General features: G+C 37.7%; 1 protein-coding gene across 3 annotated transcripts; it reads right to left on the bottom strand.

Annotated features, from left to right (window-relative positions):
- Window positions 1–43,102: 43,102 nt before the first annotated feature.
- On the bottom strand, window positions 43,103–140,308 carry LOC118210639 (contactin-4). 3 transcript variants are annotated; one of them, XM_035386975.1, is made up of 25 exons: window positions 140,263–140,308; window positions 130,360–130,575; window positions 129,356–129,388; window positions 77,030–77,166; window positions 71,132–71,258; window positions 70,494–70,669; window positions 64,680–64,775; window positions 61,366–61,569; window positions 60,566–60,668; window positions 59,803–59,987; window positions 58,771–58,913; window positions 58,330–58,459; window positions 57,703–57,853; window positions 55,329–55,456; window positions 53,491–53,663; window positions 52,603–52,720; window positions 52,044–52,202; window positions 51,293–51,442; window positions 50,326–50,396; window positions 49,823–50,057; window positions 49,163–49,278; window positions 48,441–48,621; window positions 47,424–47,536; window positions 45,356–45,524; window positions 43,103–44,850 (listed from the first exon to the last, which is right to left on the bottom strand). In XM_035386975.1, exons 4-25 carry the CDS (start codon window positions 77,082–77,084, stop codon window positions 44,756–44,758), a joined length of 3,078 nt encoding a protein of 1,025 aa, XP_035242866.1. In that variant the 5' UTR covers window positions 77,085–77,166; window positions 129,356–129,388; window positions 130,360–130,575; window positions 140,263–140,308; the 3' UTR covers window positions 43,103–44,755. The 3 variants fall into 3 exon arrangements, with proteins under 3 accessions (XP_035242866.1, XP_035242865.1, XP_035242867.1); XM_035386974.1 differs by lacking the exon at window positions 129,356–129,388; XM_035386976.1 differs by lacking the exons at window positions 60,566–60,668; window positions 61,366–61,569; window positions 64,680–64,775; ... (4 more) ...; window positions 130,360–130,575; window positions 140,263–140,308 and having other exon boundaries at window positions 58,330–58,454; window positions 59,803–59,940.
- Window positions 140,309–144,179: the final 3,871 nt, after the last annotated feature.

The following is a 144,179-nucleotide window of genomic DNA, read 5'->3' as shown; positions in this document are numbered from 1 at the left end:
ATTCAATGTGTAGGGAATGAATGACAGCAAATACAGAAACACAATTTCCCATTGTATTGACACCAAATGGGAGGATGTTATAATTGAAAATACTCAATTTGTTATTTTCTTGTTTTATTATATCATTACAGACCACATACAAACAGTGATGAAGTTTGAACTGTAATCTTAAGCTGTACAATTTTTTAAAACATTTTGTAAGGAAAGGGGATTGCCTCCATACTTACTATCCATTTTATACCAGCTATATTTTTTTCTCTTGTGTTTTGGGTGTGCCTACATTTCTGTACATAATTAAAATCTACTTTTTTTCTACAAAAAATAAAGCTTGATCTGTTTTAGTGCCAATCCATCTTAATTGATTCAAATTATATTCAGCATTAAATGCATAAACACATAAAGCTAAAATGAGACACAATTGTCTTCTAAGCAGTAGTATATATAGTTAGCTCATTAATTACAGTGGCCTTATTGATGTTTTGTCAAATATCTTTCAGCCACTGAGAGGAAGAAGATCTGAAACCCAGGATGTAAGTCCCAACTGATTTGGTGTAAAGGCAGTCATCCGTGTGATTAAATATTTTCTCATCCCTGCCAGAAGGACCAGCAATATAAAGATGCATTTGTGAGTCCATATGGTGAAAGAAAATGACAATAGAACCAAACAGTTTCAATAAAGCGAGGGGTAGAATCTTTAAAACGAATATGCTTGCATATTTCTTAAATGTATTGCAAGGCCACTTGTTAGTTCAGACGTCATGTTTGTGCTTGTGTTTTACATGGAAATGGGATGATTACCTGCGTGTGAGAGAGAGAGAGAGAGAGAGAGAGTGTGTGTGTGTGTGTATGTGTGTGCATGTGTGCGCGTGCACGCACATTAAATACTACAAAAATTGATTTCTGTGGAGTTATGAATCACGATTCTCCTCTTCGACCCGAGATGTAAGCAATAATAATCATCGTTACCAAAGTGGCTTGATGTAGCAAAGATGTATGTACACTGTGCATAGAATATACATCAGGGGTAACAGGGGTATATATAACAGGGGTATGGCTTACATGACAATCTAAGCAGGGAATGAAGTGAACTGCCACCTATAAGACACTGGTCCTGTCTGTTGATCAACCCTGTCTTGAGCTTGCAAAGGTGGTGGTGCACAGATGATCACTGTAATCACTGTATGCACAGAATATATACATCTCAGACCCTATTCTGTCACAGATCTTATGGCTATACCGTGAATGATACTGTAGCTTCTTTTGCCACTACAATTTCCTACTACTATTGAAACTACTATTAACTGCTGATGATAAAAATAAGGAATAGCAGCAATTTTTATACAGATATTCACCCACAGAAAATTCTGTTTTAACATTTTAGCACCATCAAGTTAAAATGAATTCCTGCCTTTGATATCATAAACATAACACTATTCTTGTTTTGAGTGGAAATGAGAATTACATTGTACAGATGTAGTTAGAACAGTCACAATTGTTTACAATTTCGTAGATTATGAAAAGACTAAAATTTGTCAAGGGCAAAGTGCACCCTAGATTGATTTAACTAAGGCTTTTGAGTAGGATTAATCTAGGGCTTTTTCCATATTGCTCATGGTGATACTGAACACATTCTCTGGCTTGGTGGCAGCTTTTGTTGATATGGATAAATTGCATTTATCGTTTTCCAGTTGATTGGGTTTTCTCCCATATCCACCACACCAACCAACCAATCAACAAACTAACCCCAATGCGCTTGGTCCACATCTTCGAGCAGAATTCCCTTGATTCATTAACATACGTGTTAGAATCTCCATACATAAATTCTTCCATTAGATAGACCTGAACTGAAGCATTCCATTTAAAAATTGTGGAAGCTTTAGTATTTTAGTATTGCAAGCAGGTGTAGTCAGCATATTTTTATGAGGAGCCTGACATACAACAAATTTATCTGAGCCTCTGGGTACTGGGGTATTTTATATGGAAGAAAAGAAACTTCAATCTCATATGCCTGCAATCTTGACAGGTATTGGTATTGCATTTCTAAAACCAACATTTAATCAATGATTTTTCCATACCAATAATCTTATTTTGCACAATGCAAATTGAGAATCATGTTTATCTTGTTTGGATGTTACAGTAAACATTCTAGGCAGGCCAAAAATCATTACTTTTATTTAGTTTTTATTTAAAAATAAATAAATAAATTGTAATTGAAAGGTGATGATGTGGCAGAGGCTGGTACATCTTCCATTTCCAGTGGTCTAGCTTTTGTCAATTATTTATCTGAACCCTCCATTAAGGCTGTAATTATGAGATTTAATTCATTTCACAAATCAGCTAGCATGAGCCATCTATCAATAACTACAGACAACCTTGGTGTAGTCCAGGTTTCATTGCAAACAAGAGTTGTTTGTTTTTTAGACTGAGTCCAATGATAATATAAACCAAATATGTCAACTGAATAAATAAATTAAATTAAAATAATAATAATAACAACAGCATCAACAATAATAATAATAATAAGGTAGAGGTAGGCAAAATAAATAAAGTAGGCAAAGGAAATAAAGGCAAAAGAAATCAAATTGATGAAAAAAAAATATTATTTAATGCATATTCTAATTTATATTGTTTCTCTTCAGTCACATTCCTGAAATGAATAAGTATTGGCAGGTCAGAGAAAGATTTCCAGTCCAATAGTCTCTCAAAACCTACACAGTAAGGTCAAAAACAAGACAAAACTGTTGACTTGGGAAAGTATTTGCTGACTCCTGTGGTCGCATTACACTAGGAGGGAGAATGACTTCTCGTGCAGAGACATAACATAACATAAGATAACATAATGATGACAAGCCATTCAGTCCAACAATTCTCGCCATTTTGCTGACTAAATTAGTGCTCTGATTATCTACAGACTAGAAAGTATATAACATCGTATCAAGCCTAGTCTTTAAAATCCCCTGAATTTCTGTCCCTACTATGTGACCTGGGAGGCTATTGACTACTCTCTGCATGAAAAAAATTCTTCCTAATGTCTGTATGGAATTGACCATTTGCTAATTTCCATTAATGTTCCCTCATTCTACTAAAATAGCTCAACCTGAAGAATCTCTTGCAGTTAATTTTGTTGATCCCCTTTATGAATTTAAAAGCCTCAACCAAGTCACCCCTGAGTCTCCATTTACTAAGCTTGAAGAGATTAAGCATATTAAGTCTTTCCTTATAGCTTTTATCTTTCAATCCAAGAATCAATTTGGTTGCTCTTCTTTGAACCTTTTCCAGAGCCTCTATATCTTCTCTTGTGGTACAGTCCCCAGAGCTGCACACAATACACCAAGTATGATCTAACAAATGTATTGTATAAGATAAGTATAACTTCCTTGGATTTATACTCAATACCTTTGGCTATATATGCTAGCATCCTGAATGGTGATGTTTTTGTTTAATTTTTTTACTTCTTCCCCATAAATCCATTCCAAACTGGATTCACAGCATCTCACTGTATCTGTGCCTTCAGTCCCACCGAAGGGGTCACACAGCATGTGACCATCATATTGCAATGTTTTCTTTTTTCCACTGTTGAAGCCAATCACACTATTCATTCAATTTGTTTGAATCAGAGTTATCCAAAATACTGTATCTGTGCTCATTTATTTACACAGACTGATTCCACTTTAGCTGCACTTACACAGTCATGTGTGCTGCAAGACAATAAACAAATGAATGAACAGACTGGCAAACAAACAGCGGGAACGTAAGATATTGTCAGGATGTAACCTTAAAAACCAAACCTCTGTAACCCTACCAGTCATTATACGGATGTTGTATTAAAAGTCTTATGCATAACAGTTTCCCTCCATATTAGAATTATTTATGCAGTATTACCGAGATTTGAAGATAAAAATAGTAATAAATTAGGAAATTTAGTCCAACAATATGCAATGCCTCATTTTGCATACACAGGATAGGAGAATATTGACTCTTCCTTCTTCACAAATATGCTGTGTAAATTTTTTTTTCCCCCTGTGGAGTACTGTGTGTTTTAATTACATGATTCATTAGCCTACTGAGTAATGCAAGGATGCATATATTTCAACAGTTAGGAATAATGTATTACCTAATGACCAAAAGCTTTTTGATGCTCATCCAATGCAAATTACAAATGCTGGGACAACATGCTTAATTTTAATCCAAGGCAATAGAGATTTGATCTAATTTTACCCAAATGGTGTTGATGTCTTTGATATATCCAGAAGTCACAAGTTCAGCCTAAGCAAACCACCATTGTTATGGAATGGAAGCAGAAAGAGGACAATAAATAACAGATAAATAAACAAACAAATCCACAATGCCCCCATTGTTTCATCAGTAGTATTATATCGTTGAATTCAGCAGATTAAAATAATTTAAATAATTAATTAAACCCATAAACCCATGTGCATGTGCGTGTGTGTGTGTGTGTGTGTGTGTTTTCATATTGCCATATCAAGAAGATGTATGCACACTGCAATATATAACTTTACTCATCCTTGGTACCTGCTTTAAACCTTAATTAATATACCAAGAATTACGAATTGTTATCCCTGGAATGTTGCATTGATGTTGCATTAATACTCCAAAAATGTGACAACAGATGAAATATTAGTTAAAAATATCTAGATAGCCCCTTAATGACTCATTGTGAAAATGAAAGTCATGCCTTTTCAGTTCTTTCTAAGTAATCCCGCTCGTATTGATTCACTTTCAGATCACTCCCGTAGCCTCCCTCAGTCAGAGAGAGCAGTAAGTAATGCTCCCTCTGCCTCAGCTTGACAGGACTAAATCATTATGAAATGAAAGATAGAGAGGGAGAGAGACAAAGAGCGAGAGAGAGAGAGAGAGAGAGAGAGAGAGAGAGATGGGGAGAGCGAGAGCAGTAGGGAGAGCTGGGAGATGAGAAGACAGCAGACATTCTGTGAAAGATTTGCATGAATATCAGACAAAACAAAACATGTGCAGCAGCAGAGATTTCACAAGGTTACTTCTAATCTCACAACATTGCACATTCTGTGTTGCAGGTTCCATGCCAGAGGTGTGGTGATGTGCATCTTTGTATTGGCAAAGGGATAAATTAACACCATGTCCATACCAAGTTAAGAGCCAGAGTTCTGCACTGAACCATCCTCCCCAATGATAACATGAACTGTATATGATTAGTTCAGTCATTCAGACAGAGGCAATGCTATTTTCATCATCCTACCACAACCAATGAATAAATAAATGAATAAACACATAAATAGACTGCGAGCTCATAAATTAGTTTAATTGTGGGAATTATATAAATCGTTTCAATAACCAATAAAAACTATAGGTGGATTCACTTTAACACTACAGTATTTTAGTTAAAATAAATATACCACATTCAATTGGCAGGATATACAGCTCACAATTCTATTTTTATTCACTATTCATTGTTTGTTTTAATGGAAATGATTGCATAATGTACTGTATTGCATAGACTCCACATCACAAATAAATAAATAAAAAAAAAACAAATAACAAATAAACAAACACAAAAAAGACAAAAAAATAAATAAATAAATTCATAATCAGCTTAAATTATTCTTGAATAATTTAGCAAAATTTGAATTATTTTGGCTATTCCTTGCAAGGTTATTTTTTTGTGTGTAATATTAAGATTGATTTTAAGCTGTATGTTTGTTTATAGATAAGTCACACAATATCCTCTTCTGAATTTGTTATTACTGCTCTCGGCAGTAAACCGCTTGTTAAAGCTATCCTGATACTTCCAGACCACTTCTGAATCTGTCTTACTTCACTGTAGGTACATCGGCGGCAAAAATGAAAAAGGCATTTATTGCATTGCTGCAGATGTTTGATCTACAATCGTTTCACACTGTTGTCACACATGGCATGTGTGAAAAAGAAGAGGTGGAGATACTGCATGCAAATAAAGTAAACCACATATAAATAAATATGGAATGCATGTTGTGCTTCGTAGCAACAAATAAAACCATCTTAAATTAGCTTAAAGCAACCGAGATTTTGACTCTGCAAGGCATGCTTCCATTGAAGTGCTGCCAGGTGTTCGTGAAAGATAATGCTTGACATAGTTAACTTAAAGACTTCTTATCCATTTATTTACACTAACACGATTACTTTCATCCACATTCCATGGTGTTGTAGCTATTGCTGAATATATTGTCGCTCTTAGAATTTGTCATTAAAAGCCTCACTGTTTTTTTCTTCTTTTTTCTAGGCACTCAGGAATGACAGAGATTAAATGTTATTTAATCTCTTGCCTTTATTGGATCCTGGAACTGCAGTAATAGCGTTCAGTCTCTTTTGTATATAATATCAAGTTTGGTACATCACTTTTTCACAAAGGCAGACATAAAATATTTAAAAAATTCAACTAGAGGTAGCATTTCTAAACCAGAGCAATGCCAAAACATTTTACTTTTTTGTTCTATATGTACTGTACTGTCATCTGATTAAAAGTGTATGTGTGTGTGAGAGAGTGAGAGAGAGAGAGCGAGACAGAGTGAAAAAGTCTTGTTACACTTCTTGAAACTTGCATTGCCACTTAAGAAATTAAAATAGAACATCTATTTTAATGAATAAAAATGAAGACAATCATTTAATGGAAACAGAAAGTTAAACATCAGGTATGTAAAGGTTTCTTACTCTACAGAGGAAGAAATTATACTAAATGTAAAGTGCAATCAGGATGAAACTGAACCTTTGAGATAGAGTGACTCTATTGACCATGTGTAAAAACCAAATGGAAAATGATTGGAGCAGAGGAGACAAGGCCAGTGAAATCATGACTGATCACACAGACAAGAAAGGCGAAAGTGAAGGACCCTCTACACAGAGTCCTCCTGTTTGGGGCACCTTGCCTGCTGTGAGAAACAGCACTCAGTTTGTTGACCATAGATTATCTAGCTGGAGAATCAGGAGTACTGCCTATGCTAAATAAAGACTAGTTTCAGGTGACTGAATGGATAAATTGCTTCCTAGCATTGATAACATCCCTCTGCAGGTTTTTTCACAGAGCTAGCTCCGGCGCTAGCCAGATTTATTTTAATACCTGTTTTAAATTTGGGAAAATTCCAAAGGAGTGGAAGGTTTATGTTGTTGTCCGTGCCATGAAAAGCAAGCCGAGTCCCCACGGGAATGGCGTCAGATCTCTTCTCTCTGTGCTGTGGATAAAATCACTCACTTTGGGATATGCAGGAGTGCAGAAACGGGCCTCAGTCATTACATATGCATATAAGCGCGTGTTAATGTCTGTACATTAATCCACATTCTTTATAGCCATTTATTCTATATATCCATATATAGTTCTGTGAAGGAATACCTTCCTGTCAAGGAACTTTTATTGATTACTTCCTGGTTTTGATACTGTGAATGGGGGTGGGGGGGGGGGGGGGGGGGGGGGTTATGTTGAGATTTTTGTCCACTGTTTGAGTTTCACCTGTGCTTTCCAGTGCTTTGTGATTTTCTTTTTTTTTCTTTTTTTTTTGATGGATAATGCACAATGCACTGTTAGTGTATTTGAAATTTCTGCTCTCATTTTTTGGGTTTTATTTTCCTTTCGGTTCTTGGAAACATCTGTGACGGGAGTGCGTCATTCATGTCACACCTGTTTCCCTATATCACTGTGAAGTTTCCTCATGCGTAGTGTAGTTGGACTAGTGATGCGATTGGTGCATGCACTTACTGAAAGGCCGCTTGTCTGTACAGTGGGGGTGGAGGTGAATGGCTTCCTCTCACTGGAACATTTCTTGATTTGTGCCGTCAGAACCGCCCTGATCCGCTCAGCCATTTCATTGCCTGTGGGAGAAGAGGAGATACAGGAGTAGAAGATTCCACCAAGACATCAGCATCATGTTTTGGACACTTCCCTTATAACAGATTAAAATTACAGAAAAAAACAGAGATCACTCCAAGATATTGCACATTCCCCACAAAATATTGCACACATCCCACACATACACTCCAAGATATTGCACATTCCTCAGAAATAGCGCACCTTACATCATAAAATAAATTCCATCCACACATCCACACACACATTCCGCACAAGTATGTTATACCTTCAACAACACATTGCACAATGCAGCGCAGAACATACAATCTCGCTTCTACTGTTCAGAAACTTGATTGACAGTGGAACCAGAGAGAATTTGTACCAATTCAGCTTGTAGTTTGGTAGCATGTACCTTCTGTTGTATGGCTTAAGGAGATATTATCAGAGGTTCATTTTTTGGTTGGTTTTCAACTTTCAATTATATCAAATTACCTTTTAAATGTACCTTGGGATTGTATGATCCTTAAGCCCAGAGGTACTTTGTCAACATTCTATCAACTTGTTCCTATTTATTTCAGCAGATGGGTAATGGGGTTGCAATACCAGGGCACATTCATGCTGATTATGGGGACACTCTGTGGTGCACAATCCAAGGCTCCAGCCTGGGAAGATGGGGGAAAAATGTGTAGTGCACTGGAAACTATGGAGTACATCCTTGTTTTGCCAAGCAGGGTCTTCAAAACCACAAAGCAGCCATTCCATGGGAGGTTATTGATAAAATGATCATCTTCCATGATTGTCCTATAAAAAATGGTTCATTATGAAATGACAAACTGACAAATCTTTCAGAGTGGCATTACTGGCCTTGTACAGCCTTACTGTCAACCTCATAGTGAATTTACAAACTGATTTTAAATGCCTTTCAGGCTCTACCCATCCCCCTAGGGCTTCTTGACAGAAGTCAACCCTGCCAATAAAATACATATAGTATGCATACCAAATACGAGTACACTCACACAGAGACTTTACATTTTTTTTGTTTTCAAAGGAGGCAATGTTTATGCTCCTAAGTGTGCAGAAATGAACACATGGTTCAAAGTTATTGAATACATTTTTAAAGTTTTTTTTAGCTAACTTAGAGACTATTAAGCAATGCCGACATCACTCATATTTAACAGTTATTTGAATTTGGAAAGAAATGAAAAGATCAGCAATGCCATAGTTGGCTGTCCTCTGTGATGGCTGACACATTGAATAAATTAAAATGCAGTATTACATTTATGTAAAGGGTTTTTTTTTTGGCTTTGATTGTTTATGGTTATGGTTTTATATAGAAAATTAAACTGCTGCTTCCCACAAAACTGTTACAGTGCATTCACATTTTACATATGGACTCTATAACACCTCATGGGATATTCCATGGATCACTTTCCAAAAAACTTGTTTAATGATCACAGTTTTCACGTTAAGCTTAATATGTCACATTTACTGGCTAGCACACAAAACTGCACCTGTTGAATTCAGCTGGACATCCACATGTTGTCCCTTAGCTGACTGCATGAAAGACTGGAAGATTTTGCCACTCAAATATTTGCTAATTACTGTGAACATTTATGAACAGTTGTTACCAGGTAAACAGCTGTCTCATCCATATCCTATCATCCAACTTATGTTGCAACCTGCAAAGCATGAAAGAGTTATTTGATAGTGTTCAGTTTTCTGTTTTTATTTTGCCACATTTGATTGTTAGTGAGTTAACCACCGTCTTACACTGCAAACTCAACCAGCACACTGCAAACTTACTTAGATATCTTCAATATTAATGTTCAACATATTACAAACCGGAAATCCCACCCTTCACTCTTTCAACCAGATACAGCCTCCAGCTGAGCCATTGGGAATATATGGAGTTCGTCAGCCCAGTTTTAAAATTTGACAGTTTAAGAGTTCAAGCAAACTCCCAGTTAAAACAAATAGGGATCTTCTTGATTTTAAATGAAACAAATGAAGAAGAATATGATGGAAGCTCAAAAGAGCAGGATTTATGGTAGAGCAGAAAGGTGGAAACCACTGCTAATCAAGGGAAACATCAATGCTCATCTCACATTTGCAAAATGCACCTGGAGGATCCCCAAGCCTTTTGGGATAATGGCAGTTTTGTGTGTTCTGCGTGTTTGGTTGCGCACCACAGACATGTGTTCAAGGAGAACAGAGTACAGTAACAATACTCAAAGACACAGTTGTGCTCATTTTAATCACTGACATGGTATTTCATTCTCATGGTGTAGTTTAAACTTCCAAATCTAACAGAATTCTACATAAATGTGGCTTCCTCTAGTGTATGGGGTATACTGGAACTGAAAAAAAAAATTCTGAATGATTTATTCATTGATTTCAGGTGCTGTTGCAAAAATAAAATAAAATAAAAAATATACAGCAAATGATCCATGTAACTGTTCGACAATGTTTTTTTGGGGAGATTGCATTTTCTTTATGAACATGCACTGCATGTGTGGCACAAAATGCAATTCTACACAATGGAAATGACATCAAGATTGAGAACGCCTTTCAGTCAGTGCACAAAACACACTTTAATTGCATTTCTTGGCCAGAATGATTGCAAAATGGCCAGAATAATAATTAACTGTAGGAAATGCCTGTGCTTTATCAAGCATATAGCCTCGGCATTCCAGGTCTTAATTGAGGCACAGAGAAGAATGCTGATTAGCAGAGTGGTTGGACAAGATGCACTGGCATGTCCTAAGCAGAGGTACTCGGGGTTAATAATGAAAAAGCATTAATGGATAGAAATGCAGTGATATGCTTCATGGGAGAGAACAGATAAGTAGACTTAATTGGTCTTTAGGAATTATTTGATAGGAATGGAGTGAAGCTTAATGTTTGGGCCAAATCTGAAGTCTAAATGCCACATTTTAGGCATTGTTTTCCAGTGTACTTATCCATTTGTTTATTTGGTTTATTATTTTCTTGTGAAAGCTCTTGTACAAATGCTTTACTTCCCAAACGAGCAACATTTTATGCAAACTGACCTTCATCAAGAACCAACTGCTGGTCTCATTCGTCTCGCAGCTAGGCATGCTTATCTTAATCTTTTTCGCAGCAATTTTATGCTATAAATTTGTCTCTTGATCACACATTCAGTTATTTAATATTTACCTGAAGCAAGGATAACCTCTCATATAGTCAGCTTTCCAAAAAGATAAATAAAGTAAACACAATGCAAATAGCCTGATGAGGGTGTTGTTGCATACATAGTGTGAAATTAATGTCTTATTCGCTAAGGCTACAACTAATTATGCAATTAGCAAAAGGGACAGCCTACTAATCACATTTTGGACAGGTTTTACAGACAGGGCTTGAATTAAGACTGGAGTAGGCCTTAATATGGATTAGTTCAGCTATGATATTTAAGTGCAGTTCATGAACATGGCTTTAATTTATCTTAGCAACTCCTAGTCTATAGAGTCCAGGGCTTTGGTTCACGAAGCAGAATTATTGTGTTAGCTGGATAATTACACTGAATAATACCTGGCACCCTCCTGAATCTTGAACATGGACTAAAGTATGAAGAGCTGTTCTGGGTTTTGTAAAACTTTAATTGTTACTTATATTAAGCCTTAAAACATTTACATTTGTTATGGACTTTAACTACTCTACACTTTGATCCAAACAAAGGTTTTGAACAAGGTCACTTCTGTGTTTGTAGCTCAAGAAGTTTTGGATAGCCCACCACAATCACCTTAATTCATATTAGTAGTCCTCAAATTCATGATCAGTTTATAGAAAAGCATGTCTTACATGTACAAATATTTTAATCTCCAAACAAATAAAGCCCGCAAAAATGAATAACAATGTCACCGCTGGGGACAAACCACAAGGAAATTCAAAGAAACCAAAGCATGTATTGCTTGACCACAGTTGAGGGAGGGGAAGTGTGAAGACCAGACGCGACCAAACAGGGGATCTATAAGTTACCAAAGGGGCACTCCAGTAACCACTGAGTCTCGTGAGAGACGAAATAAGAAGGGGGTGCTATACTCCTAAGGGATGTATCCCAAAAAATGAATAAACCCCTAAACGGGTAACTGAGGAAGAAGGAGTATCTAAAGAAAATAAACGAACAGGGAAAAGAAAAGGATAAACGACTTCGACCCGAAGCAGAGAGAAAGAAAATGTCTTTTCAAAAAACAAACCGAAGAAGTTCTGAGGCCAACTAAAACCAGGGGGGAAACTGGTTAGTAAGAGGCAGAAAGGTTTGTGCCCCAATGGCGACACAATAACCCCTTAAAACCACCAGCCTCAGAATCTGGACATATACCGTCCTAATACCTTTCTCCAAAAAAAACAAACAAACTGAAGTCAGAATTCTTTTAAATTTCTTTGTTCTTAAAATCCTTGCACCTTCCTCAGAAATACGACAGGGAACTGGCTAGAGCAAAACACGTTACACTCAAGCACCGTTCCACTGCCTACTGACGCTTTAAATACCCAGCCACAGGTGTGGCTGGTAATCAGCGGAAGATGTGAGCAACCCACAGGTGAAACAGATCAGAGGTAACCCTGCAGGAATGCATGGAATGTTCAAGCAGGAACAATCCTCCCACAGGAACCAAAAATAACGATTAGCCGAGTGGCTAATCTGCAAGCTCGAACTAATCGTCCCCACACACCAAAAATAACGATTAGCCGAGTGGCTAATCGGAATGCTAACCACTGAGCCGGTGCAGGCACAGAAAAATGATCTACCTGCACAGAAACCGTGACAACAGTAAACTGAATACTTACCTATTTGCACAGCTGATGCAATAGTGTAGTGTATGATGCACTGTATTAATGCAGTATTAATGAGATAGTTAAAATCCACATTAAATGTTCAGTTCAGGACCAGTAGAAAGATACATACTGAAAATGATTTTTTTTTTTTTCCATTTTCAGGGAAAATGCATAATTATTGACAAATTACTAAAGGTCTTCCAAATATTATATCTCAGTGTGCATAAATCAAGGCAATATTTCTACATTTTACACATGTATTATAATCAGAAAACAAGTAAAGACTGGTAGCAGGAGAAGAGAAAGTGTGAACACCACACATTTTACCCACACACTGCCAGGATGTAATCCACAGAAAACAGTAATCCTTTGATACTGTGACGTATGTTCATGATACTATATACTAATAGTAGACCCTAGCAATTCTCTGTTGTGTGACAAGAACAAAAATCAAAAGGTAAGTAAGGTAACATGTGCTTAGCTAGTGTAGGCATTCTATAGCCGCGTTTCCACCGCAGGAACTTTCCCCAGGAACTAGGAACCTTTTGAGGAACTGCGTTTCCACCGCAGGGACCAGGGTCTAAATTCTAAGTTCCGGGGACTTTATTTTACCCCAAAAAAGTCCCTGCTCGGGGGGTAGTACTTTCCAAAAGTACCGGAACTTTTGGGGTGGGGCACAAGCGCTGAATATTTCTGATTGGTCGACTACTCGCAGTATTTTATTTCAACAGCCATTTTTAAAAGTCTGCAGTCGCAAACCGATTTATTTTCATAATAATAACTTGAATTCAAACTTGTATGTTATGCGGTGCAGTAGCCTACTTTTGGTTATAGCCAGCCACCTTTAGTATTAGTTTTATAAAATGTTAAGCATTCGTGCTGGGACAGCATATTACGTACCAAAACATTAAAACGGTTTAATTCGGTTGCTGAATATTTTCTTCCGGATTTTATTTGTTAGCCCGTTATAATTGACTCAAAACGTTTGATACAGTTATGTGAGGTATGCGGTAGTTCTGTGTAATTTACATTGGTGATACAGTAAATGCAAACTGGGAATCACCTTCCGCACTTTTTGTCAGGGTGAAATAACAGGTTAGTTCGTCCCTTTTGCTTTTTTAGACTGCCATAATTTTACTCTGCAATTCTTCAATTCCAAAAAAAGACCAGGAAGACTATGGACTAATTTATGGTGCATGGGTTGCATCTGGAGGGCACACTTCGCTGCTCCGTTAGCAGTAACTTTGAAGGAAAGCAAACGTTGGCTGTACCACTGCAATATTAATTTAAATTTTCACACAAGTCCGAGTTTTCATTCTTTTTATTCTTGTCATTTTGCGATTAGCCTATATGGAATTGACGATGAGAGTCGAAGTAATAAATTCAACAGCAAATTGTTTACGATGTGTGCATGTTGTCTGCTGTTGTTACCAGCTATTTGTGGAATGTGAATGCATTTTTTCGCCTCGGATGTAAAGACATGAAAGTGAATGTTCGCATAAAAATATTATGAATGTGTTTGAGAGCATATATAACACAGTCACATTCCGACTATTGGCCAAATATCATTTTTGTTGCATAACAACGGTCCAAGTCGAACTACCAGCGAGAGTTTTGCTTGACAACAGTAAAATATGCCCAAACGGCCGCGGAAGAATATTTCGATTTCAGGTGATCAAGTCGATAAAAATCAATACATACTAAAGTAACCATTTATAGTCATTGTTGGTAACCCATTGTATAAGTGGAATAAACCCCTCCGGGCTGTCCCGGTTATTAGAAAATAATGTAGGCTACTTCTGTGGTAGTATGGGGTTACAGAAGAAATCATACGACAGATAGATTGACGACGTCGGTTTTTCATACGTCAGTGGACTAATTTGTCTAATCTTCGCAGGTCTTTAGACCGTGGTGGAAACGCAGACAACAATGGGCTGAAGGAAACTTTTAGTTCCTTGAAAAGTAGTTCCTGGGACTAAAAGTTCCAGGTACTTTGGGTGGAAACGCGGCTTATTTTGCTCTTCAGTATCCTTCATTTTCATAGACAAACATTCTAGAGAAACCTGTTAGCTAGTACATTTGAATCCTTGCAACTAGTACAATAACCACCAAAACCATTGTGTTTGAGCAAGAGAGAATGAATGAGAAACTATTTTTTTCCATAGAAAGGATCAGCCATGAGTTTATTTTATTGAACACTATTTGTGTTGAAGCCAGTGATATATTATAATGCAATGCTCTCTTGGGATAATATAGTATTCAAATAAAAATCTGCTAATAAACAAAAATGAAGGTCTCAAAATTCCAATTTTCACTTCCCCATACTAGCAACTCAATCGACACTGATGATATTTGCATTGGCCTTATAGTGAGCTTGAGCTTTCATAATGTCATATTCAATGGGAACCTATTTGCTATGGGGAAAAATGAAATCCTATGGGAGGATATGATCTAATTATTTATTATACTTTCACCTGGCTGTGTGCCTGAGCCTGATGATGTAATTGATTCTCATGGGTACCTACAGAAATTAATACAAGTTAATGTCCTTGCAAATAACTCTAATGGGAAAAGGGCATGAAAGGAATCAACAACGAAGCCATATTCAGTTTAATACACTATTGAGTGATATGATGAGAGAAAACAACAAAGGAAAAAAAATGCTTATCTGCCACAATTACTACATTTCATAATCTGGAGAAAGCGTATTTGAAAGAATGCTTTGGAAATTGTATTGCAGGTTTGTTTGATGATATTGATTATCTGCTCTCATCGCAGAAATCTTGAGAGATTTTTCCTGTTCAATCTCAGTTCATATTTTCAGGTTCAGTGATGAGTGAAGATGATCTGCAACTACTCAAACTCCGACCCTCTCTTTCATGAAGTCTCTTATGTCTATGTTCCTACCGTTTCTCCATTGCTAATGGAGTAGGATCAGAAAACTCCATATCCTCATGTCTGGTATGAAAAAAGACTGCAGGACATTTGATCAAACAATAACTAGCACATTATTGGTATGCTGTGTGCACAACCAGAAATATAGTGTATGAATATGTATCAGAATTAAATTAAGAATCATCTGCCAATGTCATATACTTAAACTTTAAAACACTGGTTAATATTACAGCATATGTTAAAAATTGTGAATGTGTTGTCTACCAAGTGAAACTGCATACGTAGAAGTATTTTAAAAAGTAACAATGCATTTCATATTTGTGACTAGCCTGCCAACAGTAGATAGCTAGTTGGATATTTAATTGCACTCATTTAATTTGAGAAAATGGGCTGAGGTGTAACACTCAAGCCCCAATAAATAAGCACCATTAAAATGTTATTTTTATATAACACGTAATACATGTCAAGTTCTGTTTCTATACTCCAGCTAAGATTGCACATTGAGTATGTTACTGTGCCGCTGCTGTGTGTGTGTGTGTGTGTGTGTGTATCCCCTTTTGAATTCTAAATTAGTTTTTGACTGAGCTGTCTTTAATTAAGCTATCAATTGAATGCTGATCTGAGTTTGACATCATTGGCAGGTATCTGCCACAAATTCCTTTGTGAAATAAATATATGTTGGCAGGTCTTTTTCTAACTAAGAGACAAATAAAAACATTTCATCAACCTATTTCTCTTAATCACTATCCCTTAAATACATTAGTAAGTCAAATGGGTATTCATCTTCATTGCATAAAATTAATATGTTGTTCAATTAACTGTTTTATGTCCCCAAACAATCACTTGTACAACTAATTATGCTTCATAGAGACAGCTGCCTTAGTTTGTTTAATGATAAACAAAACACCAAAATTTAAGCAGCCTGTTATGTCTTTAAGCAGAATCTATGCTGATTTATTGATATTTCAGGTTGGATTAAGGAGTGGCAGGAGTTGGTCTTTTTGAGTTACCTAGTCTATAATGCTGCAAGTGTTGGCTGAACCATACAGGAAAGACAATTTGAGTCCACACTAGACTCTGGTTACATCATTAACCAACTATGCCCGAGAGTCAGCAGCAATGAAACACATTTTTGTTTGAACCTACCCTACTGACCTCCTGAGTGGTGAACTTGTTTTTCTAAAGCCATATATGAAGCAGTATATGTCAAAATATATTGTGATGCCATACGTATAATTTCATATCAACAGGCTTGGAATGCCCCAGCATTCTTAACTGAACTTCTTTGCTCTTCTGGATTTGCCATTAAAATGTAAATAAATAAATAAAAACACAGTGCCTTTTTCACATTTTTAATTTATATATATATCCTGGTATACCTTTCCAGGATAGGTTTTGTTCGTAATGCCTTTGGTTATCTGCCATTGCTTCAACCCTGGGTAGACCCATGTGACAAGCTGCTAGCTGTGGTTTTATTTTTCACTTGAACTTTCTACACAATGTATATGGCTGATAATATATGTATCCGGTGCATTTTCTGCGCAATACAAATGCATTGAAGTCCGTCAGATACCATTACATTATAGAACATAACAACTAACTACCAGTAAAAACTAGCTTTCAAAAAGTAAGGACATAAAATCTGATGAAGCATATCCACTTTGTATTTTGTAGAACTGTTAAAAATGTAGGACTTCAAACCCAAGCAGAGAATTCTCTATTAATGTATTATGAGAAAGCTAGTTACTGTAGCCATCGGAATATCATTCTCACTATTAGCTGACCAGCTATACACATAAAGCCAGTTCCAGTAACTATCAAGTTAGCTGCTATTAGTTAGTGAATACACAGTGAATGGATATTTTTTAGAAAATAAATTTGACTCCACTCATGTGGACAACCAGCAACCACACCGTCAGGGTGTCACAATCATAAAACTGTCAAATTGGCAGCCTGGCTGGTTCTGGTGTAAGACTTTATGACACCAATTTTAAAGAAGCCCCACACATATCCCTGAGGGAACAATGATATTGACCTCTACAGGGTGGTGCAAAGCAGATAAGAGTTTCTTCACGAACTGTGAGAAAAGGGTCCAAACAAAAATGTTGATTATGTTATGTTAATTGGTTAATATAGTTTCAGATACTGTATATTACTTTTATGTTTGACTGGGTAGCTTAGACTAATATATACATTAGCAATTATAATTATAGTTTTATGTCCTTAATCATCAAACATTTTTTTTAAATTTGTAATTACCATTGCTTTCCCCTCCATGCATTATTACATACAGTATTACATACATGCATACTGCAAACACTTTTTTTATCCATAAAATACTAAATGCATCACATAAAATGACAATCCTGATTTTAATCTCGTTGTATGTTATATGCTATACATTTCTGAAAACAGCAGGAATTACAACATGGCCAGGCAAACAGATTCTTTGGACAGAAGCTCACTTGCCCGGGAAAAAAAGGCCTAAACTTCCAGGTCAAGCACCACAGACTTCAGGCTTCAGGTTCTTTTCATATTTTCTTACAAGGGAAAGGCTGGCTTTGATTGATCTAAAAAAGGACTTATTTGATGAAATAGCGTGTCTCTGTACATTAAAAGTCAATTTATTTAAATCCCATCCATTGGCTTTTTTTTTTTTTCTTCAAGTGGAATGAATTTTCTGTAAAAATCTGTAAGTTATTTGAAGTTTCAGTAAGGAACTTTTTTTTTTCTGTAAGTGGGACAAATATGTCTAGAGTAATTTATAAAATCCCATTAAAATTGTTAACAGTGAGGTATACTCAGCCAGACCCAATTGCGCATCCAGTGATCACTGCAGTCATGTGGTATTTTAACATTTCCCTTTCATTTGACTATACACATGTGCAATAGACATTCCATGTGAAGTGCTTGAATGCATATGGAGAGCAAAAATGAAATTGCTCACTGAGTTACTACTTTTAAATAGGCTTCTTATCAAATGAAAGCAAAAAAATATAGTAAATTACACTGCCATTTTGTATGGTTCTTTGGGGGCAAAAGTATTGAAGATACCATATCGATTAAATATTTCAGCACTTTAGTGTTTGAGAACCACTTTGCGCGTCGGCAAAAATCATTAAAATTTGACAAGATAAATCAGGTTACACCATTTCTGCAGTATTTTCAGCACTATCTGTGATATGTTTACGTTCATGCCATTATCAGTCATTGAAAGCTTTGCCTATTTAGCTGAATTTGATAGGACTGGGCAAAGTTACAAAATTTTAATATGGTTCTTGTGAAGTGGATCTGTAATATCATCATCACACACAGTACATGACCTACACAAGATCACTTTTGTTAACCTTGTTAAAATAAATAAAAATAAGATAATCTACAGCATGAGTAGTGATTCAGCCTAGTTATGACTGGAAGTTGGGAAATTCTCTCAGACACTGCAGTGCACAACTCACAAATTATGTATCCTACAGAAGGTGAAAAATGGCCCAAATTCCAACAAGTGGGTAATATATCACTGTGCAATTACAGTGTACCTGCATAATAAAGTAATTATAGCTTACCTGCATAATAAATGGTGTCTATTTTCATATGCATGGCAACAAAGAAATTACATTCGGCCACAAACCTACTCCTTTTCAAACCCCTGACCCCAATTTTGCTCATAATCCTAACCCTAAACATGTGTGCAATTGCATTTATCATCGACTCATTATGGCATATGCATACTTGGTTAATAGACTTTTTACTGGAGCCTTTAAGGTAAAGTTTAATACATATGAAAATCAGATTTTTCTAAATTAACAATTATAAAAGACATGAAAAGAAAATATAAATATTTCCTTGCTGGCTATAGTGATTGATTTCTCTTAATCCATCTGTTTCCTCTACTCAATGTATCAGTGATCCCGTTGCCTCAGGAGGCATTTCTGGGCAGAATTAGTTCTGAAAATATAACTGCATTAGCCTCAATTCAGAATGTCATGAGTTAAAACGATAAACTATGTATCTTGGAGTAGCACAAATCCAATATGTGTGTTCACTCACCATGGAAACTATGCTGAATGAGGAAAAATATACTATGCATTTTGTTTCTCTTGAAAGTAATGAGATCAATTAAGCCTTAGCCTTAGATATGCATTTTTTTAAAGTCTAAAAGAGCTATTCTCGCAGAAATGAGGCTTGTTTGAATTATATTATTCATTCTATTGTAAAATAGTCTTAAAAAAACAAATTACTTCTTGTGTTAGTATAGATCCAGAGAATCTTAAATAACCAAAAATACCAAAAACAATATTGGAGTTCTGAAGGATGTTGATATGAGGGTAGTGCTGTAACTGCCATTGCAATGTGGAGTTTTGACCCGAGGTTTGGCAGTATATCCGCCCATCACATGACAGAATTTTATCAATGCCAATCTGCCTCATGCAATACCTGAATAAGGATGCTTTTGTCTAAAATATCTGTTACTGTTACTTCACCTAATGATTTTCAAGGCTTTCTGCAATACATGTTTATTTTGACACATTTCCTTCTTGACCAACAAAATCAGGCATGGTAAAGTAGCATTAGATACAGGCTATAAAAGAAAGAATAATAGCATGTATGGCCAGCCAGACATAATTCTTTTTTTTTTTTAAATCAGAAAAATTATTGCATTCAGTTCTTCCCCTGAGTAGAGCATTCAAATGCAAATAATACATACTTAAAGTGAAGTGGCTGCTCTGCCACTTTGTTTCTCTATTCAAGTGTGGAGACAAAAGAATAAAATATCACAAAAGTTCAAAGCTTTGTTTTAGTTGGTCATGCCTTTTCAGAAGTTGGAGCAAATGTTAAGCAAATGGTTTCTTGAACCTGAATGGTTTAAAATCTGCTTGTCAATGGAACAAGAACCTGTGACAATACGCAAGGGTACAGGTTCATTGGGTACGCTCTGCCTTCTGGCAGATCAAACAAAGGCTCATAAAATGACATACTTCCATAAACCGACAGACTGTTTGATCTGTCCAGGTCAACCATGGACACCCACTGGGTTGGAAACAAACCCACAGCGGCAATTACACGTCATCCCGCTTTGCAAATATTGGGTCATGAACACCCCCACCCCCTTGAAAGCGAAGGTACTCTTACCAACTTCATTCTCACTAGGAGAAGAAGCAACCTGACTGAATATGCACAAACCAACATACCCAATCATGTGCCAGAATTGGTATTCACAAGGACACTTAACCAAGTACACTACCATCTATTTAAGATGCACACATTCTTGATATTGTCTTATTCTTGTGTCTGATCCTCACATATACAAAACTCTTGTTACGTTTTAGGAGAGCTTCAAATGCAGCGCTGACCATGTACTATACATGGAAGTGTTTATGGACCTTGAGTACAAATCAAAAGAGCCTTTTGCTTGTGAGCATGAAGTAACTATTTGAAATAGCAGTCCTGATTATACTATATTTTGTCACTATGCTAGTGCCAAATATGACTCAGTGTCAAGTTTTTTTTGGCGTAGAAAAGGTGCATTTGCCAGCTAAATGTAGAGACCTGTATCTAAATTACAATGCAATTGAATAATTATATTCTATATTTGTAACATAGGTATGCTGAGACCAGAAGGATTGAATGATTAAATAAAAAAACAGCACTTTCCTAAGATTATTTTCCCATTGCAAATATCAATGGAAAATTATGTATGACTTAGTGAATCAATAGTTGGAAATAAGCAACAGCCTGTCTTTATGAGAAATGTTTACTTCACTCGTATCTAAGCTACACTAACAAAAACTGTAGCGATAGCCATAAATGCACAACGATTATTCTTTCAGTGTAACTCGTAACGCGCGACACGTTCTACCTGTCCCAGCTACATGAGTGTGATGATTGCTTAATACATATCTACAGCTTGTTTTAACGTTTTTGGGAATTTTGCATATTTAGAGTGTGCTGTCTTACTTGCATTCTGTTTGTCTTGTCTGGAAGTATCACATGCCCACCCAAATCCCTATACCACCACTTTCTGTTTTATAATATGCTAGGGTGACCATACACTGGATAACAAAGGACATGAGGTGGGAGGGGCATTATGAACATAATACAAGGCTGTTTTTATATATGGTCTATGGAATGAACAAAGCCCATCCAGACATTTTAGCAGCCTATAAATTCCACCTTTTCAGTCCAATTTCCAGGAAAAAGAGGATGTCTGGTCAGCCTACAACATGTTCCTGCCAAACAGACCCTCATTCAAGTATTCCCCCTCCGGTAGTCAATATAAAGTTGCTAATGAAGGAGCATATTTAGATGAAAACAACCAAATTAACCATGATGATGTTTTCCAACAGTAGCTTACGGTTCATTATTTTGTTTCAGTAAATAATGCAGGCTCAGCCACTCTCAATTCAGGATTAATGCTTTGTGAAGCAAAGCCATGATCTTTGCAACTACATCAGCATGGCAGTGACACTGGTGACATTCTGCTCTCACTGTATTAGCAGAGCATTAAATTCCTCCGTATTCAGGGCTTAAATCTGCTTTTGCTCTTATAGAATGGGATTTGCTTTGACATAGGCTTGGCAGATGATGTGGTCTGAGCTTTAGTAATTCTAATTACCTTTTGCTAAATATATGAATGAAAATGTTCCGCAACTGCAAACGTGTTACAACAGAGCGTTTAAAGAGACTCCCGGGTTATATATGGTTCATATCAGGGAATTGTTTCCTTGCAGTTCCTGTGGAAGTTATGCAAAATTAGAGTTACTGCACTACAGTATTAGTATACCTTAAACTAAAAAAGTTATAACTGGTTAACAAGCTTTTACTTTAGATACTAGACTTCCCCATATTAATTTCTAACCAATATGACTACGTATTTAGAGTTCAGTGACAAGGAGATGTGATGTACAGTTTGTACATCATAAAAAAGAAGGTAATAGGCAGGGAGTGACTTTGTTGTATAATAGTGTGTTAGTAACATAGCTAAACTCTATTTAGCTAAATGACTATCCAGCAATCGGCATACACAGTATGTCACAGATCCTGGAAAGCTACATTTTTTCATGTGCTTCCATTTTTAATCAACTCTTAATTGATCAATTACAGAACTATATCACACATTTAACTCCCATTATTTGGTTTATTTGACTTGAAATAGTTGCTGATTTTTAAAGTGAAAACTAAAACCTGCAGACCCTGCAGCTCTCCGGTACCTCTGTTTGTGCAGAAAGCAAAACTGCAGCTGCAATCAAATTTGTAGGTAAGCAAGTAAGATTAACTGTTTTGTCATCTCATGAGGCGTTTCCTGGACTGGGGGAAGAGAGAATGGCAATGTCCCTTGTTCACACTGCGGCCACTTGTGGCATTGAACCACAGGAAAATCCTAGCACAATTAGCCAGTAAGCTCTATCCACTGCTTGTCAGCCATACTGTGGCTCAAGGAGAATGCCTCTGCTTTTTTAATTCCTGGCCAATCTTCTGTCCATCACACAGCTTTATCCCTGCTTTAGAGCTCAGCTCAGGTCCACAGACTGTCACTTTCTGACATTTCTCAGCATCTACACCCTGTAAAAATTGGAAAATGTAAAATGTCAAAATAACCTCCCCCAGTGACATATAACCTCCCCCATCGCTGACACACAGAACATGTGCAACAACAACACATGCATTCCATCCCCTCCATGTTTTGTGCAAGCCAATATAACATGCTACAATTAAAGAAAAAAATGTGGGTACCTAAATTAATGAAGTATCTGTAAAAAGGGAACCTGGAATTCTTTGTTTAATTGGGGCAAGTATTTTTTTACTTTCTTATTTTCTAAACACTCGACTTGACATTGACAGGATTGTTACAAGAAGGTAACTATTAGAAAATTGCCTTTTGAAGCAAATGCACAGATTCAACTTCAGACAGGAGAATGTAAGAGTTGGCAACAGTCAAAGTATGAGCCAAAGAGCACAACAAATAACGGCCATCCAGAACACAAACTAAAACATGGAAAAACTGCAAGGAATACATAGAAACAGCATATGGAAAATAAGCTACAGTTACAGTGCATTGTTTTCGGTTTTTCAGATTTTTACCAAAAAATACAGATTTTTTAAAAATGAGCTGATTTACCAGGATTTTATATTTCCACTCCTCAAAAAAGATGTCCCTGCTTGTGTGAGATTACACAGACTAAACAGTGTCCTCTTGCTGTGAAATTGACCCTTTGTCAAGCCCCGTCCCCCTTAGTTACTGTTGCTACTTCCCTCAAGCTCTCTCTTCGGAAAGCAAGTTTCAATAGAAAACCCATTGAGAGGACTCATCAGTTATATTCACTTGTATTTGTACAGACTTTATCAAACTGAACACAGACTACCTCCTTGTTAATAAAGTGACTGCTGTGTACATAACAGTGCACAGCATTTAATTAATTACACGGTAATCTTAAAAAAAAAGAAAAGAAAAGCCTAAAATAAAAATGGTTAAATGGTGCACACAGGCAGATTATAAAATTTTCTATGTCGCATAGATTAGATGAAATTGTTAGCTAGTTACCCAACAATGCGCAGACAGTTCTTCCCCATTATTACAGTGCTCACATCTGACAGGTGTGATGAGGCTTCTCTCATTTATGCTGAGGGCGATAACGCTATGCTACAAAGTTGCAAACAGATCCTGCACTCTCTCTCCTTTGCAAAGTGTCATTTTAAACTGGCAACAACTGTCCTAAATTTTTTCTCACTTCACCTTCATCTATTTGCTCTAAGGCTTGGTTTAATCTACCTTTACCAAAAAAGCATTATCTCAAGCACATTCTCCCAAGGTTTATAAAATGGAACTATTTTATTTTATATTTAAAAATGAGGGCAATTGAAAAGTGCTGTGTTATAATCACTGTACACATATCAAAATAAATATAATTTATTCAACATAGTCTCAAGAACATTTTCTCAGTGTTTCATAACATCATCTATGGAGCTCACGCATGCCTACAATAACACAATGCATGAATTAACACACACATGCTTAAAGTGGTTTTACTTTCAAATTTAACATGAGGTCACATTGCATTTGGAATGTACAATAGTATGCTGCATGTGTATCTGAGCTCCAACAAGGGCCAATTGTACGTCCCCCTGCGGGGCTGCCAACCAGTCACCACACTGCATGACTGTGCTCACAAAAATTGATACAAATTCTTCTTCTTCTTCTTCTTCTTCTTCTTCTTAGAATGCAAAAAAAAAAAACGGTGCATGGCGAGTTGGGAGCAGTCGCACTGACAAAATGGTATTTTCGCCATATATTTTGATGTGCCTGAGCGGTTCGGCAATTTTGTCATGCGCCAAATTGGGAGGGGAGCCGCTGCTGGGGGTGTGTCAGTTAATATTGCATGGTACATTGCAATTTTGGAAGCTCACTGGAATGTCTGGTACATTCCAGTCTGCCATTTGCACCATTCGCAACCCGCTTGCCCAGACCATGTCTATGGCCTATGACGTGACAGCCCAACTCCGCTCCTCCTGCAAAATAACATCTTGTTAGAAACATCTGATTATTATATATGTGTCTTCCAATGCAGTGGTACGCTATGGAAACTGGCAACACACCCAGATCCATGTGCACAGCTCTTTGAAGGGAATGAAAAGAGGTCATTTGATTTTCTATTAACAAATACATCTGCACCACACCCACTGATAATATATTCAGTGTAACTCCGCCCCGTTGGCAGGTGCGCCACATGTTTTAAACTGTGCGCTGCTCATCTGTGTTTCGGAAAATACGAACAATCACAAGCCACACCCAGTGCGCCATGTGCCGTACCATTTAACTGCACCCATGCAACATTGATTCTGGAAAATAGAGCCCTATATCTCTGACCAGCTTTGTAAAACAGCATTCTGATCCCAGACACTAAGGTGCTTGGGAAAACCATATACTTTAGGTGTTCAAGTTTAGACTTACCACCTGACTCCTTCCAATTCATTGGCAGTTCATTTTATGACAACCAATCATCTGCACCTATCAATGGGTATATTACCATGTAAATTGAGGCACATTCCCCTTGTGCCCAGACAGCATGCTGAGAAAAGTGACATAGGGCAGTGACAACTTCCCGACAGGGAAACTACCTTCATGCTACATTGCGATGGAGTGTAAGAGAGCAATTGCGTTTGCCTTACATAACTGTGCTGTCAGGGTGGTCTCTCCAGTTCTGTTATATTATAAAATAATGCCAAACAGCCCTAATCGTTTAAATGATCTCTTATTTTAAGAAATATTTTATGTAAAAACGCAAACTTTCATATTTTGTACAAAACTGCTTATTAATTACCACCTTAAGTTGCACTTGCCCGAGTGGGTTCATTTGCATTCATTCCAGTTTTTTATGGCACAATTTTCAATCAGCCTGGTCACACGATATACTGTTTAAAAGTGCAAAAATCACTGCTCTCATCTCTATAAACTGTTTTACAATGCCAATGTTTTAGCGACAATGGTTCCTTATTTTGTAACATGTGTGGTGGCAAAACAAGTGTGGGTGTCCTCACCTATGTGTTTCGGAAATTCACAGATGACACAAGTTTTTATCACGGCAAGGATCCAGCGAACAAAAAAATGAGCTAACTTGGAGAAGCATCGATGGAATGTTGATCGTTCACTTAGCAATTCCCCTGAGGAATTAACATTGTTGTTCGTTTCACCGTTTTACAAACGTGCCGAAAGTTTTGTGTACATATGGATGTTAGGATCTCTGGTTCGGATAGGCTCTCTGAAACAAAATGAGTCCACCTACAAGCTTCTCTGCTGAGTACTAGCCTAGCAGTCCCTCACTATAACTGATGGGACCCCCCGTGTGCCAGAAATGACTTGATCTGACTTGACAGTACAGTTCTGCCCAGTACACAGCCAGCCTGAAAAATTATAGAGACAACTGAAAAGCATTTTAGCCAATAAAATTGTGTTTCTAATGGTGTTTAGTTTGTTAAGATTGCTTAAAAGGACACAAATTGTTTCTACTGCATAAACAAACAATACCTTTTTGAGTATGCTAGCAGAAAATGTTACGCACTGGAAAGAAAAGTTCTTAAGGCTTTATGCCCAAAAAAGATGCTATTTTACCACAAAATTTATTTTGCAGTGCCTAAGTCTAAACAGAAGACTCAAAATTTGGAGGCCTTGAAATCACTCATCTGAGTGAATATTTCTGAGGAGGACAGTGAAAACAGCTTTGACTCTGCAGCACAGGGCATGTGCAATGAAGGCCTTGATCCCATTTTATATCAGAGAGCATCAAAAATACATTCTCAAAATATATTTATTATTCAGTACGCTTATAAATAAGGAGTAGGCCTGATTTTGAATAATAAATGTGGTATGTCAAATTGTGGGATGAGACATGCTGATGGGGGTGGGGTATTTTACAAAAACTTCAATCAATGGACCTCAGTCAATGGATTAGTAACCTATTTAGCTAATGTAGTTATTTTCTACAATCTTCCAGACCTGCTGCCAGAGGTGGCAAGAGAAGAGGCGGAGAGGAGGGCAGAGGGAGGGGGCGGGTGACAGGCAGGGGAAAGCTAGTTTATTTCTTCAACTAGCGTGTAGTATACAATATATAGTATTTTACACCTCTATACATAAACAATATCATTTCTCAAAATGGCCTTTTCAGAAACCCGCCTAGACATAGCTTTGAAAAAACAATACAAGCTGCTAATTTTTGGGGATATTGTCATAAAATTTGAACCAGGATTTTTCCAGTGTTGTGGCTGTGGCTCTGTTGTGTTTATAAACCAAATCACTGTGCATTCTCGAGTAAACAATTTGATATAGAAATCTTTCTCCTTTCAAATACACAACACATTTTTGTTGATTTCAAAGTTTGTAGGCAAAAGAGACCTATTGACATGAGCTGCCATTCAAAAAGCAACGATTTGTGTGAGGGGAAAAAAGAACAGAAAAGTGAGCCAGTATGCCTGGAAAAATAATACTTGTAACTATGGCCAAGTGTAATTTGTGAGTAACCTACCCCAAAGACAGTAATGGCACAATACATGTGCAACAATACACGACTGACAGCTTGATAACCATTCAACTATGCCCATAAAACCGAAAAAATACTTTTCAAAACAAAGTTTTGTGTGAAACTTGATAGTTATGAAGACCACTGTTGTGCTGTCTGATGCGGGTAGAGGTGTCTACACAGAAAAAAAATGCTTCTTCTTCTTATTATTATTATTATTAGGAGAGTAATGTGATGGTGTGAAATCTACTGTTTTTTTATTTATTTAATTTTTACATTTTTAAAGTGAAATGTGCTGATTCCAAAAGTCCCTGAAGTGACGACCAAAGGTGCTGGCTTTTACTCTGTTATTATGTGCTCCAAGGCATATAGACTCCATTTCTGAGTCTTATGACAGGTTCTTATGACATTTCCATAGAAAAAAGGATTAGTTACAATCCACAAGTCAAGCGCTGGTGCTACCAATTGCTTTACATATGGATTTAAGTTCAGGTTTCCGTCTTGCAGTGCAGCAAGCTTAAAATCAAAGGGGATTGGAGTTTTCAACAATCAGAGTGACTGTTTAAATGTGTCAATCCCAAAGGAAAATAATTGTAAACACTGATATGAGAAATGCGCTGGGTATAAAATCCCAGCTAACATTATTATCCGTCACCCACTCACTTACTAAATATCAACTACAAATCCTGTCAACTTCCTGGACAATTTCATACTGAGTCACCGTGCAATGAGAAGGTGGCTTTCACATCAAACTCCATCACATAAAAAAAAATAAAAAAAAAAGTTTTCACAAATGTGCCTAATATACTGGATTAATTTGTATGGATATGTGTCTGAGATACTAAACATGAAAACATGTTATATTATGGAGTGAGCTATTCCTTAAATAGCATTCAACAAAATCTGAACATACAACCATTTATTTCACATTGATATCAGTATACACAATGAAGAAATGTTGTCAAATACATCATTTACAACTCCCACGCCAACTTCAAAAAATGTTCAATTTTTAACTAAAGTGAAAGGACACAAGCACACGGATATGCACACACACGCACACACACACTCACGCATACATTGTTTAATTGAATTGTGGCTTTAAATTTTGACTGTGTCCACTTATAATTGCTTCTTCTTTGCACGCACTCACAGGATCACCATGCCATTGTCTTTCTTTTTTCATATAAAGTCATAGACATAGTTATTACTTTTCTGTTTCAAAATCAATATTTCTACAGAACTGATACTGAATGGCTGTGCTGGCATTTGTGTTAAAAAATAACGGTAACAATTTGTCATAGAATTTCTCCTGGCCAACATAAGAGTTGACCTTGTCTTAAACCTTTTGACTGAATATATGACTGTAACCATTTTGTTCCCATTAATCTGTTATATTGCATTTTTGGCGGCTTTTTCATTTTTGCTCAATCTTTCTTATGTGATAGATGAACCTTGACAATATTTAATTAAGGTAGGCAGACAATTCATTACTTGTACTCATGTTTTGTTGTAATATTTTCTCTTTTTTGGAATTTCCACTTCTGTGCTTCTGAAGTCATTGCCTTGGCAAATGCATCTACACTCAAAGCACTGAATCAGTACATTTGTCTGTGAAACAGACACAAAGTATCACACTATACACAGTGTTATAGAAGATACCACAGTCATATATGATGATGATGATGATGATAATGATGATGATGTAGTTGCCTAACATAGCATTGATTGCACCTATGAATGGAATCTGTTTTAGGACATTTGTGAAATCTCAGTTTTGTATCATCAGAAGCTTTCTGAAAAGTTATTATTTCCCAGCCTTCAAAACATCAATCATGCCTTGCCATCCATCCAGCTTCATCCCTACACAAAAAACACTTTATAACACATTTATCAGACAGAATGGCACCAGTCGTAATGCAGTAGTTCTTTATTATTTCAGTTTTATGAAACATTTGATAACATCACTGTACAAGCTGCCTTGGAGCACTTGAAAAGCATTTTCTTTGCTTTAAATCACAAAACTTGTGGATGACTCAGTTCCAGCCATTATAAACTCTGACACTATGAAAAAATAAAAAGCAAAAACATATCAATAAACCGCAGACAACAAACTATCCTTTAACAGAAGGTGGAATACTGTATACTTTTAAAACATTGCACTGCAGAGAAATGTACATACAACTTCTACAGTAAACTAATGAACAATATTGGCACCACTCATTACATTACAGTAAGTAAGTAAGTTTCAACTAACTGTAGCCAAATGTTTTGAAGAACCTGGTTTAAGGCTCTACTGTATTTTTTGAAATCAATGGTCTATGGGCACAGTCAATGGTGAAGCACATGGGTGCATGTATGTGGCAACTGAATTTTGGTATTTTTGTGACCAGAGGCAAAAAAATGGGCTGGGTTATGTTAAATATATTATCAGTGGGTGTGTTGCAGCTGGATTCAATCATACCCATTCAGATGATCTTTTTTAATTCCCTTTAAGAGCTGTGTGCTTAGTGCCCTGGCATACTGCCAGTTTATGTGGTCTTCCACTGCAAAAGACAAGGAGGATATACTCAACAGAAGAAGCTTCGCCCACAAGGAAACGGACATTTTTTGTGCAGGAGGTGCATAGGAGGGCTGTCATTTTCCAAAAATTGAATCTGAACAAATCTTATAAGAGAAATTCATATGAAAGTGTTCAAATGTTCTACTTTCAAAATTTTCATAAAATGTTGGGAAAATGTAAAATTATTATTAGCCAGTTTTAATTTCCCATTATGCCTGTCACTAAATAGCATAAATGCACTATGCTATGACGAATAAATAATGACAGCAATATCTTGAAATTTTATTAAACAAAATAAAACCAAGATAGATCAATAACAATGTCAATGATGCCATTCACAGCAATAAAATAACTCAGCAGATGACTGGTTCATCAGTTCAGAGAACTGTTGCTCATGGAGCCCAGCAGGTAACAGTGAATTACATTTTATTTTCTTTTTTAAGTTCATGCACACAAGATATAAATCAATATGTACATAGATATATGATATACATAGGTTCACAGGAGCAAAAAATGTGACCATGTAAATAATAGTCACATTTTACACCTGTAAACCTACTGTATGTATGGAATTAAATTGTGAGCACAATTTATCTTTCGTGAGCACAATTTACTTTAATTAAGAAGCATGATTTATATCTTGTGTGCATGATTTACAATAATGTGCATACACAATTTATATTTTGCACACACACACACACAAACAAACACACACACACACACACACACAAATGTATAAATCAATAAAAAATTCATTCAATGTCACCTGCCAGGCTCCATAGTTACTCAATAAATAAATAAATAAATAAATAAATACATTTTAAAAATCACATTAATTCACAACAACAGCATGGTTTACTTAAACTAAACTGTACTGACCAATTTCCTTTGTAAGGGAAAAAAAGGGTCAGCCTTTGGAGGGTTAGTAGAGAACTTGTCGCTTGCATGATCCAGGCGATTTCTTCTTGGTTATTATTATGTCTCCAATGGCATAATGTTTTGAAATTGCATTTCTGAGGTGCCGCAGAGTTATAATTTTTCTTGGCTTCTCCATGTGGACTGTATAGCCTACAGGCTACACGGACAGCATGACCCACACATGAACTTTATTTTTAGGCTATTTAAGGGTATACACTCCAAACAAAACAATAACATGGCTTTTCGTTGATTGGTCTCTTTTATATATTGAGCACAACCATGAGCGTAACATGGATGACCATTCACAGTAAAATGTCCAGTGTTAATTAAACTCGTAACAGAGCACATATGGTCCTACTCTGGACCAGAGCAGTAAGAGTTGATTTAACACTGGAAGAGTGTGAAGAGTGCAACTGGGATCCTTATTTCGCCACGGCAACAGAATTGCAAGTTTGAACCAAGTATCAAACAGGCTCAGGCGTGTCAAAATGCATGACAAAACTTCCACTTCACCAGTGTGACGGCTTGCCACACACCTTGTGCCGGTGGGAGAATGGAGCCCTTAATGTTTAGCACAGGTACAGATACTTTTGTTATGGATTATGGACAAAATGAAAATACAGTGTACTACCACAGGGCTGTATCTCCTGGGTACTGGTATTGTGGGATGAGTTACATGCTGGAATTGCTGGGCGAGTAAACAGGGAAAAGCTTACATGTAGACATCAATTCTACCAGGAGGGACTTCCATCCCTCTTGTGTTGATACCTACATGTTTTCTCTCTCTGTATTTAAAATTTTTTTTGTTTTTTTTTGTTTTACGTGGACACAATTTACGCATTTATTGTCCTGTGCCTTTATTTATCATATTTTTTTTCTGAACCAGTGAAAGTAGGCCCCTGATATTTAATTAAATGTACAAACGGTCTCCCTTGGGAGAAATTACTGTGGAATGAAGCATGACTTGAATTGAGGAAATCCATTGAGACTAAAAAAAAGGACAGCTAGATTAGGAACAGGAAAAAAGTAACTTTAATTTAGTTTACTCTTCACTTGTCTACTCACTGTTCTATCCAATCTAAACATAATGAACTTTTTTCCTCTGCAGTCACAGGCCTTCTGGACCTCTGGAATGTTGTACACTTGGAACCCTCATTATTAATCAATTTTCCACAATTGCTTAAATGAAAATGTTCCTAAAGTTTCATACTTCATTCTGGATTTAGTTCCATATGAACCAGAATTGCTGAATCGATACGATACATACAATTTATTATTTTTCCTTTCTGCAGAAAGATACCGTATAATTTTGAGATGGCAGAGAAAGAGAGTAGAGTTAGTCTGGTCTGTCATTTGGTTAGGAAGGAAAAGCATTGGTCACAGCTGTGGACACAGAAGCAAAGCTCTGTGTAAATACTGTGATCTGAATTCATATGAAAAGATGGAAACCAGAAAAGGGAGACCAGACTGTACGTAAAGTCACCTTGCGCAATGGAGTAATCAGGAGAAAATCATCAAATATTATTTGCACCAAGACTTCATTTTCATCCTATCAATATGCACTGACAGATCAGAAAGTATGACCTATTTACTGTGAAAGAGATTACTTTACCTAAAGCAGCTGAATAGACAGGCACTGTATTATTCTGTATTGGAAGAAATGCCATGCAACCCAACTCCTATATGCCTTTTCTCATCTCCTGTCTGCAGTATAATATGCATTTCCAAACATGACCTCATTTTGTCTGTGATGCTATAAAATGATTTAATATTCTAAGAATAGAGCATGATAAGAGCTGCTTCACATGGTACACATACAAGCTGTGTCTGAAAGAAATGTGAATTAAAAATGTATATTTCCTACTGCCAACATAACTGTTTGATATCATTTAATTCTACTGCAAAGCAGTAATTAAGGCATGCTTGCAGATATAACATGCTGGCAGCTAATTGCAGCTTTCTAAATTATTATTTAGTCAATTAATTTATGAGGACTTTATGAGGTCACCAATTCCTAGGTATCAATGGTAAAAAAAGAAGGAAGCCTACATTCTTATAAGAACTATTACAGGTGCTTGGCCAAATTACCCGAAGAAAATGCAATTGAATCTCATCATTATGCTATATTTTATGTTTGCTATATTTAAACCTGCTTTTATTTTTATTATTAGTAAGATGTGTAAAATTTAAATGTTAAGTCATACCAGATTTCTTTACATTCTAAACCTAGACTAGACATGCCTAGCTCATGACAGGTCAAACAAGAGCAAGGGTAATTTTCTTTTGAACCAAAAAAAAAGTAACTGAAGAAATTCACCATTTTCACCTCCATCACAGCCAAATGGACTATCACATAATCCATTTGTAGCCTGTTTTAACATTATTCATTTTAATTATTGCATATTAGACTATTGGTACATAGCACAGTAAAGGACTTTGTTTGTGACCACTGACCACTAACTGGTATAGAATTTTAGGAAAACCTAACCTGGGATTTTAAAAAGTACTTACAATGTGTTACAGATGATGACCATTCTTTGTTGTAAGCAAGACAGTGCACCTAGGTAGTTATACTTATATCATTTTTCTATTTGCATATGCAATTTTAGGATGTCAAATAAAAAACAGGGGGGGGGGGGTTGTGTAAATAACATCCTTTATATATGCTGACTAATTAATGGTCTGCACTAATTGTGCAGTGCAGACAAACAGACAACAAGCAAACAAAAAAAAAAACCTAAGATTCAAGGCAATTTCAAGTTGACCGTTTTGAGGTCTCTTTTTTATTTGACCTCTTTCAATGCAATATTATCAACGACTATTCTCTGTGTCCCTTCCAAAACATAAAATGACTGACTATTGGTTATCCATATAAACATTTTCACTGTGTAAACAAAATAAATAAATAAATAAAAAATCTTAAGTGCTTTAATTGTATATTTAGACTTAAAATCTTACTGTATGTCTGTTACTTTTTTTCTAAATAAGACAGCAAGTTGAGTCAGTTAATATGAGGTGACTCATTTTAAGATTTTCCAAAGGTAAAATCACAGTAGTGGGAGGTGGGATGCAATTGCAGGGGTAACCACAAAAATCGCCAAGCGATTGAAAGGGACAGGGAAAACACCAAATAATAAAGAGCTCTAAATTATCGCTCCCTCTACTCACTGAATCTTCTGTCAGTGGACTCAGAAAACTAAAAAAACTAAACACCGCCGTAGCGTAGCTACCTAGACAGTAAAAACCCAATAGGAAAACAGAGTGGAGTTCCTACTAAAGAAAATGACACTCGCAGCCTGGCGGGTCGGAAAAGGTAAACTCAAGAGACGAGGGCAAAATGTCCTCCAAAGCGCTAAGAGTGAATCAGCTCAGAGAAGAAACTAAATGGTGGTCAAATCTCGCAGATAGGATCGATGCGGTAACTTCTGCAGATTCTTATACCCCTACACACCTAGAGCATGACAAACAATGAGTCTGCGCTGAACCCCGGAAACCAGGGGCTAGATATAGGACTCCCACACCTGACCCTCATCAGGGACGATTAATTCAAGGAGCCAATGCGTGTGAGGTGCCTCCCCCTCACAATAGGACTCACACCCCTGCCCCTCATCAGGGACAATTAACCCACAGAAACCAATGAGTGAGAGGTGCCACTACCTCACAGGGCAAGACAATTTCACTTGACAAACAAAACATAGCTTAAAACAGTGGTGTCAAACTCGTTGCCATGGAGGGCCGTGTGTATGCAGGTTTTCATTCCAACCAATTAATGCTGCCTTAATTGAGTCCAATTACTCATTCAGCCATATGCGTTTAACTGCATTGAAGCACAGAATATAAGAAAATTTTTATTTAGACAATGCGGGTCACCATAGACGTCGGGTCACCATTGTGCACAAACCTGCATCCCTAATTCAGCAAATAATTTAACTAATTATATAATCAAGATCTGAGGCTGGAATGAAAACCTGCATACACACGGCCCTCCATGGCAACGAGTAACACCACTGGCTTAAAACAAGCAAACGCTTAAGACAGTTAATTTCACTTTTAATTTGTTTATTTTTTTATTTTTTGAAGTGTGTTATATGGTGATTGGATGTAAACCCACTTGGAAAAAGAAACATTCAGTAAATTAATTTAAGTCCTTGAAGCACCACAAATTGCCCAAATTGGGAACTTCTTGTCTACAGTATACTGTAAGAAACTAATGAAATGTGAAGTTAAGGCTTTGAGTATTTGGGCACTCGTTGCCACAAGAGATATAGATAATCAACACATATTTCAGACAAAAATTCCACTCAGGTCTCAAACTTTTCTATGCCAGCCACATCACCTACTCTGCCTACAGCTACCAATCCCCTACTGCTCTGATAGTGGTGCAGTTCAAGTTATGGTCTGCTGTCTGTTTGTGATGATTTCACATGATATAGACATTGCACTTCCTTTTTTCACATGCCTCTTAGTCTTTTGGCATGTTTTTTTTTTTCTTATCTCCTGTGGATAATCATATTGCACCTAAAAGACTTAATTTTATGTATGACTGAATTCTATGCTGGATTTCTGTCCCCAAGGTACATCAACGTTACACAAAATCATGTGATACTAAGCATAATTATTATTTTTTTGATAATTGTGACTAATTGATTTGGTAACTGATTACACAATTGCTGCAATGTAATTCTTTGTTCTTCTTAATTCTGCAAATTAACCCCTAAGTTTGGCATTAAACTGGAATGAGGAATGACATTAATAATAAAGTAAACAAATCAATGATTAAAATGAAGTAATACAGGTGCATACATATACTTCACTATAGTGTTTAGTCTGTAGTATGTGACTGATGTAAAGCAATACTGATGCTCAATTCGATTGAGCCACCAGCTAGATGACGGTTTCTTTTACTGACTTACAATCACATTTACTACACTCAAGATTGTGTTCCTGCCACTGTTCTGAGAAAAGGAAACAGCTTTGTAACACAGAGATTCAGCTGTTCATGTCAATTTGGAGGCTATATGGCTTAAGGTACCACTTTTCAGAGTACAAACATTTTAACCTGGATTTCAAAACTCCTGGGGTGCCAACTGCCTCTTTAAAACATTTTCTTTGTCATTTCCAATCCTCTGATTTTTCCACTAGCCCACTTCTCTGGTGTTATTTTTCCCCTTCATTAAAGTGGAGTGCTGCTTCTATCTCTATATCTGTGGCCCAGTATTGGTATCAGAAATACAGATGACTTGTCATTCTGCTAACAGAGGTAAAAACTTTATTTCTATCCATTTTATTGTGACTGTCGATGTGATATTGTCAACCATTGTACAACAAAAGTGTACAGAAAGCTGTGAAATGTCTGCATACCAATGGGCCACCTTATTCTTGCAGCCTTTTTATCTTCTTGTCTTTTCATACAGGCCTCAGATGATTATGATGACATGTGACATATCAAACAATGGTTGATATGTTGTCACTTTCTCTCTAGAAAAATGATAAAGTAAACAACTTGTTCTTGGAGACTGTAGAGCATTGTGTGGGCGTTCCTTATTTCTACTTGCTAATAACAACAAATAGATTTCTTGAAGGGTTTTTTTATTATGGATCACTTTTCTTAGATATATAAAAATCTATTGAACCTGAATGTCTTTTAAAATTATTACCCAAGTTTGTCTTATCTGCATGCCGCTGCATGTAGACAGGGAAAAAAAACTTTCATTTGAAAAGGTGAACGAGAAGTGAAAGTGGCCTTAAATATCCATAATGTGTCAACAGGTGGTCAAGGAGTAGGCTATTAGCAAATGGAAGTGTAGACAATCAAAGAATTCATGTGGATAACATGACTGAGAAAAGCTTGAGAACCTGTTTGATAAACTAATATAACAATGCATCATACAATACAATGAGGATGAATACCATAGTGTGAGTTCATATTTTCAACTAGGTCACTATTTCTGTTGTACTTAATGTTCCGCAACAGTAGTGGCATATGGCATGAACATTACAAGAACATAGTGTATATTAATCTCTGGAATATCACTATCCGGTCAATGTGAAGTGTACACATATGAGCCTTTCTCTCTCCCCCCCCACCCCCCTTAAAGGCTCCAGGTCTATTGCACAGGTCTGTGCTTCAAATTCCAGGGAATAAACCCATAGACACTGATCGTAGACCACATCCCTTTCCCTCCAGGCCTAATCTATTCTACTTAAAATCTTTATCTTGGGTAGAACAAATTTGATGTACCAATTTGATAAAGCACACTCTCTTATTCTCTCACTGGCTGACTGACTGACTGACTATGTGGATGATGTAACACTAAAATGCCTTCTGGTTGATTTCCCCTGTGTTCAGGATGCCACACATTTGTTATGAGTATTTCTGCTGTGTTGTGTTTGTGACATGTAATGGAGTAATTCCACAATTCTTGTGCTAACAGCGGGTCACAGTGAAGTTCGACTTTACAGCCTCTCATATAATCGTCACTGAACCCCTGCTCATATTGTGTCTAAAAAAGGGAACGAATAACAAATTCCTTGCACGGATATCTCAGCCTATACTATCACTCATCAACATTTGAATGAGCTTCCTTTTAACCTATGCAGTGCAATGCAGACATAACTTTATCACCATGCACACTGGTATACTTTCCACCGATGATATTATTAGAACAGATTGTGATGTCACTCACCAGTGAATTGTGCTTGGCCAGTTTTTGTTATAGTGTCCCTATGCCCAGGTATGATATGTTTGCCATCCAGGTGTATCTGTGGTATTTCGATACAGGAAGATGTCAAAACTAGAGGTGCCTCAATCAGATATACTGCCTTTGCACAGGAGTAATGACTTATGACAGTGCTGTTGAGTTGAACCTGTATGGATGTGCATGTGTCACCACTGCTGATACAATATTGTCAACTGGTGCCAAATGCTTCAGCGAACCATGACCACTGACATTATTGTCCTCAGACCTCATGACCTTTTTCCCTTATACCTTGTGAGATGATATGAATCCCACATTCATCTCATGTGAATTACATTATTTTGTATGTACTATGTAAGGTTTGGCTTAAATCTGTGTGACTCATATCACACATCATTTGAAAATGATGTGCTACATTTCACGGTTTTCTTTGGGTATGTTGTTCACGGTGATATTTCAGAATAAATACAAAAAAACTACTCACTTCTGTTGTGCAATATTTTCACAAAAAGATGTCCTGTCAAAGATGGTCATACCATTTTTCCCGGACTCCACAGAACCATAGAATATATGTACTTTGATTTTTTTTTTTTTTTTTGAATTGACATTTTTTTGAATTGAGAGGTTTTTTTTGGCTCTTGTGAAATGACATACCACTACTAATCATGCAGTCTGGGTGCAAAGTATCTGGAGTGATATTTCTCACATCTGAAATATGAAACTGCAAGATGGAATATGAAACTGTGTTCACTCATGAGAAACTACTTAAAGACAATTCAAGTGAGCCAAGCATCTTGTGTATCTGCTGAGACTTTCAGACTGCTCTTTGATTTGGCCTACTTTCATAAAGTACCTAGTGGAGCTGGAGGATCCAATCATAATTCTGACAGGTACAGTGGAGTCCTGTGGAATTCTCCAGCAGCACAATCAAAGCAGAATGGTTTCAGAAAAAGCTGCTGTCACTTCCGTGATTAGACACTTAAGATGAATTATAAGGTCACACAACCTTTATATTTTATGGATAAGTTAGATACTCAATGTAGCACACCCCCCGATATTTATTTTCTCTCTAGATTCTGCTATGCCAAAATGTCGACTTACAATTAAATGCCAACAACCCTATTTTCTCATTGAAAAGATACATTTCAACTGCTGGCAGTTCTTCCTTCTTTTACCCTTTTATGTATCAGAGGGAGATGTTTTGCCATACACCGCTAGCTATCTGCAGAAAACTAGGCCGAGTCTGCTCTGGCTATCACTCTCACTCACACCTGACCCATTACACGGCCCAAGGATAGAATATTTAATACTTTATACTTGAATTAACAGATTGCTATCTAACAGCTTTTTTAAGAGTCATCAGGAAGGAGCCTGGTGAATGAATTAACCCTGACGATTGCAAGGAGACTGACTGCACCAGGGGATCCTGACAAACAGGATTACTGATATATATATAACTATAAATATTAGCTATGTTCAATGAAATCATTAGCTATTGTTAGCCGCACGTTATGACAGTGCCGCTCACTTCCACTGACAGCAGATGAGGCTTCTCTCATTTATGCTGAAGGCGAAAACCCTATGCGCTAATATTTTCCTTATTGTTCATTATATCATTAATATAACCATAGACTGCATACTGGAGTCCCTGCTGTTGACATTTGGGTAAGATAAGAAATCCCTGGCTGCAAAAGTATAGCTGGTGTTAACTCGGAGAGAGGGAATGTTAACATAACTTTTCCCCATTTCATATAAATTTCCAGGTCAAGCTATGTGTATTGTTAACTCAGTCATAATTTTTTTTTTCTTTAAGCCATGCTTACATACACGTGAGCATATCTTCATCCATACTGAATATGTTTTGCAAATACCAAAATATACATCTAAAAAAACATTTAAGGCTGTGTTTAAGGCTGTGTCCACACTGGATGCACTTTAACAGCTGGGGTGCCTTTTTTCTAATTATTTTTAATGAGTTTGAAGCGTTTACTACGCTGCTTTTGCGCACCATGTGCCTGTTTATCCACTGAGGGCACCTTGCAGCTTTTTGGTGTACATTGAGATAAAAATGATCCTGTTTTGAAGTGTTCCAAGAAAAAAGTGCTTTTTTCTCTGCTGTCCAATCGAATGGAAATAGAGGCAGGCCTTAATTCTTCCATGTTCTTCTTCTGTAAGCAAGGATGAAAGATAAGTTGTTTGTTACAGTTTCTGGCTACTTGAAGTTGTATGATTTAAAAAATCCTAACTAACACAACAGAAATAAGCGGTCCAAGGAACTGCAACAAATTAGTGTTATGTGGATGTCGATGACAAGTTATTTTTGAGGGAAATTAGTTGGCTAATGCCATTAAATACATTACACAAGTGATTGACAGGAGCAGAGAGTGGTTGCTTAGCAACAGCAAAAAAAGACGCCTCCTGCGCCATTTTCAGAGTAGGCTTCATAGAATCAAAGCAGATAACGAATCTTGCATTTTCAAGCCAATAAAACGCATCCAGCGTGAACACAGCCAAAACAGGTAGCGCATCTCACGTTTTCAACCAATAAAACACATCGGTGTAAACCCAGCCTAAAGATTTACGAGGTGAAGATACACATTGCAAAAAAGTTGTTGCACCCATATTACTTAGGTAATTTTGTGATACCAAAATCATTTTTCTTTGCCCAACATTTGAAAACCATTACAATACAAAGTGGTCTCAAAGAGATATCATTTCCTGGAGATTTAAGATATCAGCTAATCAAATATCAAATAACATTTATTGCAAGACTCCTTGTGCTCCCAGCCCAACAAACAAATAAACAAACAAACAAAAAAAAACAAGAAACAAATCCCTTGTTTTCCATGTTCTTTTCAAACAAGAGAATATCAAGCTAGTTAGCTTCGTATCAACAAAATTATTGGTTAATATTTCCAGAAACTATGGTATTATTTAACCAACTGCAAACTTTAGTTTAGCTCAGTTAATGGAGCAAGCCAGTAATTTGAAAAAGTTAATTAACTTGCATGAAAATGAAATGATGAGCATTAATATTGCCTTTAGTGCACACCAATACACGTTTTCAATATAGGCTAATCCATAAACAGCAATTATATATCACACAAACTGACGCCAAGTGATATTAAATTTTGACTGTCTCCAAATTGCATTTTGATATTTCTACTGAAAAAAAAAAAGATTAAATAAACAAATAAACACTCACCCAATTTTGCTGAGGCGAGGCAACACTGTCACTCCTGGTAATACATTCCAACAGATGCCCTTCAAACGTTTAATTCAGAGAAGGAGGTGACTTATAAGCCAACATTGTACCGCATTGTATGTGTAACTTATTGAATGCTAGAGGATGAGCCAAAAGCGGTTGTTTAATGATCCCCACTTCATGAAGATAAACAAGTAGTTAAGGTGCTTATCTAAGACAATTACAATGGTGTGTATCATTTTATGTGTCATTAGTAGTCAATTGATTGCTGGGTATGAGGCTCCAACATTGATCTTCATCACTATGTCAAACAGTGACAGGAGGGATAATTCAATACAGCCCAAATGAGTGCAGTATCTCCTACGTGGAACGCTTCCCATTGCGAACAGCATGTTTTTTTGTATTTGGACCGCACTGCAGCACCGGAATACACACAGCCCGTGCACACATTAAATAAAGCTTCTCCCTACCTCTGCTTGCTCCATTTTTAAACTGGACTGGTATTTACAGTTAAATCCCTTGGTATACCTGAGACTTAGAGTGGTTCTCCAGAGATTAATGCTGATGTTCAGACACTTACCTGTCAACAAACCTGACAAGATTATTCCCCTGTGAGGCAGGGTCATACTCATTCCTCACCACTGAGGCCTTGACTCAGTCTTCATTTCATGCCTCAACCTTAGCCCAGTTTCATATTTTACAGCTTCACTTTTAGAAAAAATATTGAAGTTATGACTGGCTCCAGTTCAGATATCACCTGAAAATAAAGGTATATTTATTTATACCTTCATCTTGCACAAACAAGGTGAGAAAAACACATTTTAAAATGTTAAGCTGAAACTGTAGAAAACACATAAATACATCCTGTCTACGACATCACCTAAGCTTTCTAAAAGCCAACATTTTTCACAATACGAAAATCTGACAGAATTTAGAAAAAATATATAACGTCTTTGAATTGAAATATAATGATCCATTGTTGTAGTTATAGTTCAAAAGAAAAGATGTATTTGGTCATACGATGACATTCATTGTATACCCAGAGCAGAGGTGTAATGTAATTTATAATCCTACTAAATATTACATAAAATAGCATCTCCTGCAAAGAGAAAGGAATTAGTATCTTTGTTATAAATAAATAAATGGGCTCTACTAAGTTGGTCAGATGTATCCATCTTGCCATCTCAAAATTCAACTGCCTATTCTATCTATTTCTTAAGACAAGCTTTAAAAATGATCATATTTCCCTTGTACCTGCAAAATTTTAAATCACATAACACTGTGCGAAGTGGGAAAATGAGAAAGCAATGAATATTCTCTAAATAGCAACTCACATAGCACCAATTGATTGTATTTTTCTTTTTTCTGAGAAAAGGAATCTTTTAAAGCACATTACTCTATGCAGTACATTCAGTGTAAGAGCTGGTATGTGTGCTCTAATTGACATGCACTCCTATTTGAACGCATGGTATCCAAGCAACGATATAGATCAGAGTCTTGAGTTCAAAAATGTTCTGTGCAAATAGATTTTCTGTGCAAATAGGGACAGAATCTCACTACAGCATAACTATCACAAATGCAAAATGGTCTGCATTCCCTTGCAAAATGGAAGATCTTATATGTTGTATTGTATTGGCAAATAGGCCCTTCCCTATAATTCTTACATTGGAATGACTTTCCTATAGCCTGCCACAGACACAGGCACACCATTAAAGTCAGTCCCAACCACATTGATGGAAGCCTCTCTTGCTCAATTTGTTTTTGACAAGTTGACACTTCCCTTTCGACAAGGGCCACCCCCGAGGCGAGCTTTAACCATGTGTCTATCAACAGCTATGTATACCTTCAAAAGTACATACACCCAAAGATTCAAATACACTTTAATTGCTTATTTTAATCAAAAGCAATTGTATATACTCAATTTTGAAAAACTATTTTTCACAAATTTCCATATGTAACTCCAGAGTGCAACAGCATTTGTAAAATTTGTTTTAGTACAGTTAGCAAACATCAATGACAATATTCAATTTAAATAGCAAGTTAATAAAACAAAGTACACTGATTACAAAATATCACACAATGCAATAAAAAAGACACAGAATACTTTCAATATGAAATTTTATTTTCAATATCTCACAGAGATCTCTTCAAATGTTAATACAACAGTATTAAATCATTAAAGCAAAATAAAACACATATTTATTATTATTTATATATTTTTGTAGTTTATTTGTTTCTTCTTTCTTTAGAATCAGCATCAAAATAAGTCATTTGTTTCTTAAGTATACAAAACATTATTAAATATTAGGATGGAAACATAAAATCATATTTCAAAAATGTATCACCAAAATAAAGGTGTCTTCTTACTATGTTTCTGATCTCTAGATAATCACTGCATGAATGATGTCCTTGGCATATCACTACAGGTACTACACAGGCTGGTCACAGTAACACAGCAAATGGTTGACCCCTGTAAAGTTTTACCAAGGTAACATTGATTTGATATCATTACATCTGAACATTTTGAAGCTTTCATGTCCATGTTTCCTTTCACGTCCATGAACAGTATAATCCCAGACATCCAGGGCTGGTTTCCCAGACATGAATTAAGCCTAATCCTAGACTAAAAAAAAATTCTGTATAGAGATCTACATTGATTTGTTATTTTTTTTAGTCGAGGACTAGGCTTAATCACTGTCTAGGAAACCAGCCCCTAGCATGTTATTGTTATTATTATTATTATTATTATTATTATTATTATTGTTGTTGTTGTTGTTGTTGTTGTTGTTGTTGTTGTTGTTATTATACAAACATATACTCTGTTCAGGAAAATGTTCATTAATTGGGCTTGATCTTGCTCTGGACAAATCTTTACAAAAAGAATGAGGCACAAACATATGGGGTATATCCAAGAATAAAATGTAAAAGTGAGTTAAACACAAACATTCACGCCAATTAATGACTTTCTCAATTTGACTCAGAGTTGGCCAATGTTTTCCTCTTAATGTATTGTTAAAACAATATTTAATCTAACAATTAACATGCTGCAGATTGGAAGCAATTAAATGAATGTACTTCAGGTAAAATAATTTTTTTCTGTCTTTTTTGAACTATGGAATGATAATGAACTTCCCCCTGGGGATCAATAATACAAATCCTGTTTCAGAAATGTCAATTAGACTAAACTAGATCATTTTCAGGCAATTACACTGGCTTACTCATCTGGATTACTATTTGTCTGATGTTCACATTTTCAAGTCAATCAGCAGACATCATTGTTGATAGGCGATGTGAAATTAGCAAAAAAATCTACATACAAAATAAAAATAAAATAAAAAATATAACAGGAATTAATTTATTGGTCAAAGTATACGCTGAATTTTATGCTCAGTAGAACTTTATGTAACATTTATACACAACATAACAGCAGTTTTCCTCATATGCATAGCTACAACTATATAAATTATTGGTTAATTTTGTTCTTTCTTTATCTATATTCTTTGATCCAGAATACCACAATTCAGCCTACCTTATACTTCATCATCTATAAAATGTTATTGATATGGATTGCTTTGATGTTATGTGTAGCCTTTAAATTCTAAATAAATATAGCCTGTCCTTTTGTATAACTGATCATTATAAAAAGTCAATGGATTGGGAGAGACATAGAGATCAAAATGGCAACTTAACAAAAGGCGATCCAGTTGTGCAGTATATTTGTTCATGTTCTTCAGAAAACTATGTTGCAGATACGCTGTTAATTAAAGGTACTTCATTGTTTACGAGAGGAATGTGTTTCTTTCTTGAGCATATTCACCTCACTATCCAATCTTTAAAGGCATTGCAATTTTAATGTATATTTTACAAAATCCATCTTACTGTTATAACAAACATAACTGCACAAGCAGCAGGTATTTTGCTGACATCAGAGTTGAAAAACCCTTTTGAATTAAGACCTAAAAAACAAAACAACAAGAGGAAACCATTAGCACTGAAACATAACGTGAAGATGGAACCAGTATTTACATACAGCTCACTCCACACATCATGGCAGGCTTCTATCTGGGCCATAAAAACAAGTTATTGCATTTCAAATATGTTAGTAATACACAATACAGGACAGATATATACAATTCTGATGCAAGGGAGTCACTCAGTCAAATACGTGTAACATTTACAAAGCCTCTTTTGGCTAACTGGACCAGTTAAGCACGAAACTGAATTCACGTGTACTGTGTGAATGATGATTTAATGAGGTTTTAATGAATGATTTGTTTTTTTGTCAGACGTAAGCTGTAGAGTACTGGCACTGATGGGATTTTCTGAATCTAACTTTAGAATTTGTATGGGACTTTTGTGGCTGGTGATAAATCGCCATCCTTTTGTTTTACCCAGGAATGTGAGCTTGGATTCATTACAGAAGAAGGTGTTTGGGCAGAGAAGGTGAGAAGGGGCTCTTACTTGACATTTTAGGAATTCTGATGGGGCCACTGCTGCTGCCATCCCCACCATCACTCAGGACCTTGATTTCGATGAGGTAGTCCTCACCTGGGGGTAGTTCCAGCTCCACTGAGGTCCTGTTGGTCTCCAGCACACTGGTCCTCCTGTGCCAGTTCTCACGATACACCACCTGGGGAAGGAGAAGAGGAGTGAGAGGGGCAGGGTCATGGCCGCCTGGCATTACTGGCTGGTCATTTGCCATCATTAATCACGGTTGGCCGTGGAACTACTGGCAGTTTCAATTAAAAATGCAGGAATGAAGAATCACAGAATTAACAGAATTATGCATGTTCTTTTCTCTGTTAGTCTAACCTTTACAGAAAGGAGAAAAAGAAGAAAAGTGCTAAATTAGGAAATGTCCGACATGGTGTATAAACACTGATCTTTGCCCCATCCACCTGGAGAGAAACAGTCTTGATTAGATTTTCCTATATCCTAGAAGCTGTGTGTGCGTGTGTGTGTGTGTGTGTGTGTGCACCTGCATGCATGTATCCGTGTGGGTGTGTGTGTGTGTGTGTTTGTTCATGGGTGTGTTTGTGTTATATTTGTGTGCATGGCTGTTATATGTCCTTCAAAAGAGGCAAGAGATTTGGTGTGCTAACAGGTTTAATGAAAAGGCTTTAAAAGCAAAATTACAGGCTAAACCACTTTGACACTGATATAATTTGCATGTGATGTAAAACACATCCCAGGTCCTATTTTTATATTTTTATCTCACTTTTTTTGCTACACCCAAGTTCTGTTGACAACGTAATGTCATGATGTTGCCAAAGCAGGCAACAGTGCAGTTTTATACAGAGAGTGTCTTCAACTCACTAAAGCACAAACTATAAGTACCAGATTTTCATTGCCATGAATCCCCACTTGACACAAATCTGATTCGTAAGTGACATAGACATGACATCTACCTCCACCTACGTCGTGGCTACCTCCCACAGACGGAGCGCTACACAGCACCTTATGTCGCAGTGCTGTCTGGGATATTTTAGCTATAGAAGCCTCTTAAAAGCTACCCACCGCTGTGGCTAGTAGGCTTGCTACATTTCAATGCCGTATTTGGCAGGTGGCGGGTGCTAATTTCCTACCCTGCATAATGCTTTTGCAAAATTAATGTGAACAAAATAATTCATTTTTTGAATGCGTAACTCAAAATTAGATGCATTTAGGATATAATAGATAATGCCATCTGCAAAATAACGTGTTCCGCCTTTTATTGTGGGAATGAAAAGTCGTCAGATAGTGATCCAGTTTTTCTGTCGGGGCTCAAAAAAGATCATATGAATTTCAAATTATTATCAGAGGTGCTTGCATATCCTCTGTGGTGCTCTAAAGCAGCGGGTTTGAATCGCGCAGAACTTCACTGAGGGAACAGCCTCTAAAGCACCCAGCTGCTTCTTCACCTCCATGTGCATACATCTGAAAGGGCTGGCTCAAATTACCCAAAAAAGCTCAGCAGCAAATTAATTCTTAGCAAGAAAGCAAGATCTATTTTTTCCTCAGCCCTACTCTATCTGCTCCTCACTGCTTGTGCTGCACACTTACAGAGGATGGCAAGAAAAGGGCAGTGCATCATCATACAGACTATTAACACTGCATGGCCTTCTCAGGTAAAGAAACCTGATTTGTGATCACAAGGTCTGTTCTGAAAAAAAAATATCTATAGATCTACATTTGCTAGTTTAGCTTTGCTGACTTGATGTACTATCTTAAACGTCTTTGGGCAGAGGGCAGCTACTATCAGAAAGGATCTTAAAGTTTTGACAGGCAGAGAAACTGGGCAGGAAACACTACTCAGCACTCTGACATTCAACCAGGAGAAAGGCATTCTGGGAGAATATGCATCATCTACTGTAAATTCACTGACCAAGATGACCTTTGCACTAAACCAGCATAACCAAAATTTTTCTTTGCACATCATGCCCTGCACATTTATAAATAAATAAATGTGCTCTTTAAAAAGTTTTTATACTTTTTTTAACTATAACAAAAGAAGAAAAAAAATCTGAATACTTATGGAAGGAGCTCTCACCTTGTATCCGATCACTTCTGACTCATTGTCCATGGCCTTCACATGCTCCCAGTTCAGAAAGATCTTGGAGTTTGTCAAGTTCCATTCAATATTCCCTGGTGGTTGACTTGGTGCTGAAAATACCACAGAGATACATGCTCTAATATATTCCATCAATACTTTCAATCCACTTCTCAACTGCTTTTATTTTAGTATCTCCATCATAAGCAATGTTTAAATCTTCTAGGGTCATAATTAAATGCAGCAGAAGTGGTGTAGCATGGAATAGTTTTAATTTAGTAGTTTTATGAACACATTTTATATCTGATAAAGTTGGTTTTAAATATACTCAAACATAATCTTAAATTCTCCTTGTGTTATGTAAGTGCACACAGAAACAGTGAAATACACACACATACACACACACACACACACACACACACACGCACACATCCATACACCTGTGTGTAAGTCCATTACTTTACACATACCCAGAGAAAGGCTGAAATGATACCCTCTTTCAAAAGCAACTGCCACAGTAGGGAAGAATCCCATCTCAAAATGCCAGTGCATTCAGAAAAGGCAAATCCATTACAAACTTCGGCTTAAGAATGTGTCTTAATTGCTGACTATTCATTTTAGAACTTTAATTGCCTGCTCAGTCTATTAGATGAAATTAGTTCGCAAACACTCCACTGAGATGGAGAGATTTATCTTATCAGTGACTGTGTCTTAAATGCTCTGTTTTGTTCAGCCTCACATTCGTTGGTATCAGATAATTACCAAACTTCAGGCTGAAACCTCGTTATTAAAATACCGCACGCAATCTAAATCTCGCCGTCAGACTATCCCTCCCGTGGGCACATTCATTTGCAAAGTGTTTCACTCGGGATGCGGTAAGGAGTGCAGCTCAGATCAAGGAAGTCAGGGGTTGGAGTCCACCAGCCCGGACCCCACCCATGCGAGTCACGAGAATAGCACGCACAAAAATAACCTGTGATGCGATTGGTGTCGCCCAGCAAGAGAGAGCAGACTCACGCGGCTTCTTGGTGGTGACGTTGACGGGAGCGCTGGGCGGGCCAGTCCCAGCGCTGTTGCGGGCCTTGACTGCCACGAAATAGGAAGTGCTGCCCTTCAGACCCGTGATGTTGGTCATCGTCTCTGCGACTCTGAGCCTCTCCGCATCGCTCTCCGACTCCCCCTCCTCCCAGTAAAGTACCTGGGAGAGAAGATGAGACAGAGCAGAGACATTGATCTCATGGTCTTGCCTCCTGCCCTCTCCACTGTATGAAAACACACCGTTTTGATTTAATTCCAAGAGTCAATTATATTGATTAGTCCATTAGTCATCGCGGGCTTGTGTACAACAGTACAGTTTGTGTCAATAAAAATCGCAGGACCAGGAAACACTATAAATTATCCTGAGCTAATGAAAGAATGGATAAGGCCCTGAGGGCTGGGGTGGGGGCTAGGTAGCTGTGATGCCTGCATGTCAGCATTTGAAAGATGAGTCTCTTGTAAGAAATCACTGGGTCAAATAATCTTGGAGCAATATTAAGCTGTGAACACACCCTCCCTTTGAAGCTTTCCCGTTGCTTTGTGAAAATTTGACCACGGTGACACTTCTCAATCGAAAAACACCTTTCCCTAAGCTGTTCATGCAGAGGTTCCACAAATGCACATACTGACCATTTGAATTTTAATCCTAGTAACAGTGCTGAGGCAGTTTGTGAGTTACAACTTGTCATTCATCGCCCTACCTCGTAACCAAGTACTCTACCAGCGCTGGACTTCAACGATACAGGCTCCCAGTACACACCAATTTCAGAGGCAGACAGGGTCCGTGCCCAGATCAAGGAAGGGGCAACAGAGGGCTCTACAGTGGAATGAGACAGCAGAGTTGTACAGAAAGCATAAAAAAACTGTTGCACAATAAGTCATCCTATGTCTACTTGGCTAATCAAATTACTTTAAGTCCATATTAATTTTGAAACTCCCCAAGGTGTTTTTGTGCAGAAAACTTTATATATAAAACATATAAATATATAAACCATTCCTACGTTAAGATAAATTATGTTCAATATGTGAAATTCCAGCACTGTCAGGGACTTCAAAAACATTCCTGTCCCTGTGCCATTTGTCTTGTTCTCTTTGAAACTATGTCCTTGTACTAATATAATTTTTTTTCAATTAAGTTCAAAATGAGATTTTTTGTACAGTTACAAGGTATAACTGCAATGTAATCAAAATGCCAAACAATATTGATTATGAATCAAGCACAGATAGTATCCTGGCAAAGTTACTGTAGAAAAAAAAGTGGAGTATCCATGGACAAAATTGTATTGCAAGGACAGACCTTATACCAGTTATGGTATTTCAATGGGGGAGAACAAAAAATATCTGTGAAGAAATAAACCAACCTTCTTCAGCAGAGTAGACTGTGGTCACATGACTGAAAGGGCCTTCTCCAATATTGTTGAAAATACCCACTTTCACCTCAAAGGGGGAAAGAGGTGGGATGCTTTCATTCTTAAAGATGTATGTTGATGCATCAGCTGAAGCCACCACAGTCTGAATCCATGTTTTTGTGCCAAAGGGACGAAAAGCTACAACATACCCAAACCCCTCCCCATTCTGCAGTTCTTCTGGGACAGGCTTTGAGTAGGAGAGAAAGAGAGGTAGAGAGAGGAGAGAGAAGGGAGAGGAGCGAGAGAGAGAGAGAGAGAGAGAGAGAGAGAGAGAGAGAGATTTTTGCATGTCAGGGGACAGAGCTGGTTCCCTTTCAGAAGGCACGCAGCAAAGGTGGAAGTCCTTTCCGTTAATTACAGCCTATTCAAAACACGTCACCATGGAGAATAACATCAGAATTCTGTTCACGTTGCTTTGAAAACAGGCTGTCATAATAAGTCGATGATCCTCTTACCTCCCACATAATGACAAGTTCACATCGGCTTCCTCCACCTCCACTTACATTGACTGGGGCAACTTCAGGCACTGTTTAAGAAGAGAAAGCTCTGAGGATGGGAACCATAGTAGCCCTGAAATGGGTGGAATTATACCACCCTGCTGTGTACTTAGAATTCCTGGTAGGTGGGCCACAAAAATGCCTCTGCCATTGTTTTGTAGGTGGACCCACGCAATGAGTATTAGCAGAGGGTGCTGGTAAACCCAATTCTTAAACCAGGTCAGCAGGGATTTCGTGGAGTGCCTCGTTGCATGTGTGGTAGGCAGGAGGGGAGGGCGTGCTGAGCTGATGTAGCAGGCTACCTCAGAGGTGCTGCAGTGCAGTCTCAATGTGCAAGGCACCACTGATGCCCCATTTTCCAGGGACTCACAGATCAAGCCAAATACATAGTAAACTGGCTTAAAATAGACACTTTAAAATCACAGCTCTATGGCCAGTGTGGGTCTATAAGAGGGTTCCTGTTGAGGTAAGCATGAATTAATCATGTCAGAATTTCTACACTACTGACAAACAGCATATATACCTTTAAAGACTACGGCGCTCTCAGCCTATACATATTCATTACCAGGGGAAAAATGAGGATCATTAAATTTCCATTCATACCGAAAGCATAAAAATCTGAGGATTAATGGCTTGAACTACTGTCTGCCTTTGTTTCCTTATTAAATAATTACACCCTGGTTTCAGATACTATTTGTAGATGTTGACATTCATTGTTAACAAAATTAACTATTTTGGTACCTTGTGAGTGTCCTGCCCACTCATTTTGTAAGACGTTCAAGGTAAAATATTGGTAACAAAATAGTTAATAAATGTGTGAGGAACACAAAGCAGATTCATCAAGGGGAGCAGAGAGATCAAATCAGATTTAATCTGGGAGACAGATGTGTTTCTCGGGAGGGAGTGGAAAGCAAAAGAGATGTACCTGCTGCTTTGGTGCGTAGCTGCTTGGAGGGCAGGCTGGGCTCTCCCAAACCCACGCTGTTTATAGCAACCACTCTGAATTCATAATCCACCCAGGGGTTCAAATCTACCACAGTTGCATGCAACATCTGTCCAGGTACAGAATCGGGAACTAGGATTAAAGAATTTGAGTTGAAATACAGACTCATTCTCAGAAACGCAGACAAAGCAATTAGATACAGGAACACGGCAACCTGTTTATAAGATCACACTTTTTAAATATATTTATCTCCATATGGCATGTCTTATCAGAGGGCAGAAAAGATTAGAGTGGAAGTCACAGAGAGAAAGTGAATTATTTTCTATTCCCTAAACCACTAATGTACTGTAGCCTCTATTGTTTTGCGTACCCTTGTTACTAACTGTTAAAAGATAAAACATATGTGCACAATTCCACAATGGTATCACATTAGCAATCACACTTGGCTCATTTAAACAATGGCATATTGCACATCTGGGTCAAATATATATTTAAAATGCTTTTATACACTTTAAAGTTGAATATGGGGAAAGAAGAAGAAAAAAGCCCCTGCAGAAGAATGATTTTAAACAAAGTAAATATAATCAAAAGGGCAATTGTGTTCAGAATGTGGTGAAATTCAACGTTGCTTTTACTAGCATTCAAAGGCTTTAATTATATCTTATTGTTATTTTTCCTGGTCTGGTAAACAGAGTTAGAGAGTTTAGTTAGAGAGGCTCTGAGAGGCCTGTACCTGTTCTGACCGCCTGCCAGCCAATGGAGAATGGGGTCCTTGCCTGCACGGTGTACATGGTGACGGGGCTGCGGTTATCACTTCCAGCACCCCAGGAAAGGCGAGCGGTGGTGTCTGTAATTTCCTCCACCACCAGGCCTTCTGGAGCCCCCGGAGGCCCTGGCGAGCCGGGCGCGGCGGAGAGAAACAGAGGGGAAACGACTTTGAAGAGCTCCGCTGTGCCGGCCGATAGGGCACAACAAGGTTACAGACGCGTCGCGGCAAAGTAGACATTTCCAGCCACAAAGGGAAGCGCACTTAATATTCAAAAGGAGAACATGAGACCCTTCAACGGATGATGGAAATACAATAAATTCCAAGGAACAAGAAGAGCAGGATTAATGCATTGATTTCAGATACCCGTGCGGTCATTATTTAACACTGAGGAGCGGCTGCTATTTCCAGATAAAGCAATGAAAGCAGAAAAATGGTGTGGCTTTCTAATTTCTGACTCTATTAATGTGGCAATAAAGCTCTAAAAAGGCAAAAAAAGAGAGGTCCCACTGCAGCAAAATCATACCTCTTACGATCAAGTCAGCTCCAGCCGAAACACTGTCCACCATGGTGTGGACCATGCAGACGTACTTCCCAGCATGCTTCAGCTGGATGTTCCTGACCATCAGATCACCCGCAGGACCCTGCCAGCAGACCGCAGGGGTTTTTAGAGTGTCACTATGAATAAAACTGCCCAGAACAGATTTTTCTGAAACAGATGATTCATTAATCATTCATGCGATCACTTAAATATTAACTAATAAAAAGGCAAAAAAAAAAGGGTTGAAAGGCACATCTTTCCGGTTGGCTCAGGATCATGTAAATTCCATTTAGACTTAAAACCAAAATCTGGAACGGACTGTTTCTGTCTGTTGCTTGCCCTCTTCCACGGTGCAGCAGGCCAGCCAATCACACAGAGGTGCTGAACTCGGTCTTGGGCGTGTTCTTATCGGTGCTGGCCCAGAAGCTGATTCTCATTTTACTCCTAGTAACGACATCCCCGGCCAACCAGAGCCAGTGGCGCAGAGAGCAGCGGTGGAACAGCAATTCTGATTTTCCTCCGCTGGCTCTCATGCTCAGCTGAACCACTCCCTGAATTTTAACTGCTCCTATGATGATGTGCAGGGCTGACATTGTCAGTTCTGTGTAGATAGTTCCAGTAGGTCATTGTGTGTTCAACAGACGAGGAAATAAATCCTGCAATCAAGCAAGTGTGTGCTTCTCTGTTCATGCGACTGTCAGGTGATTTATCCTGAGCGTCGTGCACAGACATGAGACTTAATGGCAGTCCATCTCCCTCAGATTCTGCACTGCGCCTGAATCTATTGTTTAGTCAAGAAAACTGTTTGCACTTCTTGAGTAAAGCGTTGCATGTGTGTGCACAGTGTGTTTGAGCGCCTTTACCGATACATACACCACCAATCATTTCAAAATGATCCTGTCTGTTGAAATCAATCAGTTTCCCATTGAAGAACCACTTGAATGTCGGGTCCAAGGAAGGGTCTTTAGAAACTTCACATGGCAGGACGATGCTCTCCCCCACGGTGCCGTCCATGTTCAGGGGTGGAACTATGATCTTTGTAGGTTCTTTAAAGAAAAAAAAAGATAAAAAAGCACAGTGTGTAATCATGTACCAGCATGTACCAGGTTTATTTAATTGAAGCTTATTTATTTATGCATGTTTTGTATCTTCTAATATACAATATCATTCAGCGCACCTCACAGTCGTTCCAGTATGATAATTGCACAGATGAGTATATGCATATGGTTGCTACTGGACTAAAGATGCCTAGAGATATGTGCAATGAGAATTGAGCCTTAAAAATCTAAATTAATCTACCTCACAGTGGTGACGGGGACACTACCTGGTACATTAGCAGTGCAGATGGCTGGTTATATACATCACAGATGACATTTTCACTACTAGCTAAGAGCACCGCAGGACACACATTAACGAAGTAATCGCCATTAGACAACGCCACCTGGAACAAACAGGAACCGCTCTGGCTCCCATGGGGATGATTAATCAAAGAAACTTCAGTAAGTTTTCTCAAAGGCTATTAAGTCTATTCTCCTGGACACAGATGATGAACACAAAGCACACTGTTATATTACGTGATTTATACGTTTAGTGGATGTCATTATCTTGTTGGGGGGTTGGGTAGGGACGGACTGAAACTGCTTAGATTTTACGTTACACATTTATATTATACCGTTGGTGAAAGACATGCAGGTGAAGCATTGTATGGGATGGTTAAAAATCTGTTCTCTGCCTGGGGTATCAGTGTGAATCCTTGAGTGTAAGAATGGTCAAAGACAAAAGGTACAAAGACATCTAAAGGGTGTCCCACGCAGAACTGCCTGTGAGCACTTTTTGAACACATATTTTGTTAGTGCATGTTGTATTTCTTGAAAATGGTTTCTCCCTTGGCATATACAGGGTTCTAATGATGGGGGAGGGCGAGGGGAAAAAGAAAACAAAGCCTTGTAGAGCTATCATGTGTGCAACGCTGAAACTTGTCAGGGTCCCAGTGGAGAAACAGATGTCCCTTTAAAAATTCATGAGGCACAGGGGGATGGATTAAAGTGACCTTTCAAAGCTTACGTAAATGCATTTATTTTGTCTGACTGTGGCATAGCGTGTATGAATCATAAAGACCAAGAGATTGATGCCTAATTAAAGAAACAAAATCCTCATTAAAACGAGTCCTGATTTCTCAAATTTGTAACTAGGCCTCTGCTTTGCCCTACCACAGAGCTACCAGGATTTGCGCTGAATTGTCACAACCTAAAATTCCTTGTGTACTGAAATGTCTCAATTTCAAATTAAAGTAACACATAAAAATGTTGTTGAATTTTATTTAGACCTTGAAGCTGAAAAAATAAACTCTCTGCACTGAGTCTATCAAATGATAAAAAAGTATATGCGTATCCCTCAGTTATTAGCAACCAAATTGTGAAATAGCTACAGCGGCACTTTTCTTAATTAAAACTGAAACATTTCAGGGCTAGAGGAAGGAACAGTGGACTATTTTCCACAAAAGATGGCAGAGATTTTCTCCATTTTGCTGTGTGACCAATAACTCAGAGCTGCCAAGACCCAGGATGAGTTATGCTTCTGTCAGGCCAGCAGGAACATAAAACAACTATATATTTCATTATCAATTTCATGCTCGGGTTATTAGATTTTTTTCCCTTGCTGCTTTAAACCATCTGCTTATAAGGCAGTAAGATTTTTGCCCAAAAATGTACCTTTCACCACCAGGCTGCCTGTGCTGCTGGATATTCCAAAAGGATTCCTGGCCACGCAAGTGTACCGGCCTCCATCAGATTTGCTAACATTGGTGATTCGGAGACTGCCATCCTCCAAGATAGTCTGCCTGATTGGAAAAAAATGCAGAAAACTATCAGAAGCAGACAAGATTGTGATACATGAACGCAAGGGTGGGGAAAAAGAACATGGGGGAGAGAATTTGTGAACCCAGGAGTGAAATAAATAGTGTTTGTGGGGGGGGGGGGTGGGGGGGGGGGTTCAAATACCTTTAATTTCTATTAAATACACCCTTTTCTGCACATGTGAATGACCCAACATTTAAAAAAAAAAACATATTTACTTCAGAAAAAAGGAACATAGACATGAACAAGCCAATCTGAAATTAGCACCTCTGGTTTTGAGACACATTTCCCATCAGCAAATGAAAAAGCCACCTGTCCATCATGCTGTATTCATGAGAGCACATTTCAGAAGAAAAAAAAAAATTATAAAAATCTTGCACAGAGCAATTTTCTTGTTTAAAGCAGAACAGATTTGCAGCGGGGCTGGCACGGTATTGACAGCAGAAAAGATTAAATGTGTGTATATTAATAGGATGCACGACGGGATTCTGAGGCCGCGGAGGGGGGGGGGGAGGATGGAGAGGAGCAAGGCATTATGAGGAGATGATTCAAAATGAAATGAATCTTTACCTGCTGCCTTATCATCATACAACATGTGTGCGATGCTATCAACTCACTAAAAGCCATTTCTAAAAGGTAATGAAATGAGATATGAATATAGAGCAGTCTCACTTGCAGAGTGCTGTCTGGTCTGAGTGAAATCCCAGAGATGTAAGGGATAGCAGAATAAAACCTTATATCTAAATCACTAAACACAGCAGACCATGCTCTTTGTGGTGATCGAATACATACTATTGTTAGAGTAAAATCCAAACCATTAGTGCATTTTCACATCTGTAACTTGGGTTCTCAAACAAGTATTGAAGACAAGCATGCATAAATACCACCATCTCTGTAATCCAAAGGCTTCAAGGCTGCAAGCTCAAAAAATCAAACGATTTCACAAGACACCGCAGCATTTAAACAGCTAAATATGTATTTATGTATTTATTCATTTTATTATGCCAAAGCCAAATCCCAGAAATCAATGAGTGCTTTACTCAGACTTATGGATGAAAACAGTTATGAATGCACACTGAGGCCATGACCTGAAGGGCAATGAGTTGTAAAACAAATAAATGTAAAGAAAATATTTGTGTTGCCAAGGCATTTTCTAACCATGGGGGTGCATCTATATTCTTGGCTAGAAGCAATGACTGCATAATCACTGTTTTCAGCTTCTCCCTGTGACCACCACTGTGGAATGTGCGAACCAATCAATGCTTTTTCTTTGCATGTTGAGGCTGGTCCAGTGATTTACGGAACAAGCTGAGAAATGTGGCAATGCTTATTGATTGGCACCAGAGCAGGAAAAGACGAGCAGGCAGAAGAGAACAGCGACAATGAGGCCTGCTGTTTGCACTTCATTTAAGAGGAGCACGCTTCGCAAGCCGCGGCATATGCTGAGGAGAGCAGCGTGGTGTATTAAACAGCAGGGAAGAGAAAATGAGCTCTCTCTATCTCTCTCTGGCTCTTTCTCTCTCTCTCTCTCTCTCTCTCGCTCTCTCAGTTGATGTTGAAGACCTCTAAGGGGATGCAGAACGTTTCCGCCGGAAAAGAGATAAAATCGTAACCTGTTCCGTGACCTTGCAGGCCCCGGTGAATCGCCACAAGGAGCCTCTTACTTCATTCAAGCCCATGCTCTACCCAGAATGCACTCGCTTTCTTGTACCATGCACCCTGTTGGGAGAGTGGAGGAGGAGGGATCTGCCTATGGTTACTACCAGTCATCAGCAGTGTGAAGTTGCCCCAAGTAGAGGTCAGGGCTAAGACCAAGGCAGTGAATGGCCTTATGACCTTGAAAGTCCTCTGTGCAGTTAGCCACACTCCAATTTGTGGCTGGTCTGTGCAGGATAAAAAAGTGTGCAATCGCAAAGTTGCAAATTGTAGATATTTGCCCAGTGGAAGATCACTTTAACTCTCATTTGCCATGCCAGCCCAGCAGAAGCTCACCGAGGAGACAAGTGCAAGTCAAGAAAATGGAAACCCATTTCCACACAAAGAAAGGTACTGTTTCTTATTTATGATAAGGTCCACTTATTATAAATGGCGGGCGTCGCTTAATTAGAGAGCAGCCTCACACTAAGTTACCTCAGTGTGTGGCAGTCTGTTGGCTGATCTTATGGGTAATTACAATGGACTGCGATATGTGTGGCTGTAGACTTAGTCTGAGGAGCAGCGCTTTATGTACCTTGTGCTGTTTTTCAGGAAGTCTCCACTTTTCCTCCAGGAAAAGGAGGCTCTGGGAGAGGCATGCGGCCGGCACTCGATCACGACCTCTCCTCCTCTCTGGACCAGCGTGGACTTCTTCACCGGCCTCTTTGAGAAATCAGGCGGAGAAGCTGAGAATGGAAAACATGTTTAAGCCCATACAGCAGGGACACTCAAATCTACCCCTGAAGGCCAGTAGGCCTACATTTCATTCTTACACTCTAACCAGAGATTGATTTAGACCTGGGACGCAAGGAGAGCAGGATCGCTGGCCAGTGAGTGGCATTAATCAGTCAATTAGTAATCAGGCAGAAAAGAAAACCAACAGTACTAATGGCATCAAGAGCCAAATCTGAGTATGCAGGCCACATACTAAGGAGACAGCATGCAGGTCAGATGGCAAGTATATAAAGAGAAATAGCTGCATGATGAGAATTATTGTGTATGATGATGATAATGATGATGATGAGTATGTGTGTGTGTATTTGTGTGTGTGTGTGCGCGCGCGTGTGTGTCTGTGTATGAGTGTGTGCGCATGCATGCTAAATCTGTCCCTGACACCTTGTCTGTTCAAGGAGAATCACTAGAATTAATGTTTCACTCTTACCAACAACCTTGAGTTCAGCACTGGCGTAAATCACTCCATGGTCATTCTCGGCCAAACACTGATACATGCCAGAGTCCATCAGGGTTAGTTTAGAAATGGTTAATCTGCCACCTTCTACCTGTATTCTGTCCTGGTGATAATTGAAAAACAGAGTAAATTAATATATTAAGTGTGGGCACACATTAAAATAATTTTTATGGAATCAGTCCCAGCCTATGTTTACATGTCAAGTGGAAGCACTCATCTCAGACTGTATGACAAAATGTTGTTCCAGTATGCAGTCAGGGCCTTACCTTAATTAAAATCACAGTATTTGAATTAAGGCACAGTAAGCGTGCCTTTAAATGGCATTTCAACATCAGAATAACCTTAATCTAAATACTTTGTTGGACAGATGAAAAGCACTCATGGCCAATGACTTTGGCATGGCTTCTCTCTTACATCAAGGTTGAGGGGTTTTCCATTCTTCAACCACCTGTATGAGGGACTTGGCTTTCCACTGGCTCGGCACTCCCACAAAAGATCAGCTTCGATAGACATATAGGCATCTTTCAAAGTCTGAGTCCAATGCAGATTTTCCACATCTGAAAACAGAAGCACTGAGAAATTATTCCTGCTACCTTACATTTCTCTAAACATGAATGTAATGGAGACTACCTGTCATAAGTGCAAACCTTACAAAGCAAAGTGTCATAAAAGCCTTCTATTCAAGCTTACAATGCACTTACAATGCACTTTTGTCTTTGAGGAGTATAATTTACATTTGTTACACTAAGCCAGGTACAAAGCATATTGTGGTCAGATTACTCTATTCTATGACTAAAATGTTATAACTTGAATGTCACAAACTGTAGCCCAGTATTGCAGAGTTATGAATGGGCTGGCAGATATTGCCTCAAGCTGCAAGTGTTCTATTGCAAGTGTTGAAGTATTCTATTTTTTAATGCTCAACTGGGTAACTGCAACATTCTTGTTGGCAAGCAAGAGCTTAGCATCCTCAAAAACCACAAAACAGAAAGGTTAATTGGTACAAATTAATTCCAGATTATCCTGTCTTCATAATACCCACTCACAGGGCGAGAAAATTGTTATTAAACTCAGACTTTATAATTAGTTGAAGAGCCATTTAATTAGACTTGCTTTGCTGAACTTTGACAATAAAAACAACTGCAACCACAGCTAGGGTGCCACTAGGAATATTTAATTATCAGACATTTAATCTGAATGCTATTTACTGACTCACTTGCTTTAGAAATGTGACAATCCGACAACAATAATAAACAACCATTATAAATGACATAAAATTGCATCAAAAAATATTTGCATCATAATATTTGTATCCCTAATATAAAAATTAGTTTGGGATTTGTGTTTGTTTTTACTCTATTCACAGACAATTAATATATATCCTTTTGTTTTTTACTTAATTTGAAGGGATATGCAATTCCATTGAATAATGTTGGTTGGCTGTACCATAGAATATCAGTTGACCCTTGGCAACATTTCGTCCTCTCGAGTTCTCTGCAATGCATTCATATAAGCCTGCGTCTTCGGGTCGAAAATATGGGATTTCTAGCACACCATTGGAGTTGTTGATTTTAATCTTGCCAGGAAAGGGATTTCCATCTGCTCTTCTCCATGTGATGACTGGTACGGGGCTAGATCAGGTCAAGCAGAAATGTCATATCAGCCACATGCTGTATACTCCTGTACGTGGAGACAATGCCTCTTTGAGACAGATGAAGTACCACCGGTAAACAGGAGACACTGGATCCACGGCTGGACCGATCACCAGCGCCATTTATATTGTGCAAGATTAGTGTTCTGAGCTACGGAAAACTGAAATCTGTGAGGCTTCCGAAGGGGTTTTTCAAGAGTGGATGCATTGTTTTTGCACATAAAAATGTAATAAATAAACAAAGCACAAGCCAGTGATCCTTTCAATACTTGCAGGCAGATCATGACCAATCAATTGCACTTGTACCAATTCATTGTACTAGAGTTTTTTTTATCTTTATCAATAAAGTATTATTGATGGGCAGCTGCAATATATCCAAAATGCACAACAGTACAAATGTATTGAGGACTTAATTTTACCTGCATGCATGTACAAATGGGCCATTATTTATATGCATTCATCTACAAAGCTATCACTTGCAATGACTATTCATTATTGCAATAATTATTCTCTCCTTAGCAGGTTTGAGCTCACATGATAATGACATAAGAGACCTACTTTCCTAAGGCGAAGCACTCCAATTTTACTGACGATCCTTTGGCAACGTGATTTGTTTCAGCAAACTGGACCTCTATCTTTGGCTCATACTCTCCCATGACAGCTGTATGAGTTGAGAAATAAACAAATAGAGGGACAGAGAAACAAACATTGAACTTGTCTTGCTGAAGTTACATTATCTGCACCATCAAGCGGTAGGCTGAGATGAGAAGTTGGTGAGAGATTTAGCATGTTGGCTTGGGTGTTTGGAGGAGGTGAATGAAAGAAGCGGCTTATTACAGACATCTCTGAAGTCAGAGGCGAACCTATCTGTTCTTTAAAAGTGAGTGTCTAGTCTTGTGTATTTGTATGTATGTACATGTGCATATATATATACACAAACACACATACACACACATATATATATATGTATATATATATACACACACAAACACATGTATGAGTGAGTGCATGCATTTATGTATGTATTTGTGTATGTATATGTGTGCACATGCCTGTATGGGTGCATGTGTGTGCATGTGCATATGCTTGAGCATGCGTTTCTGTGCACATCGGAGTCGCCTCCTCTCTTTCCTGGAGGTGGGACACATTAGACGGCTGTGTTCACTCCTAGAGCACGTGTCTCGGCACAGTGGTGACAGGCCGTGAATAAACTAAAGCTCTGGTTCTATGCCGTGGGAAGAAAAAAAGTGTCACACTGGAGACGATTGATTTATCGCCTTAGTTTCCACACTGCTCAACACCACAGGCAATCTCATTACACCAGTGGTGAGTCCGACAGGCCAGCGGAGGACCCTTACCGTCTCTGCGCAGCACAACGGGAGTCGGCGAGCTGAACGCCGTCGTGTTGGTCATCGCGCTCCTCACCACACAGGTGTAGTTGCCCACGTCTGAGGGCTCCACCTTAGCAATGTACAAGTTTCCTGTCTTCTGTGAAACAAAGCGGCGGGTGCCTTGCTGTAGAAAGTCTGGGCGTCCGTTGAAAACCCATGAGTATTTTATATCTGAAATAAAACATTAGAAATAGGCAATAAAAGGATGTAAGATCTTTTTTTAAGATCTTGCCAGTGCTGTATTTTCTTGTCATCTGGGAATACCAAATCTGTCAAGGCAAATTCACTTGGGCTGGTAATCTTTATGAAGGTAGTACCCCTAAAAAATAATAATTGATTGGGATATGGCTAATGGCCTATTGCTGCTGCAAACTGATTTATTTTTTCAAAGTTAATTTTAATCTGACAATGTTCTAAACCATTGTCAGATTAAAGCAAAAATAGTACCCATGTGATGTGGTCTAAGCCACTTGCAGATCCAAAGGGGGTGCACAGGGGAACCCCTCAACAGACTGATTAACAGATGGTAGTCTGTCCCTTATCTCACAGATTTGTTTAGTGTTGGATATGTCCCTTTGATGAACAGAAATGCATAAATGTCTCATCCAATTCAAGTACTGAGAAAAAACAATACATGACAGCAGTTCCCATATTGTTTTGCATCAATCACAGCGACCAAACTTCAAATCTCTATAATTAAGTTTCATAAATGACAGCCAAAAAATCAATATATTATACTTTGCATTATGTGCTTTAACCAAATGGTGAGATTGATACTTAAATAAATTTCTTCTTGTGTTCAGCTGAGCCAACTTCATGGCAGAAAAGTCACTTTGGCCGACATACTCCAATCATACAGACTGTGGAGTAATTTGAAGCTTCAAACATATTGTGATGTACATTGTGCCACTGTTTGTTCTAACAGGCTTTTCAATGAAGCAAATGGGTGAAAGGAGAGATAGTATGTGTGTGTGTGTGAGAGAGAGAGACAGAATGAGAGTGAGTGACAGACAGACAGACAGACAGAGAGAGCTTTCCAGTGTGCCAAAATATATTATGTCCTACAGCTACCTTTCCATTGCTTGGATAGTTTGGGGTTACATTCACTTCCTTGAGGGAAACAGTGAATTAAAACCATTAATGTGGAAGTGGAAGGAGAGTGACAGACCTCTCATGATTAGGGACTATCACCGTGTATTCTGCTAAAGGGGTCTGGTCTCACTGCAACTGAGGACCTGCAGGTGTGTAATCCTCAATCCTCTGTCAGAATCATGCACGGCACATTGGAGATTTAACAGTACCTACAATTGATGGAATGATGTGGCTGTCCATTACAATTTCACAATGACACGCTAAACCACATACAGCATAATGAATGCATTTATATCCACCTGTTAATAAAGACACACATGCACACGCACGCTCACACACACGAACATAAATAGCAGTCATTAAGCAGTTTGAAGCTTGCTGCTAATGTATCATATTCCCTGCTCCTGCCAAAATAATGCTAGTGAACCTTTGAAGTATTAAGTGTTTGAACTCCTACTTTGGAAGTCAGATTTATTATTAAAGGTAACTCGAAAAAAGGTTTATTCACAGCCTTCAAGATAATGGTGTATTTGCTCTAAGCCTTGAAACAGCTGTACGATATGAAGAAATCCCACCAAACACATAACCAAGAACCATTTAAGAGGCTTAAAGAATGAGACATAAAAAGATGAAGGTGTGTGCAAAATATGAGGGGTTAACTGTGAAATTGTGCAGTCTGGATCGCTCCTGGCCATTGATTCAGTTGGAAATGTTGAGTCTGAAAATGCTGGTGTGCTGGCGTGAAATTGTGCTGGTGGCACAGGACGCGAGCTCCCGACAGGAGTACAGGGACTTTGAGGGTTTGTTAATCAGCGGCGCACAGATGAGCGGTCTCACAGCTGCGTGGAGGGATAAACGCTGCCTCACAGCCACATCAGGGACACTCCTTTAGCGGGCCTGACGCCTTTATTACCTACCGCTCTAGTCAAATATTAAGTTGGCCCCCTGCAAGCTAACCAGAAATCAGCGAGAAAGTAGAAAATTAGTTTCTGCACAAACACACTTGCTGACTCATTTTAACACAAGAGTGCAGCTCCAAGTGATAGGCAGAGTGTGTGAGAGGGTATGATCAACAGGTGTGCGCAATAGGTGTGAATATGACATTATATAATTATTGTCATCATATGCCTAATTGGCATAAACATAAGGCAAGGTGATACACACACAAAAGGTCTGTCATGTAACAGGCTAACCAAGTAACAGTTAAAAGTCATACAACTTAATGCTTCATACATAAATAAAAACTCTACATTATAAAACAACATTTTTATTAAATATAATAAAATATAGCTTCTGGTTTTGTCACTGAATGTATATATATATATATATATATATATATATGAATGTCACATGTGTACTGTTCTGTTCCATACCAGCTCCATGCATCCCATATGCTGTGAATGGTTAGACCCTTGCAGTTACAACTTTGAATGACACACAGATGCTTTTCATTTGATAGACAAGCAGGGGGCCCTATTGGCTACGAGGTAAATATACCACACCCTGGCCTACATCATCGAGGAGCTCCCAACCCATCTATCATGCATCATGTCTAGTTTAACCCAACTAGAACGTACCCCTCGGGGCTGACCAATATGAATGGTTAAAACATATAGCAGCAAAGAGGCTGTAACTTTCTTTTGCTAACTAGCTAGGCCTACTGTTAAAATTAAGAGAATATATCTGAGCCGTGCTCAAAAAATACAACTAAAACAAAGTGCAGTGCTGAATAAAAAGCAGCTACTGAAAATATCATCACTCACTAAATCAGTTCGGAGAGTGAGTACGTGCTTTATTTCTCAAGATGACGAGCAAGAAGGCTCTCAGCGGTGCTCAAACATGCCACAAAAAACATCTGAACAAGCTAAAGCTAAAATACCAAAAATAAAGTCATTATTCTGTCCTGTAAGAGGCAGTGGGTACTGGAGTATTATTCCGATCACATTGATTGAGTTGAATGTGAACACGACAGTCCCTGTTTGAGAATTATGTCAAAAGTGACAGAGCGAGTGTATGAGAGAAAATGTGAGGATCTGAGAGCATCACTTCAGGATATGGAGATTGATAATGTAAGAATTAGATGATGACAACAGGCCTTTCAGTCTATCTAGGAGCATAATTTTACCTACTGGGTAATGCATGGTGACAGAGCATTTCGGACTGGGAAGAAAAGCACACGGGTACTGTACCTCCAGAGTGAGGAGGGGGTCCACACAGCAGAACCACGGCCTGGCCCTCTCGTACAGACACAGCACTCCTCGACTTGCTACTGAAATTCTCCAGATCTGAGAGAACAGAAAAAAAGTCTCTTACTTTCACTTCTCATGTTGCAACTGCCTTCATCTGTGTAAGTGGTTCTTCCACGGACATTCTGTGAACCTCTTATTGCTTTCTACACACGTACTTACAGTATACTGTCCCAGGGCAAAATTCTCCCAAAACCATATTGAGTTTTCATTAAAAGCCACTACTGCACTTTATTTGAGGATGCAAATTCCACTTGGGATCGGAGGCTTATATAAGAATTTTATTCAGACATCTACCATTCATACCGATTATGTACTGTAATACAACTCGTACTTTGATCAGTCTTGTTTATTATTACCTTATTCAATCATTCATTATTTAGTGAATGCTGCAACTACTTGTAAATCCAAGGATTAATACTACCCGGGTAAATAAAAATCCTATGACCACAAGTGCCTTCTTTGTAGACAACAGTACATGCAGAGACATCCTTTCTAACAGGCAAACGGAAACTAACAGGCAATGTAATTTAAAAACATTTTTTAACATATTTCAAATTGAATCTGAATATGTCAGATTAATTTCATAAAATTAAAAAAAAAAAAAAAAACTCAAGAACTGTATCAAGAGAATAAAAGGATCGTGCCAGTGGGAGCAGGTGATTCAGTGCTCTAGCATGCCCTGCATTATGTGAATAGATGAATCCATTTTCATTTAATTAAATAATCAAAGGCTTCTATCCCTTAAGAACGTAGTTGGCTTTGTAGAGCAATTGATTCTGAGGGTATCCATCATCGGTTTGCCTACAGAATAGTTTTTATTACTTTTTGGAATTCGATCAATACATAAAAGTGAAATATAAAAAAAAATGTGTGCCTATCAAGTAGATTTAAAAATAATGAAATAATTTTGCCACAGAGCCATTGATAACCAAAGTGTGTTCTCTTCAAAGCTAGCAGAGGGGTTTAAGGGTCAGGGCTACAGTCTAGCACTTAATTGCCCATGAAAAGCAGAGATAATTTTTCAACTCACATTAGCGTGCCTGCAGCAAGAAACTTTAAAGAGAAACCGAAGAAATGAAAACATTTTTTTTTTGTTTAGCGAACAGAATCACTGTCACTCAATTATTATTATTATTATTATTATTATTATTATTATTATTATTATCATTAGCATTCTTATTATTATTATTTGAAGTGAACTCAGTGAACTGAATCACCATCACTCATGCCTTCATATAATATTTTATCTGTGATTGTTTCATAAAGGAAAATCTTTCTATTAGGAGATACTGACCACAGCATTAGTAAACACTACTACCTTTAACTCATGGGACTTTTTTTATTTTCATCTGAGGGCAACCGGCTATCCACAAAAAAGAAAAAAAAGTGTAAGCTATTCCTAAATGGTTGTACCTTCAGAAGCGTTGCTCAGTGCGCACCTCACAATGGACCCCACTCACTAAAATGTTGCACCTCAGCATCCCTTGTTTCTGAGGCTGACTATCCTCCTGTGGACATGGTACACAGTGAATGATGACGACTTGCTCCTTTTTGTCCCCAAAAGGGGGGGGGGGGGGGTTGGCTACGTATTGGTCTCCGCCAGTTCCTTTGTTTGTTCGTTTCTCACACTGAAGTATTATGTGCCCACCACAAGATGACGACAAACCCACTGTATCCTCGAACTGTCCATCACACAAGTTAGCTCAGTCTCAGTTACACACAGAATGAGACCTTACAAGGGCAGAGAGGCAGAAAGCGAGTATGAATTAAAACCGCAAATACAGCTCAACTAGCTCAGTTTCAGTGGTGACTGAAAAAAGATACACCACTCTGTTAACTACTGCGTTAGCTTTCAGCACAACCTGCAATAAATGCTATCTAACAAAACCTGCCCTTCAAGATGAAAAGAATTTGTGCACTGCACATCTTTGCCATGAATATTCCATGGAGAACAGAGTGTACATGCATCCACAATGCTGAATAATGTTGATAATGTTTATTTAATATTCATTCGCTGAACAAATGTTAATTATGTCGGAGACTAAGTGTCTGTGTTCAAGTTCAATTATAGTGTATACAGTGCACATGTAGGGTGTTAATGGTGAAATGGAATTTATAGAGACGGTATTGCCTCCTCAAGGAGTGCCTTTTTTCATCTTGAGCCTTTGTGCCCCTCCAAATGTCATGGCCCTGCCACTGGGACGAGCTAAAAAAAGGAGCAAACTTCAAGCTGCTAATTCCCAGAAAATTACACTATAATTAACAATGAATAAACCAAAAAGTTCAGCTACAACCTATTGTATGCTGATGATACACACTATAATCCACAACGATTTTTTACAGTGTAGTGTAGAAAATATAGGTAGTAAGATTTCAGGAAAGGTCCAATTACGGGGAATTCAAGCAAATTATGAAGTGGACTGGCTTCACATGGTGATGAAAATTAGTTAGGTACTGTACCTTTCTGGCAATGGATGTTGTGTACTAGAGATGAAAATGATTAGGCCTTTGGAGTTATGCTAGAGACAGGAGGAACAATAAAATAGCTAGTGGTGGTGTAAAGTCTATCATTTGTAATGCAACTGTGCATTTAATATTGTTTTTAAAAAAGGCCAGCACTCCCAAATGCTGTAACTTATTTTATTTACACTGCAGTATCCTACAAACTCATTTCGGCAATTGTGCCTTCGGCATCTAACAAAAGCTCAAACAGCCAGCTAGTATGATACACCTGTTTGTCTACTGAAAGCAAATGTGGTAATTGCCTGCAGGCTTTGGCTATCACATACAGCAAAATAACAATAAAACAATTACATACTGAATGAACGCATTTGCATCAGTTAAAACAGTTGTAGTGTCATTGCCCGACATCCTCTCATAGAACAGCAACCTAGGTAATTTGTGGTTAATCATCAACAACTAAACCTCCTAATGGGACTTAAAACCATGTTAACAAGGATATGCCTCATTTAAAGCCACACCCTCTTACATTGCACATGGGCAGCAAAAATCAACTAAAAAGTAAAAATTAAAAATAAAAATTAATAAACATTTTCCCCATTGGGCAAGATCCTTTATAAACCAATTTCACATGACCCACCTTGGTAGAAAAACCTTTCATTATAGAAGTGTGTAAGCTGCTACAGTGAACACAGCAGTACTAAATCAAACAAGAATTACAGGATTAAGAAAACATCCCAAATTTAATTTCTCATTTAATCCCTTTGGGGCTTCTGTTCCAAGATTGTACATCAATTTCACCTGCTTGTGCAATGGTATTTTTTCCTTCCCTCCAGCCCTCTTTGGACTTTGGATTTAAAGTATCAGACTGAAGTGTCTAGCCACTGTCCATCACTGATCCTGGTTTATAATTGAGCTCTTGTGCTCAGTGATCCTAGTTTTTAATATACTTGATGTTTAAATACACTTACACACCGCAAGGACACAATAACAGATAAACAACGAATTTGGCAAGACAATTGATATGTCCTTTGATCTCCTTTGATCTCTGAAGTTTACAGCATATCCAGTGTGAGGATGAGAGCAGGTATTTCCCTAAATAATTGAATGCTTGTATGCACTGGTGACAATTAAACAATAGTCATTGTTTTTACTATTGGATTTTCATAATTCTACAAATATTTCATACCACCCCTCAAAATAGACAAAGGAAAATAAAATAATAAAAATGTATGCCAAATAAACATACACATTTATTTTGTGGCTGCATGGTGTCCTTAAGTGCAGGAATGCCAGAGTAAGCATACAAACAGCTGATACCATTCTCTACATAAAATGTTGTTGTGTGGTTTGTGTCTCAGTTGCACTAGAGACACAAACCAATGATGACCAAGGAGGATGGGGGGAAATTGGGAAGGCTGAAAAAATATTTTTAAATGTAAAAAAAAATTTAAAAGTGTCCTGAATCTCCTCTTGATAGATGTGAAGTGTTTTAAAATGTAAAGTGTCCTGAATCTCCTCTTGATAGATTTGTTTGATAATCAGGCATGCCAATTTACATAGGACTCTCTGGCAAGCTGGTAATTCATTTTAACTTAACTGCATCTAATTTAATGATTTTACCCTTGTGATCTTGGCACACATACATTTTGATTACAACAAAGAAGATTGACTTTGTAAAGATTGAGTAAAAAGTTGACTGACCTCCAGTCTCTTTCTTGTAATCAAAATGCTACACAATTAGCAACAATCAAAGAAAAATGAATTTTGTTGCAGAAGGTTGAATACATAATTATAAGGACAATATGCATACACAAATATATAAATGTATTTGTGATTCACACACACGTGCACATGCACACACACACGCACACACACACACACACACACAGTGAAGTGTTTCACTGGTTGGTAGCATATAAATTTGGTTCTCAGTGTCAACCACTTGAGAATATAATCACACAATCCTTCTTTCTGACTTTGTGGATGATATTTTCCCCCTATTTTCAGCGTGCTAGAGTGAGTGGTTCCTGTGGGTTTATGTTAGGTACGGTCTTTCCCCAGAGGACTGAGAATGATGGATTATACATGCTACATCCCTCATTAAAGAGAGAAGTATTTATGAACTCTCTGCCCTGCTTTTATCCTCTCAAATGTTGCAAGTGGTGATCCAACAGTACCAAATTAACACACCTTTAAATGTGCCAAAGTGGGAGGTTAAAATGGTAGTTTTGTACGAATGCTTCCAAAATATTCAAATAATATTCAGAATATATCATTTTAAAAAGGGGAACATCAGGTAAACTGAAAGGATAAATTAGTGGCAGTGTTGAGGAATGTTTAATAATTCTTGCCTTAAAATGCATATTCTGTCAAGCAACCCATCAAATGGATGTCCTTGAGCTTTAAAACAAGCCACCCATATGGAAAACCTAATTCATCATCACCTCACTATGTTTATTGCAACTTTATATAAGATATACTTAATATAATTATTCATTAAAAACACTTAGGAAAAACACATATTCATAAAATGCTTAAAGAATATTAAATGTCACCAGTTACTTAATTGTCCTGTAGAGGATAGTCGATGTGCCAATATTAATGTCTCTTTGTGATACAGTGGAGATTGGACATGTTAATTCTTCATGCTAACTGACAGGCTATTTCAATACACTTTTCTTTTTCAAATACTAAGTAATCCTGTGGGTTCATCTGAAGATGGAATCCTTTGTATGATGTGATTTAATCAGATGTATCCATTAGCATAGTCAGAGAACTGCTAATGACTAGTGGTGTCACAGACATAATGTATGCCAGCGAACCCTTTTAAATTATCTTTGAGAATTGAATATTAGCAAGTATACAATTACATATTTTGTACATTTCATTAACCTCAGACCTATCAACAAATATTACTATATGTCGTGGATCAAAACTAAACCAACAAAACATGATGCTTCAAATGTATTACTTGATCAGAATTAAGAAAGAAAAGATTCTATTTAGGTGAAAAATGGTGTTCCTAATACATATATAAATAGTATAATGGTAGTGTGTTCATTCATGGATGTGTGAGCTTATTGGGTGTATGGCTGACAATATGCTTTCAAAATAATATCAACGTATATCCAGATCTATCTGAAAGGAAAGAAAACTGTGCCACAACTCATGCCGAAAGCACACTCCCAAGAGAAATACTCATTTGTACGGAACATGCATCCATTCAGAAGGGATTTGAGAAGATTCCTGGGTAATCTACTTGATGACAGACTTCAGGGTATATTTACTCACATGCAAACTGCACTTTGGCCTCTCTGCTGATGACAGTCCCTATGGAATTGGTGGCTATGCACTGGTAAATCCCCCCATGCCGAGCGGCCTCGGGGCTATTGATCATTAAGTTGCCTTCCATAAGGATGTAGTTCAAATCCATGCCCATGTCGATGTCTCTTCCACTAAATTTCCACCTGGAGAAAAACAATTTGGAACTGTTACTATTCAGGCAATAACAACAGGGGACTAAATACAAGGAAATACAGAGATAACTACAGAGAAAGGGGGAAAAAAGATACTGGTGAGATAAAATAGGCCATGAAAGTTATGACAACTTTCACATTACGATTTCAGTTAATAACGCCAGTGTTAGTTAAGTTAAGTTAGTATAAGAGGTATAAATACTGACCTCACATTAACACATTAACCACATTAACTGTGGCATGTATGGTACAGTGAGTTAAGGAGATGGGAAGTTCCAGTTCCCAGATGAGTACTGTCAGACATAACCCTAATTCAGTCAAATAACAGTACAGTATAATGTAAAAACACACACACACACACACAATATAAACTATGCATGATGTCCTGAATGAGCAAATAAGGAAAAAAAACAAAAAAACATTTTGCCATTTGAAACGGTAGAGAAACGCCACCTGTAATTTGGTGCCGGGTTCCCCTTTGCCTTACAGTTGATGAAAACTTTGTTGTCATCAGAGTTCAAAGGAAAGATGTTGTCACTTGGTTCCTGAGTAAAAACAGGCCCATGCAGTACAATTTTCTCTGTTGGGGAAGGAAAAACACAATTTAACACTCAGTACCAAATACTGTTTATCAGGCAAATGGCACAGTATTACCAAGAATACATCTTCAAATGAAAACATTATGAGTTCCAGCAAAACTCCCATTACACACAAATGGGTTATTTGGTATAAATAAAATTAATAAACTACTCAATGGCAAAGAAGACCACTATCCACTGTCATAACATACAGGAACTAAGATAGTAATTTTATTTTTTCCTTGAGTGATACTAAATAAACTTGCCCTGCCTTTCTGGTGTGTGCAGGACAAGGATGACGGCTCTCCTAAGTCTCCCTGCATGGGCCTTTTCCAAAATATTAACTCACTTAATTACGTCTGTGAAATGTACCATCTCAAAAGAACAATAAATAAATAAAAATAAAAAAGTAACATGCTCTTCAAACAAATATACTTTGCTTTTGGTACAAAATTATAATTCATTTTATTTTGCTGAGTCCTTCACAAAATCATAACTACAAAAGGTAGTGGTGAGGCCTTCTAACCTTGAAAAGTTAAAGGCATTCTGAGGCATAATCAGTCTAAGAAGGGGAGAGCTCTTAGCCTGGAGTGAGAGTCTTTCTATCCAGGCTCCAGGGAGGGGAGCCATCATCACTCTCTCCATATATGTCCTTTAAATGTAATAAATTAATTAACCTCCAAATGAGGGCTCAACCCAGGAAATGCAGTAGGACACCAAGACAACAAAAAAGGGCTAATGTGACACCTGTAAGTCATATATATATATTGAGTTTGGTGGGGGGAGGGGGGGTGGGTGGGCGGGAGGTAGATTGCAATTGTGAAGGGCACTTGTGGTTTAAAAAAATATATATTAATTAATTTTATGCAGCCAAAAGGGCACTTTTGCTGTCTCAGGGTATGGAGCGTATGCTTCAGCATACAGCAATATGTTGGTCTGAGCACGTGGCTGCTGGTTACATACAGATCAAGAAAATGGGGGGAAGGGGAGGGGGATAACTGAAAAGCAAAAAATGCTGTGGAATTTTGTGCACTCACAAAACATGAACAGAAGTCTCCCCTCAAGCCATAAATACTTGCCCCGATATATTTTCACATTTTACTGTCAAGCAGGCTGGCAGCATGGGGGCCGGGCCAGTGTGTTGAGTAGCCTGGATTTAGAGAGTCCCAGAGGGAGAGAATACAGAAGGCACTCTGTTTTCAGCATAACAAGCAGCCTCTACACTAAAGGTATGGGAAAAAAAAAAAAAACTATTATTTGTAAGCAAGGCTAATATTGACTCGGTTCGATCCAGAATGTCTGTAGGATACAATAATCCTCAGTGTACATTAACCCGCCCAGGATACACCTTGTCTCATATCACAACCTGCTCTCTGAGACACTCTGGGGTCCTCCCAAACAACTCTCCTTGTCAATGAGAGAACAAATCATATCTAGAATGACAATATCCAAATCCTATATTTATATTCATTTATATTTATTGTGGAATGTCAAGCATATATATATATATATATATATATATATATTCAGAAATACCACAATCAAATGAACCTGTCTTGAGTGAAAACATTCTTCTTCACTGACAAATCAAAATAGCAAGAAACTGATCCTTTACGTGCTATGTTCAGGAATAAAAACAATTACAGTGATTAGTAAGTTTAAGCAGAAGGAAAAGTTAAAGATAGATGTTGTCTGAATCTAAGTCTTTGTATCTATGCACATATATACAGACAGGTGACAAATTAAAGGAAAAACGTATTATACTAATCTACATTATACTAATGAACTTATACTAAATTTATTTATTTTTCTTTGCCATTTTTCTCTTTGCTGCTCAACTGGAGAGACGTGCATACATGCATAAGGCTCTATCTTATGCACAGGCCTAAAGAGAGCAAAGGCTTCTCCGTACAGGAACGTGCGAAGAGATGCACGAGCTCTCTTGGGTCATAGCCACGACCATTGGTTTATAACTCCAAATTAAATATGTTCGCTATACTGGAAGTAAGCTAAAGAAACTGATCCGTAAACGAGACAATTTGTTTCCTTGTAATCGAAATATGTGCATGCGCTCTTTCCTGCAGTAATATATGCACATTTGATATATGGTCTTGTATATTTAAAATGCAAAGGAACAATGAGGTTAGCTAGACATAGCTAGGTTCAGTAGCCTTTTGTCAACGCATTCCCCTGATCTTTTGGCCATATATTTAGCACCACATGGCAAAAGCTGCACTTCATGATTCGCTTCATGAAGCTTCACAACAGAGCTCCACATTAGCATTATTCTCTCAGGCACCCCTTTCCATATGCTTCTTAATTTAGCCTTTTAGTATTTTAGTTCAGATGTTCGTTTGTTTAATACATTCTATTTTATTGAACCTCGGCATTGATCTGATTCGGATTCGGATAAATGCTAGAGCCTAACACCTCAAATAACTTACGCATGTTGTTGCATTATTGGTTATTATTTAAATATTTAATATTGGAATTCATAATCATGGTTTAATAATTTATTTTATGAGACTTATTAACTATGAGACTGATTATACTTTTGCACCATTTGATCACTGCATGAGGTCATATAATTATATCTCCTACATTCCTTATTGCCTACTTGTGAGGAATGTTAAAAGACACACATTTTTTATTTCTGTCTGTGTTTTCCCCTGCACATATTTTGGATTTACAATCTGTACTGTTTACAGAACTTGCTCCATAACCTTGAATAGTATGTATACTTTCACAACAATGACATTATTCAGAATAAATTAACCTTGCTCTGTATTACAGAGATGCAGTTAATGATATATTTGTCAAAGCCACGTTCTTTATTTGGGGGGGGGGGGGAGGGGGGGATTGTTCTTGATAATAAATTGAAAACTGAAAGGTTGAACAGAGAATTCACAATTAAAATAATTTGTATGATAATTTGACATATGATAAAAACAGGAATGAGTTTATTATAGATTTCTGCAGCAGCATACAGCTAACCCCGGGAGACACAATCCGATTGCTTCAGGTGCGATGCTAATTTACACAGCAATGAGAATGAGCAGCTGGTCAAAATCTGCCAAGTCACCTTTAGAAACAGCCCACTTGTACAACAATCAATCAGTCTGATTTAGCATCTACATGTTCCCCTGTGATTACATCACTCAGACTTCACTCATGTGCTGACTTTATTGGAAATTGGGGACATATTTTCAATGGCCCTGACGATCTTTGGGACAAGTGTAATTCATCGGCAATGATATGTGTTTTGGTACAAAAAAAACCCACCAATATATCACAGCTATTACACTTTAGTTAAATCCATAATGAATCAAGACAATAACAAAATAACAGCAAATCAATTAACTGAAAAATAACAGAAATTAATTATTTAAAAAATCAAAAGTCAATACTATGCAAACACCCAGTGGCATCACTAGGGTTGGTGACACCCGGTGCGGTCGACCGTTGGTGTCACCCGATGTTGGCGGCGGGGGGTGCTGGCGGGTGTGGGTGCAAGGAATTGCGTATTATGCATTCAAACGACAAAGCGCTTCTCGTCACATTAATACTGCTAATTAAATAAACCGTCAGTAAACTGCATCTGAGAAATGAGCTGTTTCAACCCGTCGCTACACAAAACACTACACAAAAAATGTATTGCCAGTCATTTCGGGGGCACCCCCCTCTGATGGTGTCACCCGGTGCGGTCCGCATCCCCTGCACCCCCCTAGTGACGCCTCTGCAAACACCCCTCCCTCAACCTTATATTACATGCTATTATTAAAGCTATGAATTAATTGGCACAAAAGAAAAATAGATACATGTTTATGTGTTAAAAACTTGCTTTCCATTTTTAATAAAATAATAAATGTATGCTACACATGCATATTAATTAAGCTGTAACAGGTTACAGACAACAAATATGCTTGTGACTAGTTATAGTTAATGAGGGTGCTATGAGTGATTATTTGCTTGTTTAGATACACAGTTAATTTACTGTTAATCTGCCTGTCTGACACTCATCCAAGGCCCTCTTTTGAGGATGCAAATGCAGCTGCAAAATGGGGTAACAGAGATTAAATGAGACATGTTCCAATTAATTTATCCATTGAGCAATCTCTTAGGAAAATGTTAAATTTGCCTTTTATTTTTTATTTTCATTTGCATGTGAAAAAAATGTCCCATGTGAACTCGACAGTTTCACTTGTGATTGCTTTCTTTTTTCAAATAGAAACTACACTTTTCATATGTGAGAACAAAACACGGGACTTGAAATAGCATAAGTTACCTTTTCCCACTCTCATTTGATAAGTGGGAATAGTTTGTACTCTTCACATATTGGGTGTTCTCGTGGTTTTTGAATACGATTTTTAATATGGGATGAAAGGCGACTGGCAATAGCGGTGAAGAAGTTGCTCTGTGTGTCAGCGTGCTTGTGTCCTGGCCAAATCGAAGGCAATCCACATTCTCTTAAATGGACATAATGATTTTTCTGTACTGGGGCAGTACAGAGTGCATGTAGTATATTATACAGCGTTATCCAACCTGTTCAAATTTATGAGATGCATTCTGAATGTTCCAAGCGTTCAAGCAAAAACACAATGCTCCACTGACACCAAAGAATTGAAAGCATTCTGTCATTTGTCATATTCTCTGACATATTCAATAAATCATTTTTTCATCATAATATGATGTGCTCTTTAGAGTTAGATTATTAAGATGATCCAATACATACTCACAAAGTAATGCTGCCTTGGTCACATGCACTTTGTACAAGCACTTTGAAAAAGTGAGGACGAAACAAGTAGAGTAGCAATCTATCACTCATTAATTACAGAGAAGTCAGCTTTGTATTAAGGGAGATTCTATTTTAAGATAAAAAACATGCATCAAACAAATATTAATCAGAAAAAAACATGCATCAAACAATCAGATCCCTACTGTATGAAGACAAATTCCAGCGCTGTCAATACAGCTTTTTTCCAGAGCAACTTGATTGACATGACACATGTCTCATAGCGATGTGCATGACCTTGCATACATATCCGCCCACTCAATTATGTATCGGTCGTTGTCTGGGACTAGTGTAGTCATTAGAACAGTGAGAGTTATACAAGCCCAATATAAATTGGTCATATGATCAATAAAATACCTTAAAAATACAGATACAGACAGCAGTAAGTATTGGGGGTCAGCTGAGGGTAGTCAGACCACTGTGGAAGCAATGGGAGTTGGGTGAAAGAATCAGTCCAGCGTAAGCTTATAACTTCGGGCTTGACATTTGATCAAACATTATTGATCCCAGTGATGTGAGGAAGCCAGTTATGGACCCCTGGATAGCCCTAACCATTGGAAGGAAAAATGTATGTAGGTGAGAAAAAAATCTTAAAGGTCTTTGGAAAAATGGTGATGATATTTTGAATTAACAGTTTATTTAAACATTTTATCAATTGACTGCTCACAATATTCATAATATTTTTGCACAATAAAAAAGTATTTCAATGATGCATAGATGCCAGACGGACAAAATGCATGTCTGAGAAAGCATTACTTTTTTCTCCTTTGTAGTAAAGGATTTTGATGAAAACAAGAGCCAAGGGCCTATCATTCTACTTCCACCATAGGCGCAACTTACCAGCATCAGAACAACATGAAGCGCTTTAAAGAAATACTAAAACTATAAAACAGAAGCTTATTTCCTAAAAAAAACATGATCCCTCTATGCAAAGTATGCAGATCAGATGCTGCATCAAAGATGACTTGTGGGACACCTTACCTGCAAGGCAGTCCTTGAGTGACAGGAGGATTAACAGTTCCCATGGCAACAACATCTTCAGTTTCCAAGGTCAAAGATTTTTTTTTCCCATCCAATTGCCAGAAAGCAGAATGCTTCCTACAAAACTTGTCTTCAATCTAAAGAAAATGAAAGAGAAATTATTATTATTGCAAAGCTTTTTATTCTTTTAATTATTTTTTCTTTTTTTCAAACTGCACACAACCCTTTTAAAAATAGAGCTGGAAGTCCAGCGAAACCAGTGGGTCATTAATAATTTATAGATCCAAAAAACAGGAGTCAGGGTCCCATGCCTGTGGAGCAGCTTGCAGCTGATCCACAGGAGTTGATATTTAGTGTACACATTCTGCAGCTACATCATCTCCCAGGGGTGAGCAAGCAGAAGATTCAAAGGCTTACAACAGCAAAAGACCAGTACAACTCCCTGCCAAAGGCAATGTTAAAATTCCTATGAAATTTTAGGTGTAACACATTTGCAATGGAATAAATATGAAGATAAATGTGTGTATTGGAACGGCAGGTATGCCATCCACCATGTTATGGCTTGGTGGGGCATACCTCATACCTATACAGCACTGAGAGTTTGGCACTTTTCAGGGTTTCCTGCATAAATAACCATAATTACCACAGACTCTCAGCCCTTACGAACATTAACTTCTGTACCTTCTGACCTCATGTAAACATACAAAATTGAGATACAACTTCGCAAATCCACACAATATAGCCCCAAACAATAGATCAAAGTATTCTGATGAAAGTAGACAATTGTAGGATACTTGAACACACAGGCAAAATAGACAAATAAGGAAGTGCACACGATTCAGCTAATAGAATAGTTTTTAAAACTTGTTTATAATTTGTGATAACAATCTGTTTTATATTAGAAACTAGCTTGCTTACTATCTAATAAATGCCCAAAAATTCAAATTATTGCCTTTACAGCTTTATAATCTTTGCAAGAAACTCATTTATATTTCTGAAATGCTTTCTTTGTCATTTAACATGCAATCCCTACATAATATCATTGCATGACTAGGGATGGGTATCTTTCAGATTTTGAAAATTCCCATGCTAAAACAATACTTTAAACAGTGCCACTATACCACTATAAATGTTTTAAAGATATAATTTTTACCTAAACAGTGCCTTTGGCAGTGAGTTGTACACCCATTTGAATGTATCTCACCATATAGACAATCACCTAAAAAGGACTCCGATGTGGTAAAAAGGTAGGGAATATGACGGTGTAGTGAAACATATTAAATTAACCTGCCCTCTTTTAAGAGGAAAGGAGAGTGTAATCTATCTGCTAGACAGAGACACTGAATGCGCTCCAATGTAGATCTGCCAGACAAGATATCCCCTCTGAATTACGAGTGGAAACGACCACTGTTATGAATTTCAAAGCCAGAAATTTCAATATAAAATCCTCTGGTCACGTTCACAGTCCCTCAGACATTGATATCATTGTATATATTCATTACAGAGACACATCCTCTTTATATCTCTCTCCTCAAAATGGCATGGTCATAGCTACAGGGCAGAAGAAAACAGGCTGTTGACGAAGATGAGAGAATCCTCCTGCATTATATTAAAATATTTTGGGATTTGTGTTATAAGAATTGGCAGAAATCTGCTTCTGCATTTTGAACAAATCTCATTCTCAAATGTCAGTATGGCTAATATTACTGATCCCTTCATCTGAAATATTTAAGTGAACTATGGGTAAACAACATAGTGTAACCTAAAAAAAAAACATATTTGGTGATACGTTTTGAAGTGTTCTGATTTTTTCCCCCAATTGATTTAATAGAAAGTTATCTGCTTCCAGCAACAGGCAAATAGGTAACACTTATTGAACCACATTACTGTAACAAATTGAAAAAAAAAAAAAATCATCTGGGTCTACCTCAGGGGCAGGTCCTGGAGGATCAAGAACAAATTCACATCACAGCAGACAGCTCCCCGAATACACATCTCTTTTTTGTCATTTTGTTTGTTTTGCCTTGAGTTACAGCCTTAACTTTGATTGATGAGTGTACTGTGGCTGAGTTCCAGATGAGATGTGGCTCAAAGGTAAAGACTTTTCCCTCCCTCTCCCTCTCTCTCTTGTAGACACACACACACACACACATTAAAAAAGAAAAAAAAGAAAAACTACATTGGGGGTCTACTCATCATTTTAACATGATTTTAAAGTACATACCAAGTGGGGACCAGACACATGTCCCCATGTGATTGCCACACACACAAACACACAATAACAAATGTATTATAGATCAATATTAAAGCATGTGCTATATATATTATTCATGTGTCTAATTTCTTTTGGTATATAATATTTATTGTAATATAATATGGTTTCTTTTTTAATTGCTAAGGTTAAATAATTCATATCATGAACCTTGCTTAATACCCTTTACAAACCAGGTGAAGGGGAATGGGCTATAGATTGAATGTCGAGTCACCTTTGAAGTACACACGTCTGTGATAGTAAGATAATAATAACATGATTACAGATATATAGATAATGGTAGAGAGAGAGATAGAGACTGACAGACAGACAGACAAATAGACAGAAAGAGTGAAAGAAATGTACTTGCCTCAAATAGAGAAAACATACACATTTTATGGTAAACAACAACCAATCACATCATTGTTTGTATGTTTTCTTTTTCTCCATTTACAAAACTTTAACTGTTCATAAGATCAGCTTTGCGTAATCAGATGGAGGGGTTGTAGGTTGACAGGCCATTGTTTGAAATGCTGAAATATGTACAGATGTGCATTCTTCACTCCCTCCACGATCAAGTGAACACATTGCTAGCAATGCCTTTTTCAGGAAATCTGCTGTATGTCTTAATACAGTGTCAGTACAAACATAGCATAATTCTTAGTAAAAAATATCCCTTCAGTTGATTTATTTCTGGAATAATGTTGCAATGGCTTGCTAAAAACAGAGGATCTATTGTTTGCTGGGCAGTACATAAGCTATTTGAATTGTTTGATTAATTACTATGGAAGAAGCATGCAATGCATACTGTTCATGTAAACTAAGGCAGAGCCAAACATATGCATAGTAAGATATATGGCACACACCTATAAAGCAGTAGTGTAAAAAGTTTAAATATCATCAAAAATGAAGAAAGCATCTAATTTAATGAAAGGCAGCATTGCAACAGCTAAACAACATTTTTATTATTATTATTAATAATATTAATAATAATAATAATAATAATAATAATAATCATAATAATAATCATAATCATAATAATCATAATAATAATCATAATCATACTCATAATAATACATTTATTTTTATAGCATGGCAGTGCCTTAAATGTTGTAAATGCCTCCGATGTTTATAAGGCTTTTAAAGTTTATGATTCATTTACAACATGTAGGTCAAAATGTCACTTTCAGTTTATTTATTACATTGAGATTAGTTAAAATTGAGATTTTAAGATAGACCTTGAAAAGAATGTATGATAGCAATATGGGAGTGAAGATGTGCCATAGATATATTTATATCTGTAAAAATATCCTTTGTTAAAGGAGCTGAGGAACTGAACCAATTGGCACTGTACTCAAGCACTTGGGATTTGACATAAAACAATAAGTATGAGATTAAAGAGTAGACTGCCAGCTTTAATTTGCAGGATCTACATCCAAATTGGGTGACCCATGTAGGAATTATAGCCCTTGTTATACATAGTTCCTCCACTTAAGGGAACCAAAAGTAATTGGACAATTGGCTGCTCAGCTTTATCTTTGCCAGCTGTATGTGATTGCATCATTAGTTAATGAAATATGAAAGCCAACAGAAGGCCTTTAGTTGATTTTCGGTGTGGCATTTAATGAAAACTGAATAATAATCAATCAGAGACATAGCCAAAGCATTAGGTGTGTCAAAAGCAACTGATCGATACATTGTTAAGAAGCAATAATGCACCGGTGAACTCAAAAATAGCGAATGACCTGGTAGACCATGGAAGACCACTGTAATGAATGACCAAAGAATACATTCAAATGTGAAGAAAAAACCCTTTTCTACTGTTGAACAGATCAATAACACGTTCCAGGATGTATCCATCGATGTGTCAAAGACAACAATGAAGAGAAGACACCAGCATAACCTCAGACCACAGATGTGCAGAAGTGGGGTGCTGTGGTTGCTTGAGCAAGTGCCCTTTTTCATTTGATAAAATAATAATTTTATATTGGTAAAACACAAATACTATTTAGGCCTACTTGACAACTATTAATACTGCAACGATATTGTCTGAGAGTTTGAGTTTGAAATCTCAAATCTTGCCTGACAAGCCAGCATAGCATAAGCAGAGGCAGCGTCAGAGTGAGTGTAATAGATAAAATGGCCAGCTTTGCTTGTTGTGTTTTTAATGTGAATTAGAGGAGACCCCACTATTTAGAAATGAACAGGAGAGGGGAGTGCATACCCAGGCTCAGTGGACTGTAGGCAAAACAAACACACCCCATTGTGTCATTGCAGCAGTAGCTTCGCTTGCCTACATTTGCAGAGATAGCCTGGTCGAAACAGCAAACTCATCGTATCCGAAATTGTGTGAATAGTATGTTCAGTGTTTGTGAAGCAAAATGATAATACAGAAATAGAAATAGAAAGTGTCATATTGAAAATATAAGCTCTATGTTTTCTGATTACATCAGAGTGACCTGCTAAGTGTCAAGTAGGAAATTATAATTAATTATTGATTATAGTGTTGGCTAGTTTATTCTAGCTAGCTATATAACTTGATGTTGTGCTATATTGTGGTTATTTGAATTGTTATGTGGACAACAAGTAGAAAATTATAGCACAACCTATCATATGTTATTGCTTAATTATTGATCATGGGGATGGCTAGCTCATTCTAGATAGCTATATGACCCACAAATATAGTCAAAATGCAGTCCAATACTAGTAAAATGAAAATTAATCTGTACCTGGAAATTGTTATTATGCTAATCAGCAACTTTATATTACCTGTTACAGCCTAGCAAACATGGCTAGAAAGGAGAGGATGGAACTTGTTATGTAGAAGATTGCTATGTAGTGGCAAAATGCAATCCTAAAAGAGAACACAACCAGAGAAAAGATAAGACCAGTTTATTGGTATATATGGTATTATTTTTATTGCCTGTTTTTATCTTTTCAGTGTGTCACCATCAGACCTGGGACACATAATTTCTACGCTTTACTGACCTTGTCTGGTGTATTGGAACCAATTAAATACTCTAAAATGCAAACCCCACCTTCTGGTCATATTGACAAGCTCAATTACCAACACGTTCCCATTCCCAACTCGTCAAATATTGCAGCTTGGGCAAGGGCCTTCTCGTCACTGACGAGAAGGGCCCTTGCCCAAGCTGTAATATTTGACGGGTTGGAAATGAGAACATGTTCCAATTACACCAGCAAGATCAATAGAGCATAGAAAAGTATTTGAATCCAAAACAAATATGTATTTGACCCAGGTCTGTCCATCATTAATTTTAAAACCACCCCCTATGTCAGTGTGGTAAAAGTAGTCATGCCAGGCATATATATATATTTATTTGGGTACCCCTAAATGTGACATTTTGGAAAGTTGAGCAACTGCGCCTCTAACACCCTCTGCATGTACCTGCCTCAGAGGGTTTACCACAAGATGCACACTACGGGTAAGCCTCAAGAACAGAATGCCCAGTTTACAGTTTGTTAAACAGTACATAAAAATAAAAAAAATAAAAAATTGTAGAGTTCGGGAACAAAGTCTTCTGGACAGATGAGCTGGGTATTAACTTGTACCAAAGTGATAGAAAGAGGAAAGTTTGAAGAAAGAAAGGAACTGCTCATGATCCAAAGCATGCCACCTCATCTGTGAAACAAGGTGGAGTTAATGTTGTGCCCTGGGCGTATATGGCTGCCACTGGAACTGGCTGACTTGTTGAGACTTGAGACGGCTGATGGCAGCATCCGGAGGAAACATCTTACCTACTCAGATCCAACAAATTCCTCAAAACTCTGGCGCATCACCTTGCAGCAGGACAATGACCCAAAAACATACTGCTAAAGCAACCAAGGTGTTTTTCAGGGCCAAAAAGTGGAATGTTTTTGACAGGGCAAGTCAATCACCTGACCTGAATCCAATCGAACATGTGTTTCACTTGCTGTAGACTAGACTGAAGGCAAACAAGCTCAGAAACAATCAAGAACAGAAGATGGCTGCAGTGCAGGCCTGGCCGAGCATCACCAGATACCCAGTGTCTGGTAATGTCTATGAGTTTCGGACTTCAGGCAGTTGTCGAATGTGACCAAGTACTAAATATGATGACTTTAAGATTATCTTAATTTGTCCAATTACATTTGCTGCCCTAAAATGGGGGACTATGCGTAAAAAGGGCTGCAATTCCCACACAGATCACCCAGTATGGATGTGAATACCCTCAAATTAATGCCCACAGCTTACAATCTTCACATCATATTCATTGTATCATTTCAGGTCCAATTGCGCTGGAGTACAGAGCCAAAACAATGATATAACAATATATAATCTTATGTAATATGCTATATTCGTACACATTAATTGACTGGGTGGAGGCACTGTTTAAAGTGTTTTTTGCTAGTTTCTCAGGGCAGAGGCACTGCTCACAGGGCCAGGCAGTTTCCCAGGGTGCAGGCAGATCACGAGACCCAGGATGATCAGTGATTTGCCTCTGCACATGGAGTAAAAGGGAACCCCACCCCAGTGAGGCAATCCATCCCTGGGTGAGGCTATGGCCAACCGTTTTAACCCACAGGACTCCCTGACAAAGATGCCACTGGAAGGGTCGGGATTTTATTCAGGGCCACAAGATCCATCATTGCTGTTAAGACTACTTTTATAGCTGGTTGTGCCACATGTTAAACCCTATCCCATTCATACAGTATACAGTATATAGTATGCCCAGCCAAGTGGTGAGCTCATTTTGTTCACAAGAAGAGTTTATTTCTGAAAAACTGTGTGTGCTGGAACCCAGTGCTTCAAAGGATCACTTAAAATAAAGTGCTGGTCTGGAATAAATGACAACAGATGATGGAGGATGAAAGATGATGAATGATGATGTATAATAATAATAATAATAGTTGTTATTGTTGTTGTTGTTAAAATCCTTGGGAAATGCATTGAGTTTACTCATTGTACCAAGGTTAAAGTGGCTAGATAGTAGATTATCCATTAAAATTCCCAAATGAGTGCCCTATCATTACCCTACCAGAAGGTACAAGCTGTGGTGGGTCAAGCCAAGGGGTAAAGTTAACCTCTCCAAAGTCAAAGCTGCCCAGGTTTAGAGGAAGTTTTGTAGCACACCCATTGTTTTTAAGTTTTAAGTACTGAACTTGAGAAAAGGTAGAAAAAGCATTGGTTGCAGACAAAATGTAATGAAATGTTAATGTTCTTCATTATATGAACTCAGATGTCCCTGAGAAATAAAGATGATAATATTAGACAGTGGATGAAAACCGAAAAGTAAGTGAGAAGCACTGGCCATGTGAGAAATGGAAGTAGATGGTGCTTGAGATAGAAGGAGAGATTAAATTAGACAAGATTGATTATGTCCCTCTATTATCTACTTGGAGGGACCAAGAATTCTGACCTTCAGTGCTTCTTTTCCCCAGTCATCACTATTGATTTGGTTTCCATTTTTTAACCTTCTGTCTTTTGTTTGTCATTCTCCTCACAGTTCTGGTATGAGTCTCAATCAAGAATAAGAGAACAAGTCAATAACAGGAAATTTGGTTGATGTATTTCCTTATGAGTGTTATAGAGATGATGCATCTCTTGTCGAGCAGATAAATTGATGCCGCAATGGTATCTGTCGAATAATAAAAAGAGAACTTGGTCTTCACATCCAATCAAAAGATACATAAAAATGGTACTACACACTCAATCATTCTATCAACTGTTGTTTTGCAAGAATATATTGCTTTCCAATAGGTGTCTAAACTTGAGATCTGGTGGTTGTACTATGAATAAGGCTTAACATGCCCAGGTTTTCTTTTCGTTAGCTGACTTGACAAAACCTAACAACTGCCATCAGGCTTAACTAAGGTGGCCATCATCTAGCTAAATGGGTTTGTTACTCAAGCAGTGTGCGTGTTCCCATAAAAAGGGAGGTGTCTGCAACAATGAGCCAACATCAGTACATCATGAATCATACTCAAGCTCTGTGCAAAAAACAGATATCGGTGAATATAATTGACAGATATAAAGAACGTAAAACAATCATAATGCCAAAAGCATTTCTAGGAAGCTCAATTTTTCTTGGTTCATAAATAAAAACTCTCCTACTTCCCAAAGATATTTCATGAGATAACATGATGTAGATTTAATGTCAAGGGCTATCGTTGATTGTTTGTTTTTTTTCTTTTTTTGATAATATCAGGACGTATCCCCTTCCACCTGTGGTTTATCGTGGCTACTTACCATTTAGAAAATTCATTCATTTTGTGAGAGGATGCTGGAATGACAAGAGCACCAATACAGTCCATCTTCAGTGGTTGTCTAACAAGCTCCATAAGCCTAAAGTCATTAATGTTTCTGCTCAGAGAAGAGATCGATGCTACTTTATATTAGCTGTTCATTTCAATTTCACTTTCAGAAGGATGGAATTTCTCACATTATAAGAACATCTTGCATGCCTCAATCCCACCCCCCCCCCCCCCCCCCCCCCCCCCAATAGAATTTGAAAGTTAAACTAGTGCTGCTGTTTGGCTTTGTTAATGCAACAGAGCTATGATTATGCCTGTCAGATGAGGAACGTTGCATCCTGCAAAGAGCCAACGCTTTGTCAGATAGCACAGCTCTGTTTTAATGATACATAGGTCCACTGCCATCCTCAGGGAGAATGTTTTTCTTGGTCACAGTCCAGAAATTTAAAGTAGTTGCTCATGATCCCTATGATTAATTTATATACCTGCAAAAAATACAACGGTAATAATTCTTCTGCCCAGCAGATAGTGGTCGCAGGTGCTGGAAATACCAAGTGGGATGAATCTGAGCTAATGGTGCCTGCAAGGGAAACTAGTCGTCTGGGATAATCCCTAATAATGCCATAGCACAGATAATGTACGGCTCAAGGATCGGCCAGAGATAGAGAGATAGGACAGGACAAATCAGGACAATAAATAAATCACTTGGCTTAATTAGTATCCAAGAGCAGAATGACTTTGTTTGTTAAGTATAAATTAATGAATGAATAAATAAATAAATAAATAAATAAATGCACAGTTAAAATGCACTCTAGTGACCACTGTTCCACTTCATTACTTCTTGAGTTCAGAGTTACTTAGGTGGAGAAATGAAAGTCAGGAGCAGGACTTGTGTGAGATAATTAAACTTATCTGTCTTTAATTACCGCACACAAGTCAGGATGTGGATCAATCAGGGGAAAAAAATGGATTCTGTGTATTTGGTATAAACTGAGTACTGAACCTTCTCAACCTTCTGTTGTCAGGGTGGTGGGCACGCCCAAAAAGTTTGCTAATTACATTGCAATGTGGTACTATAAAGAGTAAACCGAAAATAACATAGAATAAAATAAAAATAAATAAATAACATAAAAACTCGAGTTAATTATTAATTTGACCTGAATATTATAGAAAGTCAGGATACTTTCCACATATTCAGAGCCACAGTGGCATATGAGCTTTGATATGCAGATTACCACAGTTTAAACCAAGCAATGCTCTACAATGTGCCTTGCAAACAGCAGGACGCAGATTTGATTCCCAGTCAGGTCTTAAACATTCAGCAAAGTATCCTGCTGAAAATGTTAGTTCTCTAAGTTACCCTGGATAAGGACACCTCCTAACACAATTATCTAGTGTAAAGCAATCACCTTTTCCCCAGTATGAGGAAAAACAAAGATCTAAATCAGTAATACCTGTTTCTGCCTTTGAGATTGCAGGCGTTTTCATAACTCTCTGCTTTGTCCCTGTATTGCACACTGTTATCAGTACAGACAGCTCTCAATGGATATCACACTCTAAAATTAAATATGAGAGAAAGTTTCCTCCAACCAGCCACAGTAATCGTTTATTATTTACAAACTTCATATTCCAGGCTTAAAGCCTAGAGCACAACAAAGAGGGAGCTAAGCCACAATATGTAAATAAGTAGAAAAAAAATACACATAATATTGCATTCAACATGAACAGATATAAAACACGTAAATTAGGGCTACAATCAAAGGCAGATGACAGCTACCTTGTGTTCAAAGCCAAGCCAATTATTTGTGAAGGCAACATTTTTTGCACTGCACCACAAAAAAATATTCAAGCCAATTGAGGGCCCTCTTCATCATCATAAAAAAGTACAGGCCTGTACTGAGTGTGAGTGTGATGTATTGTGTGAGATTAACACAATGCCATAAAATATAATGGGACATGTCTGCCTTTTTGTGCTGTGCTAAGTTAAACCCAAATTGTTTTGTGGGCTGCAGATCACGTCTCTAATTACGATTCATTTTAATGATAAAGCGTTCTGGTGAATCATCCATTGCAGTGCCATTGGTGTTCTGCTGGGTTTAATATTCCTCAATTCCCCCCTTTCTCCGTCCATATAAACAGTCTTTTGTCAATTATAATTCAGACATTAAGCTTAAGGATGTTTAGGAATTGTGCTGTTCTGCCATCTTTCACAATATAAGGAACTCAATACAGAGCCACCTGAAATAGTGTATTACACATCAACAGTGTAATATGTCATAGCAGGCTCGGAGTCTGTAGCCTGAAAACACCTCTTAAAATATCTCAAGGCACTAACTGAATTTCATAAAGGGCCAAACAGAATCAAACAAAAAATTATGTATAGGCTTGTATAGGCTTTTCAAGCAGCTATAAAAATAACAAAACAAATTAGGCAAAGACAGTGGAATCTACAAAGAAACACCTATATTTGGTCCTTTGGTATACATGATTCAAGCTTTATAATTTCTACATAAATATGTTTCTCATGGTTGAGAGATCCAGTAAACTAAACAACAAAACACACATGCACACATACGATATAAAGATTATTTTCTGATGCATAAGCAGCATTCAGAGTGGCTTCTCCAGGCTCCATGTCCCTCATATATACGGCTTACAGTTGAGGGCAACACACACACATACACGCACACGCATGTACCCACACAATCACACCCACACCCATACACACACACTACAGCAGACTATTCAAACTAAATTCAACTACTTTCCTAAGCCTGCAACTGAAATTATGTATCCAAGCAAGCGCATAAAGATGTTACAAAGTCATTCCTAAGCAGCCCCATCAGCATTTATACTCATTTCCAGTTTAGATGTGGCTCTCACTGATTGAGTACTCACAAAGTAAGTGAAGTGAGCCCCCTCCATCTGCTGCTATGAAAATATTAAACCACACGAAGACCCTACTGAGGCTCTGATCATCTGATCAACCTGAAGCTGGGAGGTATTTAAATATTTTCCCCACCCAGAATGGCACTTTTACTGTAATATCAGCCAAGTACATAAAAAGAGTGGAAAAAATACTCAAAATGCCTGACTACTTCTACTGAAGAAGGGGGGATGTGGGTGGTACTGTACACGATCAAGTATTGAGATCTCACACAGTTTAACCATTGTTTATTTGACAAGACTATATTTTTGAATGACTGGGTCCAATGAGTTCTTTCTGTGGTCAACATATCAATTTGAATGGTGTTTTACTAAGACAACTCAATGGTGAGTTACTTGTATACTTTTGTTTTATGTGGGTAAGGTTAAATATAGGCAGAAAACAGCACAATTTAGGAGTGGATTCATGCTGTTCTGGAAAAGGAAATAAATGACCTCCATCTCATCCTTCTCTTACTTTATACATAATGAATTCCCAGGACATGCCCATATTCATGACCAGTTTACCACAGGCAAAATGCATGTGTCTCGAAACAGCATTTGAGCCCTTCTGGATAATCCAGAAGTGAACAGAAGTGAACCGTAACAGGCGATTACCCTTGTGTAACTGCTTGAGAAAGTGATTTAATTATTTTGAAAATACTGCCACTGTTATGCTGTACAAAAAGACTAAGGTTGTAAAGAGTGCCCAAATGTATTGTTTACACAATGAAGAAAAAAGAAAGAAAGCATAAGAAGCCAAATAACTGGAATTCCTGAGTGAACACCATAGCGGCCATTTACTCTTTGTAATTTGGTTTTCAGCATGACACACTCCTGCAGAGCTAAGAAAAAAAAAAAAAAACTAAGCTATGATCGTTTCTTCTAGGTAGATAGAGCCCAGTGCCCAGAGCCCTTAATTCAAAATGCTGTGCACAATCAGGGAGTGTAATTCAGGCGCGCAGGGAACCAGACAGCTTGCAATTTTGCAGCAAGTCTTTCAGACCTGCCTATTAAACAACTCACCAATGTAGATAATAGAAACATACAATAAGCTTGACCTGGGAAAGCAGTAATCAGAAGATACGCATTTTGGTAAAGCACCAGGTGTCGTGTTTATTCAGCAGACCTGAATATCAAAGACAAAGCAATCCAACAAAAACAAGGACATTAAAAAAAGAAAGAAAGAAAAAAACTGAGCTAAAAAGTTACTTTTGTGATAGAAAATAGAAAGGTCTTTTAGCCTTGCATATTAAGAGCACAATATGAATATGTTTGTGATTGTCTCACAAAGCAAGCTTTGTGAGACACATGTCCCATACCCCTAGGAGGCTTGCGCAAAGGGGTTAACCATACAAAAACAGCCTCAGTAATATATTACTTAGTATATACATATAGCAGGGCTCAGTCTGGTAATTCTAATCAGAGAAATTTGTAAAAAAGAAAGAAAGAAACAAACAAAAAAAAAACTACTGGCTAAGTGGGCACACACACCAGGCTTGGGTTAGCTAAGCTTTAAAAGTGTGCTTCTTATTGCAGTAGATGGCTGAGACTAGGAATCCCATACTGAGAGAGGGGGAGACCGGGATAGAGTCACGAAACAACCAAAGAACGTTGCTGAAAAGCTTTTGTTGTGTTTTGGTTTATTTATACTTTGTTATTTTTGTTTCTTATTTTTACCTGGATCCCATGAGGGTGAATGGAGAAAATTGTTTTGTTTATTTATTTTGGTTGTTTAAACAATGTGTTCTCCCCTATAAAAACCAGTGAAAAACTGAATTTTTGTATCTCCCTGTGTCCTGATATTCCGTCCCTCCCAGGGGAGTCACACTTTGTGTGACAACAGGCTATGGATGTAAGCCAACAGAAAAGCACACAAGGAAATAATAATAATACAGAATGAAAGAAAATAAATGCCAACGAGTGGCTGTTTTTTTTTTTTTTTTTTAGAGAACTACAAAATACAAACAGAAGAGTTGTGAAAAATAAAATAGAGCTAAACTTTAATAAAGGTGGTTAATTAGTTATTTTAGCAATTATCCATTTATTTGCACTTAGCTGTTAAATATATTGTAAATATTTATCCAATCACTCCACCAGAGGCTGGTAGGTAAAAATTGAATGAAGAAATGCTGTACATGTAAAGAGTAAAGTAAGATTACAACATTAAACATGTTATCCTTTTTTGTTCTCTTTATAAATCAGTGCTTCTTTCATCTGTATCTCTATATTGCACACATTTTGATTTTATATTGAAAAAAAAAAACTCTAAATGTCAAAATCTTTGAAAATCATGTGCATTTCATTTAAATATTGACAATGCATTTCATCAAGACTGAAAATGAAAGGTTTATCATAAGTTAACTCCCAAAGTAAAAGCATAGAAAAACAAGCAGTTATATCCCCCCATTCTTTACTTCAGCCCTGCACTGTATTGTGCAATGCTGTTAACTCTGTTTAAGAGTTGATTTTGTGTGTGTGTGTGTGTGTGTGTGTGTGTGTGTGTGTGTGTACAAAACTCTTTTTGCAATCCACTCTTCCACCCAGACGCTGCCCTCAAGTTCACAGTCATCACAGTTTGAGGAAATGGTCTTAAACAGCCCGACTGGACTCCTTTCTTCCAAAGAAAGATTTTGGGTCCATTTCCTGTGAATAGCAGTTGAGTATGCTGGCAAAAATAAGGACCAAGTCTCCCATTTTACATAAAATGACATATCCTGCATGATATTTCCCTGAAAGGCAGTCCTTGCTGTACATCCTAGCCCAGAAGCAACACAAAATAAACTTTTTCCAATATATAACTAAACAAAAAATATGAAAAAAAAAAAACAATCTATAATGCATCTTATGAACATATTTTTATTGTAAGGTTATTTTTATCTAATCTGGCTACATGCTAAAACGTAACGCACCATTTCCCCAGATCATGTGCTCCTGCTGTGCTGCTTCATGAAAGTCCCTACTCTAATTGTTACATCATACTATTTTGAACATCTCATTCGATTGATTGCAGAAATCTCATCACACACACTATCTCTAAAAAAATACTTGAGGAATGTGTTAGGGGCAACACTGTGCAATAGAGGGATATGGGGGGTTATGAATCGTATTAATCTTTTTTTATTTTATTTTATTTGGTGTCTCCAATGTCCAATTCGTGAACTATGTACACGCATTCTGATATGCTGTACCCCTGCTGCTGTCTCAGGAGGGTGAAGACAACTTGAAACACCCCCCAAAACACCTGGTGCCAGCTGGCTGCATCTTTTCAGCCTACAGCCAAAAGCAGTGCATGCACAAATCAGGGGCGGAGGAGACCCAATCATACACATGTGCAGAGAGCAACCTACAGGTGCCTGGATGGCCAACAGAGGTCGCTCGAGCAATGACCACTGCCATCCCTGCTGACTGAATCCCTCCCATATATCCCCTGTGTGATACAAAGTTAAATGTGCACTACCGCTGCATGGCTGCTGACCAGTAGGCACTGGCACTGGCACAGGCCGGGGCGACGTGGCTTAGGAGGTAAGAGCGATTGTCTGGCAGTCGGAGGGTTGCCGGTTCAAACCCCAGCCTGGGCGTGTCGAGGTGTCCTTGAGCAAGACACCTAACCCCTAACTGCTCTGGCGAATGAGAGGCATCAATTGTAAAGCGCTTTGGATAAAAACGCTATATAAATGCAGGCCATTTACCATTTACCAGATTCAATCCAAGACTGTGGTGATCACTGAGTGAGCAACCCAGCAGCCCTAATATGAATCTTACAAAATAAAAATTTGAAAAATGAGACCAGACCAGGACACATCTGAAAATAACAGACAGAAAAACAAGGGTCAATATATTCTATATTAAGTCTCACTGTATGTCTGCAACTTTTAGATTCCTCTGGTCACTAACTTATTTTAGTGCCTTCTACATCAGTGCCAAATACCATTCTTTCAAAAAAATTTCTCTCTTGTCCTAAGTGTAAGAGTATGATTTACACTTAGCTCACTCTAAGAGAGGTTGTCTTTCTCCCTTTTTTTAATGGGTAGGTATCATTGTGCCTATTGGAGATTCCACTAAGTGCCCAAAGCTAGGAGTTGTATTACTGCTACCCAGGAGATTATGAATGATAGGGAACTGCTTTTTACATTCATTATAGCACCATCCATGAATAATTCATTGAATCAAATTACAGACCAAGAAATATTCAACTGTGTTGTATCAGGCCTTCCCTCTCCAATTGATCACATCTTATAAAGGTAATACATTCACTTCTGGGAGAACAGCACCTCCATTCACTTGAAATTTCTGTATAAGCACATTTAGTACCACCTTTGGCTAAATAGGGAAAGAATAACAGCTATTATATTCTGCAGCCTTTAAGGAATTCCTTTTATCAACTGATATCAGTTAATATGACCACATTCTGTAAATAATATTCTCAACTGTTATTTAGTTGATTTGAGAGAGAGAAAAAAAAAAGAAAAAAACTCAAACAACTGAAGAACTTCTGGAATAAGATGACATAATAGTAAAATCATAAAATGCTGATAGCATAACTAGATCATCATTATCATCATCATCACAGCGCAATATCAGCACAGCTCAGAAGCGTACTGTCAACGCGACCCAGTAGCCAGCTTGCACCAGGGAAACACAGCCGTCAGTCACCTTAATGATATGAGAGACAGCAGTGACATTTCAGAGAAAGGGGAGAGAGTCCATCATCTGTGGTAGGAGATCTAGCGACCAATTCAGTTAAAGGTTAGGTGTGAACTATGACCAGTCTCATTGAAAGTGTTTTGACAAAATACAGACGCCCCCCAAAAAATCCCAGTGTTAACAAATAATACCTGGTACACCATCAAGAGATGATAAAGTACTGTAGGGCTCAGAAGCTTGGAAGTACAGTACTGCAAACAGGGAAGTGTGCTGTCAGTGGAAAGAAAATACAACCAATTAAATGAATAAGTAGGTAAATACATTAAGTAATTATGCACATCAATTTTTGGCTTCCTTTTCTTCCAAGCCAAACTATATTTAGGCACATGCACCACCAACATAACGATTTGCAATGCTGTACCACTGGAAAACCCATTATAGCTTATACCCTTCCCTGGACGGATATCCTCAGAAGGGGCTAACAATAGCTCATCGGCAGCATCATCTTCCCAGCATCCACGTTCTACAGTAAGGCTGTGTGTCCTTGACTCAGTTTCCAGTGACAGTTGAACTAATGGAACAGAATCCACATGGATGAAAAAGACAGCAGGGGATTTTTCCCCACAGCTGATGAACAGGAATCCCTAAAGTCAATGGTGCAATCCAAACTGATTAGATGACGCCACTATTTTGGAAAAGGTCACAATAAATACAAAAATCAATCAAGTGTATGAGTACATAGGTTTATGACCATATGATAAAACCAATGTCTGACAAAGTAATAGATAGACACCATAGTGAGCAACTGAGACAAAGTGCAAAATACGCCTGCACCTCAACCAAGTGTGAAAGATAAAATATTGAACACATTTATTGATATACATTTTGAGACTTACGTGCTAAACAGCAGTTCAGAGTATTCATCCTTCTTGGATAAAGTGGGAGGGATTCTGGAAAAGGCCCCACCTACTGACTCCATAGTCCTACTGGGAGATTTCAATGTTCACGTGGGCAATGACTGAGAAACTTGGAGGGGCGTGATCACACTGAAACCTGTATTGACTGAATACACTCAATATAAAACCATAGCCCAGATTTTATCCTGTGGGTAGATGATACTAAATTGTCTAGACTATTTAAGACAAGTTAACAATATAATAATAATCTTAGTATTGTGACAGTGAATCAATTTATGTTGTTTTCACTCTGTACTCCAGCACATTGGATTTTAAATAAACAATGAATATGTGTTAAAAATGTAGTCAGTTTTAATTTGAAGGTAATTACATCCATATTGGGTGATCCGTGTAGGAACTGCAGCCCTTTAAAAAAAAATTTTTTTTTTACACATACCGCCCCCATTTTAGAGGAGTGGGGGTGCTATGTTGTAGTGCAGTAGTTAGCACTGTTGCCTCACAGCAAGAACGTCCCAGTTTAAATCCCAGCCAGGGCTTTTCTGTGTGGAGTTTGCATGTTTTCCCCATGTCAGGGTGGGTCTCCTCCAAGTACTCTTGGTTTTCTCCCACAGTCCAAGCCTGTGGCTTAGGCTATTTGGCAAGTCTAAATTGCCCACAGGCATGAGTGTGGAAGTGAATGGTTTGTGTTCCTTGTGATTGGCGGCTTGTCCAAGGTGCATTCCTGCCTCTCCTGCAATGCATGCTGGGAAAGGCTCCAACCCACCACTGCCCGGACCATGGATAAGCAGTTTAGATTAATTAATTAATTAATTAATTAATTAATTAATTAAAGTCCTCATATTTAGTGCTTGGTTGCAAATCCTTTGCATCCAATGACTGCTTGATCGCTGCGACCCATAGACATTACCAGGCAATGGGTATCTGGTGATCCTCTGCCAGGCCTGTACTGCAGCCATATTTAGTTCCTATCCTGGGTCATTTTGCCTTCAGTCTTGTTTTGAGCAAGTGAAACGCATGTTCAGCTGGATTCAGAATGGGTGATTGAACATTCTACTTTTTGGCCCTGAAAAACTCTTTGGTTCCTTAGCACTATGATTGGGGTCATTGTCCTGCTGCAAGGTGCACCTCTGCCAAATGAGTTTTTCAGGAATTTAGTTTGATCTGAGCAGACAAGATGGTTCTGTACACTTCAGAATTCATCCTGCTGCTTATGTCACACCATCAATGAAGACAAGTGAGGCAGTTCCAGTGGAAGCCACACATGCCCAAGTCATAACGCTAGCTCCACCATGTTTCACAGATGAGGGAGAAGGCGGGGTGCTTTTGAATCCTTTCTTTCACTTTTTCTCCTTTCTTTCACTCTCTCAATACTTTTGAATTTAACTGCATATGCCACTGTCCTTACTGTTCTTCCATTAATGATGTAAAAATGAGAACATTGCTGATATTGTGGAACTGAATTCTTATGTGGGGTAACAATGGATTTATGTAGCATACACATGGTTTAGCATGGCCTGCCATGTCATTTTATAACAAGACATGTCTGTTATGTAATTGTCTGTGGTGTTCACAGAGTAGATGCTGCTTATGTTTTGTTTGTGTTCCCGTCCTTTCTCTCCAGGCGATGAAAGATGTAAAGATGGATACTGCCCTTCATTTGAGCACAAGAGTCTGCTGGACTGAAAGAAGACCCTTGCCCTTCAGAGCTGTACAGAACACAGTACAAATAAAGCTCACAAGCCATCTACTAGTTTCAAGGTTGAATGCCAGATAAATAAATGTGATTTTGATCCAGCTGTTTTTATTATTATATATTTTTTTACATTATCTGTTATTACAAGGTCAACTGCTAAGAATGCTACTACAGTGGTAATTCAATTGGCAGCTACACAGAATAAAGTGAGGAAAATGCAAAAATAAATAAATAAATAAATAAATGAGAGCGTGATTTTGGCAGCTGGCCCAGCAGCTACAAGTATTCTACATCTACCATGCAGTAACTTCAAAAAAAACATATATTTTTTTTTTCTAATGGCTTTCACTCTGTTAAGAAAAACTGCCCAGATTTTTGTTTTACAATGCTGCAAAATTAGTCATGATAGTGACAGTTTTATATCTGGCCAGTGGGAGCTTCTCTTTTTGTACTGCTAAATTGTCATTCAGTTGAAAAATATCTCTGCAAAAGAATACAGTATAGGTTATCTGCTCACGCCAGCAGTCATGGATATATTTGGGATGGTTATTCCATGGGAGGCACGTCAGAAGATCAGAGGTGAATGATTGCATTATTCCAAGCTAGAACTGAAGGGCTCTTGTTACAATTTTGCAAGGTCAAGAGTGACATGATTAGAACTAGAAGGATTCAAAACAAAACAGAAAAGGAGTAAAAAAAAATCTAAAGGTATAAAAGGTCAAGAGTCGGTCAGGCAGAGAAGCACTACTGAAGCATCACTCAAAAAAGACAACAGCTCTGAAAATGATTTCTTTTCTATTGCTGAAAAATAAAAGCACAAAAAATGCACATTTTAGGAAATAGTTCAGAGCTTGCTCACTATTGAGTAAATGTTTGACAGCCCACTCATTGCCCCTGTAGCGTTTATGGTCCCCATAGGGCCCCAGTCTCTCTTGTCTCAATTAGTGGGAGGTTCACTGAGGCCTAGCCTGAAACACCAAGCAATGCTAAGCCCAAGGGAGAGGCGGGCTGCTTACATGGGTCGGCTCTTCTGCTTTTAACTTAATTTTGTTTGTGATTACTGCTAAGAAAACAGTGCTGATTTGTATGCCCTAACTGGACCTAATTAATTTTAGCCCAATAGCTGGCACTTTACCTCTTCATCATTGCTTTTAAGGAGTGGCTTCTATGTATGAGAACCATTTAATTAAACTGCAATAAATCACCATTGTCAAAAGTGCCACTTAGAGACTATGACGTGCATGTAAGCGAACACTGCTTTCGGGGGCTATCCATGTTATGGTAAATTGCCTCTAATTCATTGGAAACAGAAATACCCATTGATTCAAGATTTTATATTAAGTGCTTTCTTATATCAATATTGATGCATACTAATTTGACTATCAGAGACAGCCGCATCCAAAACATAAAACAAATTGAAGTGAGTATTTCTTCACACAGTGTCAGAGGCACAATAATACGTCGATTGTGCAATGTCACATCTATAACCTGTGTAAAATCCAGAAGGGATTCTTTCAGCAGCTCAGAGCTCAATCCCTCAGCACACTGTACCTTGTCACTGCTTTGTCCACATCCTTGCCAAAGACTCACAACTTTGATCTTATTGGCATCAGCTAAGGAGAGGTTTACACTGACTTAGGCCGTGTGAACGACTCCCGCGGAGTACTCTCCTCCCCGCTCCTTCCACGCTTGCGTTCTTTATTTAACGGACCCGTCCCATTATACAGGCCCCCTGTCTGACTGCTGTGGCACTGCCTGCCGCACGCAGAGGAAGGCCACTGCAGTCAGCAGCCCGTGGGCCTCACCTGCACCGAGAAAAACAAATGTGGAGCAAAGCCTACCTTGGAAGATGCAATTTGCCGAAAAAGTACCACTTTTACAGCAATTTCTGAATTGCCAGCAGTGATCATTAACGATCCTGAAAAAATCTTCCTCGTAAAAATGGTCTTGCTTAATTTATCATTCAGATACTTAAAACAACCAACCCCAGGCCTAATTTCCTTAGTTTCTTCTAGTTTTGCAAGACGAAAAGCAGCTGTATGACAAACAAATTCCCCATTATTGTTATTATTATTATCATTACAGAATGATATATTTGACAATATAATTTAAATTAAGAGCTTGACAACTGTATTATTGTGTTATCTAGAATAGTTCATTATAGGTTATCTTATTAATCCCCAATTAATCAGACTGCCTTCATTTGATTTAGAAATGATAATACACTGTGGCATAAACATATAAAAACAGTAAAACTAACATCAAAGATTGACAATATACCTGGGTTAAAAAATTGCTCTGGGAAACCAGAGCAGATTGGAGTTTTGCAGCAGATCCATGTGCCGCTGAAAGCATAATGCATTTGACTCCACCTCGCCACTGTTGCCTGGAGACCAACCGGCATGACATTAGTATGCACAGTGTTAAGAGAGGACGTTGAACATGGCGCCTGCTGCCAGTGACATCAACTACAATGAACCCAACAGTCTCCTATTAGCCCTGCAGAAATCCACACCAGCACTGAGCACACTAGAATAATCTGAAGTACCATGTAGGTTATTATTACTATTATTATTGTTATTATACAGTGCCTACTATGCAAATAAATACACACAATGATTAAACAATTAAGACACATACAGCACATAAACTAACTAGACTGATGCATTTATGAAAATCCAGTATAAACTATTATACTTAATAAAGATTAATACATTAATAAGCAATTTGATTCAATTAATTATTCATGGTTGGTGCTGTAATGAATGTAGAAAGTGATTCCTTACCATCCATAATCTCTGACAAGATTAAGTGCTGTACTTTTCACACTCTAGTGCAGGTCCAGGTTTTACCCAAACGGAAAAGAAAATTTGAAGAATTTTGAAGATTTGAAGAATTTGTTGAAGAATATTTGTTTTCATGGCCAAATGATGATACAAAAAAATATATATGTCAATGGAGTCACTTCTGAGTTGAAACCCTCCTGAAGAGATAAGTGTATATCTTAAATTCTTAAGAGGGCAAACATATGGTGTCACTTTTTATTTAAGTACACAATAATTCCAGCTACAGCACAGAATTGTAAGACAAAGGTGTGAGGTAAGGAGAAACCAAATCACAAGTCTGGATTAATATTCACTGCTACATTTCCTCAGTTATAGTACTCTAACATGGCAGCTGGTCTTAAGTCAGGAAAAGCAACTGTACATGAAAGGACATAATACAATGGCAAATGTAAAATGCAATCCTGTTAATTAATTGAAAAACTCAAGAGGCTTCTTAAGAAAAAAAGGTTGTACAAAACTGCAAACCGGACTGGGAATTTACTAAATCATATCTTCCTGCACAGAAAGTAAATGAACATCAAGACAAACAAGCACTTCCCACCACTGGATAGTGCATTTAATATGAAATAAATGATGGGTTGTCTTGTTTGCCAGTACAGTGCATGTATTTATGGCCTGCTTTGCTGTTTTCTGATTATAATCTCTAGAATTCTGTGGATTGGTAACAAACATAGTATATTATAAGGCTGCATGGCATCTAGACTCCAGGTTTGATTTATACCTTCAATAAAAGATAATAGAAATGACAATAAGATTTACCTCGTTCATTCTAACAGGCTAGGAATGATACAGGCCTCTTTGTGGCCATAACAATCTTTTTCAATGCAATTATATTATGTAAAGCTGGGCACTTTCTCTCTTATTTGGCCAACATGATCAATGGCATGAACCTGGATTCCAATACGATCAGAAAATATAATGCTATGTTAATGTAGCATTTCTAACTGAATTATTATTATTTATTTTTTTTAAAGGGGGGGTGGGGGGCAATGCATTGTATTACAGGACAAAAAAAGACAAAAACGAAAATAGTATGAAATATAGTGTACTGAAGAAAAATATCCATATGAATTGTGATTTCTCTTAACAGAGAACATGTCCAATATCATAATCTCAGCTATTGAAATGCTGAAATAACTACTGTCTGACAATAGCTGTTTTGGCTCCATCCTTGCTCAATTTATTCTACTTCCAATTAATGGTGTTTCAGCTCCATTCTGCCACAGTCTCAAACCAGCAGCAGCCTTTCCTCTTGATAGGCTATCTGAAACCGTGATTGTGCCATGCACATTATCATTGAAACACAAAACAATGCTCTGTTTTGATATTGCAATTTTGTTTCCCCACTTGGACAGAATCCACTCTATGATGGGTCTCATGTTGTCCAGGGTGATGAGAACTTGGGAAACCAGCAGTGCCAAGGCAACTATCTCCACTGTCTGATTTCCCAGGAACAGCAGGACAGTAATGACTTATTGTAAATGTTAGCCATTTGCAGGGAATTTCCTTAGCGCAATGTCAACCAGCCTTGTCAAGTTTTAACAATTGTAATGCATCAGTCATGTGAAAGTTTGTGTGGCTTCTGTCTATTTATTAAGTGAGGGAGCTAACTGATGTATCATTATAGTAAGTGAAAGGCATATTTAGCTTAATGTGTTATTGTTATAATACAATTTGGTGTGGCTAGTCTTCTGTCTGTGATGGGGAAAAGCCTTTAGCCTATGTCATAGCAACAGGCAGTAACCACATAGCTCAAATGATATATCTCTACTTTTGGCTTCAAAAATAGGCAGCACTTAAAACAGACCAACCATTGTGTACCTACAGACAGATGAACAAAAGAGAGAGACGGGATCCTCAGAGACCCGCAACATTCATACATTGTTTGCCTTCATTAAAATAAATTACAAAATACAAGCAGGCCCGAAATATAATTCAAACAGAGAGCAACTGCAAGTATTATCAGCACTTCCCCTTGCCTGACAAATACTGCTGAACAATTCAAGACTTCACGAAGGGCCAATTAGTTTGAAGTCAGGGTTCACTGGAACGGAACAGCAGAAATGCAGAACAAGGGCCAAACCATTTCTAGTTAAAGGAATGCCAATCAAATGCATGTCCCATGCTGCCTGAGAGGAAGCAGAACATGATCCATCTTCAGTAGAGAAGCTGTTGCTGAGTGGTAATCCTATTTGGATTTTACCTGCATGGCAATTAAGACCATCACCTCCCCCCCAGCCGCAGTAGGACACAGCAGTAGGGCCATGCACTCTATTAAATGTGTCTATATACAGTACAGCTTTAAAGAAACTAGGCATATCATCTTCTTGGGGATCATATCACTGCACTAGACACATACAAAACTGCACTGCATTATCATGAAGCATGCAAAGAGAATACAAAATGGTGTTTTTTAATCTATTTAATAAAGCGTGGACCTGCATAATATTTTCACACGTCATTCAAAAGTAAAGATACTGTAGCTCATTAATATTAAATGGTTTTTGACCATCCAAAATTACATTACAATATATAAGTGTTTTTTTTGAATATCAAATGAATATTTACATTTTAAATATTGCATTAAACAAGCAATTTATAACAATACATGTATATACAGTACAGGCCAAAAGTATCAGGCCACCTGCATTTTTTGTTAGGTATAGAAGAATTCAGTTAATATATGCACATTTATTGAATACCAAACCAAAGTATATACGCTTTTGTTTTCCTATTTCTACCAGCAATCACACAAAAAGTTTTACTTAATTACAATTAAACAAATTATCTGAAGTCTATCCAATCATTTTGCAAATGGGGGGGGGGGGGGGGGGGGGGCAAAGAAGGTAAAGAAGAATATGGCAAAGAAGAAGGTGTTAGGCTTAGATGTGTGGGACCAAGTAAACATTATGGTAAACTAATTCCCTATTAGTTTAAAAAAAAAAAAAAAAAAAAAAAAAAAAAAAAAAAACTCAGGAAACGTGCTGTTCCAGGTGCATTATTCAGTACACACTCAGAAGGGTCAAGCTGATGGGCAGTAATGTTAACAGGAGGAGACCAGGAAGATCAAGAGGCAGTCCACAAATACCTTGTGGTGTCAAGCAAAAAAATCCATTGTAAAATTTCACCACATCTACATAAAGAACTCAATGCAGATAGATAGAAACCAATTCCCCTGACTGCAGTGAAACGGCAACTATGATCTGCTGGTCTACAAGGATGTGCCTCTGCCTTTTTACAATCTTTTTGGTCCAGTATTGATGGTTGCTGGCCTACTGGAGTCTTTTCTTCTTGTTAACATCACATAACAAGGACTTTTTTTCGTAGATACACATCCTTTTAGACCAGCAGATCATAGTTGCTGTTTCACTGTAGTCAGGGGAACTGGTTTCTCTCTAGTTGTATTGACTTTTTCCTGTGGTTGTGGTGCAGTTTTACAATGGTTCTGCTTGCTAGGCTACTTTTGTCTTCTGCCTCTTGATCTTCCTGGATTTCTCCTGTTAACATTACTGCCCGTCAGCTGGACCCTTCTGAATGTGTACAGAACACTGCACCTAGAAATCTTAAGCTTCTTTGCAATTTCTCACTGGGAATAACCTTTTTGCCGCAATGTTTACTTGGCTGCGCATCTAAGCTCAGCTCCTTTTTCTTTGCCATATTTCTTGCAACTTTATTGCCTATTTAACTTGCACTACAGGCTAAAGGTATTAGGAAACCTGGAGTTAAATAATAAATAAAAAAGGTAAATAAGATTACACTCAATTTAATTATCCCTCCACCTCCCACTTTGCAAAATGATTCGATAGACTTCCAATATAGAAATAGAAGAAAAATGTATAATACAAAAAATACAGATGGCCTAATAAGTTTGGCTTGTATCAACACCTTTACTCACTGTAAACAGGGTAGGACAACGAGAAACAAGTTCTCTTTTACATGTTTGCCCTGTGAACAAACCATAGCAGTAAATAACAGCATATCAAAAATAAAAAATCTGTGTAAAATACAAATAATATATAAATATGTGCAGTTTTTATATAGGCCTAATATACAATGTAATTATAGAATATGAAACAATATAAACATATCAAACAATATTAAAAATCTAAAACAATCTAAAATATGATATATGAAACAATATAAAAATAAAACTATAAAACTACAAGGCAATACATTAACCCAGTACTCCATTACTTCTGGTGAGTGTAAGACACTATTAAATAGGCTTTATTAAAGTTCTGAACACAGCTCAACTAAAAAGTAACCAAACTGTTCAATTTAAGATCTTGCTGTAGAAAAGATCTTGTAAAAAGCGCTATGCTTGTAAACAATCCATTGCTAGGAAAATATGTTAGTTGCTGAATAACTCCTGCAGTGGGAATATTATACATGCCAGAAGTCCTCAGAAACATGAAAAGTCAACCAACTGCTTATTTTGTCAAACTGCCTCTCTAATCTGCTAGCTAAGCTGCAGAAAAGACTGCACCGAAGGACTGCAGAAATGACACAGCTTGTGAAGGCAGATTGCATGTACTCAGTCAACCAGAGGAATCACAATCACAGAGGAAGCACTGATAACAGCTAATAGAAACCCTCCCTCCCTGGGAGACACTATGGCCAATGCACCGCTCCAACAGATTTCTGATCATTGACTATACGGTACAGTCCAAAGAACAAATTGCGACACTCCAGCCAGGAAAAACTCGGGCAACATTTTGTCCCTAGGTTTTGCTTCAGTTTTTATATGTAGGCTTATCAAATGAGATACACAACTTTTCACATAATAAAAAAAAAAAAAAAATAGATGACACATCTTGAAATGTATAACACAATGTTTGTTTGCTCAATGCAAATACATGGAACCAGATTCCGTACTCTATGTAAGTACATGGAGATAGATTTCCTGCTTTGTTTCCCACGTGCAAACAACAGAAACAAAGGTTTCAACTCACTTTTAAGAATTTGGTATTTGTGGAAATACAGCAATAAACATACTAATGTATTCATTTATGTTGTTTTTATCCTTGTCTTTATCCTTGAGAGAAGAAGTGAAAAAGTATTACAGATCACTGGCTTTAATATTTGTCCAGGTGGAATTGTTCATCTAAATAAAACACCAGAATGTTTTATTTTTTCTTCCTTATACTGATGGGGAATTTCCCAGGAGTGACTTCACAAATGCTCATTACCATGCACACACAGGCTATTGACCCATTCATTTTACATCAGTGTGCTGTGTAAAGAGAAGACCCTTCTCAACTTGAGTATAAGTCCCCACTCCAGATGGAGAATATTTCCCAGCTTGTATATGAGATAATATGGCATTCACGTGAAATGCTGAGTCCACAAATCCCATCTATATCTGATGCACATCATTTGCTTAATAACGTATCAAGCTGTGAGACATTTGGTCTAAGGGGAAATCATTGCAAGGGAATAAGGTCTCATTTGAAAGAAAATATGTTCCACTGTGAATCAGCCTCATGTTGAAGTGGGAGTTGAGTAGAAGATGATTTGAACCAGGGCAGTGGAAGACTGGAGACAACAATGCATTCTGCACTCACTGAGACACACTTACATCACACAATCTGACATCACAGATGATTCTTCCATCTCAACACTGCTCATAACAGTCCTTATTTCAAGGGCTTTCCATCCATCCATGTGTTTATTTTATTATTTTTAAATTATTACCTTAGCAACACAATACAAGAGCAAAAAGGTAGACAAGGATTTGAAAACAAGCATGAATGTCTTTGGCTGTCTGCCTGGTCCTGTAATTGGTTTTGAAAGTCTTTGAAGGTTCTAAATTGTCCGGTGGGCTTTCCTGTTGTGCCCACAAAACCGTATTTCTGACCTTTGGGGACTAAGTAAGTCTATTTAAACTGAAGATATGTTAACCTTAACAGTCATTAAACCACATGCTGTGATGGATGACACACATAAACAGCCAGAGCATAGACATGGAGAGCGATTCGTCTCGGATGATCAGAAAAGGGTAGCTTCAAGTCCACAATGATGGAATTCTGTGCAGATAACCAGTTGGGGTCCACTATCAGTGTGGTCCAGGAAAATCAGGATTTTAAAAGTCAATCCTACACCCAACAGGGGACTACTGGAGAGATACATTTATAGCTACTTTTTCCATTAAACCAGCAGATGACAAAACTGCATACCATCATGAGATGCTGATGTCACAGGGGGACATTTAGATAGATATTTGATTGACATAACAACTTAATATGTTATACAGTTGTGGTACCACAACTCTGCACAATGCTGGTAGTCCTACTTCCAAAACAAACATTTTAGACAGCAGCCAATAAATAGCACAAGAAAGTATATCATAAGCAATACAATGGAAACAAATAAACCTACTTCGACTTTACAAACTCTTTATACATATACAGCATACATGTACATTTCCTTTATCCCTGTATTCTAATATTCCCTTTCATGTATGCACTGTTTCTGTCAGATAAAGGACATACAATATGCATGAAAGAACTGATGCCATCCAAAATATGCATCCCTCTGTGAAGCAACCCAACCCCAATGACAACACACGAAAATGTATGTCTATTGTTAGAGTATAGAGGAAAGATTTTAACTTCTTTTTTTACACTTTCGTGACCAAGACCCTTTAAAGCTGTAGCCTATTTGCCTTGCAGCTGAGATAATGTCATTTGTGTGGATGCCTGACCCATGTTTGACTCCACATAAAGTTGTGCCCCACAGGAATTAAGCCCCTACATCATTGGCAGGGTCCCTCGCTGTTGTGGGGCTGCACAGATTCCTGTCCCACACTGTTATGGAAGCTTCATTACTTACAACTTCAGTATTTTCGATCATTCAACAATTTGCAACCGACTCTATAAATGCCATTGCCCTATAGGTTCACTGTTACTGTGAGCTTTCAGCAGAGACTAGCAATCACATTCATTCAGCAGAGAGACAGAAAGAAAAAGAAAAACAGTGTCTGTGTGAGGACCTTCTCCCAACCATGCACTGTGCAGACAGCTCGGTTTCATTTGTAACACAAATTTGGTTCACTTGGTTCTTGGAATTTCATGCAATATTTTTCAAGATTCAAGCCATCTCCAATTTCTTATCAGTGTCTACTACCCACAAATAACAGTGTTGGATGTATTATTCATCCATTGTTTTAGATGGTGAATCATTTAAGTGTCTCTTGCAAACTAGTTTAGCCCAGGATTGTAGGATATAGGATGTACAGAACACCAGTCAATTTAGTTTTTGTCATTTCTGAAGTGTACATGTGGAAGTCTGAATGAATACAAGGGGCAAGGATTGTTCACTGCAAAATTTAAGTTAGAGATACACACATAAGAGAGAATGCAGCTACAAAATAGCACAGAGAAGGGAGCTGCACAAATATTTTCTGATCTATTTCACACTTCAAGTTCTAATTTGCCAATCTGACTTTCTAATTGCTTTGCTAAAGTTTTTTTTTTTCTTTCTTTGTAGATATATTTTCAAGGAAAACAATTCCTCCAAGACATTTTAAATTTTAAACAATACCCCCATAACTTTGTTCAGACCGTTTTGGAAAACTATTTGAGCATTAAGAATGCAAACTATTTTCCACCTTTAAAAGCATGTGATTGTGACAAATTAATTTGTACATAATGACAAATAATTTATTCCTACACCTGTTGAAGTAATGTCCTGTATAATTAGAAACCAGTTTAATTTTTAACCAGTTAAAAAATATCATGCCTAATTGTAAGCTTTCCATGAATTGGACTGCATCCAAAAAGACAAGCACATTGCTTTGGCCAAGACAAATTCACAATAGGAATGGTCTTCTGATTAAATAATAAAATGTGTATCTAAGCAAACATATGCTACTCCAAGTGTTTTTGTGAGAAATGCAGAGGAGGTCCTAGGAACTGTTTGTTTGAGATAAAGACATTCTAATATGTTTTAATCTTTTTCCAATTATGACAAATGACAGACAACTAAAATTGTGTGTGTTTGTGTTTGTTTGTGTGTGTGTGTAAGTTGGGGGGGGGGGGGGGGGGGACACATTCACAGAACTAATGGGGGAAAAGAACAAGGTTGTGATAGGCACCAGAAGAAAAAAATCAAATCACTGTGGAGAGCAATCTCCTTTCCTACATCATATATGGGCATATGGACATATGCACATTGCAGCTCTAGATTGGAGAGCTTCTTCAATGCTTCCTCTCACTGGTACTAATAATAATAATTCTGTGCAGCAGGAATCCCATGCCCATTTCATACTTCTCATTTACCAAGCATTACATATGTTTTTAAGAATAATTCTTGTTATTTCTGAAAGAAACAAGCTTCTTTGTTCTACATAATGTAGTTATTGTATGGGTGGCAGGCTGGCTTGCTGTAAGTCGACTAACTCGGTCATCTGGTGCACGTGTATTACAGCTAAAATTATATTCTCTGGAAAACTGTAAACAAAGATCATGTGTAATATGAATGTATCTACTATAGTAGATGAAGATCGATGTAAAATTTCGGCCACTTTTGGTTATTGTTTTTAAAAACTGCAGAGAGTTGTTCATCTATCGCAGGCACAAGCAAGAACAGCAGAAGCTTTCCCTGCCAAAAAACAACATCTCTTGGGCAAATGTCAAATTACACTCTCCTCCACAGATCTCTGTGTCATGCCAAAGCAATTGTTCTTAACCACATTTTACGGCTTGTTAGTCAACACACTGATAGTATATGGCGTTGGGACAAAATGATGCCATTATAAATTATGCCTGTGCTATGAATGATGCATTATGATTTGCATGGTTTTAGAATTACAGACAGCCCTCTGATTTCTGTCCATGTTAAGGTAAGGATGATTGAATACAGGAGAGCATAGCCAAAGCAGTCAGTATTAGGCAGAATAAAATGTGATTTATGGATGGCCTATTGCAAAAATTCCATGCAGCCAATGATTTGCATATGCAGCACAGTGCCACAATTTCAGCTCCAAAGCACTGCTGCGTCTATTAATGGAACATTGCAAGAGATCCATGCTTTCAGTCTCAGGGTGCGCTATGATGTTCCTGATTGCCGTTAGCATGTCATAAGTAACAGCTCTTTACGAAGAGGGCTGGCGCTCAAAGAGGCCTGTCCTGTGATGGAAGATCACCCAACGCTTGTCAAGAACATGGCATCAGGCCCAGAAGGGTACCGGGTCTGTGCTGTGACAAAAGCCCTCGCCTACACATCCATGCCACTTCCAACATGGGACATCAGGTGCCTTCATCAGGGCCCAATCCGTGTCACCTCAGTGGGCATCATCCATCTCACCTGGCTTTGTGAAACATTTAAATGCTAAGAAAGTCCTCCATCCTTCAGAAAGAAAGTGGATTGTGCTGTTTTGACACCACTGTGCCCCACCAGCAGTGAAAAGGAAAAGTATATCTCTCTCTCACATTTCCTGTGTGGAGAAACAATGCACTCATCCTATCAATCACTGACAAAAACGCTGCAATTAAGGGTGCCCTTGAAAAGATGGCATCAAGCAACACTTATTTTCTCAGCTTCAAATCCTGTGAAGAAAAGGTTGAACAAAACTTATAATATGAATGTAACACTTTGTTATCCAGAGAGTTGCTTAGAATATTTACAGAGTTAAATATGCTGACGTAAATCACCTTCCTTTTCAACTTGCAGATGATATCTAGGGCAGTATATACATAATATTTTATACATTCCTACAGCAATTTAGGCAAAAACACTATGATCAAAGGTCCTTTAAGTGTGTTAGCAGTGATCCAGCTGAGATTTTCACAAGCAACTCTTCAGATACCAAGCTGAACTACAAAGTTGCGCTACCAAATAGCATCCCGTCATCCCCTGCATTTCAGGGCCTCTTTTCCTGGCCTGAAATGCATGCTCCATCTGCAGATCACATTGATCTGACAATTTAAACTCAGTTGGTCTGAAAGAAACTGGTAATTGGCTTATAAGAGCCAGTCTCATTATCCAGACATACTGTCAATTACAAACTTATTCAACAATGAAAAGTCTCAATAAAAGGAACCAACTATGTGAAAACTCACTAAGGAATGCATGCAACCCTGGAAAAGAGTTAGTCCTCAAAGTCAAACATTACATAAATGGTAGATAATTGCTTCTTTTTGTCGAAGTGCTGTACCGTGCACAGATTCATTGCCATCTTCTATTGTCTGCAGCACCATGTGGCTGAGGTCTCTCTGTGCATTGACCCGGCATGTGTTCATTTCACTTAACCATCTGGGCTGCTTGAGACCAACAAGGTCACATCTCATTCCCATTTAAATGCTTAGCATCGTCTCGAGCATCAACACACAGAAGCACCACTCCGGAAACAAAACTAAATAAAATGAAAAACAAACAAACAAATAAATAAATAAATAAAATATTTAAAATGTTTTCCTGTGAAGTCTTCAAAGTGTACAGCCACAACTGCTGTGGTTTTATCATAGGCTTTATGCAAGATGAGAGGAATCAATTTCCCCCCTCCTTCTCAATTTTCTAAAGCACCCAAGATTGTTCTATGAATGAGCACCATGCAGGCTACTGGCACAGTGCTTCTTATCATACGTCAAACAAAACAAACCTTCACTTATTTCTTTTTCCAAATATAAAATGTAAAAATGCTAAATAACAGTGTACACATTCACCAGATAGCCATTTCCTGAAGCCAGCTAGACAGCTGATATTACTCACATCATGATAAAGATGGTGTTCAGTTTTTGTAGAAAACAAGTACCCAACAGTATTTATCTTGTGTTGTTGAGGCATTCGCACCCCCTGCATTTAATAAAATGTTGCAAGCTTTGATAGCTGTCCAGTCAACAATAACACATTTTGATTTAGTTTTTTCACACAATAAAACAAAGTAAAGAAAGTTTCTGGTCACCGCTAGCTATAAAATACTTGGGAAACACAATAAGTGATGCATCCATGCTAAGACTTATTTTGTTCCTGAGCTAATGTTCATTGTGTCATTTATGAAAATCAAAACTGAAATAACACCACTTCCTCTGAAGTGCACCCTGTCAGCCATGACTTATTTTAACACTGCAGCCCAACAGATGAATGGCAAAGTCATTTTTCTGGAAGAGCGCACTTAAGCAGCTGGCACAGGCAGGCCGCAGGTACTCATTCGACCAGAGGAGTCACCCTTGCCTGAAGAGACAGAGCAAACTCTGCCAAATGAAACCTTGCCTTTCCGGATTATTCCACAGCCAAATGTTTGTCACTCTGCAGTGCTCCCAGCCACAGAGCCATGGTTAGGCTTTGATTCTGGACTGTGGGGTGCATCCAAAGTGCGATATTAACACCAGCAATCGCCCAAAAAGTTATTGCCCTAGGCACATCGCAGCACCAAAAGACTTTTACTTTAGCTAGACGTGCCACTGGGGTTGTTGCATCTAGATTGATTTAGCTAATTACATGCATAAAATGGCTATGAAAAAAACACGGCAAAATGGTATCCCCTCTATATTTCCTGTTATATCTGTATGCATTTCATCATCTGGGCCCAACTGCTGCTTGCCATAAGTCTTGAGAGGACATGTCTCTCATTATGATCATCTCTTTTCCCCAAGAGAAACAAAGCCCTTTGAATTTCTCTGTCCTGCCTCTCATGCAGTATGCGCTCTGACAGTGGGTGACGTGTGGAGTGCAAGGAATGCATGAGGATGTAAACAACGTTCCACTCAAATGCAAAATGTTTATTCAGTAATCATACATTCATAATACAATGTTACTGTGCTATGTTGTTGACAGCATAGGGCAGTTACAGCATTCAGAGCTAGTTACAGGAGGAGTATTACAATTTGCATGTAGTGACACAAGACAATATTCGACACTAAAATGCTTACACAATGATTCATCAAATCAAGCATCTTACCATAGATTTCTAACTGTTATTATGCTATGCTAGAAAACACAGGCTCTTTTTAAAGCATGTTATCAACCCATTTATTGTTTGTAAAAAAAAAAAAAGAAAAAAAAAGAGGATATGCACATGCTACTCTGGGCTATGAAGTAGCACCGGCAAAAAATGTATCACCGTTCTAAATGAATGCGCATTAATGGTTTGACTAGATAAAACAAACACGACAAACACAACAGACAATGATTTTTTTTTTTTTTTTGTCAAGAATTGCTCGCAAGTCAACTTAATTGCTAACAAGTTATAATATCATACTTGTAACAGTGTTAATGATCTCCAAATCACATCTCACATAAAGGATGTGTTCAGCCACTGCCATCTCATGATGTCCATGAATGACTGTAGAGAGCAGCTAGTCTTATTATAGCTTGCTCCAAATATAAGCAAGTAAGATAAATCACAAGTTCCTAGAATACCAATGCACCTTATGGGCCAGATTAAACCTGGCTATGCCTGAGACCCACAGAGCCAAACCACAACGTCTCCAACGTAGGGAGGATTTTGGCTCTCTGGGATCACCAACCTGATTATGCAATAAAAGTCATCTGGTTAATGGGATGAATAAGGTCAACCTGGGCCAGCTATGTCAGTTGTGTGAAATCTTCCAGTAGCTGGTGGACTGCAGACTGAAAGAGGATACTGTCTGCATGCATTTTGCATATACATGACAGTGTGTGCCTTGTATACATAAGATGGATGATGTTGCAGCAATTGGAAAAGACCTACAGTTATGACTTGAGATTTTCACTTTACGTAATAAATTAAACCTGGTGAGAAAAGTAATAAAATAAATTAGTAAACGTATGTCTAGATCGCTGCAAAATCAATCAGTGGATGTAACTGGATCTAAATGGAATCGTGTCCAGCTGCTGCCCACACCTGGTGCTATGATATTGAAAATTCCAAAGCTCAACACAAATAAACATCATCCATTTCATAAACTGGGTATGTGGCTTTGTTTTTTGTTCTGTGGATGGTAGGGTGGGTGTTGCTGTCTGCACCTGAATAAGCTGAGGTCATGGTCATTCAGTTTATGCATTGCGTCTTACCACATTTCCACAGCACTGCCTGTGTGTCTTTACGGATATATTTTCCGTTACAAAGGCAAAGTCACACTATGACTATTTCAGTTTAACATCACTTTGGTTTTGGCATGGCATGCAGAAAGCGTTTTCAGAAAAGACGCTGGAATTCACTTTGGGCTAACGGATGAAGGTCGGCTTGATCCATAAGTGCAGAGAGCCACTGAGTCTGGACCAAGCCATTTCCACAGCTCCTCTGTATTCGAAGAAATGTTACTGGAAAATTCCTACAAAGGAAGGATTTTTTCAGCCAGACACAAACATAAACAATGTGGAGGATGAAAAAAAAAAGAAGCGCACCGTGACCATGAAGATAAAGCTAAATATATCACAGCCCAGAAACGCATAATGGCAAAAGACAGTTTAAAGGTTTTGAATAATCACAGATGTCAGGATGTATTTTTTTTTACCCCAAGGGGACAAAAGTTGTTTTGAATATCGAGAATCGACTAACAGCAGGGGGTCCTGAGGCCCTAGTGATTCTCCACGCCAGACAGGCCAGTACCAACACCTGCTCATTCAGGCAGTGTCACAGGGCAAAGGAGGAGAGGACGTGTGTACACAAAGAGTATCATACGACTGAGCCGCTGCTATTATCTCCACCAAAAGCCCCCCTGTTGCACCAACACGTCAGGACAGCAGGACATATGGAAAGCACAGACAGACAGACACTGGTTTGGAGATCAAAAACCACAATGCTGTTTATGCTGCCTCAGCAGCATCACAGGTGTGTCGTGGTCTATTGTACAGCACCGATACTTGCATAAGCATTTGGTCTGTATACAAATGCTGGCTGGGAGCACCTCCAGTAAGGTTTAATGCAAGTGTAAGCAACTCATCTGGCGGTCAGCTTGCTGCAAAACCATTTACAATACTACCCATTCATCACTCGACTGACTGCGGAGCGATTTCTCTTGTTGTGCATTTTAAAACATAGACCAGTAAGTGTTTCACACACAGACCGGAAACCAAGCTTGCATAATACCACTACATCACCCATGTTCACAAACTCTACTATACTGTCGGTATTGTATTTTGTAGTTCATAAGCTTGTTTAAGAAAGTACTGGATTATGTTTCAATATGTATGCAGCAAAATTAATTTAAAACTGTGGGAACTAATTTAAAATATTTTGTATATGTAAGAACATTGTTTAAGTGTACTCAATCAAAGTCAAAGTGCATTGTGCATGAATGAAGCCTTTGTCTCTTCAGTGATTTAACTGAAAAATAAAATAATAAATGTCTTTGTTTATTACAAAGCAAAGATAAAAACAAATAGGCAAAGACATTATGACATCATGACTAGTATGAGTCAGTGAAATTTAACATTGAAATTCTCAGCCAGTTATGGAATGGAGGCAGAAATTAAAATGAGACAAGCAATTCTGCTATACGTCCTGTGGGAGCTTTCTCAATTACATCCATGTAGAGCTGTGCAGAGCATATCTCTGACATTACACTGAGAGTTAATGTGATGTTAATACATCCATGGAAGATGTTTTCATTACAACAGGGTTAGGTGAATTAACCCAGACATAAAAATAACACCCAGGCACATTACCATCCCTGTCCATCCGGGTTAGTGAATTGCTTTTTGATTCATAGTTTCCCCTTGAAACAGCAAGCTTAACACCATTACACATTTGCAGAAAAACTGTGATTACTTGCAAATGCTAAATATGTACTGCTGTACATACAGTGCTGTGAAAAAGCATATCCCCTCTTCATTATTGCATATTTGTCATGCTGAATGGCTTCAGAACTTTAGATAAAATATTAGACAAAGGGAACCTGAACAAACACTTTTTAAATAAATTTCATTTATTAAACGCCCATGCCACTCATGTGAAAAAGTAATTGCCCCCTTAAACTTAATAACCAGTTGCACTACCTTTAGCAGTAATAACTGCAACCAAATACTTTCAATAATTTGATATCAGTCTTTCACATCACTGTAGATGAATTTTAGGCCACTATTATTTGCACAACTGCTTTAATTAATACAAATTGATAGTGTTGAGCATGAACTGCTTGCTTCAGGTCCTGCCACAGGATCGGGTTCAATTCAATACTTTGACAAGGCCACTCCAAAACTTAAATTTTGTTTCTTTTCAGTAATCAGTAATTTCCGCCTTGCTATCCACCCATGAATCCCTTTACCCAATGTCTTTCTAATTGTGGAGTCATGAACACTGACCTCAGCTGAGGCTAAAGATGCCTGCAGCTCTTTGGATGATCTTCTGGGATCTTTTGTGACTTCCTGGATGAGTTGTCACCCTTAGAGAAATTTTGGCAGGATGGCCACTCAAGGGAACAGCTCTTCCTGAGGTTCGATTGAGTCCCAGAGCCTCAGAAATGGCTTTATTCCCGTTTCCAGACTGATACATTTCAACATTTATTCCTCATTTCTGCTGGAATTTCCTTTGATCATGGCGTAGTGTGCTTGTAAAAACTTTGTGGTGACTACTTCAGTCTGATGGTAATGTTCGATGTGAGTGAAATTTGATTCAACAGGGCTGGCTACAATAAAGCCTGGACGTTTTTAGTCAGCTGAATCTAATTATCAATTTAATTTTGTTAATTGATTGATTGAGTAAATAAGAATATTTTTTTTCACATGGGTGATATGGGTGTTTGATAACTTTTTTCATTAAATAGATGAAATATTATTTTTAAAAATGTGTTTTGTGTTTACTCAGGTTCTCTTTGTCTAAAATAACACTTTGTCTAAAGATCTGAAACCATTCAGTCTGACAAATATGCATTAATATCAGAAATCAAGATATGGGCAAATACTTTTTCACGCCAGTGTATCGGCTATAAATATCTGCCTAACAATTCAAGGAAAAGGCAATTTGAAAGACAATTTTTTGTGTCTTTCAAAGCTTCAATCATGCCATTGTACGTATAATCCATCATTTTAAAAAGTCACACATCGCCATTAACTGATTATAATTTATAGATGTTACAATATCCTGATTAAGTGAAAGTAATATGTCCTTTGACACAGTCATAATTGCTATCCTCTTCATAATCATTTACAATGGCAGGGAGAGTGGCACGACATGTTCTCGTAAGGCAAGTAAGCAACCAATCTTTTTCATTCCAAGTATGCATTTCCTACAGCGCTGGGGTATTACTAAGCCAGTGGCACATATTTTCATGTACTTTTGACTCTATCTTGATCCTTACACTTGACAGAAAAGCTGCAGTAGATATTTCTGCAGTATTCATTTTCTCACATTTTGCAGAGATCAAAGCTGTAGCTTGGGAAGCCTGAATGATTGGTGCATGAAAAAGGTTACAGTGTGCAAGCGGCATGCGAAGCAACATTTTCTGTGGTTCTATTGCACATCATGTGATTGGCTGTTGCTTCTACCTGACTGGAGCCAGACATAATTGCTCAGTTCTTCAGTTAGCTAGCAATCCAAGAACAAAAAATAAAATGGGACCATACATGAGATCAATGTAGAAACAAAACTGGGCTGTAATCAATGCATTTGCGATTAAGAAATCGCCCTTAGAAATTGAATGTATTACCATGATTTCAGGAAATAAATGTTTTTATTCAGGTATGGTAAAAATATACGCAGGTAGGGAAATTACAGGCTTTAAAAAATGAAAAATGTTGCACTGTATTTTTAGGAATGCCAACAAGAGCAAATCACATCAACACTCAGGGCAAGTCAACCACATGTAAAGGACCACAATAGCAGAGGAAATCCACATCATTCCAGTAACTAAAAACTTGAGGTAGATGGCCAGGAATAGTTCACTGAAACATTTATGAGTTGATAGTGTTGTGCATGGGCATGTACTCTATGAGTGCAGTGAAGAAAACCACAGCAATAGATACTTCTGAGGTGTATCCTTGTCAGCACACCTACAAGCATGTGAGCAACATTTCAGCTGGAACTGTACTGTTATATGATTGCGTAGATGGCAAGCAATCATACACCAGCTGCTGCTTCTGCTCCAAATATGTACCATTCTTTATGGTACCATGCTCTACACCTCTCTATTAGCTATGATCTATGCTCCTGAAGCAATGAAGACATGTAGACCAGTTTCTTCTCTGTTATCTGTTATGTTACTGCAAGACATACAATTCCTACAAGGGTAACAGCCCTTCATAAAAGCTTCTTTTCTATCCTGGACAACATCAGATCTAACATATTTGACAAATTGAGTGCGATCATTCAATGAAAATTCAAAGAAGCATATGTCAGACTACTAAGACTGACACAGCCTTGTGTTGTCACGGCATGGTTATCTATGCATTTTAAAAGTACTATTTATAATACTGATCTCCATATTTCATGTATCTTAATTGGACAAATATAGTGTTAATAAACAATAAAAGGATTATGATAATGGCCAACATTAAAAGTATTTAGTGTGTGGGCAGAACCTTTGATTCAACTGCAGCTTTGATCCTCATGACAATCTGATTCATACTTTTGGAAAGTCAGCTTAAATAATCTTGAATAATCATAAATAGAAGGCTTTACATAATCCATAAATATGACAAACCTTGTGAAATATGAAAAAGTATTTTGGTAGCATGGCAAGAAAAAGCTTTATTACTTTGAGTTTATTTAATGTTTTTACATGATTCAAAAATGTAATAGTTGTAATGTATTATTATTTTTTTTTTTACTAATACACTATTAAAATAAAGTGTGTTATAATACAAACTGCCACTAGTTAGTTTTCATTTCAAACACTAGTAAAAGTAACTAGTTTGAAACATTCTGGCTTGTGCTAAAAAAATTGTAGCCTTCAGTCATTAAATAAATTGTGCAGTGTCAGAATAAGGTATAAAACTGTGCGTGCATATACATGATTTCAAATAGAATTTTGAGGGTGGCAGGTGCTCTATACCATTTCCACTGCCATAAGAGGCACACATCCACACAAGCATACATATACATAATTTCACAAGGTATTATTTTACAATACTACTCTTGCATATCGTACTTGTAATTAAATATATTGTTTATAAGACAATGCAACAGTGTGATGTCAAGAAAGTCAAATATACACATTCATGCCTAAAAAGAGTAGTGTAACTTTGAAGCTGGCTTACTTCAACGTGTGTCACACATTCACATGTTAGAGTACGCCATTTTATCTTTCCTGCTATCTTTTTTATTCCACCAGTGCTATTGATGTGCCAAGTGCTCAGTCACATTCCCACCATGCAGCTGCTTTCCATAGCATGCATCTTGGCAGCAAGCTGACTGGTGCATGGGGTGAATGTCAACCCCCTCCATTTTACTTCAGCTCCAGAGAATTGCTTGCCTGTCACTCGTTTCTCCTACTCTGCTCTGAGGGTAGGCTCTTTTAGGATGTTGTCCTCAGGCATCTTCCCTTTGTCAGCTCTAAACCATTGGTTCTCTAGGTTTTCCGCTGCTACTGGTATGGGGTAGATATTGGATTTACTTGTATCTGCAGGATGGTCTTTTCGACTTCCAAGCATTTCTGAGTCAGCTGTAGGCTGACACCGCGAGACTGATCCTCAATAAATAAATAAATAAATAAATACAATTACATGCTTTCTACATTACTGACAGCTTTTGAGCCCCCTAGCTTAAAGCTAGACATGCTCAGAAATTACTATTTGAGTTTTGTACTTAAATAATCATTTTAATTAAATTTTAATTCCATTTACAAACATTATTTATTCCAATGCACAACTTGAGTTCATAATTTATCTCCACTTTGGGAAATAATCTAAAGGAATGATATCTGCAGGGGTTAGCTACATGAATAGACATCAGCACTAAGAGGATTAGTTACATTACCAAGTAGAAGTGGGGTAGCCATACCCCTGAGAGAGTAGACAATGGATGAACATGCAGTACCTATGAAAATCTTTTCACAGTTCACAGTCAGGTTTGAATGAATAATTGATTCCGAGCACAATTATGACTGAAGCAAATGTGACCTGAGGGCAGCAATTATCAGAATATTTATCATTAACTGCACTCCTGTGATGAAATGCATGTGGAGGGTGTTAAGGAGACAGAACATTGAACTGGGAGTAGGATGAGAGGGGCAAAGAAGGGAGGGAAGGGGGTGGGCTTCATGGTTTAAAATTGTACATAATAATTCCTTTACTTTCCTCCCTCAAAACTCTAACTTTGAGAAGTCTGATTTATTCACAAACAGGATTGCTACTGCCATGAAGCATTAAATTAAAGCAGGGGACTGAAAGCCTGAATTCTGCTGAGAAAAGCAAATTACAAACCAAAACAGATCAAACTTGGGCATGGACAATACATTCCCGGCTCTTCATCTCGATTTAACAGAAATAACTGTTCGCTGCTACACAGCCAATTAAAGCCGCTCCTGTGCTTATGCATCACCTTGAGTGTCACTTGGGAGAACAGCAATCTTTGTTCCGTTTCAGATAAGGTGTGTTTCACACAAAGACTGCTTATCGAGCCCTTTCATCATCTGAAGGGTTGTTTAGTAAACTCTAATAACCTTGTGTGAAATGCTGAGGTTTGTTTTTTTTTTCCACTGGGTTCTAAGGCACGCTGTAAGAAGAAGAAAAAAAAACCTGCAATGAAAGCCAGTCACCCTGTTCACCTGTCTTGCCATCAGTCATCTAAGGTCAGCACCTGCTGCACCTTACCATGTAACTGACTATATAAAGCAGGGAAACATCAGATGTATCCTGTCTGAATTACTATTTTCATTTTATTTTCATTTTCTTGACAACATCCAGAAGCCCTGCCCCCTTGGTGTAATGCTCTGTTTTTTGCATGTGAACTCCCTTTTTGTCCACAATGCTCAGTTGTCGATAAACCAGTGTTGCTGACCACAGGTATACAACACCATTGTTCAGAGTGGGTCACTGAATCAGTTACTATTAATATGATCTGTTTTTGAATATTTCATGTACAAAATCTGAAGCAAATTCCATGTTATTACTACTGCTACTACTAATAGTAATACTGTACATTTACATTTCAACACACATTTTTTTTTCCATAATGACTTACACAGATGACATTTTTAAAATATAAAATGCATTGATACAGTTGACAATAGACATTTAACTGAAGTAATTCAGGTTGAGTGCCTTAATCAAGGGAACAATGGCAGAACCCCAGCTGGGAATCGAACTGGCAAGTGAGATACAGTTATGGCAATTCAGTTCCCCAAACCATACATTCAGTGCCATGGATGTCCTACAAGAGCTAGCATACCTGCCATACTTTAGTTTTGGTTATACTAAGTATTATAAATAAACACAAATATAGTATAAATAAGCATAAATGTTGACAAATATGCATCCTTCCACAAAGAACTGAGAATTTCTTTGTGGAATTTCTCCCGATTCAAAGCCCTGACCCTTGCCTACACTGCCGCCAACAGGACAGCCCCCATCTACTTGCAGGACATGACTCAATTCTATGTGCCTGCTCGACCACTCCGCTCTGCGGCAGCAGGGCGTCTTGCAACCCCTCCCACCCGCCCAAAGGGATCACAGAGCTTCTCCACCCTAGCTCCCCAGTGGTGGAACGAACTCCCCGTCCCTCTCCGAACCTCCCCCTCACTATCCATCTTCCGCCGTGGCCTGAAGACTCATCTTTTCAGACTATACCTAGAATAACCACCACCACGCTGTGTATATATATATTTATAAAAAAAAATAAATTAAAAAAAAACACTTTTTCCTGTCACTTGTTACATGTTGCCCCATCCCTGCACTTCTTGGTAAATTGTATTTGTCCTAATACTCTAGCTTATTCTTCTGCCTAGTTTGGCTTTGCAGATGTTAGACCAGGATAGTGTTCTTTGTCCTCGGCTAGAAATAGCTTTACAAAATAAGTAATTGTACCTTACTGAACCTGTGTTCAGCAGTTGTCTACGATCATGAAAATGCACTTTTTGTACGTCGCTTTGGATAAAAGCGTCTGCTAAATGAATGTAATGTAATGTAATGTAATGTAATTTGCTGGTACCTGCCATTTTTGCCATCATATAAATACAAGTTTTAGTTTAAACAGTTTTACATTTGTATGCTCCTTTCACTTGTGGCTCTTGATTTGCATGAAAGGGATAAGTGACTTTACAATGTGGTTTCTGGCCTTGATGCCTTCATGTCAAAATTGATTTTGGCTTTACTGCCTTCTGATTTGCGCTTGATGAACATTTGGCTAGTAGAGCTCTGTATAAGATCCATTCAACTCATGTAAACGAGCCATGTACTAAAGCAACGTACCATTGTTGTTGTTTTTTTTTGTTGTTGTTAATGACCTACCCCACTATAAAATGACAAAAACAGATAAGCCTTCTGCCAGGATGCCTAAGCCTAAGCGAATGGTCTCCCTTTATGCTGTAAACATTCTGAGAGAAATTATAGTTTGTCCACTGAAAGCTAGAGTCTACACTTCCATTAAGTACAGCTTCACAAAAAAGCCAACGTTCTACATTTTACTCAGACACAGAAGGGGGGAAGTCAAGGGACCAATGTCAAGAAACTCACTCAGTACAGGGTTTACCTTCACAAAATATTTATGAAACACAAGCCACACAGGTCTTCTTGAGAAGATACTCAGTGAACGAGAACACGTAACTGGGGATTGTACGAGATCTTTTGTGAAGGAAGGAGTCTGAAGGCAATGTGCCACATTTTCAATTTAATGCAACTATGGGATTTTGTTTATTGATGGTAATACAGGGAATGGGAAAGTTAATAAATCTCAGGAAAGTGTTTAGCTGCAGAGCCTTATAAAATGATTTTTGTGCAAGGATAATGTATAAAGAAATTTTAATAAGATTCAGAGCCTGTAACATTTCATTGCACATTAGTGGAAAAAAATAGAGTATCAATCTGAAATAACAATTGCAATGGCATACACTTGGTATTACCTCTGACTATTTCCACTAATGTTAATGTTATGTACTACGATTTTGTGTATATATATTTTTTTTTTTCTGCAAGAAAGTAGACTATGACTCCATAAAGGAAAGTTTTAAGAATTTTTATTTGCAGGATAACATCTGATTAAGGACAATAGTATGTCCTTTATGTTCTCTAGACCAGAGATGGGCAATGAGGGCCTTATCTGTTTCTGATTTACATGCCAATTACAGGCCTTAATTACTTAATTAGCTGTAACATTTACAACATTTGATATTTTAAGTTAAATTTCCTGATAAGAACATGCATTACAGTCAAAGACTGTTTTGTGTCCCTATATGAAATGTTTTACCGTGATTTAATCTATGAGTGAATCAGTGTTGGTGCATACAGCCAAATACCTCATTCAGCCAGTAATTGGTGGAAACAAAAACCTGCATGCAGACTGGCCCTGCAGGACTGGAATTTCCCTCCCCTGATCAAGTCAAAAGGGTTATAATGTGATCATTTGCTATATGTAAAATTATGCTTTCGGATATGGTGGGCTGTCAGTTTACAAACACAGCTGATTAAACTTTATCAACACAGTTTTCAGGCTAACTGGTGCTGTAAATAATACTTCATTTGCATTGCAATTAACCTATTGGCTCTGTTCATGCTTGGATTTATTTAGTGGTTATGCGGTGTTTGCAAAATGGTCTGACAAAACAGATATTTATGAGAATTGTAAACACACCAAAATTTTACACAGTTCTGAAATTCCTTGCACGAGGCAATATACAATGCTTCTGCTAGAGGTGGGAGCTGTCTGCATATGCTCTGCAAAGTTTATGCTGTTGATTTAATAATCTTAAAAATAATAATAAACATTTCATCCCATTTCCACTTTTTATAAAAAGAGACAAGGGCTACCTCACTGCAGAAAAGCAAAACCACTTCAGAGCAGAGGTGCACAACCAGGGTAGATCTGTTTCAGGATTTTGTGTCAACCTATGCTCTTAATTATTTAATTATCTCAAACATACCTTGATCTGACATTTGTATCCAGTTACCATCTGATTCCCTAGATTTCTAATTTTCTTAGCAGGCAATTTGAATAGGAAATTCTATATTATTGTGTATTTTTTTTTTTGCCAGAGAGGAATAAATCAACCAAGATGTAAATCAACTAAATCAACCACTATGTAATCAAATCAACCACATATATATATATATATATATATATATAGACGGGTGACAAATTAAAGGAAAAACTGGAACAAATGAGTGGAGAAACATAACAAATGCAGATGCTTCCATACAGGTCTACTGAATGATAAACATTAAGCAATTAACATCTTATCATGCTTAGTGGCATGTATACAAATGCTGAGCAGGCCCAGTTGACCTCTATTTTGGATAAAGATCGCAAGATGAAAAGAATGAAGTGACTTGGATGGATGGCAGGAGCTTCAGTCACAAAGCTCAACTGGATAGTGCTTCAATAAGAACAGTGACTAAAGTGACATCTGATTTTAGATCTATGGGAAAGAAATAGGGTCGGAAATTGTGGTTGAAAGCTACATTTGATGACCATAATGCTTGTGAATTAGTGTGATATGTAAGGAAAAACAGAAGAGCAACTCTTCCTCAGGTGACTGAGAAGGTCAATGTGGGGCATGATCAGACTGTGTCAACAAGAAAAGTCTGTCGACAACTACACAGAGAGGGATATTATAGTAGGGCTGCAGTACATAAACCCCTCATTACAAAGACAAATGCACATTTGAGAGTTCAGTGGTGCAAAAACCATAGGCACTGGTCTACAGACATGTGGAAAAAAGTGACATGGTCAGATGAGTCATCCTTCACCATATTCTTGACAAATGGGTGAGTGCATGTGTGGCGTACACCAAGAGAACAGAACAGGCCTGAATTAATTGACCCCTACAGTGAGGGCTCTGTTGTGCTGTGAGGGGCATTTTTCTGGCTTGGTTTGGGTCCACCCAATGAGTAACTGCAGTTACTGCAAATCAATACAAAGTTATTCTGAGTGATCACCTTTATCCTATGATGAAACATTTCTATCCTGATGGGAGTGGTATCTTCCAGGATGACAATGCCCCCATCAACAGGGCATGAGGGGTCACTGAATGGTTTAATGGATATGAAAATGATCTGAATCATATGCCATGGCCTTCACAGTCACCAGATCTCAACCCAATTGAACATGGGAGATTTTGGACCGACATGGTCTCCACCACCATCACCAAAACACAAAATAAGGGAATATCTTTTGGAAGAATGGTGTTCCATCCCTCCAGTAGAGTTCCAGAAACTTGTAGAATCTATGCCAAGGTGCACTGAAGCTGTTCTGGCGGCTTCATTCATTTACTGAGAACTCTAAACCTTTGACGTGAAAGAAAGTGTCTATGATTCATCAGAGGTGGGTAACCCGGCTTCAAAGAGTAAAAAGACCTACCATGTATTTGCTCCACCAACATGCACTAAACCAGCTGATTACAGTAATTAGTTCTCCTATCATGCTCTAGAGTTATGCTAATTAGAATCAGCTGGTTTAGTGCATGGTGGTGGAGCAAATACATGGTCAGTCTTTTTACTCTTTGAAGCCGGGTTACCCACCTCTGTGATTCATGGGCAAGGAGCTTATCTCACACCTCCACATAGGTAACTTAGATCTAAGCATCGTTCAAATGTACACACACGTGCGTGCACACACACACACACACACAGAGATGCCATGCTGGGATGAAAGTCCAAATACAACTAGAGTTAGCTTTCCAATTGTAATTAATATAAAGTTTGCCAAAGTTGAATACACCACAGGCTCATATTTCTAGAATTTGATGAGTACATACAGGGAAATGGTCGCATTGGCTTTTCAAAGGCTGTTTCGTTTTAGAGAAATATAATAATACTTTCAGTGGACATACTATAATTTCTCTCAAAACGTTTACAGCATAAATGGAGACCATTCTCTTAGGCTTAGGCATCCAGGCAGAAGACTTCTCTGTTTTTGTCATTTTATAGTGGAGTATGTCATTAACAACAACAGAAACACAAAAATAGTACATTGCTTTAGTACATGGCTCATTTACATGAGTTACACTGCATGGATCTTGTATAGAGCTCTGCAAGTTAAATTTTCATCAAGTGCAAATCAGAAGGGCAAAATCAAATTTGACATGAAGGCATCAAGGCCAGAAACCACATTGTGAAGTCACTTCTCCCTTTCATGCAAATCAAGAGCCACAAGAGAAAGGAGCATACAAATGTAAAACTGTAAAAAAAAAAATGCAATAATAGAACTTTTTCATGGCACTGTATACTGTAAAACATGGTCTATGATATTTGTGGTGAGCAAACCATTATTGTGCTCTGAAAATTTAGCAAACCAATGAATAACAGATCATATAAAATCTTTTCATGTGTCAGGAAGCCTAGTTTTCAAATTAGCCTTGACTGACCTTGTCCGCTGGTGCACATAGGCTTGGAACTGCAGTATCTTACATTGCACAATAAACAATTTAGCGAGAGTTTGGTAGATCAGTTTTAGTTTGAAATTTTAACATCAGTATTCTTATGCTCAACAACAGTTCTTCGCAATAAAAATTAAAAAAAATTCTGTCTAGAATAGTTGGATCTCTTCTCTTCTTCTTGGTGGGTCACTACAAACTAAAAGCTACCTGCTGTCACCAGATAGACCAGACAGGTGGCTAATTTTAGCTACAAAAAGAAATTATAACATTACTTTAGCTAAGTGGATGCATACTATTTTAAATTATATACTTCCACGCATTGAGTTTGCTTTTATGTTTAATTTCCTTGATGTCACTTCTGTTCTCCATGATATAACTTTATCACAAAAAGAGTACGCTTAATTTGTGCAGTGAACTGGACAAATATACAAGAATTCGATTCTATAAAGATGTGTCAGCAGGGACAGCAGTATAATACAATGGTTATGGATCTAGTCTAGAAAGTCAAAGGTTGTGGGCTTGATTCCTAGCCGGGGGGCTGCTGTTGCACCCTTGAGAAAGGAATATAACCTGAATTATTCCAGTAAAATATCCAGCTGTGTAAACTGATTGGATGTACAGGTAAACTGTAAGTACGTCTCTGGATAGAGGTGTCTGCACAATGCCAATGTGTGAACTTGATGCAAACAATACTTGTTTCACAGCACTAAGAGCAAATATTATCTGCTAAATTGTACAATAATTAAAAATGAACTCATCATACTGGGGCAATGAACCCATCTACTGCATATGAGACCGGGAGACTAAACGTTCCCAACAGGCATGTGGTTTCAGTGACAATTTACAATAGGTTATTTCTTAATTTCACCTAAGTTAGCCGTTCTTTTCTTATTTGTTTACTCCTGTTTTCCCAAAATGCACATCCAACAGATCACACCAGAGGAGCACAATGACATACCACAACACCGTCCACATGGCTGGACAGGTTCCAGGGATGCATTTCACTTCAAGTGCACTAGGAGCTGACAGATGCCTGAGCGGCAATACAGCAATTCATCAAAACATCTGCGGGAAAAACCAATAACCATGAATACTGAACCAGTGCAGCACACCGGCAGCTGTTAACACCGCCAACTCCAAAGTGTGGAGCTGGCTGGACCTGCACTCTCCTATCAGATGGCTGACCCCACCAGACAACACTGAGCTCAGGATGTTAAACCATACCACTGGCTCCATTCATCACTGTTATGTTTATCACCCCAGAGGAGATTAGACCGAAGCTACTGTACCTGCCCCAAGCTCACAACATCAGATCAGAGTATTAGCAGTCTTGGACAGAGAGGAAGAATTACTAAGCACTGGTCTACAGTGTTCATACCTGCAAAATATCCAGCGCTATTGATAATGATACAGATTGTACATTCAGATAATAAAATAACAATAGATGGGCACACTTGCAAAGGAAAATGTACATAAATGTAGAATGGATACGGCAGCACTATTAAAATGGGAATTTATCCGTCCTTGGTCCCTTAACCATGTTCACCTCTTCTTCTGAAGTATTTAGTACTTAGTATTGCTTATTAGTTGTGCTATTAGTTACTAATACCAGTCAAGTTCATTTTAACATTTCTGTTAAAGTAAAAATGAGTAATGTCAGCCTGAAGATGTGGGGCTCTGTTGTGGTGCGGTATATGTGGGAACATAAAATGTGCCAATTTTATAATAAGATAGGAGGCAATCAGTGGGCTGTTTCAGTGAAGCAGTTGCAACGGAGGGGGAAAAATAGCAGGTGTTTAGTGAGGCTATGTTCCCACTGGCTTTAACTAATTAGACTTGCCTGTAGCTCGTCTGGGTCTATCCTCTGTGTCAACTGCTGACAGCTTCATCACCATGCTAGTTAGCCAAAGAATGCAGTCTGCACCTATGTTGTTTAATAGTCTGGTATATAGATACAGTATATATATGAACAAGCACGGAACCGTCCAGACCCACGGCGCAACTCACTTCCGCAGACACATTTTAGCTGGCACCACCTGCGCATGCGTCCCACAAAATGTCCCTCAAAGGTCCGTGAGTGAGTGACCACAATTTGCCATGCATAGCCCACGGTGGCAGTTCCTACGCGCCGTGGAAAAAACTGACAGAAAAGAATAATCTCTGCAGAGAACTCTCTGATTGGCTATTTATCCAAATCAGTTAATGGCCAAATCACTCTCATCCCTGAGAATGACTTCTTACCTTTTACATTTGACTGTTCAACTGAATCTGTCATTTTAAAGTAATCAATAGTGATTATTTTATCAATCCTTTTCTTCTTTCAATTCTGGTTTACGATTGAGATACTAAAGATGTTTTAATAAAAAATCATGAGCAAGGCTTGTCAAATTAATATCCCACTGACTGCCCCCCTACAGCATTCTCAAAGTAGACTTCGCATAACATAATTTTTGTGTTTCAAGACAATACACATGCTATCTTTACAAAGCCAACAGTGACAATACAATTATATATGCATAAAGTTTCCATCCAATATGCATAAATGCCTACATGACTAGCTCCAAGGATTCCACAGAACCTGTAATCATGTGAATGATTGGGTGAAAGAACTCAAAAAAACAAGACAAAGACAAAAAAAACAAACAAAGAAAAAAACATAGAAACTCAATTCCTGATTACAGTAAAGTAACTTTCTACTGAAGGCATTTGGGGAAAAAAAAAAATAGATCCCTGGTGGCAACCCTGCTGCAAATTAGTAAGTTGATTTATTTTCTTTTTTTTATTTTTGCCTCTAGCTAGATGGAATTTCCATCACCTATTTACATTCTTTTTATTTAGACTATATTTTTTAATTTAGACTATTTGTACAAAGTATGCCTTTGCAGCTTTGATGTGTATTCATTCGATGTCTTTTGCAGACAGACTTTAAACCCTTAAGACGCACCTGCACCTGCCAGAGCGGGTTTATTTGCAATCATTTCATTTTTCACGGTGAGATTTTCAATCAATCTGCTCCCACGATACACCATTTTACAGTATTAAAGTTACGGTTCTACCTCTGTATACTATTTTACGATGCCAGTGTTTTAGCGACAACAGTTCCTTATTTTGTAACCTATGGGGTGGGAATACCAGATTTTGGGGGCTCCTCACCTTTTTTGCGTTGTCTGCCCTGCGTAAACAAACCATAACTTTTTTAGTACACAAGCTGATGACATTATGCACTGGCAAAAGGTTCTTGAGACTTTATGTCTACAAAGAATGTTTTAAAACAAAAATGTATTTTGCAATTCCGAAGTCTAAAGAGAAGACTCAGCATTTGGAGGCCTTGGAAGAAATTATTCGGCTATGTGAATATTTCTGAGCAGGACAGTGAAAAAGGCCTTGACTCCACAGCAGAGGGTTCAACAAAGAACTTGATCCCACTTTATATTAGTGAGCATCAAAACACATTCTCAGAATATATATATATATATATATATATATATATATATATATATATATATATATATAATTTTATTATTATTTATACTTTAAATTTTAATTTTAAATTATTCAGCATTTTGATAGTATGATCTGCTGGTTTGGTAACCTAAATCTTAAGTGGAAGAATAGACTGGCCAACATTGTAAATGTAGCTAGCAGGATCATCAGCGCAAACATTTGATCTCTCCCAGCTGTACCAGATACAAGCCACAAGGAAGGCCCAGTCCATTCTGAGCGATTCCCAGCATCCCTTTTGATCAATTTGTATTACTTCCTTCAGAGCACAGATATAGGCTCCTATATTAAAAACAAACAGGACTAAATACTCATTTATCCCAACTGTCATTGGTTTTCTTCATAAATTATAGTAATACGTTATTTTTTTTGATTATCTGTTGTCATGGGTATTTATTTAGTGTTATTTATTTTTATTTACTGTATACTACGCTGCGGAACAAATTGCCCCATGGGGATAATAAAGACTCAACTAACCAATTTTGAGAATATTGAGAATTGATCATATTTTTACATACTGTTAGGGTTGGCGTATTTGACAAAAACTTCAATCAACAGTCCCCAATCAATGGATTACTTGGATTACTGTAAAAACAACACTGAATAAAAAAACAGGTAAGAGTTAGCAATATGGCTCCTCCATGCACCTACACTAATTACCAACTATCACTGACATTGAATCATTGCATCTGTATATATTCTGTTTCATTCCCTGATGACGGCTTTGCCAAAACATTGAAAGTTTTCTTACAACATGCAATGCAATAAAGCCATTTTATTCATATTGACCAATCTTTTTTCTTTCTAGTATATGTAATGCTTAATCGGTACTGTTTTGCTCCTCAGTGTTTGAAAAAAAACCCTGAAAAAGTAATTAACAAAATAAAACAGAAATAGATGTTTTATGTTAATAAATAGTCCTGATCTCTGATCATTTACAATAAATCATGATAGAAAATGACAGCTTTTATCATTTGATCATGAACACATATGGTAGCTGTTTATTTTGCATCATTATTATTGTTGTTATTATTGTAAATTAATCACAGTGAATGACTGAAATTGGAATGTAATCTGCCGTCTGTTGCGCTTCTTGAAGTGGAGGCGATGAGGCCTGTTTTACCTCTACCAGTGTTTCAGGCATCAGGAGGTGAGGGGGTCCATGTGCATTCGCTGGATCGCACCTTGGAGACTAATCAGATACGCTGCAGGGACGTGGAGGGTTTATAAAGTCACTGATTTAGAAATTAAGCCACAAAGTGGCAAATTAATCATCATTGTGCCTGACTAAGCGACAGAAAAGTGCCATCACAGAATCGATCTCTGGGCCTCACATTTGTAAGAAAGCAGCTCATGACATGCGGCTCCTTGCCTTCCTTGAGAGGGATTTCACTAATTGTTTGTCAGCTGAGCATACCAACCGTGTTCAGTGCCATTTGGAAAACAAATAATTTCTGCGGACAGATTTACAGTGTTAATTCACTAAATAAATAAATAGAAAATATGAGGGGTAAATGCCAAATTAAATAACAATCGACTCATCATGTACGGAACCCATTATGAGCAACCACAAGAAGCACACTGTCACACATGCACACAAACACATAGATAATCGTTCAAAGGCTTAAGGTAATGTGCACTAATACGGTAATAAGGAGTATGCCTTAATAATATTATTTTATGTGCATATAAGCACTAAAAATTCATTTTTTATAGTGTTATAGATTATTAAAAATAATGTCTCTGTCAACAACCCAGCAGTATGGATGGTAGGTTGAGTGAGCTTGTCCCAAACAAAGATTCACACTGCAGCTGTAACAGCTACAGTTCAGTATTAATAAATAAATAAATATCTCAGATATGCTGTTCACAGCTAAGACTCACAAAATGAGATTATTCATAAATAAATGCATGTTCCCTTTACCTTATCCTAGGCCTGCCTTGATTGAAGTGTCCTCTAAGAACAACACAATCCAATCACTTGGATGTGTGAACCCATTATAGTCAAATGACACATACCGACTGTCAGGTTACAAATAGCATGGGTCCATAATACAAAGAATGAAAAATAGATAAGATTACATAAACACATTTTCCCATATATTTGTTTGAAATCTATGTGAAATTTTGAATATAATCTGAATATATAGATGCTGGTAGATACTTTACATTGATGATGATAATAATAATAATAATAACAACAATAATAATAATAATAGGCCCAACAATGCAGTTGTACAATGATGGTTATTAATAGTAATTGCTCAAAGCATTCTACTTTAAACATTGCAGAGCATTAGTATTCACAGAAAATCTTAGTGTTATAAATATTTTCAGAAAAATCTGTTAGCAGTAAAATGAGGGAAACGGATTCAACCAGGTATGAAGACGGACAAGAGATTATCACTTTCTCACCTCCCACACTTTAAAGTCTGCTATAGCCAACCAAAGTAAACTCAACCATTAGCTTAAAAGTATAAGACATAATTTACTTCGTCGAACCTCGAAGTGGCCCATAATTTAATGCGATGGCGTTTATAAAAGTCGATTTAACAAGGGACAATGCCACGCAAATATTCGTTACAATTCTAAAATTTAAGGAATCTGAGCGCGGCATTGCAATCTACGCACACGTCCATATTCCATTAAAATACAAAGTAGCCTACTTAAATAATGTACCCACTTGCGACAGCGCATTCTCAGTGTATCTCTAATATTTTGACAGCATTGTTTCCATTTTTCAAAAAAATAAATAAATAAATAAAAAATAAACAATAGTCAAACATATGCAAGCTATTAACTCAGATCTGACAAAGGTGGTGCAACAGCATGTGTGATAGAGCAATTATTATTCTTAAACTCACGAGACTCACTACTGACGGCAGCTACAAGACAGACGTATTATAAAAGGATTCCGAAGAACCTTACCTTAAATTAGTGGACAAATGTCAGTTCCAGAGAACAGGGGAGGTGCACTTTGGTGGCGAGGTGCTTGTGGACAGAGATCCGCAGCTCATGCGTTGCTCCAAGAGCACTATCGTTGGCAGCTTGATGTCCGAACGGAGAGGTTTGTTCTGTGCGCACGTCTGGCTGTTGGTTGAGGGGAAGCAGCACTGTAGACCCCTCCCCCGTCCCACATAAAATCTTTATTAAAAGTGAAAAGCGACAGAAATAGAATTATATTTACGCTGAATCTCTCCATAAAAAAACAAAAGGTCAGAGATGCGTCACAGATATTATATGCATTATGTGATATAACATCACATAAATTTATTCGAACGTCGTGAGCATTAAAGCGAGCTATGCCATTTTTTGCATGTTTGATGCGAATACGATCCCAGTAGTGCCATTAATGAGACACACATGCTGGGATCTTTATAACGTGCCAGCAATTTAGACAGATGTCTTGCCATACGGAGTTAGTGTGTAAAAAAAACCCCAACATTATCTCTGTTCTTTATAGTCCACTAATTCTTGTGGACTAAGCACATTTTTTTTGTGGACTAAGCGCAACACCATGTCAGTTTTCGGTTCATTCTATCAGTTATTTATTTATTATTATTTTTTTTTCATAATTCAAACTCACCTTAAAGCAAGCGATATACAGCCTGAAATGTTTTTTTTTTTTTTTTTCTTCCTCAGAGCTTTCATGTATGCTTTGTCTCAGAGTAGGCTACTGTTCTACAATGTATTTAATGTCCTCTTGGTTTCTTAAAACATTTGTGCCAGACAAGCAAATATTAAAGAAAGTGTTAACTAAGAATTGAAAGTGATATTTGGTGATAAATAGCTATTATGATGAGTTTTTATACCATGGTGATTTTATTTTTTCTTTTTTTTTCTTTTGCAACATAAAGCACTCTAGCCTGCATTTCACCTTAACCTACCATTACCAATCCAGTTCCTAATGACATCAAATGTCCTGCCTCAGCAAGTATGCAATTGTAGGCTACTAGAATCACATCTTTTTCACAGGAAACGCAAATCTGAATGTTACTTATGACATCTATCTATTCTATCATATATATTTTTTTACAGAAACCAGAATGAACTGCCATGTAAAGATTCAGACCATTCACATATTATTTAAATAAGACCAAATTCATAAAAGCAAAAAATAAAAACTAAATGTGAACAACAATAAAATCAAACCCATTTGTTTCTTTAGGTGTAACTTTCATGTCCATGTGCCATGTGTTTCATCAGAACACAGCACAGGCTAGCATTGGCAGACCAAAGATGGCATTCAGGCTAGGTAATAAACATGTCTGTTGTGCAGTCCCTTATAAAGGCCAATACGAGAATCTTAACATCAGTTAAAAAATTCCCAGGCTACAATAGCCAAGATGACAGAGTATAAGTAACATGAGTGTGTTGTTTTGTGTCAGTATTATAGCTGCTGCACATGTTTCAGCCAGTCAATGGATTGCTTTATACATTTCTTATCTTAGTGGTTATTCACTGGAAAAGATCTCATCTTGTGATGTTTTCTTAAAAACCCAAAGCACCAACAAACTAAAACTAATTAGATTATTCAGTAGACATTAAAATACATTCTAAATATTACAGGATAGATAGGTAGCAAAAATAAGTAAATAAATTCCACAGTATAATAGCATCTGGAATTCTGTAGGATGAATATAACACTTCTCTTGCACAAGAAAGTGAATCAATTTATGCTCGGTTGATGAAAGTCAAAAAACCCTCTCTCAGTTGTACCAAAATATCTCATGAATACTCTTTTGAGTTTAAGCATATGGGATGCAAGAATAACCTGCAACTAGTGATCAAAATCTGTCAGCTGGAATCATTCCTATTCAAAGGCTGTTAATTACTTCATGTAAAATTAAGTGTCTAAGAATATTTTTGACTCAGGCGAAACATTAAATGTGCATAGAATAATGATGAAACCACAATGTGTGACATGACCTACCAGGCCAGAAAGTTTGCTGTTAAGTTCTGGCCGCCTTCTAATGCCTCAGGGCAACTGGTAAGGACATTTTGTACATTTGAGTTAATTTCAGCAATAAGGGGCCACTTACAATACTTTTCCAGTAAATTCATACTAGGCTTGTTTGAAATTAGTTTGTGCTATGCTGCCACATGTGTACATACATTAATATAGTTAGTTTTTCCATCTTGTTCCCTAATAAAAATATGATAAAATAATATCAAAGCACTTAGCTAACATTATCCATTTCGTATCAACTTTCCAAATATACTGTAACAGTTCAGGTTTGTATATCGTAATATCCCCAATCTGGAATGCAATTGCAAGGAGGGAAAATCATGGTTTGGAAGTGAAATTATAAGAAGTGGCAAATGCTGGTCATATTTTTTGTTTGTAATCATGAAGTGGTCCTACTAAGATATATATTTGTGACAACACTCATCGATTCTTCCGCAAAAGGTGCTTATATGCAGGTTAGTCCCATTAAAGAATCTCTGTTGCCATCAGCAAGTGTGCAGTCATGAATGTGTACAGATCCAGTAATTGTGTTCTGAATGTGCCCCCCAAAAAAGAAAATAAATAATATATGAACAAATAGAGAACACCTGTTCTGGGTGCATGACTGTTTCAATGCAATGTTCTGGCAGGAAACAAAGCGAATGACTGGTAAGAACAGGCTTGACAATCACAATGATAATAAGCCCAAGGAATTAGTTTAATTTTCTTCTTGTTTAAATCGTTTGAATATTCTCAGGTTTTGAGGGGAAAAAAAAAAAAAAAAAACCTTTCCCCTTCTGGCTTACAGGAACATTACTTTATAGGTGCCAATTAGCGGCTTGTTAAAGACAAAGTGAAGAACAAAGGTAGTGCACTGCAATTTGTATCACTTCATGATTTGTCATCTTACCACAAATTTACATTTGCATTAATTTATCCAATAAAATAAAATCTTACTCGGTTTCGTTAAAATACAAAGCAGCTGTTTTGTATACTACTGAAATGTATTTATTGAAGTAGGAGAATAATAGAGAGACATTAAAAGAATAGCAGGACATTTTTGTGTCGACAGATATGTTTCTTGGAAGCAGATGAAAGTGCCATTTCAGTCAGTACACAGCATCTGTTCTGTCATTATTGGATTTGACAAAATAAGGCACAGCACATCAGATTGCCTTGAAAAGCCTGCTTTTATCAGATTGACCTTTCGAGGTCTGTGCTTATGCTCAAAAAGACTGTGAGAAGAGATGATGGACGAATGGTTTCAGAAGGTATGTTTGTGAGCTTGTATGTGAGAGACAGGTGCACAATGCTGCTGATGTCATCAAATAAACATGGGACCATATTATTTTACATCCATGTTAACATGAATAGCAGGACCACAGGTTATCCTTGTTGTACTCTGTGTCTCAGATTCCACATGCATGCTCTATCTTGACAACAGGAAAATCAACTCACAAAATGTACAATGTAATATACACTCAGCATTAGGCTTACGGACTTATTTATTTATTATGGTATTTCATATTATGCATGCTAATAATGTTGTGCATATATTGCAATAAATAAATGTTTGTAATGATTCATTGATGCTAGTTGAAATCGTGTAAAGATCATTGGAAATCAGGTCCAAAACTCTTATTGAATCCATGTGCTCACAACTTTCCCCTCTTACTGAACACCACCAATCTCAATCTCGCCGGTCACAAGGCACATCTTTCTCACCAACAACTATCCAAAACGTGCTCACCAAAAACAGGTACTTATCCTTTTCTTTTAAGAGACACAAGTAATAAAATCTTATCTTGCATTTGGCACAAACACACACACACATGCATACGCGCACACACACACACACACGCACACAGAGCAATCTATATCTAGACAAGAATAATTATAGCTAACTTTATTTAGACTCAAGAAAACTTCAGGTGGGATTGATGGAGTCCTTTTGGCTTTCCTAATGTGCTGAAAGAAACTGATGAGTGGTTAAGGATCAGGTGGTTGCTGTGAAGCTTTGAGCTGCAGTCTTCTGAGGTAGCAAAGAAAGCCCTTTGTTCTGGGGCTCCCCAAAAGACAAATGCCCAAGGCATCAAGAAGTGGTGATTTCATCAGCTCTAACCCTTGCTACAAAGATGCAAAAATAAAGGAATGAGTAAAGTAATGGACAGTAATTCCAGAGGCATTAAAGTAGAGATGTCCTCTCGAAGATATCACTTGTGCCCGCTGTGCATATATCAATACCCAAGGTTCCCTTGTGAGATCCAGTGACTGAAAATAGAAAGGATGTGGCAAGGGTAGGTCTTGGTTTCAATATCTGTAGAGACTGCACTTGAGATCCAGGAATATAAACTACACCGAGGACAAATGTGAAATTATCAGAAGCGTTTACATAATTAAGATATTCATTACATGTAATTACCACAGAATCCAGAGGGACATGAAGTGTTACACAATGAACTCCCTGATACTGAACAACTTGGATGAGGATGTAATGTTCAAGACACTTTATAAAGCTGCATGTTAGATGCAAATGGAGCCTTTTCATATTTAAATCTGTATATTTTGTTTCCCCTTTTCAGCTGAAACACATATATGGCAAAAAAAAAAAAAAAAACCGTGATGTAAGAAAAAGATGGTGATATTTGTATGTATAACTGAGGATAGACATTTTACATGGTCACATGTACAGCCTATGGAACCTAGGGTGATGATATACTTGATTTCAAAAAAGAGTCCAGGGGTAGGCAGGCAGTATGAACATAATACTAGGCCATTTATTGTTTCTGTCTTTGGACTTTCTAAGGAATGACAATGCTAACAGAAGCCAACCAGACATTTTCTTTATACCAGGGCTACCCAACCCTGTTCTTGGAGATCTATCGTCCGGTAGGTTTTCATTTCAACCCTAATTTGGCATGTCTGATTCTACTAATTAGACGGTGAACAAGATATCTAGGCGTTGGATGAAGTGTGCTTTAATAGGGTTGGAGTGAAAACCTAGAGGATGGTATATCTCCAGGAACAAGGTTGGGCAGCCCTACTTTAGACCACATAAAAACAAATATCCATATACAAGCTACAGTAAAGCTAGCTAATCAAAAACATACATTAAAACTTAAATGGCATCAAGAAAATCACAGAAATGGAACTATCCCTCAAACTGAGATGTAAACTGTAAAGGTGGAATTTCATATGTCTGCAGGAAAGAGCCAGTGAAGCATGACTTGACTAAGGTTGATCCATCATCAAAGAACAAGGATGGAGAAGATGCACAGCAACAGACAGTGGCCACTGCTCAAGCCATCATTTTCATACTTGCAAGGAATGTGGCATTTTTTCCTTTTTCATGCATATCCTTGCATAATTCCAATTTTTTCTTAATTTTCAAATTTTCTTGATGTCCAAATGTAAAAAAAATAAATATGTCAACAATATGTCCAAAGTGGACAAGGGTTGTTGGCTGCATTTTAGTCATCTTGCAAATATACCCTTGAAATGATGTTTAACCAAGAGTGTATTCATGTTGTATGTATCTAAAACACATTGACATTAATTAGGCTATATGAATATAACAAGCTAACAAATGAAATAATTTGAGATCATTTGTATATCTAGTGCATGGGACAGTCCCACAATACATGCAATGTATCACACTGTTCCTACTCCAAATAAAATAGATCTCTCCTGCGCTTTGTCGCCTGAATAAAACTTGGCTTAAAGAGTCATTGCTTTCTGAGGAAGTCATTAAATGAGGATGCACAGTTGATCCTTAAGGCTGTGCCCCTTAATCGTGGAAAATGAAATGAAAATTATTCATTCATTATGTGGTCTTTGAGAATCAAGAAAAATGAGTATCATTCGATGACGTAACTGCTGGCCTTTTATAAATGATCAAATGTGGGAAATTCACATCAGCATAACATCTTATTTCTTGGACTTGACTATGTACAAAAAGTAATTATGCTCAGAACATGGGAGTGAGTGGGGAGAAAGCATTCCATTGTTCTAGTTACTACATGACTATATAAATATGAATCATGACACACAGGCACAATTAAGTTAAGATGTAATTGCTCTTTTTGAGATATGTTTCTGGTCAAGATATGTAAGCTGTATGGTTTTATGTAGTGCTAAACTACTGTTTAGCCCTACTAGTGGAACAGTGGGAAATTTCATATTCATGATCACAGACACCAGAAAAGGTAATGATTGTGATGCCTTGACGCCAACAGACATGATGATGGGTTATCATAGTTTAGAGGACCACCAGAATTGTGCATGTTTTTTGCAGATCCAGCTGAATCACAGAAATTCAGGGGATACACAGTTGCCAGTCACTTTTTAATTTCATTTCTAGTTTGTTTTCTAGGCACTCTGCGCAGAGTATAGATTTGTTCACCCAACTTTTGGTGGCTTGGTTTCCAGCCTTACCTTGTTTCATTTGCATCTGGCATGTCCACATTCAGTACATAAGATGTTTTATTTGTGTGTGACTGCCAAGCAGATGTGCCTGAAAGGTTGCAACAGTGTAAACGGCAAATAAGACAATACTGCAAGTTCTAATATTGCAAGATTTTTTAAATCCTACCTTCACCCAGTATGTGTACTTGTTTCTACTGAAGCCTTTGAGCTCCATAGTTTAATACAGAAAGAGACGTGGCTTTCCACAGAGCACAAGCTGAGGGGCCATGACCTGAGCAGATTTAGGGTGGAAGCTGTTGTAGTTAGTGAGATGTGATAAACAAATTCTTCCACTACTTGGGTATCAAAATCAGAGTGCAGTGATCTCTTTTGAAAGTCAAGTCCAATATTGATACTAAAGGACAAGAATAGAATTGGCTGTCAAGTAATTATCAAAAATCAGAACCTGTCAAGTCTTTTTGTTCCCAGTATAGTCACTATTGCGGGTTATCATGATTTTGTTCACATCAACAAGACCAAGCCAGTTATACTGAAAAGCGGAAAAATAATCCCTCAAAAGTGTAATAGAGGGTAAAAATTGCAATTTGGGGAAGAATGTATTCAGAGCTGTGCTTACATTTAATTTACAATCAAAATGTTATGAGAAGTTATATAAAGACAATGTCTGATACCCATGTATCATTCTACATTGGGGGCACCTGTATTGTACATGTTTGGTTATTAGGCTAGCATCTGCATAGTCCCTTAAATGGGATTCTAAAACTCAACATTAAATCAGTCACTTAATCATTTTGTCTTTGACATCTACACATTAAATTAAAAGACTATCATTAGCTTACAATCATATTAATAAACCTAACACACATACAGTGAGCTCTATAATGTTTGGGACAAAGACATTTTTTTTCTTTATTTGGCTTTGTATTCCATCAAACAATTCATATGTGGTTAACGTGCTGATTTCCATTAAACACTATTTTAATGCATTTAGAAACACCTGTCTTTAGTATCAATGCTAGTATTTTTCTTACCAATACACCTTATTTGACTTATCAACAATACAAGTGTAGTGTAGTATAACGTTCACGTATCACAGGTTCAATTCCCTGGTAGGACGCTGCTGTTGTACAGTACCCTTGCGCAAGGTACTTAACCTGCATTGCTTCAGTATGCAGTTGTATAAATTTATGCAATCTAAATGCTATGTAAAAAGTTGCATAAGTCGCTCTGGAGTAACTCTGCTAAATACCTGTAATGTAGCATGTCCTTAACAGAAAGGATCAATAGGAAAAGGGAGGACAGAAATTGAGTAACTAGCATGCCACAGCATATTTGTACATGCGAAAAAACTGACAGGGCAGATTCGAACCCAGGACCAACTTGCTGTGAGGCGACAGTGCTACCCATTCTGATCTATAGCATTCAAAAAATAAAAAGCATGTGATTATTGGAGGTGGCTGTGTGCGTGATGAGATTGTGCTCAAATTAACATGTCTCTCCTGAGATGCAGGACAGTTGGCAGGAAGGCATGCATGTTGGTTCCTCTACAAGTTTCCTAAACTATTGGCAAGGTTTGCTATCAATAAACATGAACTCAAGTGAGATTTGTAGGCTCACTGAGGATTCCAAAATGAATGAGCGGGAATCTACGATGAGCAAGTGGCTTTTCCTTGTGACCTCCTTTTTGAGTTAAGATGGTTTAATTATGAAAGACTCAGTAACAGTCAACCCTGCTAATTGACTGTGAATGACAAATGAGAGACAAGAGACAAATGACGTGTAATTTATCATTTGCATATTCATGTTTGCTTAAACAAAGTTTAATTGAAAACATTAAAGCAAGGCACAACATTGTGCTTCAAAGCCCAAGCCTTCTGTACTTCACTGAGGATGGATATTTAAAACCAAGACTAATTTTCTTACACTGACATTCAGAATTACAGCTATCTTTTATTCTTCCATTACCTAGCAAAGCCATAAATCTGTATGCCTTCAAAACATATTTTCATGCTCTTACAATTTAAATGTCTACAGTAGCGAACTTGCTGTTATGGATATAAATAACTTTCTATTAATTGCCAATACAATCTAATATGTTCAGGCAGATGATACCGTGATTTACCGTTGTGCTCAGTCTAATGATTTTAAAACACTGCCTAAAGGAATGGTCTATTCTTAACGCAGGCAAAACCAAACCCAGTGAGCAAAAGCTGGAATCTAATCGTCCAGAGAGGTGGAAATCTAGGTTGAGAGACGCTTTGAAATAACAGACTAAATTAACCACAGTATAGCTCAGGTTTTACCCGGATATAGCCTGGTTACTATACTAGACTAAAAAACATTAATTCTTCAAACAAATGTAGATCGGGTTTTCCCCTGAATGCCAAGATACCATTTCATAGGTTTGACCACAAAAATGTTCACTGGGGATGTAGACTATGGCTCAAGATAAAAAGAGCTTACTAAATGTCTCTCATAAAATTCAATATTTAAGAACTGACATGATATCAACTTACACATTAAAGAGTTAAACAGATGCCACGTTTGTATTCCAAGAATAAACTGTGTTTTTCCTTTAAGACTAAAGAGAAATGAGTTACAGTCACATTCCTCCCTGTAATGGATATATTTTCAGCAACTTCAGTCACATTTCTATGCATGTTAGGCCAGTCTAGTCTCACAATCCATTCGTATCTATTCACTGAATTTCCAGCACCCTGAAAATATGACATTTTTCTTTCATTGGTGAAACAAACAATAAAGTCAAGCCAATTACATTGTTTCCAACATACATTTATATATTAATAAAACCTTTATTCCATGATTGCAAAATGAAGTAATTCTCTAGCTTTTCTTGTGTGTCATGTCCCAATTGTTTCATACTATCCCCATTTTAGCATGACACCCAGCTAAAGTATCTCTCGCAAGGCTAGCTAAATAGCTAGCAAGCTAGCCAGTTCAAATCAGTGCAGAGGCTGCAGTATGATTAACAATGCATTTAGCTCATGAGATAAATGTTGATTTACAGCTATATAATCATTTATATTTCATTTAAAGGTGTTTTCAATGGATTCACATGCAAACCCCACATGATATAATAAAATAATCGGTTATTAACCGATAACCAAAACATGGTGTAGCCAGGTACACACTACATACACATAGCCACATTTGTTCAAACTGGTTGGCCACTCTGCTACACAGCTTCATGAAACCAGCTGTATGGTTATCTAGATTACTAACGTTACTGAAGTGGTGCTAGCTAGCCAGCACTGGCATGTGTATGGCATCCATGAAATCATTAACATTTTGGGATGACTATACAGCGGCTAGCAACTGTTTGTGCTCTTAACTCATTGCTAATTAAAACTAAAAATACTGAACAATGGTTAGCTAGTCATTGACATTAACTACACAAAAAGTTAACAATCTAGCTGCCAATAGTTTCCACTACCCACCTGTAACGTTGAGGTTAGCCACCTGGCTAGCAAACAATGCAGCTGTCCTACCGGCGCAGGCTCGGAACCTACGTTACACCAGGGGGATCCCCTCGGAACTGCCTTCGGCCGCGGGGAACCCCCTCAAAACCGATGTCAGACTAGAGAGTCACAGCAAATGCATTGCAAACTGCTGTTAACTTTCTTCCATCAATTATTCGGAAAGGACATTGCATTGTACCATTTTTGCTGTGTGCTGTGGTTGAACAAATGTTGGCCAATGATGTTGTAGGTATAGGCTAGATAGTTTACATGGCATTATTTCCAAATGAGATTATAGCAAAACCAAGAAATTAGCTAACCAAAATTGAATATGATCTGCACTCTATCGCAACAGTAAATCAATCTGACATTATCATAGATAGATAGATAGATAGATAGATAGATAGATAGATAGCACAATATAATTATATTAAAACTAAACCAGCATTAAACCTGCATAGTAGTCACAGTGGGCACATTTTAGGTGGCAGATATTAAAATGTGATTTAAATATCATTGAATAATAATTACGATTCCTTTATGACAAATGCATATTGAAATTAATATTTTAATCTTGAATTATTTTTAGTTTACTGTATAACAATTGCAAATCATTGGGTGTTCATTGGGTTTGGGGGAAAAGGTGCGGTTAATATGGTGTAGTTTTTATAAGTAACATCACCTTCCTCTCTTAATGAATGATTTCTATAGTAATATTTCAGCCTAACTGGATTCATGAGTATCTGACATTCTACAGTCAATCACTTACTAGACATTAGGACCTTGCGTTCAAGGTCTTCTCTTGGGAGCAGGCAGTGCTGTCAGACACCCCTCCAGTTCTGCCTGCCTTGGTCCACACCATCACACTGGGAGAGAAGAGCTGACAGTAATTATTGCTTTGCGTTCCAGAGAGGACAATCACCAGCTCGTTCCCCGGCAGAGAATGACCTTTCTGTCTTCCACCATCATGCCGTGGAGCTTTGTCACATTTGAACAGAGGTTCAGAACTCGGTGCACCTGGCCGTGCCCACTCCGCAAAACCTTGCGCGCCCACCTTGCAGTTCATCTGTGGCACAGGGTGACCTTAATCAGCCTTAAAAACCTGACAGCAGAAAGAGCTGAAAACCCTGAGGAAAAGCAAGCTACTTAACAAATAAGTTTTCCCAAAGTCAGAACAGCCCCAAATCCAGCTCACAAAAGTAAATATGAATTTAAATGAAAATTATGGTAAATGGGCATAATCTGCCATGCCTTTTTCAGTTGATACTGGCTGATTAATTTAAAACAGAACATTTTCATTTTGAATGGATCCAACTGGTGTTGTTACAATGGTGTAGTCATATAAAGACTTATAAAACTACACATATTCTGTTAAAGAAGTAGTCTCCTTTACTTTCACAGATTGATCTGAATGATGATATTATGTGATTTGATATGAAGTAAGCTTGCTGCTACTGACTAGTTGTCTCACTATGGTTGCACAGCATTTCCAGGTAAGGGAATGTGAACATAACAGGGCCAGTGACAGGTCAGAGTTCAACATAATCTTAGTGGACAAAACTAGTGTTATTATTTCTGAAAAATAAGTTACTGTTCAAAAAGTTATTCTCACCAGGTACTATATTCAGTAGTTATAACTCAACAGAAAACTCCATGTCACATTCATGGCAATTGCCAAGTAGCAAAAAGCTCACCACAATGAATAAATTGGTTCTTAATCTTTTAACATGGCATTTGCCAACCAGAAACTATAGTTTAATGTGTAAATAATGTTAACATGATGTTAATCTGTTCATAAAATGAAGTTGAGGCATAGTTGGATTGCAGCAAGACGATGATGGAAAACACAAAAGTAAGTCCACATCTGAATGGATGAAAAGAAACAAAATTAAAGTTTTGGAGTAGCCTAGTCAAGGGTTCTGAACTGAGCCCTTTAGAGATGCTGTGACAGGGCCTAAAACAAGCAGTTCATGCTTGAAAAGCTACCAATTTGTCTAAATTACTGTAGCTCTGCCATGAAGAATGGGATAAAATTATTCTTACATGATGTGAAAGACTAAACTTAAATGGCATTACTGCATACTGTTCAGCAGTATTTAATTGCAGTTATTGCTGCAAAAGGTGGTGCAACCAGTTATTCAGTTTAAGGGGGCAATTGCTTTTTCACATGGGTTTGATAACTTGTTTTAATTAAATAAAATAATAATTTTAAAAATGTGTTTTGTGTTTACTCAGATTCCATTTGTCTAAGATTACACTTTGTGTAAAGACATGAAACCATTTTATTTGAGTAAGTGACAGTATTTACAGTCTTGAGTGGCTTGTGAGGCGTGGATGTGAGTAACTTGCTTTTTGAAAGACACATACATGGCAGCATTTCACATGCATATGGAGAAAAAAAATCTGGAAGAGGCAGCCCAGGAGCTCTGTTCCCTGTGGCTGAGAATGATGATTAATGGGGATTTTACAATCTCACAGAAGAGTCACACCACAGAGGAGAGAGACAAATCAGCAAGATGCTTTTTATACCCAGACCTTTCAATCAGAGCCTGACCTGACTCTAATAAGTGACATCTCGGACTCGCTACGGAATTTATGAGCTGCCTCAACAAATTGCATCACAGGGGACCAGAGAAACACGTTTCAGGCAGATAAAGGCCATACAGACAGTGTTCATGCAATCTGCTCCTGCTCTTACAGGATCACACTGATGCATTCATGTCCACAATGTTGCCACCTGGAACTCAATTTACCTGTAAATTTGTTGCCATCCTGCGGGCTTACATACACATAAATCAGAAATAATGCTGCAATTTTAAGTATCCATCTTAATTTGCAGGAGCAATGTTTTCAAAGGGTGGCAATAGAGAGAAACAACTTTTTTTTTTGGTTACACTGTGGCTACACCCTGGATTTTCGTTACACTGAGGCTACAGTACACTCTTCCACCCCCCTGCTTTAATTGCCTCTTTAGGGAGACAAGGTTCTTTTGAGTGGAATTAAACTGTGGTCCTTGACCCCAGGTTTTCCCTTCTGACCTCGTAAAGACTGAGTAACCTCATTTCTCCCACTCGCCCCATTCATTTGTCTCTGTCCATGACTGATATATCCAGCTGCTGTAGAATGGCTCAATTCAGTTCTTTGTCCACAAACATGGAACCTTAGCCACCTTATTGACTTTGAGAGACAGGAGACATTTGTGGTGTACTAAAAGATCCACTCGCATTAGATTGTGGTGATCTCATTTAGGGTAAAATCTTAGTGTGTTTGAAATGGCTCAAGTGTGGAGAGCGGAAACACTGTGATCATGTGATGAAAGCTGGCACAGCACCAATAAGCCTCCAGCTCTGGGAGTATTGTTATCTGCGCAGTATATTTCACATCTCACGGAGGCCTTCCAGGAACCGCATAGTCTATCTTAGACTATACTCCAAATATTGGCTGATATATAATTAAGATTTTGAATTCCTACACACCCTCCTGTAATACAGCAATGAAATGATATTGGGATATACTGTAACTTGCTATCAAGAGGAACAAGAGAAAACAAAAGGAAAGCTCAATTTGAATAATAATCATCAACAACAACAACAACAACAACAATAATAATAATAATAATAATAATAAGCACTTGTTGACATGCCCAGCAATGACCCTTGTTAGTGCAGTGATGTTCATAGCAGAACATATTAAAATCAAACCATGCCAAGACTTTAGCCAGTAGTCCCTTTCAGTGATATATAATTGATACATAGCTTCACTCAAAAAAGAAGGGTATCCTTTGCCTAATTATGACCTATTTGAGTGATAGGGCACCTATCATATGCCTGCTCAAAGCTTCTGGTGTAGTAACTGCGGTCTTCAGCTGATAGATTGCTGAGTGAAAGAAAGCTGCA

The sequence above is a fragment of the Anguilla anguilla genome, chromosome 13 (assembly GCF_013347855.1).
Source record: "Anguilla anguilla isolate fAngAng1 chromosome 13, fAngAng1.pri, whole genome shotgun sequence".
Lineage (NCBI taxonomy): Eukaryota > Metazoa > Chordata > Actinopteri > Anguilliformes > Anguillidae > Anguilla > Anguilla anguilla.
This window is presented reverse-complemented; position numbering and strand designations above follow the sequence as displayed.

Coding starts and splice junctions, on each gene's coding strand:
- LOC118210639 (XM_035386975.1), bottom strand. CDS start 77,084: ATGTTGTTGCCATGGGAACTGTTAATCCTCCTGTCACTCAAGGACTGC. Junction 58,460..58,770: donor GAAAACCCCTCAACCTTGAT/GTAAGAGAGAAG, acceptor AATTATCACCAG/GACAGAATACAGGTAGAAGG. Junction 44,851..45,355: donor CAGAATTCCTAAAATGTCAA/GTAAGAGCCCCT, acceptor TTTGTTTTTTAG/GTCTTAATTCAAAAGGGTTT.